At 40.0% G+C, this 144,179-nt stretch overlaps 1 protein-coding gene and 1 long non-coding RNA gene across 6 annotated transcripts; one reads left to right on the forward strand and one right to left on the reverse strand.

Annotated features, from left to right (window-relative positions):
• Nucleotides 1-16,239: 16,239 nt before the first annotated feature.
• On the forward strand, nucleotides 16,240-119,793 carry rerea (arginine-glutamic acid dipeptide (RE) repeats a). Of its 4 annotated transcripts, none has more exons than XM_081385715.1 (22): nucleotides 16,240-16,873; nucleotides 39,756-40,227; nucleotides 51,293-51,363; nucleotides 79,678-79,783; nucleotides 80,641-80,737; nucleotides 82,423-82,527; nucleotides 88,082-88,130; nucleotides 89,656-89,780; nucleotides 89,875-89,974; nucleotides 96,298-96,396; nucleotides 103,544-103,624; nucleotides 112,032-112,194; nucleotides 112,517-112,609; nucleotides 113,590-113,789; nucleotides 113,896-114,057; nucleotides 114,153-114,266; nucleotides 115,058-116,442; nucleotides 117,343-117,565; nucleotides 117,677-118,397; nucleotides 119,100-119,270; nucleotides 119,356-119,524; nucleotides 119,617-119,793. In XM_081385715.1, exons 2-22 carry the CDS (start codon nucleotides 39,900-39,902, stop codon nucleotides 119,648-119,650), a joined length of 4,596 nt encoding a protein of 1,531 aa, XP_081241841.1. In that variant the 5' UTR covers nucleotides 16,240-16,873; nucleotides 39,756-39,899; the 3' UTR covers nucleotides 119,651-119,793. The 4 variants fall into 4 exon arrangements, with proteins under 4 accessions (XP_081241841.1, XP_081241842.1, XP_081241844.1 ...); XM_081385716.1 differs by having other exon boundaries at nucleotides 119,130-119,270; XM_081385718.1 differs by lacking the exons at nucleotides 16,240-16,873; nucleotides 39,756-40,227; nucleotides 51,293-51,363; ... (1 more) ...; nucleotides 80,641-80,737; nucleotides 82,423-82,527 and adding an exon at nucleotides 84,963-85,175 and having other exon boundaries at nucleotides 119,617-119,780.
• Nucleotides 93,705-99,469, reverse strand: LOC308702682. 2 transcript variants are annotated; one of them, XR_014031635.1, is made up of 3 exons: nucleotides 99,304-99,469; nucleotides 96,731-96,789; nucleotides 93,705-96,557 (listed from the first exon to the last, which is right to left on the reverse strand). It is a non-coding gene; the product is annotated as an uncharacterized lncRNA (long non-coding RNA). The 2 variants fall into 2 exon arrangements; XR_014031636.1 differs by having other exon boundaries at nucleotides 99,164-99,387.
• Nucleotides 119,794-144,179: the final 24,386 nt, after the last annotated feature.

Here is a 144,179-nt window from a genome sequence, read left to right on the forward strand (position 1 = left end):
ACGATAAGTGCACTCTGTTCTGCTAAGCTTCTGTAATAGAAAGGGAATGATTTGAATTTGATGACATATGGCATAAATATTAGTCATATAGGCCTTCATCTAATTGTCATTTAGCAGAAAAATAGGTAAATTTTATTGCAGACCAATTTTTTTTTAGTGGTACTTACTAAGGCAACTTGCAACTAACTGTGCGTTCACACCGCCGGCGGCGAGAGCGTCAAAGTGGCCGGAAGCCATTCATTTTCAATGAGAGCCGGCGGCGAGCTCCGGCGAGGGCGGCGCGGCGCGTCTTGGACGGCGAGAGCGGCGAGAAGAGTTGAAATCAAGTCAACTTTATGGTAATAAGCTATGACGCGGTTCGGCGGCAACGGCGGCAACCAGTCGGAATGTAGAAGTCCTCCGCCTGAGGGAATACGAGAGAACACAATTCTGTAAACTTTGGTTCCCACCACATTAGTTCCTAAGCAAAATGGAGGAAAAATTAATAATTTCTGTTGCGGGTTTCCCGTTATTGTACGACTTGTCATCCATGGTGTTGTCAGTTTGATTAGAAAAAGCTGCGCAACACTATTTATAGGCAACATTTTCGCGCTAGAACTTCTTTGAACTAAAAACGCTTGTTTTTTAAGCAGGAATGCAATTCATTTGCTCAAAATAATAATGATTTTGACCAATTGCAGCAACGGTTTTTGTGGCCCCTTTAAATAAAGTTTTTTATAAAATCACGCATTCTAATCTACGTCAGAGCGTCAGAGCGTCCCCGAATCTTTCTACGGCGTCGGTGACAGGGCGGCGAGAGCGAATTTTGCCGCTCTCGCCGGCGGTGGTGTGAACGTACAGTAAGGCTACTTGCTATTGCTCACACTTAAGTATAATTGAATATTACAATTATACTACATCCAATTCCTTGCATTCACACACATTGTTCCTGTTATGGTCTAATTCAGGGGTCAGGAACCTTTTTTGACCAAAGAGACATTTTTTTCATTTTTGATTTAATGATTAAATTAGATTTTTCCAAAAGACCCACAGCAAAAAATATGTATATGTTTATGTATATGTATATCCCCATAAATAAATAAGCAATATGGAATTAATTGTGCAGGGCTTTCACTGCGAGGTTGAGTTACCACCTGAGTCGCATAAATCATCTTCTTCTTGTGTGTGTGTGTGAGGGATGGAGGAACAACACACAGTGCTTATGTCGAATGTGTTTACGTGAATACTCACCAGGTGGGCCTTTTGACATATTCTGTGGCTACTATGCTTGTCTGGTGTTCCGCTCTGAGCATGCGCACAGAAAGCATCCTGTCAGTAAAAGGTTCAGTTCTCTTTCACGGCTTATTGCGCTTTTAATATTTATTTTTAATATCAAGCACATCCCGGCGAAAGTACCTGTAAAATGTTTTGAAATGTCTCTTGGCACAGCACAGCACGGCACCAGTTTCAATAAAAGGATATGTTTCAGTCCAGTCACTTTTTTTTATATAGCCTACTTTTACATGTTCACTGATATTAAACATTTTTTTTTTCCATTACCACAAACAAGCTATGTAGCTGTTTGAGCTCTAGGATTGCTGTCGTGACATTCGCGAACAGCACTGAAGGCACTTTGGCCAGTACAACTTGAAAGCTAGGAAACTGATCTATTGATGTTTAATTATTAATTTATCAATCATTAATTGGTAAAGGGTGCGAGACCTCATGAGCCACATGATTTTTTGTCAAAGAGCCACATAGTTTGCAAGCCATAGGTTCCTGACCACTGGTCTAATTGAATCTCACTTCAGTTTGGTTCTCAGTTCTCACTATATTTTGTATTCACATTTATGGTTTCTACACTCTCATATATATATATATATATATATACAGTATATACAGTATATATATTACAGTAAAATAAAATATACCACACTCAAGAATCAGTATGTCATAGAGACTTGAGGGACTATTTTAAAATTGGGCCAGTAAGCAACTGCCCAGAACACCCTAACAATATGCTAAAATCTCTTAGAACACCTTAGTAACCACATAACAACGCCTTGGAAACCACCCACACCCTGACATAAGTGTTGCCGTTAACATAAGTGTTGCTCTACTGCTTTTTAATAAGTCTCTTGCCAGTTCTGAGAGGGGAGAGTGTTTTTGGCTGTGTGAGAAGCTACCATCTCAAACCTTTTAAAGTTCCCCTGTGGTGAAAATACAGCTTTTAATGTTATTAATATGCTTATGTGGTGGTTTTAATATGCTTTAAGACAAACCATGTGAAAATTCATAAATCAACACTGTTGCTGAGTATTTTCTCCTTAAAACTGCAGTGAACCAAAGGCAGTCTCAAAAATGCGGTTTGAAATCGCTGGTGTTTCTGACGTCACAAACTACCTCGTAACCAATCACTTCAACGTGTGATCGTCAACGAGTGGATCTCTGAGCTTGTGCGAGTGAGTGGAGTTGGGACTAATTTGCATATTCATAGTACCGCGTAAACTAAATGAGGCAAGGGTTTAGAGTTACATTCAAGTTATTTTAAGAAAAAACTAAACGTTTAAATATGTCATTTTGGTGATCAAAGATGAGGTTTTAGGGATATAATTATTGACTACAGGGGGACTTTTTATTATTTGCATACGTTTTGTTTTTGAAGTATCATTGAGTATTGACATGCTCAGTTTTGTCTGTCATCAGTGCTTATTTGTGTTTTCGAGTGTTGGATTATCATTTCACAGCCTCGCAGCCACCAGCACTCAAAATTATGAATAATTTCCTGTCACCATCTAAGGCCAAAGAACTAAGCGAACACGACACCTCTTTCTCCGGAAAAAAAAGAAGAGGAGGGAGGCTGGTGGATGGCATGACTGTGTGTCATTGTGTGCTGATGGATGTGCAAGGCTCACTGCTCAGAGCGCTTACTTAATAGGGAGCGGTAGGCTTGTCGTGGCACTTCTCTCTCTCAGCTGGGAAAGACGAGGAGCCATGCTTGGCTTAGCACAGAACTGGCAGTCTGTTTCACAAAGGTTAGAGCTGCCCCATAATACAGGCTAATCAGCAGGTAATCTGTTTTCTTTCCTTTATATTCTCCCTGCTCAACAGTGACCAAAGTCCACATCTCAGTGCAGAGGATTGGAAATTCTCATTTTCCAATATAAGGTTATATGATTGTTGTCAGGGTTACGTTTCTATTGGGCTGACAAACTCTCGAGATGCTCTGCAACCTGTGGGCAAACTGAGACCACTGGCTGTGGTCTAAAAACGCCGGGAGAAGCTTTTTTCCGAGAGCATTAACATTAAATCACGCTGATCTAGTTAAAGCAGGAGCGTTTAAACCTATAATCCCAGCCACCAGCCTGGAAAAGGAAGCAAAGCTTTTTTTTAAAGTACAATCTAGATTGCATTTTTTAATAATGTACGTTTTCTGGCGGCTGGTGGGTTGAAATAAGAGGTAGCACAAGAGACAGTACTGCAGCACTGCTAAGTGCTTGAAAATGTCACTAAAGCAGTGTTACGGGAATGAATGGATGGCTGATATAATGGTGTTTGACATGAGAGTCTTAGTCATGAAAGCTGTCAGTAGAGTTTGAAATCAGCCAGAGAAGCAGGGGCCGTGGCAGGCAGGGAGGTGAAGAATTTCTAAAGCTGATTCTGAAGAGGAAGTAAAAGAGACAGTTTAGAGAGAAAAAGGGAGATGAGTTGCATAATGAGATTGAAGCTGCTTTAAAAAAGGTCAGTTGTTTTCAGCCATTTGTAGTCATTCACAGACTCGCTGCACTTAGTGAACTGAACTTTTGAGGTTTAATTCGTCAGTGTTTTCAGGCATTTCTACTGATTATCTCCTTTTGTAGTTCACCCAAAAATTCTGTCATCATTTACTCACCCTTATGATGCCACAAACCTGTATGACTTTCATTCTGAACACAAACGGAGAAATTTTAAAGATGGCAATTCTAAAAATAAAATTAAATAAAAAAATTGGAGCTTTAAAGCTTCAGAAGCATCATAAAAGTGGTCCATATGACTTGTACGCTACATTCCAAGTCTTTTTAAGTCGTATAGCTTTAAGTCGTTTGAGAAACAGACCAATTGTTATTCTATTGAAAATATTGTTGCCCATCAGTTTTAGTGTGAGCTCATACAGGCATGTCTGCTTCATAATACAAAAGCCATCTTTGTGGGCAAACATATCATCCTCGCCTTATGGTGGCTTGGTATTCCAAGGGGAATCGGATACGTGTTTAGACTTAGGTCAGATGCCCAGATGTCAGATATGTATCTGATTTAAAACCACATTTGGAAGTGGCTCAGAACGGATGCCAAAAAACGGATTTCGCACCGATTTTTGTGTTTGCATTTCGGTACAAATCAATTGTAAAACCATTTTTGCATAAAGTGTCGCATTTAATTTATGCGTCAATGTGTGCGAGAATGGTTTTACACTGAATATTCTGTATTCAAATACATCACAACGCAGAGGGTAAATGTGATGTGGATGTTGCTTCATACTGAGTCGATCATTTTTTTTTTTTGCTCCTTCCATAACAAATCAATGATTGTGGCTGAACAAAAACAAAGCAGTGATGAATTACTCATTATAAAAATATGACCCACTCAAATCAAGGCTGAAGCATCCTTCCAAGCTCAGTCTCTCTCAGTCAGGTTATTTTCCATTTTCTGTGTGCATGGCTGTGTTCGACGGCCATGTTGCTGTGGATCAATATCAACTGATGGCTGGAGAAAGACAGAGGTTGTGTTCAGAATTGAATACAAGCTCACTACTGAATACTGCACAGTATAACCTTTACTGCTGTTTTTTTACAAATAGTAAGTTAAACAGTAAACATTACTCCATCCATGATTTTAAACATTAAACAGTAGTATGCTACAGTATGTTGTCGTCATATAACCTGTGTTTTTCTCATGATTGTTATCTTTAATTTTTTATTCAATTTTATGAAAAAATTTCTTTAGATTTGTTAGTAAATATGTCTTACAATTTGGTAATTAGTTACTTTTGGTTCATCTATTGCTTTCAATGCTTTGAAAGTGCGATGACCCAAATTAAATAGTCAAGTCAAGAACACTGCACCATGGATAGTTTTCCTCAGAATATCCTTTGTTGCGCACTGTGCACTTTTAAAAAAAATTTATTTAACAAAAGTAGGTCATTGGATATTCAATGCATACTGAAAATGTGCACATTATATTTCAGCATTAGTATGGTGGTGTCATCCAAAAATAAAAAAAATAAAAATGTACACACTCATGTCATTCTAAACCTTTCTTCTGTGGAAAGTAAAAGAAGATATTTTGAAGAATGTTGGTAACCTAACAGTTTAAGACCCTATTTACATGTATAGTCCAAAAAAAAAACTGTTCCACGGAGGAAAGTAAGTCAGTAATACAGGTTTGGAGTGATGTGAGGGTGAGTAAAAAATGAATTTAGGGTGAACCATCCCTTTAAACATCATGTTCTGTTGAATTGACTATTCCTTGAGATAGAAACACACAAATGGACAGACGTGAGCATGCAGCTGTTTATGAGGAAAAAGCCCAATGTTTTAATACAGTGATCTAATCCTGTGAGTTAATAACCTTTATCTGTAGTAATTGCAGCCGGCTAAATGCTCTAATTCTGTGGAACAGATGTCCCAGAGGCTCAGAGACCGTTCAGCAGACCAACGGCCATGTCACAGGCGTGTGTTGGGGAAACAGCGCTTTATTTTTTTTTAACTGTATTAAATAAAGCAGACCATATGCTCGGACACACACGACAAATCCAAAGCATACGCATCCGGTGAATGTTGTTTTCCTCCCACTTTTGGTCAAGGGCTTGCTAAATATTACCTTAGCACAATACATACACACACACAGATAAAGGGAACACTGTCTCTCCTGTGTGAAATGCTTGGGATTAGCAGTAAGTGTGTTTTAGTCCTCATAAATCAGCCCTTCCAGCTGCTTTCTGTTTTCTCTTTGAAAGGCTTGCGAGTGCACGGATGCTCCACCGAGCGACAATGCTGAATGTAAAATGTCAATGTTTTTGAACAGGTGCTGTGAGGCAAGGTCCTGATGTTTTTATTTCCACAGCGCTGGCTGGGAGGGAGAGCTGCTTAAGAAGCAGGATAGGAGTTAAAGGCGCGTGGAGGAGGGATAGAAATCTGTGTGTGTGTGTGTGTGTGTGTGTGTGTGTGTGTGTGTGTGTGTGTGTGTGTGTGTGTGTGTGTGTGTGTGTGTGTGTGTGTGTGTGTGTTTTTAAGGTGGCAGAGGGGGGAGGCAAATTGAGTCTCCAAAGGGAGTTCATGTTTGGATTCATTTCTAAAGCGCAAATCAAGTGGTTGTGAAAGCAGCCATTGCTTAACTTGCATACTGTTCTTTTTCTTCCATTTCCCCCCCTCATTGTTTATGACAGCAGTTGCCATTTTAAATAAATCATCAGCGTTAATACCAGGTGACGCATTAATCTTCAGTTTGTTTCCTCGTGTGCATAAAGCCCCGATGGCTGGGTGCTGTTTCTTCATTTATTGCCTGCTTTTATTCACTTGCTCGCTCATGCATTCATGATTTATTTCCTTCCTTTCTTTTCTTTTGTCTATTTTTCGCTTCCCCGCTTCCCCCAGAGTGTGGGACTGTGAATGCCTGTAAGAGGGCTGCAGGTCCTTGGAGACACAGTCGAGGTTAGTCAGCATTACAGCTGTAAATCCACCTGTTCCTTTTCTAACATCTTCTTGTTTTCCACCTCCGACGACAACAGCACACGTATATGATGCTTCCCAGTACTCCCATTTGTTTGAATCAATTACCACATACGATCTGCTCATCGTCCTATAAAGCAGTGTTTTCCAACCACTATTCGTCTTGAGCCCCATCAGGGCTCAAGCACCTCTTCATCGACACCAAGCCAAAAACATGCTCCTTTTAATCATATTATACTGTTTTTTTTTTTTATGAATGAATTTATGTTCATATTGTACTAGATATCATTTAGCGTTATTTGTTTTTTGCTTTCTTATTTTAAAGTCATACATTTTTCCCTGTGCTTTTTTCTGCATAGTGGTCACACAAAGTGTGTGTGTGTGTGTGTCACATTTGTTTCTAATATTTGTAATGCATTTTTTCATCATTTACTTTTTGTCCCTAGAAATAGCTCGTACATAATAGGTGTATAAAAGTCATGGTATGTATGAATTTTTATATATTTTAGAATAAATTAAAAGATCCAGAAAATAAAAAGCGCATCATGTTATTGAGCCAAATACTGTTTTATCAGTTAAAGCAAAATCTTTTCTCGGTAGTGACTTGAACCTGTACCCAATGTGGTAGCCCTGGTTGGGAATCACTGCTTTAAACCTCATCATATATTGTGCTAACAGTGACTTGTAATACTTTGTAATAACAGTGTCCTTGTAATAATGTTTGAACGACCCCACCCTGTTTAGCATGACAAACACAACCGTACCACTGTTGTCCGTTCTCAATGCCACCCACATTGCATGCCGACCCAGAATGTGTGATGCATGTGATTGTTTTGGTGTGACCCCTCCTGTTAGCTCGTTGAAAAAGTGACGGGCTGCATCAGAGGATGCAAATGATGGTAATAAATCCAGCAATGATATTGAGGCAGTGCCTCTTAAAGCACCAGAGCGGCTTACTTAATGAGTTTGATAATTGGCTTTCTACTGGCTACGTCTCCCTTTTTCTCGTTACACCTCCCTCTCTTTCTCTCTGTTTCTCCTTCTCTTTAGCTTTTGCTGTGCTTCATTGTAGGGATGGGCAAATGAATGGAACAAAATACTTTAAATACTCGAGTACCCAAGCTTTCAAAATGACTAAAATTCACCTCCCTTTTTAAAGGTACACTATATAACTTTTTTTGACAATACAGCACCAATCCTTCCTCCAAAACAGGGTTTTGTCTTACCCTGATTCACAATGGTAAGCCTATTATAAGTGTTTATAATTTAGACCTGAGGGTATAGTTTTCGCTGGAAATTGTATATATGCGTCATATCTGCAAATAGAGAAAAATTGGACCGGCTTAGACTAGTTGTCACGCTAATTCATGGAGGAGGCTAATTCTCGAACCTCCATTTAACAGAGGAATTCTGCTGGCAAAAAGAGAATGCGATGGAGTTCGTAATAAAATGAGAATCAACATTGGCTGAGATATCGAGAACCGAGGGATTTGAAATGTTGTAAAGGCGACATGGAGATGGCTATTTCTTAACAAAAGGTATTATATTGAACAGATACATTTCCATATGTAGCTCTCTAACAGAGTTCATTGTAAAGCATTATCTATTGTGAAGGGTCATTTCATTATGGGTTGTTGAAGAGCTGTGTTGGAATTTATTTTCTAGGAAGTACAGTGTCTGTTAATGGGTGTAACGTCTTCAGCTAGTCAGCTTGAGATCCTTTCAATCTAAACTGGTTAAATCTCTTAAGCCTATAGTGAATGTTTTATGAGCAGTAGGATAATCTCTGTCTTTTTAGATATGAGAAAGAACCATATTCATCCGCACAGACATGCAAAGCCGAAGCACAATCAAAACAATGTTCTTCTACAAAATGCATGCAATTTTGTTTTTTGTTTACCACTGTAGGGCCAAAAGTTACATACTGTACCTTTTAAAGGTCCCGTTCTTCGTGATCCCATGTTTCAAACTTTAGTTAGTGTGTAATGTTGTTGTTAGAGTATAAATAATATCTGTAAAATTATAAAGCTCAAAGTTCAATGCCAAGCGAGATATTTTATTTAACAGAAGTCGCCTACATCGAACGGCCGGTTTGGACTACATCCCTTTACTTCCTTCTTTAATGACGTCACTAGAACAGTTTTTTGACTAACCTCCGCCCACAGGAATACACAAAAAAAGGGGGCGTGGTCTTGTTGCGCTCCCACAGAGAATTTGTCCATTTGTCTATTGTCAATACTAGTGTAGCCACGTTTGAAGCAGCACTGAAGTCACATTCAAACAAGCAGCTTTATGTTGGTCATCGAGGCAAATACTTGTGTCCAACTTAAACCCGATGCAAAATCTGCATGGGGAAATCTTTCACCCCCACACAAAATTCGCAGTTGCTGGAATTTTGAAGGACGGTAAATTTAAAGGGATAGTTCACCCAAAAATGAATGCTGTCATCATTCACTTGCCCTCTGCTCATTGCAAACCTGTATGACTTTCTTCTGCAGAACACAAAAAAAACAAAAAAAAAAAAAAATATATATATATATATATATATATATATATATATATATATATATATATATATATATATATATATATATATATATATATATATATACAGTATATATATATATATTTTTTTTTTTTTTTTTTTTCAAAGAAAGCCAGTGGGTTCCAATTCTGTTTTGGACCCCATAGACTTTAATTATAGGGAGAAAAAGTTAAAATGTTCTTCAAAATATTGTCTTTTGTGTTTCACAGAAGAAAGTCATACAGGTTTGCAACAACATTCGGAATAATAATTAATGACAGACTTTTAATTTGAGAGTGAACTATCCCTTTAACTGTCTCGTATTGAAGTGAATTTAAGACAGCTTCTCCGAGTCTTCTCTAACATCTGTGCTGAAGAAAGCCCCATTGCATGTAATTTCTTAACCGATAGCATGCAGATATGTGAGAAATCTGTTGTGACACGAAGACAAGCTACGGAGACAACTGTCATGATGTCTTTGCTTGAGATTTTCACAATCGTTCACGAGCCCACACACACAACTGCCCTAAATGCATGCTGACTTCAGCGTTGAGAACGTCGCTGGAAAGATGTCAGCGTTCAGGATGATTCAGTGCCCCAGCGGAGTGACTGTGACACCGTTTCACTCAGCCAGGCTTGTGTAGCTGGTATTGTGAGGTTTGTTTTCCACCATCTGGAAGAATGTACCTGATGTAAAGGGAGAAAACAATGCTCCCTCTGTACGTCCTGTGAGCGTTTTGGGCCACTACATCTAAGATGAACCCGTTTTGTTGTCATTCCTTGTCGTTCTCCTGTGAAGAGTGATACGAGGGCGCGTGGAGGGTGCAAACCTGACAGTGAGATCTTAGGACGGGGCGAGAAGTGTGAAAATAACACCTTTCCAATTGAGTATGATCTCATCTGCATTTGAATGGTTTTCCAGCTGGTAAGCACAGCCTAGGGCATGATGATTGCTGAAACAACAGTGTGAGATACTGCTGAGAGCATTTACTGTGACAATAGCCTTAATGCTTTGCTTTAAGCTCTTCAGCTTTAAGATGTTAATACAGCGGAGGAATATGTTCGTTTTTTTCCCCTTTCCTCTCTTTTTTTGATTTCCAAGAAAATATTTACAATCTTACAGACTGCTAATTACTTCGCAATCTATTGAAAATTTCCGTCCGCTGTACATTATGTGGCAGCTATATATGTGGTTTGTTAGTCACCCAAACCATCTTGTTCTGTTTTGGGCATGGCTGATGGTAGCAACTTGGCACTGGTGTCTGGAGTGAGAAGTAAACAATGAATCACTAACAGCAGTTTCAGAATTTCCCACTGCTGTAAAAGTCATCAAACTCCACATTCCAGCTCAACATGAATGCTCTTTACTACTTTTTTAACCTCAGGGAGATTTTTGTGTCTTTTGTCTTTTTTTTTTTTTTTCTTCTCTGAGATGGGAACATTGGTGCGATTCCTCATACTGTCCATTGGGTGGCAGAGTGAGAGACTCCAGTCGTGTGAACGTGCCTTCTCACATGGCAGACATTAGCGGTTTGATCTAATGGGTCTGGACAGAGAAGCTTAAAGCAACATCCTCCATTCACTTCCCTTTTGTTTTACCCTTAGATTCAGTGGCATCCCAAAAAGGTCTCCAAGTGTGAATTTGTATGTTTTTTTATTTATTTAAATATTTAAAGAAATGTTTATAAATTTATATTTATATAAATTCATTTATATGAATTTATATTAAATGGATAAATTCAATACGTTTTGTAAAGTTGACATTTTTTAACCTTTTTATTTATTTGAATATAATTTAGATTTGTTACCTTTTTTTATTTGTTAATTTTTATTTTATATATATATATATTATAATTTTATATAATTATATTTAAATGGATATAACAAGTATTTTAACTTTTCGTAGCTGTGAGTTTTTATTTTTTATTTAATTATGTTTAATTGAATAAAGTATTGTACTTTTTATATTTATTTTTGTTTATATTTTTTAATTTATATAAACAAGTCTTTTAATTTTTATGCCAGCTTTTATTTAATAAGCCATTTTTTTGTTAACTTACACAAATGCATGCCAGCTCTTTCCCTGAGACAGCTCTAGTGAGTGCTCTTAATATATGTACAATCAGGGGGTGAGTGAAGTAGCACCTGGGGAGGCTTGAGTGTGTGTGTGTGTGTGTGTGTGTGTGTGTGTGTGTGTGTGTGTGTGTGTGTTTATACCTCTGTCTTGAGCAAGAGCGTTAGAGAGAGCAGCGAAGGGAGGGGTTGCTGCCCTGATGGACTATTTACCACCGGCAAACAAAGAGAAAATTCAAGGCGTCCACACGGGAGCTTCACAGCTATTTACAAATCGGCAAACACTCGTGTATGAATCCGGCCAAACGCTTGTGTTTATTTTCAGAAGTAACCACTCATTTAGATCTGAGTACGAGTTTACGCATGAAGCTGAAAACTAGTCAGCCTGTCAGGGTGGTTTGCCACTCGTCTCTCAGCGAGCTCTGCGCTGTGTGTAATTACGTGAGAAGAAAGACACATAGACCTCCCCTTCACATTCCCTGATCTAATTTGTTTGCCGGGTGACAGCAACACATCTGGAATTGTGGATGCTTATGTTGCTTTTTCTTAATGTGATGGTTTTTGAATCTAACTGTCCCTTGAAAGATGGATGTTTATGAGTTTGTGTAGCTTGGCAATACGATAAATAACCTTGCCGAAGTGTCGCAGGGTTTGAGGTTTCGCCGGCCTGCCAAATATGGATGAATGGCAAAGTAAACAATATAACTATGCAGGGCTTGCCACAATGAAATTGAGCGTTCCTGCCTCACATCAAAAGACTTTTGCTTTTTTCTTGTGCTGTTTATAATGTTAAATAATGGGTTGGAATGCAGTTATCTCTAACTACTGTTTAAAAGTAGATGCTTGTAATGTTTTAGTATCTCGTGCTTGTCAAAAAGCACAGATTACTCTGGAATCCTTTGATGAGATGATAAAAGAAGATGTTTATGTGGTGTACGTGCACTATGATCTGATCCAAACCTCAATCCAAACCTCAATCCAAACCATTACATTTCCTTTGTTCAATAGGACGAAGCAGTACATCTTGTAAAATACATTTAAATTCAGCTACTTCAATTTTTTTTTTTTTTTTTTTTTTTTACAGTCAAAGAGGGTTTGGGTACATACATTGTGTGATTTCTGCTTGTTTTCACCCCACAAATCCATCCCTCAAGTCTCAAAACTTGTAAAATAGTCTCATCCTGAAAGTGGCAGAATGCTAAAATGGCAGCCGGCAAATTGAAGTCAAGGTATTTTCATCTGCTAGTATAGAGAGGCTGTCAGCTGATGGAGTGTGTGTGTGTCTGAAGGAAAAGTAAATGGGGGTGGAAGTTTTGTTGAAGGGAAGCACGAGTGTTTGTTCCCGATGGCAGGCATCAGAGTGTGAATATGACCTCTGGTGGAAAAAAAGTGGGCGAGAAAAGAAATGGCAACGGCTGCTGAGATCAACCTCTACTTTCAGGCATTCTGGACTACTGTTATTTTGTACCACTTTGAAATGGGCTGTTTCAGGCGGTCTCGTTTCCTCAGACACAGGGAAGAACACGTTTTCTTTATAAGTAGTGGAATAAATCCTGTTTATCTCTGAAATGGTGTGAAAGATTATGCTTAATTTCTTCATGCTGTTTTTACTGCTCGATAACTTGCCGAACCTCATACCAGGGAATATTTGCTTTGAATGTTTTTCTTTTTTCTGTCTCCCTTCCGCTTGTCTGCTGATCCCTGGTGAATGCATTAAATGAAGTTACTAGATATGAGTGCTTAAGGGGCCAGGGCCTCCCAGGCTTGCCAAGGCGCTCAGAAGCTTGGCTCACTCAACCATGTCATCTTTTCTTTCTCGTCGTCTTTTACTTTTCAGCTACTGGCTGACTTATTAGTATGGCAGGGCATTTCAAGTCTTCAAATACCTTCATTGAAAGACAATCAGGCAAGAGGAAGCATAATAAATCATTCATGTACATCTAATTATTTTGTTCAAATTCATCAAATCAGTAAGGAGGAATCTTTATTGGTTACAATAAAGGACTTTTATATCTTTCCCTATGTTTAGCATATTATCAAGCTATTAATTCCTAAAGGAATATTCCAGGTTCAATACAAGTTAAGCTCAGTTGACAGCATTCTGTGGGAAATTTGAATTTTCTGAGTTTTAGGTGTTATGGCAACGAATTTAAATTGTGTATAACTTTACTCCAAAAAGTTTAAGTGATTTTTTTTTCCCACACTAAAATCATGTTAATACAAATATAGTTTACATTGTGTAGCGATACTATTGAAAAAGTGAGTATTTTAGCGTTTATAGATTGGCCCCATTCATTTCTGTTGTATGTGGCTCACTGCAACCTTTTTTTTTTTTTAAGAAAAGAAAGTACAAGTCAAAATAAATGTTTCATGCAACCAACGCTGTAGATTGAGCTTACCTCATTTTGAACCTGTAATATTCCTTGAATTCTTGTCATCTCAAGCTAAAGTCTTCAATAATACAGTGGTGTGAAGGGGTCAGGGTACAGTAGCTGAGGCATTGTGATGGGTATTGAATGCAGAGAAGAACTGAATAGACATAGTCAGCTTCCCAGATACATGCTTAGGCCTGTAGAATGCAGAATGCTTTGCTTGTAACTGCACCGGTTGTCTCCTTTCATTATCGGTTAATGGTGCCCAACTTGACAGGGCCATGTGATAAACAGAGGAGCTGTGAAATCCTGGAGGTGGAGTTCTCGTCTGCCTGATAATGGGATCTCATCTGCTGTTGCGAATGCCTGCGGAACAGCCATCTGAGTGCATGAAATGCAAAGCATTCACAATTTTGGTTCCCTTTTCAGTCTCGTAAAGCGACTCAGAACGGCTTACATTTCTCCCAAACGCCTGGCTTGTTTTCCGCGCTGCTCGATATATCTGTCAGAATGCTGAGCACTTTACAGCATGCATTAGTTGAGAATTTATTAGAGCCATCAGGGTGGTTTTGATTATGTTACTGAGTGCATTTTGGGAAATACCAGTCGAATGCGTATGCATATTTGCTTTACCATGCCGATCATGAATGTCAATCATCCAGATGAAATGTTTGTTTGCGCATAACATAATGATGATTTAATATTCCTCGAATGAACAAGATCTATACATTGTTTCGGCATTCCCCGCACGGCTCGCAAACACGCACCTTCCGTCGTGATTCATTTCTGAGCACTAATTAACTGTGTGCCACCATGTCAAATTCATTGTTGTGTTTTTTTTCTCATGAGCCAGTAGCTAATCTCCCATTGGCTGATAGCAGTGATTGGTATCTCTTTGAAAACTGCATTCTCTAAATATCTTCCCTGTGCACAGTGAGGATCTCGCATAAGCAAGTGACTCAGGTTTCCTGTTGGGCACATTGTAAGTGCTATCAGGGCGGCTCGGGGAGATAAATGTGGATGCACTTGAGTAAATGTAATAAATACGCCTGAATGTGAAGCTCAAACGCTTTCCAAGAGGGGAGGAGGTAGCCTGCTGGGGTGTGTGTGTGTGTGTGTGTGTGTGTGTGTGTGTGTGTGTGTGTGTGTGTGTGTGTGTGTGTGTGTGTGTGTGTGTGTGTGTGTAAGTGTGTACGTGTGGGTGCATGGCAGAGCTAAGGATTGTCAGGAGAAACAGAAGTCACACTGTCTCTGGCTCCCCTGGAGCTGGAAAGCGTTTGCCAGCACTGGGATCACTAGGGACACCTCCTCCTTTTGAAAACCTGACAGGCTACATGGTTTGCAGCACAATAAAGGGCCTGCAGTACACCAAACTCACTTCCTATTGATCTTAGCTGCCTCCGCAAATATAATGTTGGTGGAGAGGAAATTATTCTTACTGTTTTCTGTGTGTGTGTGTTGGTTTATTAGATTGTGAGATATTCTACAACATAAAACATGTCATTAGTATCTGCTATATGAACATGTTTACCATTTCTGAATTAAAAGCCATTTTATTCACTTGTTTTGTGGAGGCCTAAAGTCAAACATGCCTTGTTGGTGTTACTGTTCAGATTTAAGAGATAGAGAGAGAGGACAAAAAAGAAAAAAGTGGGTGGAAAAAATATGCAGGAAGTTACTTTTCTGTCCTGTGATAAGAAAACAGTGGACTGTGTTAGACCCACATGACTGTTAGGTCATGTTTATTTATACATTATATTATACACTTATTTATACAGATTTATTTTATTTAAACAAGGTTGCTTATTTTTATATCACATTGACATGATTCTAATTAAAAGGTGAATTTTGTTTAAAAAAAAGTGTAAGGAAAATGTTTTATTACTTGATCAGACCACTTGACATTTTCAGAATCATTAAATCAATTTTTGTAGAGAGTGGAATACATCGATTTTTGAATGTTTGAAATCTCTGGCATCATTTTAGCAATTCTGCTATCACAATTGTTAAATTATTTGGATTCTGCATGGAAACGAAATCGGCAACAAAGAATGCACGTTTCTTTTTAAATGCACAATTGTGAATACATGCTGCTTCCACGTTGGGCGGAGGGAATCGGAGTAATTAATTCATTATGTGAATATGCAAATGAGAATGAGAGCACCAACGCACAATGTATGTGTAATTTTCACTGGTTGTTTTGTTCTCAGTCCCAATCATTTGGCAGCGAAGCACGGCAATAAAAACGGGGCGTTCATTATTGGACAGTGGACAATGAAAATCAATAGCCGGAATCTGTGGCTTATTTGAACGGTAGGATTGGCGTGTGTTTTCTATGACTATCTATTTGTTATTATTAGTGCTACATAAGGTGGAGTCGTCAGCATGGACATTAATATTCCTTACAGCAGCCGTGTGAATCAGGATTCAACGTCTTGCTTACCGATGCAGTTTCTCTACCGTACCCCCACGGTTTAAGATCAATCACGACTCCCGTCCGATCATATGTCGCCGCTAATCATACGAATCCAGTCCGTGTTTTTGTTTTGCTCGCTTTTTAGAAGTGGTGTGTATGTGTATGTGTATGTGTGTGTATGTGTGTGTGTGTATGTGTATGTGTGTGGTGGAGGGGAGGGGGGTAATTCTCCTTCACTAGTGTCTGGATAAAGAAAGACTAGGTCAGCCATGTGGATGCGTCTGTTGAACAGCTGAAGAGGAGGAGGAGGGGGTTCTACAGAAAGAGAGTGAGATAGAAAGAGCGAACGTGCTGTGTGTGCATATGAAAGAAAGCGCGAGGAGAGAGCGAGGGAGCGCGTGAGTGTGAGCGCGCGCGTGTGTGAAAAAGGAAGCGGAGTCTGTAAACGCCGAACTCACTGATTTCCTACCCTCCACAAACTCAAGCTTTTGGAGTTATTACACAGCGAAAAGGAGGAGGGGGGACCGCATACGTTCAGAAAACGAGTCCCCGGGCGGTCCGAATGCGAATAAATTAGTAAAGCGAGGTCGTCTTTTGTTGAGGCATTTGCCCCGTTTCTCCTCTGTATGGACAGCGGCTCTCTCAGGATAAAGTATCTACGTGATAGTGCTCAGCCCTCGGCTTCTTGGATTTTGGCCCAGGCCGAGAAGTTCGGCTGGGTCATTTTCAACGAACAGACGTGGAATTGTGTTTGAAGTTGTTTGCAGCAGCCCAATAGGAACTTAGATCATCATACTGGCGGGTGAGTAGTGCCTTGGCGACATTGGCTATGTACAAAAAGAAAGAAGACAGAGGGAGTTTAGAGGTCTTGAGTGGGTGGGAAGGTACATGGGGGGATAGAGATGGAATGTTGGCAATTGCTACAGGCTCAGAAGTTGAAAGCAGCAGACTGGTTTTTTTTTTTTATTGCATGTTTCACTTTTGCTCTCGCTGTTGAAAGAGACAAGCAGTGTGTAATCTTTTTAGGATGTTTTATGACTTTCTAGTAAGTACTCAAGTTTCAGCCTTCTAACTCGCATCTTCTGTGTAGTTCTTCTGTTTGTTTCCATTTTATTAAGTGAGGAACTCAAGCATTAAGTGAATTATTGATGCTCTGGTAGCAGCATAAATGGTGCATTTAAAGTTGGAGGTGCTGAGGAATGAGGATCTTCAATACATAAGCATGCTGTTTATCTCAGTGTTTAGTATTATCAAACATCAGCTCTACAGTGTGCTTTCCTTCACATGTTGGAAGGGACCTTTTGTTTACTGAAAACCCTGGGAGCAGGGGAGGAGAGCTTTTGGTAGACCTGCCTGACCAGTTGGAGTCTACTGTGGGACAGCCAAGTCTGCCTAACTTCCCTTTGTTAAACTGAAACTCATGAACCATGGCCTGTCATGGGAACAAATATGGCCGGTTATGGTCCTCCCAAGCTCATAGTGATGTGGTGTTGGTGAAGAGGGGTTGTACTTTTGGAACAGTGGCTCCAAAAGGTTTTCACAGTAATGTCATAGAAGAACAATTTGGGTTCCCCAAAGAACCTTTCAGTGATCAGTTCATAAAATAATTTTTTTTTTCTTCTTTGGTGTGATAAACATTTTAATAATCTAAATACATTTTCCTATTATGAAGAACATTTTGAACAATGGAAAGGTTCTATGGATATTTAATGTATTTAATGATGCCAAGGATATTTATTTTTAAGAGTGAAGGTTGAAAAGTCACAGCTTGCCTTATCTGATCTCGTTCTCCATGCTGTGCATGTTGTGGTAGCATCTTGTATATCCTCTTTGGAGTATTGGATACTTGAAAGAACATGTGACTATGTTCAGTTCCTATGGTTAGCTTGCTTTAAAGGATCCATGCCACTTTTTTCTCACTTTGCATATGTAAGAGATGTTGCTATTTGTGCTAAGAAGGGCCCACTCTTTTGTGGCCAAATGTAATCATCCCCCACACTGAGATGTTTTTCCTCCCCAGTTGTGCAGCAACATTGTAATTGGTGTATTTAAAGCTTAGAGGTGGTCAATCACAATGTACAAGTAGTTTTGTAGGTTACCCAAAATTAGAAACCCAACATCAGAGATTAGTGGTCACACCAAAAACACAAAGATTAGGATTAAACATTGCTAAAAGATGGAATTGACCAGTCTGGAGACACACAGACATCAATAATCTGTAATCATAACATCTATGTACAGAGTATCTGTCCTAATCCTTTGGTTCATAGAAAATGGAGAGCGAGAGAGAGAAGAAAAGCTTTTATAAACCCCCGTTACACATGCCATGGCTTTGAGGGTAGCCTGAGGTGAAAGAAATCAAACATTTAGTGAAGCGTCTCCTGCAGAGGAACTAAAGACTACATCAAGGAACAGAATGTTTTCATTGTCTTTTGTTACATTCAGAGAAACCTGTTTGAGCTAGTTTACTTTAAAATGCACGGATGGCAAGTTTAATATTTGAAAGCAGCCTGTATGTTTGTAGCACTCATCCGCCCTTTTTTAAAGTGTTGAGTTTTGAATACTGCTAATTAGGTGGCATTATGTGATTTCCTCCTTGTGATCTCTAGTGAATGAGTGTGTTTACACGCAGGTTCTTAACTAGTGATGCTCGTAATTAACTGGTTAACCGACAGTAAGAATATTGGCAGATTAATAATATTGGTTAAACGGCTTAAAAAGTAATTTTTAAAGTAGGCTTATTTTTCAAGATATTTTGAAAACTTTTGCTACATGTATAAAATTTAGTTTTTGAGAGAAAAAAACGGCCCACGCTGAACAGCACAGATTGTACTACAGACTCATTAAATTGAGTAGTGCAACTTTGTAGATGTTTGGTTGACTATTTTATTTTGATAATGAACTAGCTGCGATGTCAAGGTAGCAAACCGATAGGTTGTGTGTGCACGTCTGCGCAATCACTTGAATTGTTTCCTTGTAACAGTGGAAACAACTTGGAAACTCTCATTTATGGTCATACAGAAGAGTAAGACATCATTCAAAACTGTAAAGTTACTTTAATTTGGGCACACCCACAATAAAAACAAAATTGTGCTTTTGTAAAATAAAGAAAACCAACAGGATGGCGCTTTGTGCCACCTCAGTTTCCTTTCTGTGATCTAGTTTTTGGAACGAACTCGGCAAATAATACTTGTCGCAGTTTATTTTCTTTCATTTTGTTAATCTGTAAATTGTTTAAGTGAAATATTTAGCATATTTATTCCTTTTATAAATATGATTTTATTCTATTTTTCTCAGTGCAGGTGTGTGATTTGACGGTGTAAATCCTCATGTTCTTTGTGCTGCCATTTGCGCTTGTAAAGCTTTACCCCAGGAAAACAAATAGTTATTTTAATGGGTCACAGACACTACGGGTTAAAGGGAAAAACATCCCTATTCTTAACCTAATTATGTTAAATAAGCTGACAATGCATGTGGTCATGTAAAAGACTTCTTTATCAGAGTTAGGTCACAAATGTCATAAACTGATTGTCACAGCTAGATTTTTGGCCCTTACTTTGATTTTGCCCGGTTTACACATTACATATTATTCAAGTGCGCGCATGTGATGTAACAAAGTGTGCATCCAGACAGAGCGAGCGTTTCGCGGTAGGGGAGGAAGAAATATATCGCAAACTCAGACTCTTTCTGCTTGTACTGCCTATTTATTTAAAAAAAATTAGTACTTGGAGTCAGATGCACAAAAGATTAGGTTTTGACGTCACTACTGGGTAATAACCTGTTTTTGGCAGTGCTGGGTATTGGTTTGCATTTAAGCTGGGACATCATGTTAATTCAGCTGATTAATTAAGCAGATTTTTGGAAGTTATCAGCATATCGGTGTGTATGTAAATGTGCTGAATGACTGAGTTCTCTTGCTCTTTTTAAATGACTGGTGAATGCTGTATGTTTTCATGTCCGTTATACATCTTAGTGTCGGGCCTTCATTTGCAGCGTGTGGGTGTATGATTAACTGTGTCATTCTTCTCCCTTAACAACTGCTTGCCTCTTTGCTTGAGCAGCCGAGAATGACTACTAAATGTTTAATGCCTAAGCGCACAATGACATTTAGCCTGTGTGTTTTCCCTGCAAAAAAAGATGGTTCATCCTTTTGCGTTAAATTGAATTACTCACATCTTCGAGATGCGTTCTGTGTTATCCTCCACCTTAAAAGCATCAAACGGGCGATACTCGGATCAAAGGCGGTGTGGCGGGGCTGACGGAGGGGTTTCTTCATAGTGTGTTGTAGCAGATCAGTTGGCGCGCGGTGGCTGCTGAATGTTTGACGGGGCTTGGGTAGGCATGTTATTTAAGCTGCTCGCATGATAGAATTGGCTGGTGTTACGTCGCACATTTCTCCTCCGTCTGCTGAGAGAGGCCTCAACAGTGCCGCATCCGTAACGCGGGCCGAGCTATGCAATGTTATGCTTAATGAATTGGAGAAAGGGCAGAGGTAATTAACATCACGTTTTGCATTGCATCGTGGGAAAACCTTCAGCAAAATGCGTGATTGACTGAAAGCTTATTATTAGTCTGAATTTGTTTCTGAAAGAGATTTGAGAACAGCTCAGATTGTTTTGAATGGTTGCCTTGAGCGTTTTCAGGTTGGGCTTTGTCTCGGTGAACTTGTAGGTAGACTCTCCTTTGTTTACAAGAATGTGTTGGCACTTTCCCCTTGATAATAGATACAGTAACCACAGGCGCCTTGCTCATAGCCCTAGTGACAAAGAGACCTGACACTGTCAAACTATAAACAGCCCGAGCAGCTGAGTTGTCTGAATGCTTCCACAGCAGCAAGTACTAAGAGCAGATTGATATCTGTCTGGTAATAGGCTCGTCTTTGTTTGACTCATTCCTCGGGCTTCAGCGGCACTCTCTTTGTCTTATTTGTTGTTCATTCCTCCGTTTATTCGACCCATGCCCAGGTGGTTGATTTGTAGATGATGAATTTAACCTGATAAACTTGGATCGGTCGGCTTGTGCATTAAACATACATCTTAGGCGAGAATTGGCCTTGTTGATGTCAAATAAATGTAAACCTGAGGAGCGCGAGAAGTTAATGGGTATAATTGAAATTGATATTTTTTTAATAAGCCCTAAAGCAGCTGAGCCCTTTGCTCGAGATGTCTCGCACATGTTAAGTGAGAGGGGACATCTGGACCTGTTAATTCAGCACATGGTCATAAAGTGAGGTTGGGGGTCCCATAGGCCCCACTGTTTTCCTGCTCTGTTAGGGATGTCAGATGGAGTCTTTTATGCCTGCACACCCTTACTAGTATTCACTCTGTCCTTGTCCTTGTAGAGAAACACTCTCTGTGGTGATAAACATATTATAAAAATGCAGTCCTCACTCAAGTGCTTTCATCTTGAAAAGTATGTTGAGCATTTCTCGCTTAGAAAGGATATACATTTCTTAGACTGCTGGAATGGAGCACAATCTGTCCTGCAACGATTCATAAATATCCTCATTTTTTGCAATATGTGTGTTATGGAAATTCTTTCATTATTTTACTCCTCGTCATGCCATTTCTACTCAGTATTGTTATCTTTCTGACATGAAACACAAAGGGAAGCTGAATGTCCTTAGGCAGTTTGTCCATACAATGAAAATTGATGCATTTTTTAAATGCCAAGCTCAAAAATAGAAAAGTATTTAATTTCTGACTTTCAAACTATCACAATACTGTGATTGATTAATTGTGGTGGACAAGCACTCAAGATCTCTGTTAGTCATGCTACACTGTCAGTAAGGTCCGGTTGAACCACATCTATCTTAAAAACTATAGGCACAGAGAGGCACTATTTTTAGCTGAAAAGATACATGGGAATGCTGCAAACATAATAAGCCAAGAAATGTCATCTGTATTCAGAAGTCAGGCATGTTGAATTCTTTAGAGGAATATTTCATTTTAAAGTATTTTTAATTAATAATGGACTAATCAGCCATTTTGAGGCAGATTGCGGAGTACTTTTCAGTTACGTCGGCTGTTCCAGGGCTGTTCTGGTAATTTTTTTTCCAGGTGATGAGTTGTCTTTGTGTGACACAATATGCATATTGTTCTTTATAAGCCAGGCCTGTTGTTGTTGAATAATGATTGCTTTGATGGATCAAACTATATCTCTGTGAGATCAAATAAACCTTTAGTCAAATCTAACGGCTGGCAGAAGAAAACAGCACTCTAGATTTCAGTCCTTGACTCATCCTGTTAGTGTATAAATAGTTTCATTATCAAGTAGTTGAATGTAGGCTATGTGTCCAGAAACGTTTGCGGCTGTGAAAATAATTACCTCATCTAGAGAAATATGAGTGCATGAGGGAAAAGGTTAAGAATGAAGTTATATGCCTGTAATGAAAGACTGCATGATGACAGTCATGTGGCCTTACTTCGCCGACCACATATTGAAAAAAAAGTTTTAAATATATTTAAGTTTAAAAGAGTTATTTTAAATCGTAATAATATTTCGCAATATAACTGTATATACTATATTTTAAATCAAATAAATGCAGCCTTGGTGAGCATCTTTCAGAACCGTTAAGAAATCGTACCAACCATAAACATTTGAATGATACAGTGTATGTTGTGGGTTGCTTTGGAATAATTTATGATTTTGGAATAATAGTATTGAAAACCTGTATGTTTTTCGGACATTTATTTGCATGCATATCCTCCAATAAAGTGCAAACGGCAAAATAGGAAACATTATCACGATGATATCCGTTTTAAATGTGTTTTTGTCTTGATTAATCCACAGGGTGTTTTAGATGCTGTTGGAATATTGCCTGTCTTTATCACTGTCTTTTAAGTAGGCCAGCCTCAACACAGGGGTCAATAGCGTGGCCTGTAGGGAATTGTGACTGACTTGTTTGACGTCAAAAGATCGGTTCCCCGAAGCAGCGTAATTAACCTTTTAACAAGAATTTCGTGTGCTTGTTTTCTGTTTATAATGTATTGTTTGCTAACCTTTCCTCTGAAATCTGCCACGATCCATTACATTTTGAAAACAGCTGCAAAGAGGAATGAACAAATTGAATTATTTCCAAAATAGCCTCTATTTTCTGCCACAATATTATCATATGAAAGAATCATCAACGGAATTGCTTTGGAGCAGAAATGAGTAACTTGGACATGGACGTCCTTCACTTCTCATTACAGTGTTTGCGTTCGCTGAAAGACAAACATGCTAGCTCATGCCTGCAGACCTGTGTTTTAAATTAAGCAGTTGAGATCTTGTGCTTAGACATCCGAGTGTCTCGTTTTGATCTCCGTTTATGTTTCTAGGAGGTGAACAAAGCAGGTCGCGGGTCTCGCCACCTGCAAACCATTTTCACTTTTAGTCACCCGAGATGAAAAAAAAAAAAGAAACGAGTGACACGTTTCAAACTTTCAAAGGCACCGCGTGACATGCTTGTAGTTTCAGATCTTATTTTGGTGAGTAAACATTTAAAGCAGGTGTATCACAGCTTTATTTATGCATTAAATCTGCTGTTGGCTCTGAATTATACATTAGCCAGTAAATAATGCATCAGCCTCCGCTCCTCAATGATTACTGGCCAAGATACAAATGGCGAGTTTGATGATGATATCCTCTCTGATCGTTTTAGCTAGTTTAGTAACGGCTCCTGAGGATATTTTCTGCCGCTATTGTGATTGGATGCAATTTGAGTAACGGACACGTCACTGGGAGTTTTTTGGATTGTTTGTTTTATTTATCTCCTGCGGTTGAAAGCCCCATCAATAGAATGGATGTAGGAATGTATTTTCTAAACATGTATCCTAGTGAGAAATAATGAAGAGTTTGTCACTTTAAGAGGCTTTGCACATAATTATTGTAGGGCGGCATTAACTAGTTTTTCCTTTTAGCTTGACCTCTGTTTTAACCTGTGCGACTGGGCTGGTGTCATAAGAGCTACTGACACCTTTGATTTGATCCACTTCATTTGTCATCTCTTGCTCAGGAATAATTACAGCAGTGGCAGGCTGAGCCCTGGGGAGCGCTCAAGCTTATGACCTTTTTGTTCCCTTAAACATGAGCCAGAGACAAAGGCGCAGAAGAGCTGGAGTTGTGATTAGGAAAATAATGGCTCTGACAAGTTAGAGATTAAATTGTAAACAGGCCGCGAGACATATCAATACTTGCTGAGGTAATTGATTTTGCTACCGCGGTTTCACTGGCCGTAACCGGCTGTTAACGCTGCATTAATGAACGGGGGATTTCAGATCGAGGTTAAAACCTTGCCGTACACTGAGACCTTTGCTGTTTGTTTACCCTTGTCGGAGCAGGCCGCGTATTTGTCGTAGCCTTTCACATCATCTTCGATTACAATAAATCAATGAGACCTGCATGGTAACGTTTGAAAATTACAAGCTTGTTGTGCCGTGTGTCATTGGAGGACAAAAAGGAGCGCAGGGGGGTGGAAACACAAACTGTGGTCATAGAATCAGCTCAGTGCTCCTGTTCTTCATCAGAGTGAAGTGGCTCCATCAGAGCGGGAGGGAAATTATACTCTATTGTGGCAATACACCACAATCCCACTCCATTCGCCATTAAGCAGAGCTATTGAATATTTACATTCCCACTTGATAGCACTACTTTCTATCAGGGATAGGACAGTGATTGCATCCATTTAGAGACATTTGAAACTCTCTTTTCCTTATCAGATCTCAATTGGTTATGTTTGTGAGAATCATTCAGATAGTGTATTATTCATTCACCATTAGATTCTACTGTATTTACTGTAGTGGAAAAAGTGTGTATGTGTCTCTGCACTTCAGAGCCCACAGGGTTATGCAGAATCATGGCTTCCGCAGGGTCACGGTGCTGTTCACCGTCGGGCCCGTGTTAGTCATCTGTGTGACACATCATCAGTTAAATACACCGTGACCTCTCCATTCATTTAAAAACTAGATTACACTGTTCTGGCTGCTCTACTACAGTAAACTACAGCCATTCTTCTGTATTAACGTAAAGTAATGCAGTGTTTATCTAATAGGCTAGTAGTTTTAAAACACAGTGCATTAAGTGCAGTATCTGTAAAGCATACAGAGATGTAAATGATTATATGCTGAGAAATAGGGTGGAGTTGTGAATGATTCATGATTTTTTTCTTTTTTTGTAAAGCTTTAGAAATCGTGTGTGTATGTGTGTTTATAAGTGAGTGTGTAGATATACTCTCTCTCTCTCTCTCTCTCTCTCTCTCTCTCTATACATATATATACATATACATATACACACATACACATTCACATACACATACACATATACATATACACATACACATATACATATACTCATACACATATACATATACACATACATACACACACATACATACACATATTTATAGAGAGAGAGAAAGAGAGAATTTTATGTATTTGCACGTGCAGTTGGCTGTGTGTGAACTAAGGTATTCACTAAAGTTCATTAGATCTTTTCTTGTCTTGTGGAGAGCTACTAGCCCATATGTAGAGGCTCTGTTTGGAATTCAGCCTGTCCGATTTGATCTGCCATTCCTCTGGCAGGCCGTTCCCTATTGAGCCTTAAATGTTTTGTTTTTTTGTCCGTCCAAGAATACCTGTGAAGTGCTGTAGGTCGGCCCTAGAAGCTTTTGAAGCATGCAGGGTCCACTAGAGATGCATTCACACCCAACAGCAACCACCCACAAGGCTGAGGCATGAAATCTTTTCATCATTATATGCTGTAAGATGCCAAATTCAACCCGAGCCAAACACTCACACAAGCAGCAGCAACAAGCAGAGGTGCTGCTTAAATTTATGTTTGATTTGCTTTTTGTTATGAACAACGATTCCATATTTGGCAAAGCTAAGTATCCTATTTTGTTTCAGCTTGGGTGTTCATTTGTTGTGTCAGGAATACTTCCTCTGGCTCGGCCTCTTTAACTTTCTCTACAAAGGAAGGGGTCTTCCTCAAATCAAGTGATTTCATCCCTTTGGTATTTAAATAAAGATTTCCATCTTTATAAAACCAGCAGAGCGCCTTTCCCTTGGTAATGTGGGCACTGTTTCAGTCCCGTCCTGTCAGTTAAAGGAGCACTTTTAGATAATCTGTTTTTAAACGTCTCTGTTGCATATAGGGGGAAATAAAGGGTTAAAGACATGGGAAATGTGTGGGGGTGTGGGGGGTTGAAAAATTTGGATTCCTAAGTGCTTATCACCTCAGTACAATCCGCCACTCCGCAAGGATAAATATTTAATGACGGGGAAGCTGAAATAGAGCCCTAACAGACTGGGGAGAAATGGATCTGCTATTTATACGTTATACAGTTCCATAAACCAAAGGAATGGTTAGATAGCCCAAGGTTATTAGTGTACGTGCTGTTGATTCATTCACGTGTTTGTCTTTCTGAGAATCGCCTTGTATATTCAAAGGGAATTTGGTATTGTGCCTTGGCACTGGCTTGTAAAATGGCTGCAGAGAGTCTTGAGGCTTGAAGCGAAGTGTTGTAAGATTATCCTAATATTTGTCTGAACAATTTATCAATTGACAAAGCTCACAGTCTTGAGTGTTTCTCAATAGCAAATATATAATATTTCCATTCCCATTGGCTAGAATAGTTAATGAGTATAGTTGCTGGCATCTGCTTTTACTGAGCTTAGTTTATGTTTATGCTTAGTTTTTTGTTTTGCAACCGAAGCACAGGCCACTAGGGATCTTCTCTGGATACCATTAAATATTCACTTGAAAAAAATAAAACTAGTTATTGCCTGAGTCATGGTATTACACGGAGACTGTGCGGAATGTTCTGGAGAGCGGCAGTGTTTTGACAGTTGTGCATCACTATTTCTATGGGTCATTCAAATGTCATTAGAAGTGGAGTGGCGCAGCCGTTGCCAAGTTGAAAAACGATCCTCCCCACGTTGTTTATACTCGCAATGATTTGGGCCGTTTTAGTGCAATCGAACAGATTCCAAAACGCTTGCCGAATGAACACAATGGATTACATTGTGGACAGAATGTTTCCATTGTAGAGATGCAACTCTCTCAGGCACTTCCGAATGGCTGGATTGGATTACCGAACCCTTTTCATGGTCGGTTTAGATGACTGCTGATCAATGGGGCTCTTAGCTTCAAATCTAATTTGTTTTTGGGCTCACTTGGTAATGCTGATCACAGATTATTCCTATATAAAATTAATCAGGTTACTGATGTATTTTTTCAGACCGCTTGGATTCTCATAGACATTAATTGCAGGAATTCCACATTCATTATTGAATTTTTGATCTGCTGTTGCTGCAGAGGGTTAGAGATGTACAGCATGCGATGGCTCCATAGAGCGATGTGTTATCTTTGCTGAACAGCTCATTAAGATGCTCCTCTTGGTAACAAAGAGTAAATCTTCATCAAATTGTGTTTTTTTTTTTCAGAAGATAACCAGACAAAATGCAAACAAAAATGGCTGTGTAAGGCTTTGCTAATAATTAAAAAGTCCTTTTGAATGGGATAAATAATTTTTCACTTGATATCGAAAGAGAACTTTGATTTAGAGCATGTCTCGTTGTCGTTCTGTTTTCTGGCATACTGTTAGCACAGCTAAGGGGATGCAAGGTAGAAGGAACCTATTTAACAGCGTGATGCATGAGGGGGACTGGACATCCACGTAAAGGAGCGGCTGAAAGAAAGATCGGAAAAGGTCAGGCCACATTTCATTTCAGCCAAGCTTTTTATTAGCTCTGCCCAGTATGCAGTTTGGAGGAAAATACAGTTGCTCAGCAGTCAATGGACTACTCATTTAGATTGACACATGTGTATACACTTGGATGAATGTAGCTCTGTGCTGAACATGCTTGCTCTGTTTATGAGCTTACTCGTGCATTTGCAAGCTATTTTAACTTGGACCCGCACAAACCTTCCCCCTGAGGTTTATTCCTTACCGTGCTGTGGAAGGAATTGTAATGCTCACTAAATAGTGCGAAACCTGTGTACGAGTTGCCGAATAATACTGTGATCATTGCACACTGTTAAAACCTATAATATGGACTATTTCCAGTACCTTTATACTGTCTGATTCAGCTCTCTTGGGAAATGGAGGCTCTGTGCAAAGAAGTGGCAGGAATTCCTGTTCGCTAATTTGGAAAATTGTAACAGTGTTTTTTACTTTCAGCTGTAATAAAGGTAATTTGGGGCTTTTATTTTCTCAGGCTTAGGGATAGTTCACACAAAACACTCTTGACTTGCTTTCTTTCTTGGAACTTGGAAGATATTCTGAAATGTATCATTGTTTTTTTTTTTTGTTGGTCCAAACAGTGGATGTCATGTTAATTTTAACTATTGGGAGTTTGCAAGTTGATAAAGCTCTCTCTCTCTCTCTCTCTCTCTCTCTCTCTCTCTCTCTCTCTCTCTCTCTCTCTCTCTCTCTCTCTCTCTCTCTCTCTCTCTCTCTCTCTCTCTCTCTCTCTCTCTCTCTCTCTCTCTCTCTCTCTCTCTCTCTCTCTCTCTCTCTCTCTCTCTCTCTCTCTCTCTCTCTCTCTCTCTCTCTCTCTCTCTCTCTCTCTCTCTCTCTCTCTCTCTCTCTCTCTCTCTCTCTCTCTCTCTCTCTCTCTCTCTCTCTCTCTCTCTCTCTCTCTCTCTCTCTCTGTGTATATATATATATATTTCCTCAAGGGAGTAAATATTTTAGGTCAAAGATGTTCATCAAAAAAATTTGGGAATCCCCTTTTAAGCTATCCATCAACTCTTTTACAATAATCACACTATAACCTGGTGCCTCTGTGAAACGTCTTGACTTCAAATGCGCTTGCTCGACTAGAAAAGCCACGTTGCATGAACGGCAGACCCCCGCTCTCCTCTCCCGCCTCCCACCATGCTTTGTTGTAAAACACCGGGGTGTTTTAAGAGTCTGTGTTGTGCGAAGGTACCAAAATGCTGCAAGCGGTAATCTAATATATTACGGCTGTTTTTCCGAAATGATGAAAAATCATCAGGCTTGTGTTTTCTGGAAGCCTCGTAACACTATCAGTTAGGGATAAAGTCTCCATTTCACACATGAATGCGTTACGAGTTAATCTCCCGCCTGCCACTGTACACTGCTTTAAACACAACCCTGAACCCGAAGAGCAGTGGCAGCCTGCTGTTTAGATGCCTCCCTCTGGTAAACACTTGTTTTTTTTTAACAGCTGCTCTTTTACGTCACTACATGTTTAAAATAAAAAGCAGCAGGTCTGGTGTGTATATAGGTTGATAAGTGTGCACTCTTCCTGGGAGCTGCGCGCCGCACTAAAACGGCAGAATGGTAATAGTTCTAGTCAATGCATGTTTTATGAGCTGTCCAGAGAGGAGAGGGAAGCTCTGATCCTGCTTGTTTCAGCAGCGTTTTCATTACCCTCCAGTCACTTCCCCTCCTGCCTGCCGCTCCAAGGCAAGGAAACAATCTCAAATCATTTTTACAGTGCTGCACATTTGGACTATACTGCATCAGTATTATAGAGAGCAGTGATTTGATATTCCTCCAAACATTTCAGCATCCTGTCTTCTCAAAGATGTCACGGATGACAAAGGTTTGACACCGTAGGATCTCTCAGGCAGACTTTTTTTCATCCGCTTTAAACAACAGTGTTTTGTGTGGCATGCAATGGAAATAGGACTGGAAAGTTTATATTTATATTTGAGCTGAGTTGCCTTAAATGGAGAGGTGGTGTAACAAAGAGGGTGTTATTCAGACTAGAGCCTCTTAAAGACTGTCAGGCTGTGGGTTTGGAGAGGTGGCTCATCCAGAAACAAAAGCCGCTCCTAATTAGTGGTAATACCGTCCTGTGGTATCTGGGGTGGAGGTGCTTTTGGCAGAGCCGTTACGCGTGTTTTTGAATGCCCGGCTTGTTCGAGAGACCATCTGCCGCCGGTTGCCAGTGTTCAAAAAAAAAAAAAAAAAAAAAAAAAAAAGCGCCACTGCTAGATAACTAAATAATTTAGTCTGAAAATGGTCTGACGCATTGACCTAATGGCATCGCCGCTGCGGCCTCATCATCTTTAACCTTATGTTCTCGAAGATGAGTTTGGAATAACGTTGCAGCGAGAATAAATGAGGTCCTGAACAATAAGCCTGAGCTGAGATTTCTCCTCCAGGCCCTGTGTTTCATGTGATGATTAGTTGGGAGTTGGGGAGTGTGACGCAGAGCTGAGCCCCCCCCTCTCTGTGGGTGTCTGTCAGGACCAGTGCTTCCCTGAGACCTCCCTGCTTTCACTGTGAATGAGGCTCAGGCTGAGCTGCCATGAGGCTTTTGATCAACTGACTACATTTAGATATCTTCTTTTTAGGGCTGTCACTAACGATTATTTTAGTAATTGGTCGATTATTTTAACAAAGACCTAAGCCTTTAAAATGACTTGAAATACATATATAATAAGTAAGGGATAATGCACATCCAGCTGGTTATCGCAGAAAAAACCCAGATAGGACGATAAGAATCCTGACGCAAAGCGGAGGGGTCTTGCATCACTCTGAAGGGGTTTATTCTGAGATACCCGGATGACATAAATAATTGTACACAAAATATTGATTTGATTTTTAATATTTTATTAGCTCATCAAACACACAACTTCCATGAAGAAAACCCGTTACTAGCAAGCGTATAGCGCTGACTTCAGTTGCCTGGATGAGCATGTGCTGTCAGTTTTTACTGGTTGTTATCGGGGGATAAAATACCCCTGGATGACGCGATTGACCAATCAGAATCAATTATTCCACAGAGCCGTGTAATAACATAATGCAGTATACAATAGGCGTATCAAAAGTAAGTAATCAGGTACTCATATGGTTTTGTAGAACAACACCAGGGCGCCAACGGCCAGATGCACGTAACCTACACACGTTCATAATTAAAGCACATATATTAAACTATGCTGATTGTATTTTGATTGGGGGGGGGAAGCCATACAGGCGTCGTTGCTGCACAATCTGAATCTTTTGATACAGTGAATGGGCTTTTGTAAACTGCTGAATTCGCATTAGATTCATTGTATTGTGAATCAAAGCATATCAGAGAAGGTGGTGTAGTGCAATGATAATATCTTCTCTATCTAGGATAGATTTAGAAAGTGACGTATGTGTTTATCTGCCATTGATTGAGTATTGATCTCATATGCTCGGGAGAGGCCAAGCCAAGAGCGCGTCGTCTGCAAACGCTGGATTGGCGGTTACTCTAGGTTTACCCACCTTAAATACTACCTCAAAATATGTATTGATCGTTTCATTTGCATACCCTCATTCCCTTTTTATTGAATGTGAAAAGACATTACAGCTTTCTTTATATCAATAATTACCTTATATAATTTGGCCACTGGTAGGATATTTTAAAGGGAAAGTTAATGTAAAAAATCATTTATTCAGACTCTTGTCGTTCCAAATCTTTGTGACTTTCTTCTCTGGAACACACAAGATATTTTGAAGAAAAAAATTGTCCATACAATGAAAGCCAATGGTTTCCAAAACAGCACTGAACCCCATTGACTTTCATTGTATGGACAAAAAAATTCTTCAAAATATCTTTTGTGTTCCGCAGAAGGAAGAAAGGCATACCGGTTTGGAACAACATGAATGTGAATAAATGGTGACGTGATTATTATTTAAAAACATTTTCTGTAAACTATCCCTTGTCTTGTTCTTGTGTTCGCACTTCTCCAGTGTTGATGCTCCCTTTAGAAATGTTTGTTGGCTACACGACCAGACTAAAAGCACAGTGATGGACTGTCCAGACATTCCCCCCACCCTTTCTGCCACACGGACAAACTAGTCTGAAAGCCCTCAGTGTGGTTTGCACTGTTTGTGGCTTACAGTGTGAAATGAAGTTACTCTCAGGCACGATGCTGATAATAGACACAAGTGCTGATGGGGAGCCGGCCCCTACGGGAATTGTGCAGAGGGAATACACACTCGTACACAACCACTTACTCACATACTCGGATTGCTTGGAGCCTGGCCTTCAGCCTCTGGTTTACTGACTCCTCAGGGCTCAGATTAGCCCCTTGATTTCTGTATATAAATCATCAACGTGTGTTGTTACATGCTACAGAGATGGACCAAATTAATTTCCAGCCAGTGTTTTGCATAAGATGCCCTCATGAGATCTTAATCCGACAGTATATTAAAGAAGATTGGTAGGCCTAGATGTTGATTAGATAACATAAACATTAAAGAGGATTTTATTTTCCTGAAACGTATAAGTGCATATTTGAAAGTGTTATTGCTATCATATCAAATCAGGTCTCTGGGGTTTATTTTATTAGCATATATATTATGTATTAGTCTTATATGCATATTGATATTGCAAACAAGATCTCAGAAGTCACAAAAGTCTGTTTGTTCATGAAGGCTACATTAAATGTGCAATAGGTGATCTGGAAAATGTTAACTTTAGCCTGCTAGCATGGAAAGCATACGATCCCACCCTCCCTGCAAATCGCCGTGCGACTTCCAAAGCCATGCCTCCTCCAAAACACATGAACGCGCACAGACCAGAAGCGAGATGACTACAGACAATGTAATTGGATTATATCACGTGTCATTCACCGGTGAGAGAACTTTACAGGACAGTGAAGTGAGGAACAGTACTACAATAACGAACGTAAACGACTGTTTGCCTGCCATTCTCGCTCTGTCTGCACAGTGTATGTGAACGTGCTGATGACGTATGATGTTTGCGTGAACAGGCTCTGCCGTTGTATGCAAACACACGTTGACTGACAGAAAACACGTGTTCACATTTTATGGTCCTACACCTTCCACAGATGATATTAAATGTAAAAATACATTTAGACTGTGCTTGCTATTAGGATATGAGGAGCCTTTCAACCAGCATAATAAAAAATGTTTCTGTAGAGAATCACATATTCCAACTTAAAAGGAACAGAATGCATAGGAGTTAGGCTGTGTGTAATATGAGTCTTTATAGAGTTATGCTTTGAAGGAAGGCCTTTTCTTTCATTATTTAACTTAAAGGAACAGGCTGTGGTAATGCTTAAAGATCCATCAGCCTGTCTACACAATTTAAAACTCAGTAAAAACAGTTCCTGTGTGGAGAGGGCCCTCCACCGTACTACACGTCCATATCAATAAAGTAGACATTTATTGAGGAGCCCTGAGTAATTGTTGGGAATAGTCAGTAGTGGCCATTAAGATTTAGAGTATGCTAAATTTTAGTCAGGACGATCTCTTCCAGCAGGAACCGTTTCAGAATAAATGTGTGCCATCAGATAAAGATGACTGTTATTAGCAGGCCGATGGTGTGAGTCAGGAATTTCAGTACGGATTATACATGCTTGTTCTGTGTGATCATGTGAAACTATTAGAATTGAACTGCTGCAAGTCATAATTTCACACAATACAGAGTCAGTGTGATGCTTTCATCAACAATAACTAAAATCTGGTGGAGAGTTATCAAATGGATTTCTGTGTTTTTTGTTGTTGTTTTTTGAGTTCTGCTTCAGATGTCTGTCTTTATTTATTTATTTCTTGAGCTTTTTGCTCTGGCAAAATAGATTGAAAACAGCTTTGTTGAAATCAGAGTAGCTCTCTTGGATGAGCTTCGAACGAGACATTTGTCTGATAAATCTCAGTTACTCGTATTGCAGATAATGTTTTGTTTGATATGTTCCAAGGCTAATCTCGCTCGCCGAAAACAATTACATCAAACGTGTATTTCACAACTTCCATCTGGAAAGCTTTCGGTAATTCTCGCCAGTCAAATGTCTGCATTTTGTAATACACTGTTTGAAACCAGTGATCAGGGAATGGGATTTCCCAAAAAATGTCCATATAAGCGTGTCACTCACTCTCTCACTGCTGTCTGCTCATTGACTTTATGTATCATAAACAGTCTTTGACTAAATTTGCAAATGAATTACGGTTGGAACGATGCAATGATTTGTGTGGAATGCGTCAAAGCGTCACACTTTTTACGTTCATCCCTAATCCATTCACACAAAACTAGACCAAATGCTAATGGTTAGTATGGCAGCGCCGCTTAATATGTTTGTGTTCATGCAGCATTTTGTTTTTTACAAGCGTGATAACCGCATTTTATAACCGTACTGGCCCCTGAACGTTTTCAACACTCACAACCGCATTTTTGACAAACCCGCGCTGAATGAATGGAACCGCACTGGACAACTAGTTGTCTCCCATGTCATATAATGTTAGAGCCACACTGAACTGTATAATCATGATGGGTTTAGTTTACTCGCGGAGACTGAGAAATTATTTAGGCGTGTGGCTCAAACATACTCTATGCACTCTGTAACAAAGCATTAAAAGTCCTTTTTGGTTGCTTAAAATAACTGATGGATAAACTCGCAGCTCGACTGGACTCATTTGTTTAATAACGCTGTCAATTGTGATAACATTTCTTGGTGTTATGGACATCGCCATTTAATACTGTCACTAAATATGGTTGTGTCTTCAGCTGTTCCTTCATACAGATGTATTCAAGCTGATACTTTAATCTGCTGAATGAAGGAAACATTTCAAGACTCACCTTGCTGTCAGTCTCAAACAGTGACATTGAATGCAGCCATCATGGTCATTTGTATTACTGATAGATGCCTTTTAATTCTTGCCACTTTGTTTTTACGTTGGTATTTTTTTTTATTATAATTTTATGAAAACATGTTTAAATAAAACATGGAAAGATTAATGGTAGTTTACGGTTATTTATTGCTAGGTTAAAGGGATAGTTCAGGATTTCATGAATCTCTATAGCTTCCCCATAAGCAGTGTGGTGCATTGACCATGACTTACCCCCGACAGCGTCCTGTGAGCCGAGCTCCGGTCCAGTTTTGGTCAAGATGAAATTAGTCCGGCAAGTTTGCTGGGGTCACGGCAATAAAGCTTTTTTCTTCTCAAATCAATATGTGTTCAAAAGAGTGATATATTTGCGTCACAAAACCGCTGTCTATGGAGAGGTCAGACCTCGTAATGGCTTGGCACTATTTTCTTCCCCGTCATATCACTGCGCGCTGCCGCTACCTACAGCCAGCTGGGAGCCGCGCACGTGTCACTTTGTTTACAGCTCGTAAAGAGAACGATAGTCGCCTCAGAGCAACATCTGCCACAGGAAATCTTTGAAATGTGTGAGGAGAAAGCGCCACATCTTTGTTTGTACAGTCCGGATAGTCACAAGTCCGCACCATTTTCTACAAAGCTTGTACAAACTGATCGCTCTTGGTGAGTAGCTATGTTAGCTCGTTCGTGTAGCTGTTCTGAGCACGTAAACACTGCTGTAAACACTGCCGAACAACTGAAAAAGTGGTGTGCGCCTGCGCAGCTCGCAGCTGGCTGTAGGTAGCGGCAGCGCGCAGTGATATGACAGGGGAGAAAATAGTGCCAAGCCATTACGAGGTCTGACCTCTCCATAGACAACGTTTTAGTGACGCAAATATATCACTCTTTTGAACACATATTGATTTGAGAAGAAAAAAGCTTTATTGCCGTGACCCCAGCAATCTTGCCGGACTAATTTCTTCTTGACCAAAACTGGACCGGAGCTCGGCTCACAGGACGCTGTCGGGGGTAAGTCATGGTCAATGCACCACACTGCTTATGGGGAAGCTATAGAGATTCATGTCTAAAATCCTGAACTATCCCTTTAACTAAAGGGTTAATCGACTGATCAGAAACCAATTAATCGATTATCAAAATAATTGTTCGTTACAGCCCTAAAATGAAGCACCTGGCAATACGGGTGTCTTGGGGAAATAGCATTTGTGTTGCCTGACCCTTTATTGGCTTTTGCCTCAAATCACAGAGATGAATGCGTCGGCCTATTGGCGTAATAGGAGAGTGATTTAGGATGAATAAAACATGCAGCATGAAAGAGTAATGTTGAAAAAGGAGTGTGTTTTGTAATAGAGCCCTGCTGTGTGCCCATTGTGAGGTGATGTGTTAATAGTGGCAGAGCAACTGTGTGGTTGGAGGGGTGAGAAGGTCTAATTTATCCGCTGCTCTGAAGGAGAAATGTATTTTTATTTAAAACCTCCTGGCTCACACCCCTTGACTTCATTGCAGTAATGGAAATGGTAAAATAGGTGCTGTTGGCTGAGACCCCTGAAGCTTTTTTTTTATACCGGCTTTCACAAATGGCTGATTTTTCTCCCTCCCTGCCTCTCTCCCTCCCTTTTCCATTAAGACAGCTGGTATCTTTCAAAAGGTCCTGCTCTGGTGATTGATGTGTAATGGCTTCAAGCCTCACCTGCCCCACAGCGCGTTATTCATCTGTGGGTAGTGTTGAGGGGAGTACTCGCCATTGCTTAATTGGTCCTGGTCACCATTCAGACGCCACATGAACTGATGCATTGTTGCTGGTCAGTGTTGTAAACCTCACTGCAGCCGCTGCCTATCACTGGTTGCTAATGCTCCTGTTGGTATAAATAACACACTCTTTACATGTGAGAAGGTGTGGATCGCTGACTTTTCTGCAGTAGTAATTTATTAATCATACGGCACAAGGTTGTGCAATGCTCGTCTAATGGAGTCGAGATGCAGGAAGGTTTTTTATTAGGGATGCACCGATACCACTTTTTCCAGAACGAGTCCGATACTGATACTTTCCTTTTTGGTACTTACCGATACCTGTATTTTCACTGCATTTGTAATTTTTAAATATATTGGGTAGAGAAACCAAAAGAACATGAATCATATTAGTTGGCTTAATTTGATTAGCAGCTATATATTTCCTTCAGTTATTTTCATTCTATCAGCAACCAAGAGCATTCAACAGAAGTTTGCGCGTCTGTGCTGCTGCACGTTCAATCCACTGCTCTTTTTTTCCGCTTATCAGCTCGCGCTCCACAGCTATATAACCGTTACTATATTTTGTTTAATATTCCACTAATTAGATACATTTACTTCATAGACAGCCTTCTCATTTATCCCCATTATACTCTCTGTTGTTGGTGTTTCTTTGTCTGGACACAAACACTGTACACGCTGTGTGGTATCGGTTGTTGGAATCGGAGCATTTTAATGAATACAAGTACTAGTGCGCAGTATCGGGCCCGATACAGATACTGGTATCAGTATCTGTGCATCCCTAGTTGTCATGACACATTAATTGTCTTGTAATATAAAAATTGTAATAACCAAATACTATCATAAGGTGCTGCCTCCAAATAAAGGCTTATTCGCTGGACTTCAAACTCGCTTGTTCAAAGCATTCGAGAACCACACACTTTTACAATGTAGTGCTTGTATGATTTCTTTTTTTTGCTTTTGATTTAAATAAAAAAAAAAGAAATTATTAGATAATGTATTATATATTTTATTATTATTTACTTTTGTTTACATTTTTAATCAGTTACAGTTCTAATTGTATGTACAGCTATTTATAACGTTTCCACAGTCAGTGATGGTTTGGGGAGCCATGTCATCAGCTGGTGTTGGTCCACTGTGCTGTCCACTCAACGCAGCCGTCTACCAGGACATTGTCAGAGCACTTCATTAGTTTCACCTGTTAAGTTGAATTCTTGAAATAAATCTACTTTTTGATGATATTCTAATTTTATGACCAGCACCTGTACATTATATTTTCTCATCTAACAATTTCAGATTGACTGACTGACTGTCTAGATTTTATTAATTTATTTTAATTTTTAGCATTGGTGCATTAATTACTGTACTTACATCCTGTGTTTTAGCTGTTTGAATGGTAAAACCTTCCCAAAAATGAATTCCATGTTTTTTGCCGTCGTGTCACATCTCATTGTATTTAAGAGCCCATAATGCAATAGTTGTTTTTTTTAGTGAAAAAATGTGATGTGTTTTGATGATCTTGCTCTCTGGCTGGCTGTATTTGAACACCAGAATGTATCCTATTTAAACGCCCCCTAAGAAACATGTCTGATGAACTCAAAACTGGTCTAATTGTGCAGGACTTCTTCACTGATCGTTTAGTTGACAATACATTTGAGCAACCCACTGTCTAGTTGATTTTATGGTTTATGTATTTTTGAATGTGTGTGTTTTTGTATGTTCAGGCTGGCGGTCAGCATGGTAACTTATCATGCGGTGATTAATCGGGCCGTGACGTGGCGGCGCAGCGCTGTAATCAGTCTGTAGTGTTTGAGGTTGATGAGGGGAGCAGCTGCCCCGTCAGTGGCCGTCTACTCAAGATGACAGGCTGTCATTGACAGGGCTGCTTGTCAACTGCACCAGTGTGCCTGTCATAAGCCATTTCTCTTCATTTTTATACCTGCTCTATAAACACACCTCTCACACTGACAAACAGCCCAATTCTGTCCTGCTGCTGTCCTCCCGCAGGCTCCTCACATTTCCAAATTCACTCGCTGTTGTCAGGTTTGGCTGCACTAGAGGCTGTAATCTTTAGTTTCCCGTTTAACTGAAGAGGGGGAAAGCGGCGTGGACTCTTTCAAGTGCACTTCATTGTTAGGCAGCCATTTCATGCTCTCATATTAGCGGCCTTGTATTGTTTTTCACTTCTCACTTTTCGGCCAATGGAAGATTGATCTTTATTTTCATGAATGTTGACTTAAAAGAGGCAAGTAGCAGCGAGCGTTGTAAAAACAGGATTTGATCCAAAGCTGTTTTCTGTCTGAGTCTCTTGCCAGGTTTCTTCTCCATGCCTGTCTGTTCTGATTTCCACGGGTGATCGCTGTGCTAGCTGAGGTAGGGCCGCCTCTGGTCAGGTTGTAGTTGCCTGACCAGCATGCACAACCCACAACCAACAAACACTGTGGCCTGGAGGGAGCACTAGGTCTTATTCCAGTCTAATGTATTACTTGTAAGAAATTCTATTCTCGATAGCCTTAGCTGGCTAGTTGTGCAAACGTCTATATAAGCCTAATATCCTGTAAAACGTGCAGCTGAGCCTGTTTGATAATGCAGTGGGGAATCCTGTTTAGGCCACTGTGCAGGGAAACATAGTGGCGCTTTTCATCGCCAGGCAGAAATGAGCTGGGGAATAGAGCAGGGAGCTTGAAGTTTGTGCTTTTTTGATATAGCTTTGCTCAGAGCTCTCCTGAGGACATGCGCTGCTGCTGTGGAAGAGACGGCGATTGATGTTCCTTTTGGTGTGCGACGTCACAGCGCTGCTCGCCGGCTGTGATTGATTAAACCGATTGCATGAGTATCAACAGGCCCTTGGTTTTACAAATATCTCACTGTGTGTTGGGGAACATGAAAAGCACATTTAGAGCACGTTTAATGTTGTAACTATCAAGTAAAAAGTGGTATTTTTTCACATGGCTTTAATGTATGAGTATACATATCTTCATTATTTTCAAAAGAATATTGAGCAAGATGGACCAAATTACATTTTACATCTAATCTTGCCTTGTCATAAAAAGATAAATATAAATAAATAAAAATATTTTAAGAGACTCGATGACTCATGAGAGTCTGCACAGGTCCTATCTATGATATTTTTTTCAAATGAGGCTTTTAACTTCATTATGAGAACAGAATAGTTGTATCATTGTGGCATTTGATTTTTTTTTTTGCCCCTTCAAAAAAATGTTTTAATGAATTTTATTCCCGAAATTCATTACAAAGAGGTGTATTCAAGTAATTGTGTTGATTGATTGCCTTTTTTTAAATACATTTTTTAATAAATTAATAAATAGAACAAAAAAAGTGTCACATTAACTACTCTAACAATGTCATTTTTTTTCTCTCCCTTCAGCTCTTCTGAAACACTGGGGTTGTTGGTGTGGCCAAATTTTCCCTGGATTTGATTGGTAAATTCAGAAGACTGAAGCCCAGGCTCACAGTCTACCTTTCACGGAGGCCCAGCCGTGAGAGGACAGAAGAAGGCACGTGGCGAATCATGACTGCCGACAAAGAGAAGGACAAGGAGAGGGAGCGCGAGCGGGATCGGGACCGGGACAGAGACCGCGAGAAGCGGGACAAAATGCGAGAGTGCGAGAGCTCGCGGCCTCGGCGAAGTTGCACGCTGGAGGGCGGTGCTAAGAACTATGCTGAGAGCGAACACAGTGAGGATGACGACAACGAGACGCCTGGGGCCGCCAACACCGAGGAGGGCAGCAAGAAAAATAAGAAGAAGCTGCCGAAAAAGAAGTCGCGCTATGAGCGAATGGAGAACGGCGAGATTACTTCCTTCATTACGGAGGATGACATTGTTTACAGACCTGGCGGTGAGTTTTGGTTGTACTCAAGTTGAAGATGTATTTGTCATTAAATAACCATGCTGTTTGGACAGCAAAATGTATTTGGCAATATTTTGTATGTGTTGCTGAAAATGGTGCTTCAGCGTAGCATAAACATGTCACATCATCCACTACTTGGATGAAAAAAATGCATTTACATTGGCTGCTGTGCTTGACTAAATACATTCACTGCTTCTTGATGAAAATGCAGAGGAAATCACAGTGATGATATTTGAAACGGTCATATTTTTCACACTTAGCCTTCCAAAGCACACAAGATTCTTGTTTTTATTTGTATTTTTCAGTGAGTGGCAGAAAAAGCGAAACGGTCCACATTAGGTCTTTATTAGGCGCTGAGATTGAGCCTAGACCAGAGCAATAACCTTTTCCTGCGCTGTAAACATGGCCTCTCTTTCACCTGCTGTTTAGAAATTGGTTGTACATGAGACTGGGGTGGAAATGTCAACACTCCGGCAGAGGGCAAAGCACGGCTGCCATAGTTCTAAATCATCCTCGCCGTGTCTTTCATTTATTTAGCAGCAACTGAAAGGTCAAGCAGTATGCTTAGTTATTTAATGCGAAGACTTCAAATTATAGCCATTTGTGTAATTTCCAATCTCATCTCTCCACTCCATCTCTTCTGCTGAGCAGATATGTGTTTGCTCGGAGGGGGAAGGTGAGGAATGGTGTGATGCTTGCCCCCTCCTCCTCCTCTTCCTCGCGCTGTTGCCCCAGTGGAATCGGGTTGGAGGCATTATCTGCTGAAGGTCCTTGAAAACACAGTTGCTGAAGCTCTCTGTCAGTAATAACCCAGCAGACCCCTTCCCTGCTCTGTTTTGGAGAGTACCGCCAGTCTGCTTTAGATAAGATTGAATTGAATCACTCACATCTGAGGCATGTTAGTTGATTTTGTCACTGCTGCAGTAGAGAATAGAATGGGATGGTCACCATGTTTTTGAAGATAACTAAGGCCCTTTTTAAGGTGCAGCTATTTAAAAAAAAATGTAATTGCACTGCCATAGATGCTGTTTGTTGTTTTAGGGATCCAAGGATTAAGTTGTTGCATTATGCTGTTTATACTGTGTGTGAACCTTTCATTTGACATCTTATAGCTGATCTGTTAATGCTTTAGTGACATCATTGTATTTTGGATAACTGCATTTTTTTATATATATTTTTTTTATTCTCCATCAATTTTTAAAATGATGTTTTTGTGCTTGTTTGTAGGGCCGTACAGTTTGGTCAAATTTGTGAATATACATAAATATATTGATATTTACGACTATTTATTATTAATGTAAAATATAAATAACATTTTTAAATATAAATATAAAAAACAAATATTACTATTGTAATATTTCACTGTAAGATAAAAATCTGCGAACCGCACTGCTCTGAAACTAGTTCATGAGCTGCTTGCCTATAAAAGGCACACAACACATATATTTAATGTGTAAACATTTTGCGGTTTATTTTGATTAATTGTGCAGGCCTTGCTGTATGTTCATGCCTTCGGTTTGCGGTCAGTTTCTGCAGCCTTATTGCAATCAGATTTGATTCGAGCGGCTTAAGTAGACACAAAGCCTGTGCTGGATTAAACCCTACTAAATGTTAAATCCTTTTATATTTGTCTAGTGACACACAATATGTAAAACTGGCCACCCTTGGAGTGGGTATTAAAAACGGCGAGAAGCCAACGGAAAAAGAGAGAGTGTAATCAAGGGAGAGAACTGAAACAAGACAATAATTGCTTTTGTGGCTCGAGAGAGTCGGCCGCGTGTACGTATGACACTAGATAAGAGGAAGTAATATTGAAAGCCAACACGAAGATTTCCCTCATACATTTTGTCCACTAATGTTTTTATAGCCAGCTTAGTGTGCATTTATTAGGATGTCTGCAAAAAAGCAAATAAGGCATGTAGTCTCGTCGTTGGAGAGATGGATTGTGCTTGAGTGAGGAAGGAAGGAACGAAGGAGAAAAGGAGTGAGTGTGATACAGATGGGGAGAGAGAGATGGAGAGGCATTTGTATTGCAGACAGGGCCACTCGGATGGAAGGAAGAGTAAAGCATCTGAATCGATCAGGCCTTTGAGTGGCGTTCTCGTGTCCAGGCTCCCTGTAGCTTTGCGGATATTCGCTACACAGAGGCAGCTTATGGATCCAGCCGGGAGATTATACACACATGAGATCAATACTCAGGCCTCTGCGAGCTGGCCGTGGCTGTCTGCAGTCCGTCTTTACAACCTGCAGTCACACCAATGTCCTTGTACTGTGACGGCAATTTGTCTCCCTGGCTGCCATTTGGCTTTTAAAATGGAGAGCTCATCAAGCGGGATTGGCTGGATGAGTACCACTCCCACCTGTGTGATGAGAATGCTGACAATAAAGAGAGGTGAATATCCACAGTGGGCTCGGCTGAGGGTTGGGGTGGGCTTTATTGTGCTCATTATAACTCTCATCCAAAACCTAGTGGGCTGCCTAGCTAGAGAGTGTTTTATGCCTGCAAAGTTGCTTTTCAGCAGAATACACCGTTTTGAATAAATGTCATTTATGTAAATCAAAGTGGCAGGGAGGGGTTCGGGGTGAAATTGCAAGCACAAACCTCACAAGAATCCAAAATGGGCTACTTTCCCATAGACCGGAGTGAGACCTTAGAAGTCTCTCGAGCTGTCGCAATCTTGTTTGGTGCTCTGTGGCCTGACAGTTTGTTGTTGCGCCTCAGTTCAAGCAGAGTGCTTGTGAACCGATCATATCTTCCGCTTTACTAGTTACAACACAAAATAAACATGAAGGTATGTTGAAAGATACTATCATGTCACATGTAATTGCTCAGTGTTTCAACTGCAGGAAGGAGTCAATAAAACAGCTTGTAAATAATGTCACATTTACCTCAGAAAAGCCATTCAATGTCCGAAAACTCGTTAGTCAGCTAGTTACTTCGAGAGGAGATTTTTTGCTAAATATATGCACTTATTAGGCTATTGCATATTCATTGTAGTTTTACTTAACCTGTTCTTTTTGAATAAATCCATTTCATGACAGACACCATTTAAATGTTTATATTAAAAAAAACTAGAAGAAACATTATCATTAAATTTATTATAACTTTATTATAAAAACTTATATGTAGCCTACAAATAGTTAAACAATTAATTTTAACATTTAATATTAAAATGATGTACCAACTGTGGTTCTCTGTATAGTTTACAGCATTAGTTGAGTGATTTTCTTTTTCTTTGAGGAAATTTGGCATGTTCTGAGCTAAGTTAATAAATATTGGATCAAAGACAGTAGACGGCAAGACAGCTTACTAGGTTTTGGAACAGAGCTTATTGTTGGGGTTATGACTGAGGTGGAGGTCTAGATGATGAATTTACAAAAGGCTGAGTAGGGATGAGTACGTCCCTGAAGATGGCCTCTATTTCTCTCTCTTCTGGCTGCCTGTGGGTGTCTGGACAGCTGTCACCTAATTATGGAGCTCCCAAAGCCTGCAGTCTTTTCTGTTAGGCTGAAATCTCCACCGGGAGCTTGAGCACATCGTCCTCACCTCTATACAGACCTGAGTGGTTCCTTGTCAGCTCGCTAATGTCATTTCAAGACTGGTTATTTGTCTGCTCGCAATTTTGCCTGATTAGCAGCTCGGTGTAAGTTTCATGTTTGTCAGTGGATCCAGTAGAGAGATTATAGAAACACTAACAGGCGAACAAGCTTCCGATCTTTCCCTGGAATTGAGTCAAAAATGAACTCAATAGACTTGACATGGTGGGGTGAAAATGGACATGCACCACCTTCGCAAAGAGCATTCGGGCCTTTGCTGAAACAAACTTCTCTGTTTGTTGTCAGGGGGAGAAACCAGGCTCTCTCTTGGCTTAGAGTCATGTATTATTCAGCGAGGTGAGACTAACAGCATTTGACCACCTGAGTGAGTCATCAAGCAGCAGTCTTCATCTCCCTGTTGCTCTTCTGAGGAGACAGCAACAGTATCACCCCATGTAGAGAGACAACTTTTCCATGCATGTCTTCCACTCTGCTTCCAGCTGTCTCAAGATTTAGACAGACAGAAAGAGAGATGGGGGATGAAAAGCAGACAGAAGCAGAGCAGGCGACAAGGAGACCCTCGTATCCTTGTCTTGAAGGGGAGAATAGAAGCTTTGCTGTTTAAATCAAATCAAATCAAATGGGTGAAATTAAAAGGGCCACATTTTATACTCATGTAGCATTTATTTTCCTCCGGAGGGTCACTCATTTTAAGGATTTTTGTGCCAGAAAGGTCATAATTTAGTTAGTGAGCCTTTGACTAGGGATGCATGATTCATCTTTACCACATTGTTTATCTTAGTGATTTATTTCTGTTTTATTTAGATTTTTATTTATTAATCTAAAAGGAAAAATAGAAGGCATTTGGATGTACCAATAGTTGATATCTAATGGTCACTCAAAGTTAATCTTTAAAAACAGTAATTTAGTACTGTACTCTTTACTGTTGTAATCTTTAGCAGATCTCCAAAATGATTATCCATTTTTCATACTAAATTCACTTGTAGCAATTAAAATGATTGATATTAGTTTAATTTTAAACACAATAGTATATTTTTTTAACTCTTTTATGATTGGTTTACTCCGCATAATAGCAAGTGTTGAACAATGCATCTACGTTAAGATGTACAGACAATCATATATTGTTAGCCGCTTTTGTTTGTTTCTTGGTTTTAAACCCCATGTGTCAAGTTTTATTCTTCCCAAAATAAAAGGCTTAACTGTCACTGAAATTCTTCCTTTACAACATTTCAAACAGTGCGCAGAGAAATTCCTACCAAGCCGATAGCTGGAAATAAAAGAGCCAGATATATTCTGAAATTTCCCCCCATGTAGCATTGTATGACAGGGAGACTGTAGGCTTTTGTGAAATTGAACCACCTGCCAATTACAAATTAGAAAGCTGCTACAGACTAAGTGTACCACACTTGTCAAACGGCTTCTGTTCCCGGCCCAGAGGGAGTCAGCTTTTTCCTGCCTGCTACTCTGAGGGCAAAGCTGCATAAGGTTTGATAATTCAGGCTGAAGGTATTAATCTCCTGCTACGAGATGGGGCAAAAATTTACAAACTTGAAATGGTGGATATGGTAGAAGAGCAGAACAAGTTTGTGTGTGTATGTTTGAAGCTGCAGATCTCAAGGCGAAGGAAATGAGCAGCAGTGTAAATTGGATGAGCAGGGTTAAGACCGGGCTGTTCCTCCTGACACGGGGCATTGGTGCCAGCTGAAGCACCTGCACTGAAGTACTTCCCAGTACGATGTGACACGAGTGGCGTAGGTCGACACTTCGCCGCTTGTCGGTCATGTAGGAAGAGGGGTGTGAATGTGACGCGTGGAGTGTGAAGTCAGTTCCTTGTCCAAACCCCCTAGTACCATTTCATTATTGCATTGCTCTGGCTACTTTAATTTCAAGATAAGCATGACCACAGCGAGTGTCTGCATTTAACAATGAGCCAAGACGTCACCTAGCAGAAGGTATTATCGAAGGTAACAGCTGAGCGCTTGTGAAATATTAATATTTTACTTTAGCCTTTTTGTGTCTCAACCTTTCTCCTTGGAGGTGGAGTGGATTAAAACAGCAAATGGATTGACACGGAAAGCAGGGCAGGTTTCTTTCATCGGTAAAGGTGTGTTTTAAATTAGCCACGCTTTACCGGTTTAGAAGAATGGCTGAGTGAACAATAAGCCTCGGCGGAAAAGGAGGACGATTGGATGAGTGCTACCCCTCTTCCCTTTCTGCATGAATATTCATGTTGCTAAGTGACGGATGACAATACATTAAGAAATAATAGCTGCAAACAGATCAACTTCTAACATCCGCTAGGGTGTTTTGTCAGTTTCTTTAAGTACGGGTGCGCGTGCGTGTGAACGCATCTCGGCGTGTGATGGACTATTTCTTCAGCTCAATAAATCTCAATCTTAGGATGAGGCCAGGCTGCTTCAGTGGAGTGGTCGATAATGGATCTGTGCTGTTTGCAAAGCCCCCACCCTTCTGTTCTCTTCAGGCCACTAAGAGAGAGAGTGAGAGAGTCAGGTAAAGAGACTGTGTGAGAGACAGAGAGAGAGAGAGAGAGAGAGAGAGAGCTGGGACCTGTGGCCTGTGGGAGGCATTTGGGAGTCCACAAAGCCCCTAGAACTGCACATATCCCCTTAAATCCTATACACCCCTCCCCCAGACCCTCCTCTCTCTCTTTTTCTTTTGGTCTCTTTCCCTTTATTCTCTGCCTGCTCACTCTCTGATGGAGAGGGGCTTCTCTAAAAACACAAAATGGCTGGAACGCAGCTGAACAGATTGGAGTCTTTAAGGTCCGCTCTCAAAGTACAATGCAAATTACAGCCTCGCAACTCTTCACGGCCAGGGAGGAGTGTCATTATTGTAAAATATTAAATACAATTTATCTCCCGAGGACCTTTTGTTTGGAAATGAGTTTCACAGATGGGTGGGAAAAGTACCTTTTGGGTTGTTTAAAAAACACATTTTCTTGGCTGTTTTTTTATTTTTTTTGCAGATTTAGCAATGGTTTTCTGTCTTTTTTTAAAATATCAATATGTCACATTGCTTTATTATTTGGCCAGCATATTTCTCGTTACATTTCGAGACCGCAAATGGTGGCATTAATAACATCTTTGATTTAAACTTGTCATAATGTTAATGTGGGTCCACATTAGCTAAATGTTGAGGGCATAAAAGGTCCATTATTTAATTTCAGTGGTATAGATGTATGAAGCACAGCTCACTTTCAAACCAAGCAGCTTTCTATTGGCCAATGCAGCGAATCTGTGTGACCAAGTTGAACACGATGCAAAATCTACATGGGGAAATCTTTTTCCCCTCACGTGAAATTCCCAATCATGTGGATTCTTATTGAAATGACTGGAAAAATAAGCTGAACAATGATACATGTTGTTTTTGATATAATTGTAATAATCAAAGAATTGTTGTAATTTAGTTCATTTTATTTAATATTGGAGTAATTAAATAAAAATGATTAAATATAATTAAAGGGATAATTCACCCAAAAATTTAAATTGTCATTTACTAACCCACAAGTTTTTCCAAACCTGAATGAATTTCTTTCTTCTGTTGAACACAAGAGAAGATATTTTGAAGAATTTCAGTAACCAAACAGTTGGTGGACCTCATTGACTTCCATAGTATTTTTTGTTTCTTCCATACTATGGAAGTCAATGGGGCCCATCAACTGTTTGATTACCCATATTCTTCAAAATATTTTGGGTAAACTGTCCCTTGAATTATTTTGAAAAATACATAAATAGTGAAAAATGTTTTTGTGGCTTTATTCCCTAGAAATAGGCTAAAGTCATGTTTACAGTTTCATTTACCCTAGGAAGCATTTTAAACCAGATCTTTATACCTCAGTATTTTCCTTACGGCTCACAGCACAGACATCTATTGCCTTGTCAGAATGTTGGGAATCCATTTCCTCTAAATGAATCTACCAGCCGGGTTAAGAGACTATAAGCCGCAGTTCTCAAAGGTAAATCCCCCTCAACGCCGCCTGGGATGTTCTGAAACATGTCATCTCATTTCATTGAGATTTGTCTCTTTTGTTCTTCAGCCTCCCCTCCCCCTCCATGGAAGGCTGTCAGTCACAGTAGTGATAGATATCACTTACGTTATCTTGTAAATGAGAGGATGAGCGCAGGTAGAAACAGTCGGACAGAGCTCAGCCCAGCCCACTAACACGCTATAAAGCCTTAGAATACCCTGTGCGGACCAGCTCTGATAACGAGCCTTTCCTGTCACACATGCAACCCACTCAAAATGGCCCCCTTGCATTCTTAACACACACACACACACTCCCAACAAATGGTTTACAATGTGCTCAGACTATTAAATATCTTTATTCCGCCTGCTGCATTGAACAGATAAACACAACAAGATCAATAACAGCACCAGGCAAAACAAATAAATAAAAGATGTGCACTAAGAAGGCTGGAACAGAATCACTCTCCTTTTGTTAGTAGTAGCTTTTAGCCGCCTCAGCCCATGCTACGTGGATTCATCCCTGGAATACTGAAGTGTTCAGATAAACATTTATCTCCTTGCAGTTTTAGCACTATGGAGACACAAAGACTTCTAGCATCTCCACATCTGTGCTTAGAGCAATGACACACACTCACACAGGCTTCTATCCTCGCTATGGTGTGAGAGTGTGTTTGTGCCACGCTCCAGAAGCTGTGTGTTCAGATATGGCTGCCGGGTAACTGTGAGGCTCAACCCCTTCATCAACACACACGAGTGTTGCTTACGACTTTAGGAAACTGGAGACAAGATGGTGGAGTCGCACTTGCTTGTTAATGCACAACTTGTGTTTTTAACACGCGCCATGGCCTTTGTTTATGAGCCAGGAAGTGTGAATGAATCATGGGTTCAGGAATCTGTAATGATTTTTGAATTCAGCTTTCTGATAAGCAACTTTTTAACATCCTGCTTGCTATTAGCTAACGTATGATGTGACCTGAGAGCTGATGTTTGATCTCTGCTTTTAAAATTTTAAATTGTGTTTAAGTCAACTGTTTTACATTTTTAAATTGCTTTTAAAAGTCAACATGAAATGGCATTTGTGACCAGAAGTTGATTGGATCATGAAATGTGGGCAGTCCCTACCTGAATTTAGCAAGACTTGAATGTGAAATAGCTACTTGGCCAAGGTGATGTCATCAGAAAATCCATTTAATAACTTGCTCCGCCTCTGATGACATCACCTAGGTCATTATGCATTAATTATTTGTAGGTTAAAGTCAACATGAAATGACATTCGTGAACCGTTTTAATTTTGTACAGTGACTTTTAACTGAAACAGTATATTCAATGAGAAAAAATGTAATGGTAAGACCTAGAAGTTGATTGGATTGTGAATAGTGACAGGTCCCAACACAAATTTAGCTGGGCTTGAATGCAAAATAGCTAGTGAGCTGTTGTTTAACATTATCTAATAGACCGGATGGCCTAGGTGATGTCATCAGAAAACTAAAGTCATTTCAGAGGTGGAGCAAGTTATTACATTTTGATTACATTTTATGGACAAATTTGGCACTAGGAATGTCTATGAACCTTAAAAAGGTTTTTGTATCCTGGGGGATACAAACATTTGAGAGGCTGTGGGAAGAGGCAGTGAAAGTGTAGGTCTCATTTCTTGGTTTCATGTTGAAAGGGTGTTTGTTGTGAATATTTAGATCTGGTGACTTTGTTCATTCAACGTTTAAAAACAACATAACCACCTGTAGTGGGAAATCTACTCGCCTTCAGATAAAAGTTGATATATTTCACATATTTACAATATTTGGAGGGGACTTGCGTGTTTAAAAAGTTGTTTTTAAGTGTTAGCTTATTACATTTGTTGAAATTTTTTACATCTGTATGTATGTAAATGTTTTCTATCCCCCAGGATTTTAGAAAATCAGTTCAATACTTAATTATATTCAGTCATTTAGTCATTAATAGTCATTTAGTTAGCTATATTGAAATCAGTTTTAGATCAACAATACATGGATTTTTTTCAGGCAATTTGTCTAAACTTTCTATGGCAGAAGGAAGGGACAGTGTCAGGCAGTAGTTTTTCCACCTGGGGCTTTGAGCCCCCTTCCAATGAAGCTATGGGCTCTGGCAACTTAGTAGTTGGCTAATAGTATATGCATAAATGGGCATTATACTTATTCTTTGTAAAATTATGTTAAATAATATTTACTTTAAGTTAAATTAATACATAAAAAAAAAGCCAAACAAGCATATTTTTTTCCAATGAATTTAAACCCCCAAAGGGGTGATGTATCCTGGGGGATATAAAAATTAAAACAAGAAAGAAACAAGAAAAAAATCATGAAATTGTATTATTTGTGTCCTAATAAGAAAATAGAAATATAACAGAAATAGAAAATAGCACTAAAGTATTTTCTGATGTCTCTTTATGGTTTTGCCCTTTTTAGGGTTAAAGTAAAAAAGATCAGTTTTGATTTCATGTTGACTTGAAACCACAGCAATCCCATCACCTCATCTCAAGCTGAACGGTGCAGGTGTAGGTAACATAAATACCGGCTTGGATGCCAGTGTAAAATGGATTTGTATAGTGAAATAGTATTGTAATGTAATGAATGTTTTGAATGGAGCAGCGGCTGGCACCTCAGAGTCTGACAGAGGGTGATCCAAGCATCCGAGCACAGCAGTCTTTGTGTTTTCAACACATTTGAACTATCAAAGAATGCTTGTCTTCAAACTAGAGGTGTAAATAAGATTCTTATCTAGCAAACAGCTTGAACACTCCCTTTCTTTTAAACAGACATCGTTTCCCAGCCCCCCCCCCCCAAAAAAAACTCACAGTAATTTTGATGTCGGTACAGCACAGCGCTGAAGTATTTTCCATTTCAAGAGCGCCTCAGATTGTCTCTCTGCGGAGAAGCGGGTGGAACAAGAGGGTGATCTTTTCATCCCCCGCACTCTACAAATGTTTGGCAGATTGACCGCAGAGGAAGGAAGTATGTGCGTGTATGTGTGTCTCCTTAGCTAAAGCTGCTTTCTCTTGTTGGGGCTGTGCAGTGTGAATGTTTTTGTTAAGGAGACGAAGGTTCATGACCTGGCCATACCACTAGTCACATTTAATTTAAACACAGAGGCCCTCTGCTCAGCTTCACTTCAGAGGAGAAAAAGTTACATCATTTTTGTGTAATTTAGGATACGTTTTGCATCGTATCAGCTTCACATTGTCTCTTGTGTTGGGTTATTGTGTTTTCTCCTCTACAAAAACCCCTGCCATCACATAATTGTTGGAACAATACTGACCTTCTTTCTCAGACTCCCCTTGATGTTTGTTCTGGAAAGGGCGGACAGTCCTGCATCCAAAAGCTATTTAATCCTATTACTCGCATTCCAGTTGTGTTTTACAAAGGGAAACCGATTTTGTGCAGGTTTGAGAAATTCAAAAAATTGAGATCTTATCTGACAGTCTAGATGATGTTGGTAACACTCTTTTTTTTTTTTTTTTCTGTCATCCTCACAGATTGTGTGTACATAGAGAGCCGACGGCCGAACACACCCTACTTCATCTGTAGCATTCAGGACTTCAAGCTGGTGAGTTGACTCTGCTTTTCAGATCAAGGCTCACTCTCCACTCGCCCTTGTGTAACTGTGTTGCCATTGTGTTTCATTTGTTATCTTTTTCTATAAGTCAGAAACAATATCAAACATGGGCGTTTGATGTTGGTAATTGCTTTAATTTCAGTATGGTTTTGCAATGAGATGGCCAGTTGCTGTTGATGTCCAGGTGCAATTCTGCTACATTGTTGAAAATTAAGTTTCATACGTTTAGATTTTCCTTTACACTTGGTTAACCAGGCTTATGAGGGGTTTTTTTTTTTTTGGAAATGAATTGTGCTGACAGTTGGCTTTTTTCTACTTTTAATGCCGTTTTTTTTTTTTTTACTCTATAGGAAAATCAGCCTGCAACACACTGAGATTTACAAGTTTAATTAGCTTGTGTGAAGCGGAGCACCAGATATTCTCTACAAAGCCCCGTCTAGCTCACACATGTTTACGTTGTAGCGCCAGCTTGGTTTTACATGCCGTTAATTGATCAATTAAAAAAAAAGCGAGAGAAAGGGAAAGAGAAACTCCTTTTCCAGATCGTAGTTCTCGCTACTTGATCCGCTCTTTGCTGATGCTTTTTATATAGATTATTAATCAGCTTCTTAAAAAGATTGAATCTTCAAAGGACACATTGATCAGAGTGCAAAACCACCTTAGATTCAGTGTGCTTTATTAGGCCAATATTTCCATGATTTATTTCCCCCAGCAACCGCAGACAGCCGGGGTTTTTTTTTTTTTTTGCCATGGGTGCCTCATTTGATGGTCACTATGTTGAGATAACGTTGTGTCACAAGTAAATAAGCACATTATGGCTTTTCTAATGGCTATTTCCCCACAGTAGGACACAATTAGCCAAGAGGTCCTTTGGTTTTACCCGCCACCCCCCCTTGTAGAGTGTGTGGAGGAAGACCCATGAGGCTTTGTTAATGGTACTGAACAGCTAAGGTGCTGATGGGAGGGGGTGGACACGGGGCAGAATGGCTTATGACAGCCGCAGGAGCTGAAGTGGGGGGTTCAGGGCTGGCTGGATGAGTTAGAATGATGTGCAGAGGAAGGGAGGGTAGGTAGGGGAGAGTGTGCCAGAGCTCGGGCATCCAAGCAGCCTGTAATCGGATTGCTCGGAAGAGTGCTGAGGGCAGCAGAATCTTGCTCTTGCCAAGAATAACATATAGTATGTTTCGTGATTATCTTCACCTTGATTAAGTGCAGATCTAGGGGTCTTTGTCTGATGGCTGTAAATGTTACAAGACTTCACTGGCCTTCCTTTCTAGCTTTTACCACCTTAATCCATCTTATTAGTCGATGCTCATCCATGTTGTTGCCTGTGAAGTTGATTGGATACTGGTTTGTCATGTAATTAGGTTGTGATGATAAACTAGTCATATTGTTGAGTAGTCAATTAGTGGGGTCAACTAGTTTGTGATGTCTTATTAATTAATATTATTAATAGATGGATGGATGGATGGATGGATGGATGGATGGATGGATGGATGGATGGATGGATGGATGGATGGATGGATGGATGGATGGATGGATGGATGGATGGATGGATGGATGGATGGATGGATGGATGGATGGATGGATGGATGGATGGATGGATGGATGGATGGATGGATGGATGGATAGATAGATAGATAGATAGATAGATAGATAGATAGATAGATAGATAGATAGATAGATAGATAGATAGATAGATAGATAGATAGATAGATAGATAGATAGATAGATAGATAGATAGATAGATAGATAGATAGATAGATAGATAGATAGATAGATAGATAGATAGATAGATAGATAGATAGATAGATAGATAGATAGATAGATATTGTCTAGGGGTGGGAGAAAAATTCAATCCATCGATGCATCGTGATTTAAGTGGTTTAATATACTTGTGCAAAATTAACGTAAACACAGCCAGTTATGTCTTAAGGACATTAAACGGACAGGACAAACCACTTTACTTCTTATATTTTAAAAGAGATCTGTGCGTGAATGCAGATCTCCCGCAGTCTATGATGTCATAGTAAAAAAACAACAGTAAAGATGAAGAAAAATCACTCACAGTTCTTGAATGGAAAACGTTCAGATAATCTTAAATAGGCTACTGAAAGCACTATTTGTTTGTTTGTTTCTATGCTCCTCTTTATTATTTGCTACTTACATGTTTTGAAGTTATATTAGTTTAAAATTCTTAACATACAACTGTTTTAATTTTTTTTACATTTTTTTTGTAAATGTCATCTACATGCTGTGAATCGTTTTTTTGAATCGAGAATCGGTTTTGAATCGAATCTTGAGCCTAAAAATCGATATCGAATCGAATCGTGACATTTTCTGAATCGTGCACCCCTAATATTGTCACAGAATGTAGTTTTAAGGTTTTTTTAGGCCATTTAGACCTCAAATATGCAACTTATATTTAAACAGCGTTTTGAGTATATCAAATTCATTTTGAGTATATCAAACGTGCAATCTTTTGTCTTGTTAATCTGTTACTTGTTTCTGAGCAAATCGATTTGGCTAAGGGCAAAGTTAAGTTTCATAACTTTATATTGTTATTTAACTGAACTATAACTAGCTTAACTTGTTTATTTCCTATTGTACAAAGTAATTCTATTTTTTAATGGCTAATATTGTTTATTTAAATATTATTTTTCGATAAATATAATTTTATATAAATAACCATATTTGGTATTGAGAAAGGGTCCGTTAGTGATTGTGATGTCGACTTCAGTGAAAGTTAGCTACATTATTACACCATTAGATGGCAGCAAAGACTGTCTCTATGAGTGAGTCAGTAGCAAAGACTTTTATATTGAAAAGGAGGGAGTGAAACAAGGTTGTAAACAATAAGACACAACTTTAAAGTCCAGCTGAAATCAAAATTGACCCTATTTACTTTGTTAGCGCATATTACTAGTCTTGTGGTGAACAATTAATCCATGCAAGTTAAAACACAGAAAAAAAAAGTTTGCCATTGTAATCTTAAATCAAAGTCTGAAAAGTTATTTCCGGTCTGGAATGGCGTCCCTTCTCTGATGATGTAGGTTTGAGGACTTGGGTTGGGAAACGCTTAACCACTCCCCTCAAATCGTTAGTCTGTAATGAGCGAGAGATTGAGAGGAGGAGCGCTAGAGTAAAACCCTGCCCTCTGTTCAATATTCCGTTTCACTGGGAAATACGTCACAGCACTGGAGAAAAGTCGTTTGCAACTTCCGGTTCACGCGGACTTTAAAATGCATTGACTAGTACTATCATGGGAAATCCCCTTAAAGAGTTAGTTCACCCAAAAAATAAGTACCCGGATGACCTACTATTTCTGGCGACATTCTGAAGTGTGCATACTATGAACACTTTACAATCCCATGAGGCCACGGGAGATGATTTGTGAATGGCAGTGAAGCGACAACTGACGCTGGTAGGTCACATGATAATGACAACATGGCGTATATAGTACGTCCGGATAACAGTCTTACTACACACAGTGATACTATATAGAATGTACTTTTTTAGCAGTCATGAAGTAATTAATTATTCAATATAAGTACCTACTCGAGAGTATGCGATTTCTGACACAGCCCATGAGAGATTGGCTGTGTATCGCAGCTGGTATCTATTTGGTGGAACATGAGTATTGGAAGCGTTTCAGATGTTTCAGCATAAATATGTATCGAAAATCTTAATTTTTGACAAAACCGCATTGCACTTAGTTTATTATTTCAGATGCCTTTTTAAAAGACTACAATTGAAAAATGTATATATAAAATTGAACCTGCCAAAGTGGCTAGTTGGAGAGACTGCATTTTATAATTGTTTCTACAATACATTGCATTGCAGACGTGGATCATTCCGCATCGATGCGGACCACCCACAGACCATAATTGATTATAGCCGTTTCTCTCAAGTCATTTGTCACATACGCGCTTGCCTCGCTAGCGTAAAATGGCGAAGGGAGGCAAACACAAAAGCTAGTAATAAAAAAGGCATCCACTATTTTAACAATTACAGTGTGTGTGGGTGTGTGTGTGAGCATTATTGTAACTTAAGTACACTACTTGTCGTGCTTTTAGTATTTACTTGTGTTTATTTAATTTAAATTTAAAATTAAATGTATTAAAGTTTAGTTCTAAATGTTTGTAAATGCACTGCGTTTGTTTAGTTTTTGTTAACGTGTAGAATATGATTGTTTCATGGTTGTGGCAATGTTCAGTTCAGTTGAAACAACTGTAATGGATGTGCAGCTACAGCTCAGATGCTCACCTCTGAACACCTGCTGTCACCCCTCTCCTCTTAATTGGGTTGCGAGCATCTGTCCACTGAAATGTTAGAAAAGCCTTAAGGTCAATTGCCCTGACCCCCTTACCCCCCTCTTAGACGGCCCTTCTTATGCATTCTCTCCCTTTCTTAGCTTTTAACACTGGGTTGATTCATTCACTTGTATTGAGCAGGGCAGATAGGGATAGCAGGCCACAATGGTAAATGAGGATATCGGAAAGGTTCCAGCATTAGCGGATTTACTGAGTGGTTCTACATAATAAAGTGAATTCATTACATGCGTAACAATCATGGCTCTCTGGAGGATCGGTTTCTGCGGCCGACTCACACGCTGCTTTAGCCGTATTTTTGCTATCGTGTGTTCGAGAGCTTCTGTTTCTTGCAGCGTCACGTGAGCCTCACTCAGCAACCCTCTTCCGCCGCAAGGTGAGGAAATTGCCTCGCTTCTGGCAAAACAACCTCATTAATATGGTTCTCCTCTAGTCTTAAGGGTTGAACAACGTCACCCCGTGTACTTTATCTAATGACTTGGGAATCCAGTTAGCACCGCAGAGAAAACCTGCATGCTGCAATCGATCTCTCCGCCCTCTTTGAGCGATATTTTTTTTTTTTGTGCCGTGTGTGCGCTTGTATCTTGATGCACACACACCCACAGACCTTCACACTGTCACAGAGATGTTTCCACCCTTCACTCAGTCCAAATTAAACCCTTAATTGACACGCTTTTCACTCAACCTTTTCCTTTTCCCCCTCAATCATATTGATATTCTGAATGAGCCTCCTGCTTAAACGGGCTTAAAGATGTACAAAGACAGGTGCCTCCACCCTTGTTTGTGAGCGCACACAGTCACTCCTTCACACACACACACACTGTGATTAAGGCACAGCTGACTGAGCTCTCCTCAGCTTGTGTAAACATTACTGTGGTAAATACAGAATAAAAGAGATTAGCTGGGGTAAAAAGGGGTGGGAATAAGTAGCTGCCATATGCATCTCTTCTGTCTGTCTCGCCATCTTTTACATTCACGCAAGCGCACACTTGCCTTAGTTGGAATGAAAGCCCCATGAATTTGAGTGCAAAATGTATAATTTCTATTGACCAAATATTCATATTCATCAAAGAATCCTGGGGGGGGGGGGAAATCACTTTCCACAGAAGTATAATGCAGCAACTTATTTTTCTACATTGATATAAATGTTTCTTGAGAACCAAATCAGCATATTAGAATGGTTTCTGAAGGATCATGTGACACTGAAGACTAGAGTGTGGCTGCTGAAAATTCAGCTTAACCAACACAGGAATACATTTGAGTATTTTATTTGAATGATGCCTGATTTAGAATTTAATATTTTTATATTGTTATTTTTCTCATTTGATTGTGTTCAATCCCATGAACCTTTGTGGAAGAGTCTTGTACCTTGTGTCTTTTTGCCATATATATATTTTTTTTTATACATAAGTTTGTAGTGTTGTGATTTAACTACAACTGGCTTGGTTGAGTCTTTTGAGATGAATGGGAGGTAACTGTTATAGCTGAACCAGAATAATTTGTGTTTTTTTATGTGTGTGAGTGAGAGTTTTGAGCTAAAACAGCAACATTCATGATACCATAGTAAGATTTTATTGCTCTTTTAAAACATTGTTCCCTTTAAACAATCTTATGTAGTTTTGAAGATTTGTCTTTCTCAAGTAGAGACGAGCTATACTTGTATCTTCTACAAAACAGGACTTTCCTTCAGTTCAGGTATGATACTGGGCCGCTGTTAGCTCAGCACCATTTTGTGTGTCTAAAAGCCAGCGGTGCATACTGATTTCAAGGACACGGACAGCCTCTGTGTATTTATTTTACGGCCTCAGCCCATTAGTGCTGTGCATAAGACATATGCTGTATTAATGTGATGAGGGTGACACATTCAGTTAAGTATCTGTTGCTAATAGGAAAAGCAGCTATGCAGCGAGTCCTGTTGACACACTATTGGCTGGAAACAGCCTTGAGACGTTGTCGCCTTTGAGGAGAAGAGGTAAGACAGAAAGAGAAAGATCTCTCAGGGGTTGCTCAGACACAGACAATTCAGCACCGAATCGATCATAAACACCACAAGCCTTTATCCTCAAGTCAATCACAGTCTCCAGCTCTACCCTCTTTGTCTCTGTCTGCCTCCCTCACTTGTTCCTCCTGTTAATTTGGGCCGGCTGCATATGCCCGATGACTGACACTGTTGTTGTCGGTGTGTGTTGCCGTGACACCCTTCCCCCATCCCCGTGGCTAAACTAATTTGCTGATATTGGCCAGCTCAGCTGCAGCACAGCGCTGCCTCTAATGGAGTGATTGCTGCTTGCCTCTGGGGGCTCGGGCGCAAGCAGAAATGCCCTGCTCTTCTCGCTGTATTGGTGCTTATGGACATTTAATTAGGTGTGATGTACAATACAATTATCAAAAAGAACTCATGATTTCCAATGAAGCACAGCAGCAGGACAGAGCAAAAGGACAGGTTGTTATTCATTGTGGTCAAATTTTAGAATTTTTGCTGAAATGAAATTTGTCATTTACAACGTAATGTCGTTCCAAACCTGTATGACTTTTTCTTCTGTGGAAAGTAAAAGATATTTTGAAAAATGTTTCATTGTATGGACAGTCAAAGCATTCTTTAAAGTATCTGTATGTGTGTGTAATGCAAATGAATAAGACATGCAGGTTTGGAAAGACATGAGGGTGTAAATGACAATTCAAATTTTTGGGTGAACTATCCTTTTAAGAAACCTTGAATTAAAGCACTTCATATGATAATAATCTCACATGTGCAATGTGCATAAAGCATAAGTTTACAGGTTAATAAGTTCAGGTTGTGGTGGTTTTTCTGGAGTTTTGGCTAAAATACTATACGCATTAAGTAGGGGTTTAACGGTACCCTGACGTTCGAGCGACAAAAACAGTCAGTCACAGGCGATCCACACTCCAATCCAGAAGGGGGCGCATGCAGTAACGCTGTTTGCTAACCGCCACAACAGGAAAACCACAGGAGACGATCTATGCAATGATATGTTCATGTGTAATTTCTCAATCAGTATTTCAGATGCATCAAACTGTTAATAATAAGTGAGAATTCAAATATTCAAGTGAGAATAATATCTCACGTAGCATAACATTTACCTCAGGCAAGTTATTTAGTGTCCACAGCATGTTAGTTCACCAGAGAAATGAACTCTAGAGTGGAGCATTTCATTAAATATATGCCCTATATTAGTTTATATATTCATATTTACTTTACCTTTTAGTATTTTATATGTATTGGAGAAGTTGATGCAAAACCTGCCTAATGTGCAATTTTGATAATCTGCACAATGCAGCAATGTTTTGCCTAAATCTCTTTAGTCAAACTTTTAGAAATATTTTTTATGTGAAACATTTGGGTAGAAACCCAACTCACATGCTAATGAAATCACAGACAGGCTTTTTATCTTGAGGTTGTTTTTCTATCTAGCTTGTGAGAATGAGATCTTGAAGATTTGGGGAAGTCTTGACATGACAGATTTCTGAGACATTAGAATGCCCATCTTTCACAGTTCTATAAATGTTTATTTTTAGCTAATCTGATTTGTTCAGTTATATTACTGTCAGCTCTGTTTAACACATTTGACCGTTTTTAAATCCATTTAGATTTTCCCTCCAAATCTGAAAACGTGAAAACCGTGTTTCATCTGTCAGCTAAAGCGCCATTATTCCAGACATGGCTTGCTCATTGAGCCGCGCTATACATAGACCCATAATGATTCATTTGAAACAATAGCTTGGTGGATGGCAAGGACACCGCAATCTGAACTGGCCCTGCATTGACCCATGCATCTGCACTCTAGCTGTGAAATGGCAATTAACAGACTATTGATTATTGGCAATGCGGATATTGTTGATTAGGGCATGCGGTTTGAGTGTTTGATAAGCCCCACTGCCAGCTCAACCTAATGCATTGGATCCTGCGTTCATGGAATGCAAATAAACTCCCAGTGTAATTCACTCCTGATGGTTTTTGTGCTTATCTCTGCGCCCTCAAAAGCTAATGATTCAAAGCTTTAATTAAAACGCTTTCATGAAGATGCAAATATATGTGCATACATGCATGAATGATCATAAAAGTGGGTTTAGGAAGAGATGTGTGCGTGTAATGCCCCCGTGCATATTTTTACAAACCGTAAGGTTGCCTACGCGCCACAAAAAATGAACGTTAACGATTAGATGAAAAATCAGCGAAAATACTCTTACCAACATAATTCGTCCTTGCAAGCAGGAAATAGATTGAACATAACATTAAAGGAATTCATTCACCCAACAATGAGAGTTGTCATTTACTCACCCTCAGGCCGTTCAAACCTTGTATGACTTTTGTCTGCAAAACACATTTTTTGAAAGTCAATGGCACCCAAAGCAGCATTTGATACCAGTGACTTTCATTGTATGCACAAAAATATATTGAGACTCATTCCGAAATATTTGTTCCACAGAAAATGATCTCACAGTTTTGGAACAACATGAGGGTGAGTAAATGAGAGTTTTATTTTCTGGATGACCTGTCCCTTTAAAAGTGTAATGATGGCCTGTGTCTCAATAAATTGCCCTCTGCACCTCTGATTAAATCCTCATCCGGCCTGGGGGTGGGAGTTGCGTAGGTTGTTGGAGCCCCCCCCCCCCCCACACACACACACACACACACACACAAGCTCCAACATTTTGAAATGCAATTATGGATCAGTGAGCAGCGCCATCAGTCGCAGTTCTTGTTAATATTTATTGAGTGGAGCGGCAGCCGCTGCCATCTTTACATCAGGGAGCCTGCAGTCATTAAGAGGCTCTGTGTGGACGGGTGGCTGTGCTTTTTCTATGTCTCCCAGCGTTACACTCGACGTGTGCGCGCCCTCCCCCCCCGCCCGTCACTCCTCTGCCCGCCACTCCTCTGCCCGCTCAGCCGCTGAAAATGAGCCGGCACATTTGCATGTATAAATATGTAAAGGTGCGTTTCTCACAAGTGGCCCCCAGGTTTTTGTTGTGCCCTTATTGTGTGCGGCTCTGAAAAAGCACCTCTGGCAATGTGGGCTCTGCTGGCAGCCAGAGAGCCTCCGCTGCATCTCTGCTCGGGAGCGCGTGATTGAAATATCCCTGCTTGCACTTTGTCTGCAGGGTTGCGTGTTTAGAGTAGGGCAGAATTACAGAGCGGCTACAGGTCTAGCAGCGAGTGTCGGGCGCTGAGGGAGCGCTGTAGGAGGGGGTGCACTTTTTGTCAAGCAAGCAGGATGACATCACGCACCATGCTAAATTCAGCAGCAGAAGCAGCAACATGCTAAAACATGCATTTTCCTGTGGGGGGCTGTAATGTTAGTTAAATAGTGTTTTTTGAGCCAATTGTTTTTTTGTTTTGTTTTTGTGAATTGGCTTTTCATTGTTCTGACGTTGCACCTCCCCAAAACCTGACTGTAAAGCCCTTTAAAGGAGACATATCATGCTTTTAAATTGTTCCTTTTTACATATAAATCATACATTTGTGGTCTATATAAAGCGGAACTGCAATGCTTGGGTCTGAATTCCTCATTATTATAGCTCCACAGGCCCCCTTTTTACCCCTTTTCTGAGGTGCTTCTGAGATCAACTCGTTTTGGTGCGGTCTCTTTAAATACAATTGAGACACTTCATACCCCGCCCCCTCTCCAGGTTGCAGAGGTTCAACTCCACCCCGTTCGGCCATTTTTGTAGTCTGATAGCAGAGATAGGATTATCTAGCGGCACAGAAACTTTTTATTCACACGTTATTAACAAAATGTCAACAACGGAAGACTTGTCCAGCCAGCCTTAGATGTTCGAGCCAGAGTTGGAGCCGGAGCGAAATGAAAATGAAGACGACGAACCTGCAGAACAACGTCTTCATATGGATGTATCGCAATGGTGTGTTACTGTATTTATACATGAAACTTTGGTCTTCCGACCTTTTACCACCGTGTCGATTTATTTTGATTAATATGTGCGAGGGAGAGAGAGCAAGACAGCGTCTAGTTTGGAGACGGTGATGTCTTGTTTACACTTTCGCCTGGCTCCGAGAGAGAGTGCGAGCGCGCGCGAGACCGGGTCTCTCTCTCTGCTCGTTCTTTCAGTTAAACATGCGCCACAAGCGCGGCAGTTCATCTATATTAGACGGTGTAATGAAGCGTGTGGGTTACTACATCCAACAACCGATCATTTTAACTTACCCTCTTGTAACTTCTGCATCCTTTAGCTTGGACTACAAAATTGCAGCGAGAAATAATAATGGCGGATCGCTCGAAGTGTTGGGCCGGAAGTCAATGTCCTTATTTGGCAGTTCCGCTGCAAATACTGTGACGTGATAGTTCACAAAACGTCATAGATAACAGAAAATTCGGAACAGGTTGAAAAATATGACCAAAACAGAATATAAAGATATCAACGAAGCACCTGAAGAGAATAATTTCATCTTTTCTGTACTTCTAAACACTCCAAATATACAACAAAATGCATTTAAGGGCTAAAAAAGTGCATTTAGCATGATATGTCCCCTTTAAGCGCGAGGCCTGTGTAAGTAAATCTGCTGTGAAATGCTGCAAGTTAATGGCCATTTTGATTAATGTTCTTGAATGAAGTGTGTGACTTTTTTTTTTTTTTCTCCCTCCTGTACACTTAAAATTCCACTAAAGGAAGCATTAATGCTGCTGGTGGTAATGACATTAGTACTTAGCACTGTGCAAAATACACATGGCCCATGCTGCACTGCTTCCAAATGGGCCTCTCTCCAAAACCAATTGAAGCTCTGTTTGTATCAGTTTGTTTTTGGTGCTTTTTTGAAAAACACATTTTCTAGTTCATCTCCAAAATGAAGCCATTTAGACAAATGAAAAAAACAAATCAATACATAATTGATAGGGTTGTCACAATACTAATTTTAGTAGTCAATACCATTATCAGTGTAATTTCACGTTTCTTGATACCGATTTCAATAACACATGAAAGAATAATGTGGTACTGAATTGGACTCCTTTTATTTAAAGGTTTGTCTTGTTAATATTCCAATTTGATTAATTTTAGCAATAGCATTAAGACAGACCTATTAGGCTGCATGCACAGAGCTGATAATTGGACATCTTATTTTAAATGTATTTTGTATTTTATGTAATTATTTAGATAAATTTTTTCATACTTAAATACCAGTGCTTTTGACATTCCACCTTGACAGTAGCCAAATAAGATAAAGGAAGAGAGAATAGTCAACTTGTGTTATCACCCAATTCGAAAAAGATCAAGAACCTTATTCTTATTTTTTTTCATCGCACCTCCCTCTCTCTTTCTTTCCCTCTTATGCTTTTAACAGCTCTGTGCTTTCAGTAAACGCTACTATGGAAACCAGCTGTGTGGCCAAAGGGATAGAAAGAGGGATAGAGGGAGGAGGAAGAGCAAGAACAAGGGGTAAAATCAAAATGGAGGTGTGTGGGGTCAACAATGGGGTATGGAGTGGTGATTACATTGCCAGATGGAGCCGAGAGACTACGAGGCTGGAGATAACATTTTCATAAGACACCTGAAAGCACAATCAATAGCAGATCCTTGACGGCGAGGCTAAATTATTAAACAGAGCCTTTCTCGCCACGTTTCATTATCGCGTCTTTCCCATCCCGCACTACCGCCGTTGCTTTGCTGGTGGCGAGGTGGGTATTTGTCAAGTATTTTTATGCATTAGAAATCATTTGGGTCTCGGTGGAATGGCTATGTTAATTTCGTTCTGCTCATCTCGGATTGCCGGAATCTGCCACAGAGACACAATGCTGTTTTTTGGCACATCACAGGCAAATTCCCTCTTCTGATGTCTTTACTAGCATCTGAAGCTGGGAACGCTGAGCCCTGGCATTCAACCCAACTGTTTCATCTTAAAAAAGGAAAGGCAGGCTTCTCTATCTGGTCCGCTTTGATGTCAAAGAGAAATAAATTGACAAAAATACCAACATGGAGGCAATGTTTACACTTTCCCAATCACACTGTGATAAAACTACTATTGTACTAGTGTAATCCTCAGCATTTTAATTACAATTGAAAAAAAGTTTGTTTCTCACAACAATTATAGTTGAGATTGAAATTATTCCCCCCCAATCCAAACACTATCATTTTTATTCCCCAGTTAGATTTCCTGTTCTTGTTAACTGAAACATTGTAATTGATATTTGCCTCCAAGTAATTTGCTTCATGTTGTGTATCAGCCAAGTGCGTTATGCAGTCTTTGCATGGCCAATATTTATTGCAACAATCCTGTTCTCCAAACACATGTGCTTTGCCTGGCTGCAGTGTAATTGGATCCTCCCTTCCTGACACGACTAGCGGTCCTCTCTCTGACTCGCAGCACCTTACGCCGCTTCCTTCTCATCTGTCTCTTTTCCTCTCCTTTTCTTCCCCGCCTTTCTAGAGTGTCTCGGCACTGCTTCTCAGTTCACCGAGTGTAATTTCCAGCTTGTCCAAAGTGTGACATGCCAATAAAAAAAGCTGTGGAAGTGGAGATTTACAGTGGTATCGAGTTCACATGCTTCCATCGGGTGGCTCTCTCCATTAAAGAACACATGTTGCAAATTAGCTCTCGCTGAAGACGAAAAAAAAATTCTAGAGGGGAGAGTGGGAGGGCTTTTTGGCCTGAGGAGGATGGGAAATATAAGGCGCTTGAAAATTCCAGTCCTCCATCTTCACGCCCCTCATGTTATTCATTCCCCTTCTTTTCTGTATGCATTCTCCCTCTTGTTTCATCACAATGGCTTTAAAGATGTCTGTTTTATGCCTAGTAGTGTTTGTGTGAATGCTTGAAGGTGATTTTTTTTTTTAAGCATCTTTTTTATGTTGTCGTATTACCTGTGGGCTAATTGTCACACATCTCAGACACGTTTCAGAGCTTGTTTTTGTGCAGCAGGCTTGCTGTGAACGACCGAGGCTGCTAAAGTATTTTATATGAATAACATTTACATTACAGTCATAATTGAGCTATGGCGTGTTTTTGCGCACAGTTTTTGAAATCTCTTAACCCCCTCACACAAGTACTTGTCAACGCAGTCCATTTTTGTTGCGTCTTGAGTAGTTGCTCCGTCTCTTTAGTTTCTTGTGTGATTGTGAAACAACCCAGGACAGTGTTACCACCTTATGAGCAACCTAAAAAAAACATGTAAAATTAAAATAATTCAAGAAAAACATCTCGCTCATGTGTGAGATGAGCGTATTTAGTCTGGCTGCGCATACAGTCCAAGTGCACTATGCTAATGATGAAATTTACCACACACACTATACACATCCTTAGTGTACATGGAAAAAATTATGTATACTTTGGGCTTTTTGCTGTTATTACTGCCTATTTCCCAAATGTAATACCCCATTGCTGACTCTGTCTCACAGCTGAACCCACAAGCTCTGTATTTTCCAAATCTGTTTATTTGTCAAAATTAATTCAAATCAATTGCGGCAGATTCCAGAAAGAGTGTGATACCAAAAGAGCCAGATATGGATTCCTATCATGGACAGAATGTTTTATTATTGTTTTCTATTTTTCTCTTCACCTTCATGCCAGGACGAAGTTCATAAATAGTGCTTGATGCTTCAGCCGTCTGCTGAGACCAGACTCATCTGAACTCTTGAAAGAACAATGCAGAGTGCAATGAAGTGCTCTCGCTCTCTCAGCCTCTAACCTTGGGCTATTGAACTTAACATCCCATTTATAGATTGCCGTTATGCCTGAGCCATTTGTAGCAGAATAGCTCTTTATAGCTTTAAGAAAAAGTAATGAGATAGAGAGAGAAAGAGCACCAGATAATTTTCTGCACACTTACATGTTGAGAATGTTTGTTTTCTTTTTTCTTTCTCCTTTCTTGGAAGAAGCTCTGCCGCTGACTGGTGATACTGATAAATGTGTGCCTGCGGGCATGTTAGAAGACGAGGCCATGCTCTCCATTTATAATGTTCTTCGTGTGCCGGACACACGTCCGAGGCTGATCCATGCTGTCGAGGAGATGCAAAAAACTCTTCCCTACCTCTGAAGATGAAATGGGCTGATTTAATGTGTAGACCTGCCTGGAAGGTGATATGGAGTGTGTGTGTGTAACTAGCTGAGACCGATTAAGACCCCAGTCTCCTGGTGTGACACACATGCTCTCTGACGTTCCCAGTGCCACTCAGAAATATGTGAGCTGCTGCTGCGCATCTGTGTGATGCTCCGACACAATATCTGTCCTCGGTTCGTCTCTCACAGGTGAAGTGTTTCTTCCTCCTACTTTGGTCTTGAACTGTCTGTTCCTCTGGCCTGATGTTTTAGGAGCAAACAGGTTGAGCTTGGTCACGTGTTAGGAAATACCAAGCACAATGCAAGTCCTTGGATTAGCATCTGATATAGAGAACAGCCAGGGCACTTATGTTGGTAGGTGCACCCTGCAACTTTTTTTTCTCCAAATTTAAATATTATATTTCAAGAATTTATTTTGCTTAACTGGCCTTTCAGCCAATCAGTTGGGCAAATGTTATGTCAAGGCATTAATATGAAATACACAATGGACCCATATGAGATGCAGAGTTTTAATCAGTCTAGTTATGATATTGTCTTAGAATATGTTGTGTTGTGAAATATAATGTATTGCATTGTAAGTAAGGCTGTCACAGTATCAGCTTTTTCATTACACCGTTATCGTGGCCAAAAGGATTCACAATAACGATATATTGTGATATCTTTATCATTAGCATTATAAATGTACATTATCCTTATGAAAATATTAATTTCATTCGAAATAATACAGTTTTTACCAATACTGCAATATACACCCAATTAGGGGTGTATATTGCGACACCCCTAATTCTAAGTTATTCGGCCACAACCCTGTTAATTTGTAGGCTACTTAAGTTACATGACACTTAAATAAGTCTATTTATATGACAAATTGTATTGAACATATTTGCATGCATATTTACACAAATATTTACAAAAAACACTGAGATGAATTGCTTTAAATAGATGCAATTGACCCTTCGCAAAGACCCGCCCCCCCTTAGTTACTGTCGCTATGCCCGACAAGCTACGCTGCTCTCACGCACACACCATGTTCTCACCTATGGTTCTCACGCAGTGAAAAATACATCGTGGAGCAGAGAGGACACTGACAACACGCTGACAGACAGGACAGACCAGGTTACTTTTTGGTTACTTTTGATATTAAACATATTAAAGTCTCACCTTTGGTCATTTTTTAAAAGAAATTTAAACGATACATACCGTTTTGTGGCTCTTAAATGTGTCTGACAGATCGCTGTAGAGCATCAGTTAAAGCTGCTCGTGAACCAATCATCTCTTCCTTCTAGTTCATTTATAGCATCAAATAAACATAAATGAACATAAGAAGGATTGTTGTTTTAACCGCGGAAAGACGTCAGTACACTCCGTTTTTCAAGTTCAAATCCTCCCATGTTAATCTGCTATCTCTCCTGACTGCTTTGTCGGACAAAATGGCGGATGGCGGATTATGATTGGTTAGATCGCCTGTCAATCAAGCTCCCTGCGAAGGGTCAATTGGTATGTATGTCGGTGACATTAATTCATTGCATGGGATCTTTGTGAGTCACCTACAGGGGTAAACTGGAATTTTTACAGTGGTAAAAATGGAACGGCTCTTAAATCTTTTTTTTAAATCTTTTTTTCCCCTTTTCCCTCTCCTTTTACCTTTCCAAGGTCGATTCGGTCTGATAGTGGCAGAGACGCCTTCGTAACATCTCTGTGCAACACGTCATCCAAGCAGGTTTAGAGTGCAGGGGAGGCCTCTATCTGTGTGTGTGTGTCACACTAAAGCAAAGGCAGAGCTTATGGTGCTGTATAAAGGCCAATTGATTATAGGCACCGCTGGGGCAGCAGGACAGGCTGATGGTGGAGTGTTTGAAGAACCGAGGCGCTGGCCAACATCTCAGAAGCCGGGAAACCCTCGCTGAGATGTTCTGAGCAGTGGGCCAATTTAGTATTTAAAAGGTGAGCTCTCTTTTAGCGGCATGGGAAGTTGAAAGGGCTGGTGCTGGCTGCCCAGCTTGCTTCAGTGTGGAAAGGCTGGCCGCTACAGCTGCTTGCTCGCTGTAATTAAGTGTGAACTGTTTGCTGCCACAAATGGCATTTAAATGCCAAGTGGTAGCCAGAGCAGGCATAATATCAGGGGTTTATGGCTTCAACCTTGCCTTTTTTTCTTTATTTTACTCTTTCTTTCCGACCATGGCTGGATGGATGGAAGGGATTTAGTGTATATAAAGGTTTACGAAGAGAGAGGGGGTATAGAGAGGAGTGAGTGGAAGTGGTTTGAGCTCTACAGTCTCTCGTGATCTAGGGCATCGACACACTGTAACGATCATAAGCCAGCGCTGTCAAACCACTCTCACCGGCAGCCATTAGAGAACTGTGTGTGGGAGGTTGACATTTAGGCATGAAAATTTTAAGAATTACAGGCAAGACGTGAGAATTATATCATGCAGTCGCACATATTCTTGGCAAATACCGTCTTTATATTCTACGATATGACTGATTTATACACTGAGGCATTCAAATCATGCCAGTCACCATATATGTAATATCACATTATGCGTTTCATGTAGTAAGAGCAATCTCTGACAGCTCTTGACATACTTAATTGTATGAGATGTTGTTCTTCATTTGCCCAGGGAGAACTTCTACTTCAGAAGTCTAAAGCCATTTTACAGGCAAATTTTGATAGTTTTTAGAGTGAAACCATGTTCTGTGAGGAAAATGTAGTGGGATTTAAATTTATCCATTGGAAATTGATTGTTGGATTGTGAAAAGTGGTCATTTCATTTAATAGAGTGAGACATGAATGCAGTTTTGCTCAAATAATATTTGTGTGCCGTAGGTGACATCAGTAGTAAAGGCATGACATCAAGTTATTACATTTTTATGTATATATGAAATAGGATGCACACTACCGTTCAAAAGTTTTTGAAAAGTTTATTGTCTACCATGGTTGGATTTGGAATTGATGAAATATACAGCAAAAACTGTAATATTGTGAAACATTAAATTTAAAATGATTGCTTTCTATTTGAATATATTTTAAAATGTCATTTTTGGTTGCAAAGCTCTATTTTCAGCATCATTACTCCCAGTCTTCAGTGACACTTGGTCCTTCAGAAATAATTCTAATATGCGGATTTGGTGCCCAAGATTTCTTATTATTGTCAAAGTTGAACAGTTGTGCTGCTTAATATTCTTGTAAAAAAAAAAAAAAAAATCAGGATTCTTTGATGAATCGAAATTCAAAACAACAGCATTTATTTGATATAGAAATCTATTATAAACATTATAAATGTTTGTCACTTTTGATCTATTTAAATCATCCTTGCTGAGTAAAAATCTTTCTTTTTTTTTTTTTTTTTTGGTAAGAAAAAGTGTAATTTAATGCACAGTAAAACCGGGAATGTCTACTACAGTAAATACAGTAAACTTTTGATGTCATGTCATATTTTATACTTGCATTATTTTCTGTCACTCCATTTTGCATGCTTTGCCCATATTGTGCATGGCATGCTTATTGTTGTGCTAAAAAGGAAGTATTTGTATATTTTTAGCTTTAAAATTTTCTTAATGCACACCACCTGTGTGCAGGAGCGTGCACTCTTTTCCGTGGAAATCGCACAGAAATGCAGGTCTAATTAGAGAGCTGTATTGTGGGATTATGGGTAATGGGAGTGCTAGTGCATTAGGGTAGAGTGTGAGCTGTTAGATCAGGGTCATTGTGGAGAGCCTGTGAGTTGGATTAGATGAGTGATGAGAATGAGATTTTCTGTCTCAATGCTGCTTTCTTGATGGTTTTCCAAGAATGCAGTCCTTTTTAAAAAGGATAAAATTGTTGCAAAAGTAAGATGGTAATAAGAAAAACAGCAGACTCCTATTGCCCAGTGGCTGTCACTGGAACCAATAAGCAAAAGAGCGCAGGAGCTCTGGGCTTTTACACTCTCCTTGTGGAGCGTTTCGACATGGGGCTTGACAGTGTGTAATCACTCACACACACACTTTGTGTAGGTTGCATGCATGTTTGTTTGCTTCTAGGAGAGCTGGCTGGTCAATACTTCAGGCTGCAATCAGGGGAGGCTCTGCAATCAATATCATCACAGTGGGCTGGAAAATGTCCTCCGTGCACGCAGCACTCTACACAGGCAAAGAGAGAGAGAAAGTGAGGACGGGAAAAAATACAGCAAGAAAGAAAAACAAATGCAGGGAGGGGCAGTGCAAATGGTTGTAAATCTCAGCAGGCTTGCAAACAAACAGTGCTTTTCAGTCATCATACACAAAACGGCTCTGATAGCGCTTTATCACCTCATGGTCTCTCTCTGCCTCTCCGCCACTGGCTGTTTAGGGCTGTCAGTCATCCAGCTTGAAGCTCATTGGCTAGTGTGTGGGCGGACCTTTTGCAAAAGGCTGGAGGGAAAATTTACCGACCGCTGCACTAATAATGCTGAGCCGGGTGCCATCAATAACCACACCCCCTTCACAACACACACTCATAGACTGAAGACCACATTGAGCTGTCACCCCCACTTTGCGTCGTCCTTCATCTCGGCAGACGTTAACGCACGCAGATGTTTCTCCTCTTCTTTTCATTTTAATCTAGTAGAGGTTTGATTTGACATGAGTTCGGCAGTGGAGGCCGATACCTCGCTCTGCTTATTGAGATATCAGTTTACTCCAAATGTACTACGGTACTTGATGAAAATGTCAAATGGCTGATGTCTCTGCAGCCCTCCCCCGACCATATGCTCACATTTTAGCGCATGGGAAATTGTCTGCGTGGTTGCATGCCTGCCTCTGTATGCGTGCGTGCGTTTGTGTCTTTGTGTGTGTGTGAGTGCGCTGCCACCCATTACGTCTAATTAGATTGACCTCAGCTCTTATCTGGCAAGGCTGTGTAGGCACTCTAAAACAAAGAACGGACTTGGTGGCTGCCGGTAGAGATGTGTTTGCTTTTGTTGCAAGTGAGTAAGGGTTGAAATACAGCTGAAAGATGCATGCTGGGAGTGTGACCGTGTCAGCCATATGACCCTTCAACTCCAGCAGCCTTTCTCCTCATCCCAATGAGAGATATTAATTTCGTCTTCTCCTTGATGCGGAGCTGAAGCCGGTGTGCCAGACTCAACAAGGAGATCTGCATTGTTTCTTCTTTGTCGCTGTGAAGTTGTGCGCATGCGCGGTCCCGCGTGTGTGTGTTTGTACGTGGTGCGGGTGTGTAATTAAAGAGGACAGAGGGATTGGAGAAGGCAGATGATCTCTCCTCATGCCTGTAGTGCAGGGCTCCTGTGGCAGATTGACAGTCTGGAGCACAGATAAGCAGCTTCCTGTGGCGCTCCTCTTTATTTCTCCCCCTCCGCACTGTAGGGAGCCCTTTCAGCCATGCACACATGCTCATTAAAATCTAAACGTATAGGGAATGAGGCTACATGTGCGCATGTCTGTCTACATGAGTAAGTGCGTTGTCATTCAGATGTATTTCCTGTATCTATGTCGTGTTTGTATGAATATTTGTCAGCGATAATTTCCCTCGGCCACCGGGTACAGCACCGCCCGTCGAGCCAGAGGGCGGTGCTCCAGCTGGCATGTCGCAGGCCAGTTAGTTTTCCGTCTGTCTTTGCACACACACACTCCCCGACTCATCCTAAGGACCTTGCGCCACGGTCCTCCTAGATCGTTGAGCGTTTGCCCACCTCTTAGGATGCGTGAGCTGGATCAGTATGCGGATCTGTCCCTCTGCCATCCTGTTTAATGCTTTGGCTCCTTTATTTGAAAGATATTAGAGACTAAATATTTGCAGAGGTTGATGTTTGAAAGAAAACCCAGTGTGGGAGGATGCTGGGTAAAAGGAGTGTGTGATGAATCGCAAGTGAGGATGGGAATTGTGCTCTTGTCCTTCCTTATTTTCCTGATTCTTCTTCCACTAGAGTGTACTTGGTAAAGACTACTTCCCGCTGAGTATCATTGTCAGGCAGTCAGGATTTGTAAGAATCAGCATTTTTTGTTTCTCTTTCTTTATAGCTTCATTTTTAAAAATGATAGCTCTGTGACACATCTAGTTATATACATTGCTGTCTGCGTAGGAATCTGCCTTCTAAAGCAGCATACAAACTGAAATGAAACCTCATAAGCAGAGATATTATGGTTTTGAATTTTAATGCCACTTTATTTTAATTTTTGTCTTTTCAGTATTTTTACTCTATCAGTGATTTTTGTTGTTGTATTTTTATGTATTTGTATTTTAGGGCTGTTAATGCACTGTCTGGTATCATTAAAACATTTAATTATTAATCATTAATTAATAATCATTTTCATTAATTTCTCAGCACAATCTAGTCTTATTGTTGGTATAACAATAAATAGATAAAAAAAAATTTATTGATATGTTTTTTTTTTTTTTTTATGAAATATGACACTGAGCTTGTTGCAGTGAATTCTGGGATCAGCTTTTCCGCAAAGTATTCATGCTGCCTTAGAATCTGAACAAAACAAGTAGTCTTAGAAGGCAGCATGAAGTTGCTGCATACCTTTTAGAACATCTGTTATAGCGGGAGGTGCTTATGATGACTTTAGGGATAGTCAACCAAAAATAAAAATAATTTTCATTATTTACTCACTTGTCGTTTTCTCTCTTTCTTTGGTCAATGCACTGAAATAAATGGGTTCTAGTGTTGTTTTGGACACCATTGACTTAAATTCACTGGGCAAAAACGGTTCTTTAATTCTTCTTTTGTGATCCACTGACAGTCAAATAGATTTACAATAACATAAAGGTGAGTAAATGATGACAGTATTTTAATTTAAATGCTATCTTCCTAGACAGCAGACTAGGTTTTGGAACAGCTAGACTTTTTATAAATATTTCCATCAACTGCTGTTAGCCGATGGCAGAGTTAAATCAGTTTCTTTTGCTCTCTTTCTCTCTCTCTCTTTATTTCACCTAAACCCAAACAGCTTCACAAATATACAAAACCTGCTCTTGTACTCAGTCCGCAATCGTCGACTGGCCAATGAAAGGTGAACGCTGTAATCAGCCCAATCAAATAATCAAAACCCAAGTGAATCAACGGAGCAATTAGAGCTAGAGCAGAACAAAGACCATTGTGCTAGAGTATAGCTGCGCAGAAGAGAGAGGAAGGGTTTGCGCAGCGCCTGTTACCACAAGCCGCTTTCCCTGCATCAGCCTGGCTCGCTCTAGCCCAAACACACTGATCGATTAGCCGTGGCTTAACCAAGACTTCTCATTTCCTGCCTTCCATTACCGCGCTCCATCACACCCGGCACTGCTCAGCGGCCCATGCTGCAGCCTCGATGCTGGGATTAACCAGCCAACCAGGCATGGTTCACATTTAAACACATACACGGCATGTTTTTCTCTCTCTGTGATCTGTATCCTAACAAAAAGGCCCCACAGCTTGTGCTTCATTCATATGTCAGTCTCGTAAACATGCTATTTCTTCGTTTAACTCTTGCTGCAACCAATGCCTGTGCTTCAGCCCTTTTCACCCTACCATGATCCTGTCTGTGTTTATCTATGAATGCATGGCTGCTCCCCTCCCCGGCAAGTGAAACGACCCAGTCATTAGGCCACACTAACAAGGCAGCGCATTGTGTCTCTCTCTGCTTTCATTCAGGAAGTGCAGAGACATGAGCAGGGACTCAAGGCTAAACTGAGTCCGCTGCTTGTGCGACTGATCCGCCGTCGCTCTCTACAGATTTCAGGACTGGATAAGCTCACAGGCTCATGTGTTTTGCCTTTGTGCTCAAATGTTTTGAGATGTTTCACATTTCTGGGAGGCTGTTCGCCAGGCTTGTGCTCTTGTAGTACATTATCTCACCGGCCGTGTGACAAGGTTGTGTCAGGGAGCTGTAGAATTATGGAGTAACTCTATACTACGACAGTGACCATTGAGGTCAGGAACACAGATCCGGCGTCCCCTGAGCTCGCAGGCATTCTCCTCCAAGTCGCACTGCTTCAGTCCATAAATCTATGCTGTCAGCAGCCATTTAGGGCTGGCACAGTCAGGTTTTAGATAAGATGTTACTTAAGACGAAGGAAGAGGTCAAATCCAAGGAAAATGAATTCGCCAGTGGTAACAGTAGACTTTGAATAGGCTGCTAAATGATTACCCTCCAAAACTGGTCTTAATTGCATATTAAATGTATATTTTTTAATACATTTTGTTTTTTTTTTACCTAATTTACACGTTTTCCTTAATGTAAAAGAACTTTTGTAATTTTTTTTTTTTACATTTTTTATTTACATTTACATTACAGCAAAACACTTGAATGTTATGTACACGTTTTCAGTCAGTAAGCAAGTCAAAACTTAATTCAATAAGCATTCTGTAAGTATGTAATAAGTAATTTTTAAGAGTTTGTGAATCTTTTTAAAAAAGAACCTGCTCATAAGAGTCGTTTATGAATCAGACAATTTGGACTGTTTGTCGAGTGCCGACAGGGACGTCTATACAATAGTAAGGCGTTATGTCTATTTATTGTGTTGGATGGGACTGGATACAGCAAAATAATACAATTAAATTTAGTTCAGGCTGCAAATTCACATGTGACTAATTTAAGTAATTTTGTCTGGGCGCTGTCGATTGAGCTGCGACATTGAATGTTTGTGTGTGTGTGTGTGTGTGTGTGCAAAGCTGTATGATTTGGCCTGTTATCGATAGCTGTATTCAGAGCTCTTCATTTCCTTCTATTGTCTGGATCACTCAAAAACAACCATGACTGAAGGAAGAAAGAGCTGTCTGTATTTAGTTATTTTAGAAACTATGCGGGTATCTTATCAGTCTGCAAACATGTTTTTCTGATTGTTTCTAACAGATTGTTTCTTACAGATAAAAGCATTCATTTTTATGGTACATTGTTTTAAGCATATTGAAAAATGCCTTTGGTTTGCATCTTTTAATGTCTCCCACAACAAAACATTATGAGAACAATAGAGCTGTACCATCATTGTCTTGTGAAGGAAAAATTGTTCCTTTATTGCAATACAATAACAACCTTTTAAATATTAACGTTGTCTTTCCACCCATTGTTTGCCTGGAGACTGCTGTCAATCACGTCTCAGGAAACACCCCCTCCTTTCATGTCCAGCCCCCAGCATTCAGTCAGTAACTGAAGAGTTTGAGTACCAGGTGGGGGGTTGAGTGAGGGGTTGAGTTTTGAAAGAGGAAAAGGGGGGAAGGGATATGAGCCGGTCACACCTGCTGTGTGTAGCAACCCAACACACGCTGTGATACACATCACAGCCACTGCCTCTTCATATCAAACACACCTGATGTGATATCGCCCAACGGCCAGCTACAGGAAATAGCCTGTGAGATCAAGAATCAGGGCGAGGAAATAGAGACAGGGAGATTATGTGAAGTGCAGAGAGTTGAGTGTTATAAGTGTTGCTGTGCTGTTGAGTCTGGTGTAATGGATGCAGCAGCAGCAGTGAGATCTTAATTAGCGTTATTTGTACACCCAGCACGACTCTAGCCACCGCCAAATGAGTGAGCAGCCTCAGTAGGAAGCATTCTATTTCATATCATTTCTGTTTTTGAACTTTCTATTCAAAGGATCCTGAAAAACAAACAAAAAAAATCATGTTACCTAATAATGCATCATGTTTCCACAAAAATATTAAGCAGCACAACTGTTTTCAACATTGATGATGATAATAAGAAATCAGTGTTATGTGACACTGAAGGCTGGAGTTAAGGCTGCTGAAAATTCAGCTTTTCCAAAATGTATTAAAAATAAAAAGAGAAAACGGTCCTTTTAAATTGTAATATTTTTTCAGAATAATTTTATTGTATTTTTTGGTTAAATAAATGCAGCCTTGGTGAGCAAAAGAAAAGAAAGAAAATCTTAATGACCAAACAGTAGTTTACATGAAAGTACAATGTCATTCCAAACACATTGCCTTTATTCTTGTGCTCTTTGTTTTGGCAATGCTTTCTATGACAAGCTTCCAATGTAGATTTGTTCCCAACCGGTTACTATTGAGGTTCCATTTCGGTTAGAAAGCTCTAATGTAGGCGGTGCATTTGGACAGTGAAGCGGCTCACTAGGTTCTGGGACCGACTTTAAGAATTAGGCTAAAATAACGTCTTAGTAAGGTTGCATAATGGTGCTGTCTGCCTTTGTGTTGAGAACATGCCTTGAAATGTTACCTAGACCGCTTCACTAGGTTTTGGAGCAGAGCTAACATGAGTGGATTGGTGTCACAAGGTTGGGGGGGTGCAGTTTTATCCTGGTTTTGTTACACTAAAAATCTCCCCCTTTGAACTGCCTAATGCTCATCAAATCCAATATAGAGAGTGGCTGACAGATGGGCAGACTTTGTTCAAAGCGAGTCGAGATTTAATATCTAAACAGCAGAGGGAGAGAGAGGGGCCCGGTGTTTAGCAGCATAAAGGTCCTGACTGTGCCGACATCACAGCTGTGACTCTCTCCCTCCCTCCATTTGTGCTTGTAGACAGGCGGAGGAGTAATCTGTACACAGGCTTTTGCAGGGGAGAAACATGTCATCAGCACTTGTTTACCATTATTAGTTTCAGTCTGACTGTGGCAGGGCAGCACATTTGTTCTTCAACTGCTCGAGCCGAAAGGAGTCTCCTTGAGACACTTCTTTTTATTTATTAAAAAAGGGAAGAGCATGCTACATGTCTTTGTTCACATTGGACTTTTTTGTTCACAGGGCTGTTTTGGGGCCTACAACAACGCGTTTTTCCTCTCTTTGTCACTCAGGCACATACAGCTGTGAGCTGAGGTCCAGATGGAAGTGCTTGTGTGTGTATATGGAGAGAGCTGCGTCTGGTCTATGTCTGAGAGGCAGTTAAAGAGAGAGCAAGCTTATGGGCGGAAACGGTCTCTGTGTGCACATCCATCATGCTTGAGAGAGTGAGCCCTTCCTGTCTGCCTGCTCCTCACTAATCATATTACGTTTTGTTGAGCATAGATCTGTCCCCCTTGATGCCACCAACATGTATGCATGCCGGGAAAACAAGCCTGAATTTCTGCACTCAAGCCATTTGGATTATTTGCATACCTTTCCTGCAACATGATCACGGGCCACAGCCTTCAAGAAACCATTTTCCACCACCACCTTCTCCAGGAAGTGTGAAAACCCCTGCTTTTCTTCGGTTCCACTGCAGTCTGAGCCCGGTTTGGTTAAGAAAACCGGAGAGAGTTTTGGTGCCGGATGACAGAAAAGCACAACGTTGAAATTGAAAATAAACACACATTTCCTGTTAATGTGCTCTAGGTGGAGAGCTTCAGGGTCTGGCTTTGCTTAGCTGCGGGTTGGTTATGTGAGAAGAGAGTGCGAGGGCCTGCGCTGTGGTTGTTTTACCCTCTCCTGTTAATGTGGGAGCCATGTGACCGCTTCAAGCTGCAGATAAGACCTGCCACCGCTGCTGCAGCTGCCGCCATATTTAATGATTACGCTAAACAGACAAAATGTCAGCCGCCAACACGCAGCCTCAGGTCACAGGGGTGGAGGTTATGCCACGGCGGTTGTATCCGAGTTGGTACCTTCAGCAATAGCATGTAATAAACCGTGACTAATTCAAACGGCGTGTGCGCAAGCATTCGCTTCGTGTAATTTTCCTCTCATTACCACCTCGGTTCTCTGTCCAAGCATGGCTCAAGAGCCCGCTTCTGTGTGCAGCTCTTTAATTCTCACATCACTAATGAATAGTCCTCACACATCTTTTCTCTGTGATGTGTGCCACACATCAGGTTATTATTAGCACAGTAGCTCCCTGTGGAAAGCCCAGCTGTTGGCGTGCCGGTGGAGTCTGCTTAACACCCCTGGTAGACTCCACCCTGCTCTGTTCCCCCTCTGGCCAGACCTCATAAAGTCCAGCTTCAGCCTCTTATAGCACTCTCACTGGACTCTTACACTGGCTGTGCTGTAATTAGTGCTGCCCGCGCTGTTTGTCTCGCCCTACATCCCCCATGCTTCTAACATTTCTCACTTCTCTCTTCTGCCCTCTTTAGGTCGTGCTTATATCATGAATGAAGTGTTGGGCATTACAATAGGCATGTTTGGATTGGATCTGGGTTTCTCTTGTGCATTTTGCTCCATTTACATGGAGATAGATAGATGATTGAATAGACAGACAGACAGACTCCCAGGTTTAGAGCTCAACGAACAGACAAAGGAAGCCGCACGCACAGCCATTATAGAGTGAAGGAGAGAGCGGGCAGACCACCACTACCCCCTCCGTTCTCCTGTGGTATGCCTCGCTCCTCTGATGGAGGGGAAATCTCTCCCTTTAGTGTCTCCATCACTGACTGAGACCTAGTTTATAAGTAAGCTGGCAGGCCCCTCGAGCAGTCTTAATTCAGTCATGTGTTTGGAGAGGTGGCTTTAAGCTGTGCTGGGATCAGCCGGATGAGGAGCAACTCGGGGAAGGAAGGGAATGCTGTGTGGAATGTCACTAATCAATTCAGCATTGTAATTGTAATAGGCTCCTCACCGCTGCCTCAGTTTGGCTGCCTCTCTCCGCCTCAGAGTGCTTATCTTGATAATTTGATTCTGCACAGTGATCTGTTCAGTGTAACATGCAAACATAATTAGGGTCTGATAATGAAACAGTAATTTCCAGCTCTAGAGCGACAGGAAAGGTTGCACGATTCGGCCACAGGGATCTGTTTGGACAGCACAAATATCTTATCAAACAGTATGCATTTGTTCTCAAAGCCTTGAGTGTTTTATAGGTTTAATGTTAATGCAGGAGCTGAACCAAGGCACTGAAAGCTCTGAAATACCCTGGAGGAGCACAGGTTGTCTCCCCATCTGCGGTGTAATAAGCACTGACAACACCTCTGATGACACATACAAGTGGCCCAGTTACAGAGAGCGCCTTTAATCTTATTTAAATTGGGTTGTAACCATCTCAACAATACCATATCAGCACACATTTTAATTTAGCCTAGATTACTCTTACTCATGGTCTTTAATGCCAAGGATTCTTTCACGTTTACCTTGTTTAGTGGGCAATTTGAAAAGAGGGCATTCTGTTTGAACATTTCTGTATTTTAATTTCTGCTCTCCTAGTATTTTCCAGTGATCTCAGAAAATGTAGGAGTCTTGAAATATCTCTACAATGAGCTCAGCCCCCCACTCCCCAACCCCCTTTTAGAAGCCAGAGCTGCATGAAGTGAATCAGGCTTTCAATAAAAAAAAGACCCTTGGCTCTCTGATCCACCCTGGATGTTTTTTTTCCCACTAGGCTGGCGCGGTGGCACACACTCGGCCTTTTGTGGGGAATGTGGTAATCTGTAGTCATGTTAAAGATGACTGTGATTTCTGGCCGCTGCTCCGGGGGTCTTGTCGCCAGTGTCTGCTGAGCTGTGGTTTCTTTAATGTCCTTTTAAACCATTTGAATGGTCAGTTGGCTTCGTGTGAGAGGATAATAAATATTTCATGTCAGGGAATAAAAACAGTGCTTTGCCCTTTTCTTCTCCTTCTCTGGCCCCTCTTGGAAGTGCCTCTGGGAGGTCTGGACATGACTCAGTGCTGCCACTTGCTGGTCATTATGCGGTACTGAAGCAAACTGGCACTGTGTGCAGTCCCTTGGATAGACAGCGGGTGGCAGAGTTCAAAGTGCAGCTGTGGAAAAGGGGGGAGCGGCAACTGATGTGTTTAGCTAGACAAAGCTGGCCTCGTTTTTTTTTTTTTTTTTATAGATGTTTTTAGTAACCTAAATATGCCCCATCCATGTTTCTTCACCACCCTCCCACACATGGTCATGGAGCCATTTACTTTATTAAAGAATGAAATGCCTTCAATCCCTTTTTAATTGACTTTGTTCCACCAAGGGCTTTTGGCACGGGACGACTAGAACTATAAACCCAGTGGTGGCACAAACTCACGTTTGCCAAGAGCCAAATTTGAGACGCTGTGAACAAACAAACAATATCTGTTTATTTTACAGAATGTTTATTTTTCTCTTTCAGAGTAAACGGGACCATCTGTTAATGAATGTGAAATGGTATTACCGCCAGTCTGAGGTACCTGACTCCGTCTACCAGCACCTGGTGCAGGACCGCAACAATGAGAACGGTATGTGTGTGATCATGGTCGAAAAAAACAAAGAACTTTGTTTGAAGAGTCCTTCTCATTTATGTAACCACCCCTGGTTATTGGTTTGTGAAGTTTCATAGAGAACGGCATCTCAAATAAATGAGGATTCAGAAAAAAATACCACCCTCCTGCCCTTGTTTCCCTGGTAACGCTCCCTCAAGAGCGATAGCGGTGCCATGAAGTGCAAATAACTTTCAGTGTAATGTGCCCTCGGAGCTCTCATTCTCCCGACTATCAGCAGCAAATCTGAGCTTGATACACACATCAGGCAGTAATAACAGGCTGAGGGGGTCTGCCGGGCTGGGTCTTTGGCACTTTGATTCACACCGCACTCTAATAAAGCATTAAGAAGGCCTGCATTATTGCCAGCCTTCTGGAGAGCAGCAGCCACCACCTGCTGCACCACTGACTAGTCTGACATGGCGGCCATTGTTATTTGTGCTAATGCCATCTGAAGACAAATGTTCATCCAACACTGTCTGGATGGATCTTTGTGACATTTGTAATTGGAAATATTTACCTGAAAAGCCATAAATATACAGTTTAGCATCTAATGCATTTGCTTTTCCATTTGCATTAAATGTTTGTTTTTTTGTTGTTGATGAAACCCATTGTTTAATTTTATTCAGTTTTATTGTTTATTTCCAAGAGCTACTGTACTGTTACTGTCATTGTCTATAAGTCTATAGCTGTAATATTTCATAGCCGCACAAGTGTCTGTGCATCTGTCTGGTTTCTTTTGTGTCGCGCATGCGTTTATTATGTGTGCGCGTCTTTATTAGCGACAGTCTGGATGCCTCTCACGCTCCGTGTCTGCTTTCTGTCTCTTTCTCCAGACTCTGGTCGTGAGCTGGTTATTACTGATCCCGTGGTTAAGAGCAGAGAGCTTTTCATCTCAGACTATGTGGACACTTATCATGCTGCTGCCCTCAGGTAACACACACACACACACACACAATTAAATTCAACTGTGGTCAGGAATTCAATCATTTATCCACAGTAGTATCAGCACGTTCACTTAATAAAGGAAAACAATTTTTTTTTTGCCTTTTGACGATTATATCAATATCAATATTAATGTTACATTTTTTCCAGTCAAAAGAACTGTAAAATTCCATCAAGTGTAGTCAATTAGATTCAAAATGTTTACTGGAAGTGAAAGTCTTTTTTACTAAATGAAGACAACATAGATTTTTTATATATATATATATATATATAAAAATATATATATATATATATCCTTCATAGTGTCCTTTTGAATTACAACAATAATAATTCTTATGTTTATATTTAAATATATGAAACACCCTGCACAGGGTCTTTTTGGATAGTGCAAACAAGTAGCTACTTTGAGTTTTGAAATTCAGTTAAAAAAGCAGTTTGAACTGATTCGTGGAAATCAAACTTACAATTGCAATTAATTTATTTTTTATACCAACACATTTTTTTATACATTTAATTAATTAAACATGTCTTATACTGGCATTCATACTCTGTGTCACACTCATACTGGCAACTCAAGTTAAAACTAGTCTAATGATTACACCAATAAATTGTGAATATTCCTTTTAAAATCCAGTAATAGCTCTGATGATTTATGGCCATTAAAGAATTCTCTGGCAGGTACAGATGCTCTGGGATCTAAGACTTGAGTATTTAAGAGCTGTAAACAGACATTTTGAGCCTCTCAGTTCACTACGGGAATGGCCGTCTCAGTACAGACAACCATTTCACAGCGATTCTGCATGCAAAGCATTACTGAAAGCAATGATTTTTTTTTTGCGATGAGAAAATGGCTCAGGAAAAAAGAGCACAGGCATGCTTATTGTCAAGAAACCAGACCTTTTCAGTCTGTCTTTACCCAAGTGATGCATTTTCCCCTCTCTCTTTCTCTTCCTCCCTCCTTTCCTTTCCTCTCTCTTAACTGAAACCATCTGGAGGCAGCGCACAGCCACAGCTCTGAACCACTGATTTCAGGGCAAATTAGCTGTAACTTCTGCTGCACAGAGACCCCTTTGATTTGACTTATTACAGGGCTTTAGATAAACTCAGTGAATTCCGCTAGCATGTCGTAATTCCTGCTCCAAACCTCATGTTCCTTTCATCTTATGGGGAAGGTATTGAACCAGTGCAAACACACTAATGCCTATTATTTTGATGGCCCCTGATGTCGAAAATGTAAAGTGCAGAAGGGGGGCATTGTAAAAATGTCACAATTCATAGATTTTGTTCACTCTGCATTGCTTGAAAATCCTGTGGTGTCCGGTATCTTTTGTTTGTCTAACAGGATGAAGGGAAAGGGCATTAATAAAACAACTATACAGGAATACTGTAACCCGCAAGATTACCCGCACTTACAAACCTATAGCAATAGCTTAGACGAGACATGTCGGTATTCAGACACTGTCTCTTAAAGACATAGTTCACCCCAAAATAAAACTGATGGTGGGAGGAAAATGATGACAAAACAGCATATTGGGTGTATTCAATAAATAAAAGGGTTAGTAAGTAATAATGGCAAATATTCATTTTTGAGTTTTGAGTGAACTATTCCTTCAAGTAAACCTGGAAATGTATTTGCACCATGACACTGATTTGTTTGCTCTATTTCTTTGCAGGGGGAAATGTAACATTTCACACTTTTCTGACATATTTGCTGCCAGGGAGTTCAAAGCACGAATCGACTCTTTCTTCTACATCTTAGGATATAACCCAGAAACCAGGTAAGCCTTTACTGACTTCAGTAATCAGTCCTCCTCAGGCATGTTCTGTCTTCAGATCCTCTGTTGCAATATTTTACAAATAGAGATTTTATGATTCATATCAGGTATGCAGTGTCTGGTTTTTGTTGTATTCCCTCTAAATTGTCCTATAATGCATAAAGGCAGCTGTGAATAGATGAAATCAAGGACACTGGCATCTGTTTTATATCCTGTCTTTGACAAGCATGTAGAGTTGTATTTTCCATCTCCAGCATTTTGGGGAATTTTATCATGCTTTAATTTTCCATTATATTGGGAACATAAATACAAAGTTTGGGGTTTATGTTTGATCCTTCAGAAATCATTCTAATGTGCTAATTTGGTGCTCAAGTAATATTTCTGAAAACAGTTGTTCTGCTTAATATTTTTGTGGAGATTTTTTCAGGATACATTTATGAATAGAAAGTTCAAGAGAACAGCATTTATTTGAAATGTTAATCTTTTGTAACATTATAAATGTCTTTAATGTCACTTTTGCGTCCTTACTTAATTTATTTCTATAAAAAAAAATCCTACTGACCCCAAACTTTTGAATGGTAGTGTATATTATAAAAACTATATTTAAGAATCATAAATGGTTTTATATATATATATATATATATATATATATATATATATATAAAATTTAACCATAATATTTATTTAATAGCATTAAAATATAATATTCTGTTGTTCTTGGAGTCTGATTTTAAGCTTGCTTGCTTTAAGAAGAAATTAGTTGTTTTTTACGCTATGTTTGTTCTTCGACATCATTTTCTCTAGGGCTGCACAATATATCGAAATTATCTAAATATCGCAAATGTATATATCGCTATTTGCACATCGCAACGGCTTGCAATAACTGGGGTCATGAACAAAAAACGAAGAGAAAATCGCTCACTGCTCTTGGCTGAATAACTTTTGTAGCTTTAATAAGAATCAGTTTATTTTTCATTCATACAGTGAAAACTAGGCAGCGTTTTATTTTTACAATTGATCATTCAGTTTCTGTTGTTAAATACCCTGAACCCCGTGGTTTACACTGATGTTAAAATAACACTTATTATGCTACAGTAAAACACTACTGTTCACTTTCAGAAGCTTTCTTGGGATGTTTTCTTGTCACAAAAAGAATAGGAAACATATATATTGGTTATATAATTTTAAATATATTTTAAAGATAATTTCATGTTTATTTGACACACTTTAAGCATTATCATATCGAATATCGCATTATTTAATGAGTTTATCGCATTTCTCAGTTTTCTTCAATATCGTGCAGCCCTAACTTTCTCACAGGTGCATGTTATGATGAATTAAAATACCAATACAGCTGAAAGGACAGGAAATGGATTTTGTATGGTGGTTTTCACTGCTATGATGTTTGAAATGCTAGTCACATTGTTTCTAGTATTAACAATGTAACTTAAGACACCTCTCACAGTTTATTACTTACTGTAGCAATCCCGGTTTTGCTCAAAGAATGTCCATTGAATGTTTTACGGCCTTGTCTCTGTGTGGTGCACTCGCGCTACTGTGTTTTAAAGGACAATGACTTGTCTTTTGTAATGGCTGTTTGTCTTTTTGTAAATAATGGGCTAATTATTTTTTAATAAAAATTTGACTATTTAGACGCTCAAATTTAAAACCAGTGTAATCTGAGATGTGTTTAAGCAAACAAAGATTATTTAAACATTTGAAATCCAAACCACATCTGCAAATGAATTAATTAGGATAGTGTAAATATGAAATGCTGCATCAGACTCAAGAGTAGGCTGCTGCAAATATTTTCGTCTCCAGATTTAATCTTAAAAGGGATCATTCACCCAAAAATGTAATAAAAATGATTATTTACCAAGTCATTATTTATTTGCCTTTATTTATATGTACCCTAATGCTGTTCCAAACCAGTGTGCTCCTCTGTTTTTCTTTTTTTTTGGGGGGGGGGGGGGATAACATGCTTTCATTTGCAGATGTTGTGCAATAATTAAATTTAAACATGCCATATTGAAGAAAAAAAAAATCTGTTTCACGCTTCTAATGTGACATCTCTATTAAATGTTCAAGCGTAATGGGAATGAATAGTTAAATCCCCTATTCCTTTGTGTATAACAATCATAGCCTGTATGCTGTTGTGTCAGGGAAAAAGCAGGATTACATTAGGACCCATTACCATAGTCATGTGATGCTCCAATAATGGGGTGCATTAGGAGCCCGGGGAGAAGAAAGGGGATATTTGAGGGATATAAGATGCTGTGGCGGATAAACAGGAGCAATGGTGTACTGTTGCTGGTTGGGAGCCCCCTTCACGGGTCCCCCACTCAATCACAGTCTATCGCCCTCTCCACTCCCTCCTCCCGCTTGTTTGGTATGCAGCAGCAGCATGGTGTGTGTGAGCAGGAGAGATGGGCTGTGATTCCTCTGCGTGTGTGTGTGTGAGGTCGCGGCACATGCTCAGTGCTGTCTGTCGGTCACGGCACAAGCTCAGTGTAAAAGCTGACTGAATGCCTGAGCCTCCATTTTGAGTACCTACACAAATAGGTGCGAGAGGACACTTTATTCCTCCACACTCAGTCAAAATCAAACCGCAGCTCTGGCTCCGACATGGACGACCTGTTCAGTCCGCGCAGGTACGTTAGCATGCTCGTCTTCACCTGTTAAGATATCGGCGTGCGTCATTCTGGACGTACCCGCCTCGCGCGCCTGTTGTAATGCTATATACGTGTTTGTCTTGAAAACAGCTGTGCGTGCTTTAAATCGCGTTGACAGTGCTGTCCGGTTGTTTGTGTTGCTGTCATTAGCATTAGCCGTCTGTGCTAATGTCAACGCTGTGTGCTTTCATCATTAGTGCTTTGAGCGGGTGGAATAAAGCGGGTTTGCACGCACGCTAGTGCGAATTGTCCGACATAAGATATTTAACTTTAATTTGTTTTAGACTTAAATATGAAATCGTCCTATTATGACTTGACAGTACGCTGTGTTGTGACTACAGTCGTTATGTCATGGCGTAGGATAGAGTTTCAAATGTATAATGCAAAGCCTCCGTTGTTTTAAAGGGGTTTAGTCGGTGTGTAAATAAAGTTGAGGCGCTCGCTGTATTTATTCAATGTGTTATGAGCGTCCCTAAATCGTGCGGTGATTGGAGGATATTGATGGAGGGGGCGGGGCTAGGCTTGATTGCTGTGCTCGTGGTCGAGTCAAAGTATGCAGGATGTTGTGCTTGTGTTGACAGCGCTTCATGTGCTAGAGATACTGTTGTAATTAAAGATGTAGTGTATATGTGTATTTGGGAGTCGTTTCTTCTTTGTTTTATTTCATAAACATTAGTCTATAAACTGTTTATGCTATCCAAGTTAAAATGCGTTGATCTGAGGTTTTGATCTTAAATGTTTTAAAGCATGTGACTAAGGAATATCATGCTGATATTTTTCATTTGCCCTTCCAGTGCAATTTTCTGACCTTTTGATTCAAAGGATGTCAAGCCAGGAAGCATCGCTGCATAAGTGTTCACACATGTTGCTGTTTTATTTTTTAAGTCAGACTCTTATTATACTAAATGTTTGAATTTTAGTTTGTCGCTTCAGATGAACTCTATACTTCATCATCTGGTCAAAGAGTTTTTTCAGTTCTTCAACAGAATACCCACTAAGTGCAAAAGGAATTTACAAAATAGTTTGTTACAAAGTGTATATGTTTATATTTGACATGTCAGGCTTGCCCGGGAGTCCTAGTTACACCTGCGAAAAGGACATGGCTCATTAAAACACAGATTCTCTATTTTTTTTATTAATCATGAATCCAAGTTAATATTTGCCTGTGCTAATAGTAAACCAATTAAACATTTTGTGGAGTGTGTATGTGTATATAATACATTTTATTCATATTATTCAATTATATATTAGTCAAATTAAAATATTCCTGTAGGTCAAACAATAGAATTCATGCAATTAGCACTCAGACAATGGCACATTTTTAATGCAAAAGTTTAAATTCATATAATTATATAATTTTAAAGTTCTGGAATTTAAAAAACTTAATGGAACAAGTTTTTAAATATTGACAAACCTTGATCCTGTGAATAGTCATTTTTAAATATAATGGTTTATACATTATTTACATGGTGTAGCATTAATCTTAATACATCCTCTTGTAACCTATATTTTGTAACTATATTTTGAATTTAATCATTCATATGTAATAATTCTACAGAGAAAAAAAAATGGTTTAGTTGTCCTCCACTGGCTACATTTTTCATATTTTCTTGTCGCATTTTGGAGAGATTTTTCTTTGCAATACGTGCTCTTTGCGATCTAACTGTGGCGTGGCAGCTCTCAGATCACTGTCAAGGCTGATCGAGGCTCTTGTGTGCTTTGCTGCCTAATTCAGGCCTTCCAAAAATGCAGAGCCTGCAGAATGTTTAGGAACCCGGCCGAGTGATTTCTCCCCTCCGCTATCGCCATCATCTCGCAGCAGATTCAGTTTCAGACAAGAGCGCATTAATGCTTGCCTTGCAATTTATTTCATGTGGATTTGTCTTTCACTAGGAGTCGTAAGCATTAGAATCAGACTCTTAAAACGTTAAACAGCTCAATGCTGAAAAGCTTTTAATGAAGGCCTGTCTGCTTTTTCTTCATCTGTCTGCCATATTTGCTTCAGTGTGGAATTTCCTCCATTGACAGAGCTTGTGTTTTTAGTGGATCATGCTGGAGTGAGAGAGAGGGGTTGTTTATGAAATGTACCCAGATGAAGGAGGGATATGATTTGAGGCCCTAACCTCTCCTCACTTTGCAGCCAGGTTTGGGCAGCCAGCCCGGCGGTGGAGTGAGAGCTACCCTGGACGCAAATCATAGTGACAGTTTCTGGGCCCCGCTCTGTGCCTGGCTATATGAAAATCAGTGCTGTTGCCGTGGCAACAGAGCGGGGAAGGCTTTTCAAAAGGAACATCTTGTCATTTTCTTTAATCCACTGCAGCTGGAGATCGGAACACTATTATTAAATTGTAGTTGCCATGGTTACTGCCATGGGTTTGCAACAGCAGCCATTTCAGGGCTCCTCTCCCCCTGCTTATCTGGTCTTTTGGGGGCTTTTGTAGTGTACCTCCACAAAAACAATGAGAAACGTCAACTGCGCTGTTCGCCGCCTTTGTTCGGTCATTTCCTCTTAGGCTCTATTGTGCATTAATGTGAATCTTGCATTAATGTGATTTATTTTAATGTGCTGCTAAAGCCATGTAATACCCTAAAAACACAATCAGAGCATTGAAAATGTTTTTGGAGAGGTAAAAACCTGTAAAGAAAGCTGCTAAAAGGCTGTTATAGCCTGAAGGTTAACAATCTGGGCTTTTAATGCTAATACAATTTGAGTACTAACTACAGATGTCAATCTCCAATGTATGAAGCACAACACTTCACTCCAGGCACTTTTTCTATATTCTACGACACTTATATACTAAGAAAATAGATAAACACAGTGTATGACATTTCATAAACCACACAACCAATTAATTTTTCTTTCATTCTCTCTCCTTTTCTCTCAGGCGATTAAACAGTACACAAGGGGAGATTCGAGTCGGTCCCAGTCACCAGGTATGTTTCTTTACAAATGCTTAGGATGTTGTCTGAAACCTTGTCTTCCCTGACATTGCTTGTGGTGTGGATTGAACAGAGATATCCAAAGCTCATATTAAGCAGTGGCTTGATTGACAAGCTCAAGGATATTACTGCTGGTCTTGTGTCACCTGCATACTTAACTTGAACGTGTCCTCGTAGCGCATTCAAGAAGATGCTTAATGGATTTTTCATGCAGTGCAGCGCTCATATGGAATAGTGTGTTTGGAAATTGGCTGCTCGGTGTATGTGGGATTTATTAGAAACATTCAGCAGTGTTTTATGGGAATTAGGAACGGTCACAGTGGTCTGAAATTGAAAAGCCAAAGGAAGATCGCTAAAGATGATGGCACACGATGAAAAAGACAGAGCACCACCAGCAATTAATGTCAGACATTTTATAGTGTACATTTTCCCAGAGATCCGTTCGAGTTATCATGTGGAGTGGAACCCGTGGCAGGACCTCTGCTCAGGGTTACTTCAAATGACTTTAGATGAAGTTCGGTAATAAAGCTCTACAGGGCCGGCTATTACAGGCTAGCACACCATGGATATTGATCCAACCCGGGACGGATCTGAATGCTAGTTATATGTTAGGAAATTACTTTTGAGGTTTTGCACTAAGATTTATTTGAGCACATGATTTTTGTATTTAACTGGCAACATTCTACTGAAGGGATTTAGTCAAGGATTTCAGGACACAGTGTTCAAGAAACATGGGTAAAAATATGCTAACACTATTCAAAGCCATCTCCAAGGTTTTTTTTTTTTCTTGTTGAATATACACTAGCGTTCAAAAGTTTGGGGTCAGTAACTTTTTTTTTTTTTTAAAGAAAATACTTTTATTCAGCAAGGATGCATTCAATTGATCTAAAGTCTTTTTCTAAAAATTATTTTATAATGTTGCAAATGATTTCTATTTCAAATAAAGGGTGCTGTTGATAAAAATAATCAAATCAGCACATTAGAATTTCTGAAGGTATATGTGACTACATAGAAAAAAGTTATTTTAAATAATGTCACAATATTATTTTTTTACTGTATTTTTTAATTAAATAATTGCAGCCTTTTGTGAGCATAAAATACCTCTTGAGCATAAAAATTCTTACAAACCCATGTTGTTGACCCCAAACAAAATGGTAGTGTATATCTATTAGTTATGCTTGCTCATACTTTGGCATTAGGCCTCCAAAGACCTCCTAACAAACTAAAAACCACTCTTAGCAGCTGCATAGCAGCGCCCTGGTAACCACCTACATCTTGCGTCAATATCACCTTCAAAAGTCTAAACGTAATATTTATACACACAAGGGGAAGCTAAATGTTTAGTTGCCTCTTTGATTCAAGCGAGGTCATTTAATCACCCGTGATTGTTCGCACCCCTCCGTCGGCTGGATGCATACAGAGATTAAATGATTTTGAAAATTGATATTTAGCACTCATCACTAGTGCTATTTGTGTTGTGACCGCAGCTGTCTGTCCCCTCTGCGCTTTGCCAAATTAGGCCAAGCTGCCAGAGCTCCAGCCCTTTCCCTCTCCTGGAGGTCAGACAGTGACAGAGAATGAGGAGCTGGTCTGGATGCCTGGGGTCAACGACTGTGACCTGCTCATGTACCTGCGGGCAGCCAGGTAAGCCCTACCTTCACCCCGCATTTTAGTCGTGTTATACAATGTGTTGTTGTCAGCTTGGACTTCATCAATATTCCCTCTCTCTGGTTGTCAGGAGCATGGCAGCGTTTGCAGGGATGTGTGATGGGGGGTCAACAGAAGACGGCTGCCTCGCCGCCTCACGAGACGACACTACACTTAACGCATTAAACACTGTAAGTTCACACACACCCTGTTCACAATGTAACTGACCCTTATTCCAGATTTAAAATGACAGGTGCTCTTTTAGCTAACAGTAAAATTAGCATTGAGTAACATACAACTGAAAATGGAAAATGGAAAATCAATGCATCTGGAGGGTTAGTTATGTGTTTTATGTAGAAGCTGTGTAGCAACACAAAGTAATAAAGTATAATGTAATAGCTACACATGATGTAATGGGTATTACATTATTAATGTAGTAAAATGTTTATAATAATTTTTGTCAAGATGCAATAAAATCTTGAGCTCATAATGTAATAACGATTTTCCAGTGTAATAATAAATGTTCACAATGTAATAGGTTATTGTATGATAAATGTATTGCATTATGAACACACTGTGGAAACTTATGTAATCACAATTGATAAGATAATACCAGCACAATGTATAAGTGAAACAATGTTTACAATATAGTAATTATTTCAATGTAATAAATTTGAGCACAAAGGGTATTAATATATTTATGTAAAATAAGCTATTACATTAAAAGTAGGCTAATTAAGCTACATTGTGAACAACAGTTTCATTCATTTTTGTGATTGACATGCTCCATTATTTTGAGTCACATTAACCAAGAAAAACATTTTAAGATTTATGCACAAAATAAAATGTAAGTTTCTGCTTTCAGTTATTGTAATTATACGTTTTATAATCATGTTTGAGATATAGTGATTCAAATGGTTGTAATAATTTTTAACTAATTTTTTTAATTCATTCATTTTAGCTATTGTCATGTACTGCTGGTCAGTAAACACGACAAAACTGTCTTCAATTTAGAAGTCTTTAATTTACATCCAAAAATACTCACAGTACAGGAACAAGGAAGATGAAACACAAACCAAACATACAACGTTTTGTTACGTCACATTACCGCAAGACAAAGAACTGGGGAGAACTAAGAGCTTAAATACAGGGAGGGAGACAATTTATAGAACTGAGAACAAGTGTAGAACTAATTAGAAACCATGGGAACAAATAAGGACCTAGAAATATCTAACTAAAAACACAATGAAACTAGAACCAAAGCATAAACCTGACAACTGTGTGATTCTTTAGTTCATTATTGTTTATGTATTAGTCATCTAGAAAAATGTAAAGCATCTCTATAAAGACATTATTGGGTTATGCAATGCACTGAAAGCCAAAGTGACACATAGAAAATAAACTTGAAATCACTAAATGCATAGTGTTCACACCCCTGAACTAATACTTAGCTGAGGCACCCTTTGATTTTATTACAGCACTCAGCTTGTTTGGATAGGACTCTTCTCAGCTTGGCACATCTCGACTTAGATATATTGTCCCACTCATTGTCATGCCAAAAGCTGAAAGTTCTGTTAATTTTCAGCTTTCTAGCCAACGTCAGAAGGTTAAGTTCCCAAAATCGACTGATACTGTACTTGGAGCTATTCATGATTCCTTCCACCTTCACTAAATCCCCAGTCACAGCTGAAGAAAACCAGCCCAAAGTATGATGCTGCGCTACCATGCTTTACCATAGGTATGCTGTTCTTTTGCTGATGTGCTGTTGTTTTTGTGCCGACCATTCCTTTTAAGAATTTGGCCAAAAAGTTCAATCTTGGTCTTATGTCAGACCATAACACATATTTCCACATGCTTTTGGAGACGGAATATATGTTTTTGCAAAGTTTACTATGCTTGGATGTTTTTTACTCTTGTATCTCAAAGCCCAGAGAGATGGAGAAAATGGAAGATAGTTGTCACATGTAGGGAGCAACCAGTACTTGTCAGAAAGAGCTGCAACTCTTTTAATGTTGCTGTAGACCTCCTGACAGCCTCCCTGACCAGTTTTCTCTGTCTTCTCATCAATTTTGGAGGGAAAATGTTCTTGACAATTGTCATTATTTGTCATGCTTAGGGCTGGGTATCGAGTTCAATACTTTATAGGCACCTACCTAATTGCCTCGATACCATCGAGTATCAAAAAATGTCTTGTCGTTCGGTACCAAATTTTGATACCTAAGGGGTTAATCTCGTCAACGTCAGTGAGCTAATAAGCATGCAGCATGATTGGCTGTGGTGAGGCATCAAGTTTACGGCCAGAGACGTGGCTCACATGTGAGGCTGTAGTGTGTAAGCATCCCAACCCCCATAGATGTAAAAGATGTGGAAAAGATCAAAAGTGTGGCTATGTTTCACCAGGCTCAATGCAAACAGCTAGCGATGCAATATTTGCGACAGGATAATTGCTGCCAAGACCAGCAACACGACAAATCTGATGAAGCACTTGGTAGTGCACGAAATAAACTTAAAGAGCAGAAAGTTGCTCCATCTTCGACTGCTAGAGGAACTGGAACGCGTCACAAATTAACCGAAACTCAGCGTATAGGCTACTTTCCTCACAGACTTGAGATATAGGCATATAGAAAGCTTGAAATGTCTACTTTTAAACAAACCAATTAGAATTGAAAACAAATAATCTCTGATTATGTAATCCAAATGAAAGGTGCATTTCTCTCTATAGGTGCATGCGCATTCGCTATACTGCGGAGATGACGAGTAAGCAACGTCAACTTCATCTTTATAGTCGACACTGACTCAGAAAATAATATTAATAAACAATTAAAAACGTCTCCTTGCTATTTTTTCCCTACACATTCATAATCCAAGCTACTTAGGATTATAGAAAAAAGTATCGTTCAGGAACCTGTATCGAAATGAACGATAAATGAACGATACCTAGCCCCATTCATGCTTTCTCTATTTGTTGATGACTGTGGTACATCTAATGCCTTGGACATTTTTTGCAGCCCCTCACCTTAGTGATACCTTTCAAAAATAAAATTCCATTGATGCTTGTAAGCTCTTTGTGGTCCATGGCTCTTTTAGTAGCGTGCAACCAAGATGTAAAAAAAAATCTTTCTGAACATCAAATAAATCTCTGCTGTTCTTGTCACTTCAGAGTCACTTCAGGTGAATACAGGCGTATACTATTACACGCGAGCGTGATTGGTTAATTCTGAAGTGGAGTTTTTAGTGGCATTGCATAGGTTGTAATTTCACATTAAATGTGCAAAAGTTCTGATTTTATTTATCTTTTTTACGTCACAAAACCAAACTGTTTTAACAGGGGTGTATAGACTTCTTTTATAACTACTGTATATGATTTAATGTTGTACTGTATTTTTCAACATATGCCCTCTGATGTACTCTCAGGCTTTGTTTTGCTGTAACTTGTATTAAAGTGAAGTAATGTTTGCTTAACTTACACTCCATGCTGCCATTGGCCATTGCTATATTGATAATGTGAGGTTTTTTTTTTTTTTTTACAACATTTGTACACAGTGTTGGTATTTAACACTTTTTGTCATTTAACAGTATGAATACGTAGTGAATATGTATATAAGTAGTAGCAGTAATAATAATAGTAGTAATAGTAGTATCAGTAATCTGGTGGAGTTTGTAGACAGGCCAAGACTGGATTTAGATGTTTAAAATGTACTGTAAAGGAATACCAATGCTTTAATAAAAATATAGTAATAATAATTGAATGCATATTTAAATCTGTTGCATTTCGCAGGTAGTTTAAGACTGTATTTAGATTTTTTTTAATGCACTGTAAGGGAGCACTAATATTTATTTTTATATTTTTGTAAAAGCTATTACAATTATGATAGTTAATTTATTAGCTATTACAATTATGATAGTATGACAATAGTTTTTGGTGAGTTTGTAATTAATACATTTCTCATAATGTACAAATTATTACATTATGAACATTTTATTACAATAATAATGTAATACTTATTACATTGTGTGCATTTATTACATTATGAGTTGCTACATTATTATTAAATAATACAGTAAGGTTTAAACACACTAAACAAAAATGTGGTATTAATACTTAGAAATAATTTTGTCTCTTGCATGGGTAATATCTTTTAGCAAAGTCAAAGCAGTGTTTATCAAAAACAGCAAGTGTTCATCAAAGTGCTATACACATCACATATCGATACAAACAATAGCAGTCATCATTGAATTTATCGTAATCGTGTAGCAGTGTTGACACTTAAAATGGTGCTTTATTTGGTCCATGGTAAAACTTGTTGTTCTATTCAGTCATGATTTTTTATCATCTGGTCACTTTTGCAATGCAAATAAACAGCAATGTAGGTTCTTCAATAAAACGTTGATGCTGAACGGAGTGCTTTTTCAGACTCTGATCTGCTGCTTTGTAAGTGGTGATTCAGTCCAAGTGCATTTTTGTTATGCAATTACCAGTATTTAATGTCATTTTACTGTGGAGCTATTTAGACAACACAAAGAGAAATTAATCCAGTCACATTACTCAGTTAAGAAAACCATAAAATGTCAATGTCAAAACCAAAAAGAGGTCCAGGCAGTAGAGTGATTTAACAGAGAGACCACACGTTTCAGTAAGAGCCGTTTTCTTTATAACTAATCACTCAGGCTCATGAGGAGAAAGTTTTAACAACCCTATTTCTAAAATAGATTATTACAGGGGTTTTGTGGCTCGATTTACTTCCCAGTTTCATTAATTGTTTGGTGTGTGGTCTTGACACATTTTCCTGACCTTCAAAGTAACTTAAGTGTGACACATCTGCCTGTATATGTCATCTTTATACGGTAGACTCTTCTGTGGATCTAATTCTCCTCTACTTGCTCAGTACAGCAGCTAAAACCCAATTTGTCTTGGCCAATTAAGCGCCCAGCACCAGAGAGACACAGTGAAGTAAGATGTCCCTAGCAGGCTTCATGCCTAATTGTCAAAAGATGAAAAAAAATCCCTCAGCGTTTTCACTCACATTTGTTCACCTTCTCAGCGGTGCACCACAGGCTGCCGCTCTCTGAACACAGCCTCGCCTCGGGAAAGACACAGGCACCAGGGGCCTTCAAAACACGCTAGTAAATTGGCGTTGAAGAGCTCCTCAGTGATGTCTGCGATTGTAAGATGTCTGAACAAGAGGGGTGTAATTCATGGCTTCATTAATGCACAGTGGTCGCTGACAGCTGAGCTTTTTTTGCAAAGCTGAATTTACCAGCTCCTAGACGGTCAGGTTACCCGATCAAGTACTGAGCATATAGCATTTATGCGTTTATGAAACCAATTCCTCTGTTTGTCTCCTATCCTTAAAAAAAGCATTTGACAAATGAACCTGAAATGCAATAAACGTGAATTTTCCATTTTGACTTAGAAGTGGATAAGCTGAGAATTAATGTGAGATGAGGTTCACAGTTTCTTGACCTTTTTCCACTCATCTGCGCTTTCGGCGTGAACTGCCTCATGCCTCAGTCAGGTATCTGTTTGCCTTTGACGAGCTGCTTTGTTTTAGCCATTAGTAATGATCGCTGATGTCAAATTGTGTATTTTGATCCGGCCAAAGTCTCCAGTGGTACAGGAAAAAGGATTTAGCACTTCACTTCAACCAGATATTGTTCTGCATTCAAATATTTTTGTAAACAGACCTGATGTGTGAAACTTTAAGCCTTTAAATAGTAAATGACATCATTTTGAGACAAAACGCTCCATTGTTAACTGCTAGTTATAATAAGCAGCTTGTCTGGACGTTCTGAGTCATATTAAAGTGTTTTTCTGCATCATCCGTGAGGCTTGCGTGGCTGCTTTTCTGGCAGTATATTTTAGGTTATTTGAGTTCACGCTCATCTGCCTGCTCAATACTTAATGGCTTTCAGATTTCTAGTCCAGCTGTCCAAACTCACCCTATCTGTCACTTTTATAGAGATCCAATCACTGTTAAAGTGTTCAGGCTGTCCTTACACTGGGAAAAATGAGTCGATTGCAATCACATGTGACAATGAACTGTGGAGTAACTAACTAAAAGTCGCAGCACTACTAACTTCACTGTTTTGCAGCAGTGTGATTAGTTGTTGTTAGCTGTTTTCAAATAGTTGTTAGTCCCTTTTCCAGTAAGTCTTTTTTTTTGTCTTGGAAAAGTAGCATTGCTGTTTTTCATGACATTTTTTTATAGTCGAATAGTTAATTAAATGCTGCTGTTTGACAATAGCTAAATTAGGATGTTTTCTAATTTTATTAGATTTTAGTATTTTTGACTCAAGTAAAGGTTAAATTGGTGTTCACTTGTATTTGGTGTTTTCAATGCTTTAAAACTTGTATTAGCATTTAGTAATAACACTTAACTTAATAAACATTATTGTAAGTGTACTATTGTCACTCTAGCTGAGATTCATACAGATGGATTAGCTTGTAAGTAATGAGTAGCTTGTAAAGATACATTTCCAAAAGGGCTAACATTTAATGTGTTCTTTCACACAGCTTCATGAGAGCAGCTATGATGCCGGGAAAGCCCTGCAGCGGTTGGTGAAGAAACCAGTGCCCAAGCTGATTGAGAAGTGCTGGTCGGAAGACGAAGTGGTGAGTGAACGAGTTAACTTTCTTCATTATGTGGAGAGGGAAGGCCGGATTTCGCTGCATTGCTGGCTCTTTGTCGTCTGCTGAAAAGCACTCAGGATTCCAGCTCCTCCAGCAGAACAGGGCAGCTGCATCCTGTTTATGGCCTGTGGAATAAATCTTCCCTGTGAGGGAGAAGCAAAGGAGGGGGAAACAAAGTCTTGGTCAGCTTGTGTTAGTCTTGATCTGTGTACCTGAAAGCAATTTGTGCTTTCAATTGAGCTTTATAGTATAAGGAAAAAAGGTGGAAAGAGATCTGTTGTGTCGATAATAGCCTGAAAAGCAATTATACATTTACCTTTAAACAGTCCATGAAGGGTTTGACATACACATCTAGTGTAGAATCCCAGGGTAAACCTTTTATTTATAAAAACAAAATAGCTTATAACATTTTCATGGTCTGCGCCCAGTGCCAAAACTCCTTTCATACTAGGGTGACCAGACGTCCCGTATTTCAGCTCTATTTTTAGTGTCCCGACTTATAATGAAAAAAAAATCATGTTTTGTCCTGTATTTCTTCTTTCCTGTGGTCTTTGTTAGGTGATCATAAAAGTGAGTAGTAGTCTTCTATCATGTGAGAATAGCCTAATCAAAGGTAACAATCTTGTCATAGTATATTTTGGAGAAATCCAATAACAATTTGTTTTCGATTACGTTGCAGTTAGAAGGCGGGATATTAGAGAGTGCCTAGGAGATCAAGTCAGACATAAGGATGTCAAAGAAGCATGTGTACATTTAACGAGGATCTTCAAAAAGAGTTTATCAAGATATAATGACTAGTAAGTTGTGGGAAAAAAAATCAATTTGGTATCGCACTGAGTGACACGCACCAGAAGCACCTCTCTCAGACAGCGCGCGATTCTAAATTAAGTTGTCTGTGCGCCTGAATGGTCCCATCATTTGGAGTATCTCACATTAATACAGTAAAAGCATTCGGTCTTAAAGTCACAGCAGCCTAAAATACCTGTCTGAGTAATTAATGTTAATCAATCAGCAAAAGATGTTAAATAAATATAGGCCAATTATACATGTTAAATAAACATGTACCTGAAAAACATAGTTTAATTTATATATCTTTGTCCTATAGTTTATAATTTGCTTCTTTTTTATATAACAAAAATAAAATAACTAGGCCTTATCAGATGTATATCTTTATCACAAAAATAATTTATATGAGAAATAATTCTGCCTTGTCCCGTATTCCACCATGAGAAATCTGGTCACCCTAATTCACTCCATTCATAGTTGTCATCTAATAAACTAGATTTCTTTTAAACGTACTTTCAGCAACACACACTTTCAAGAAGTCTCCTAAATGTTTATTAGGTTATTTCCATCCTAACAGGCTTTAGTATGCTGCAGCTTTTTTTATTAAATCAATACTCATGTTGTGTGTATATATGTACATTATGTACACACTCAATAAAAGCTACAAGGCTGAATTTTAAAAGTAGTGGTCATGTTAATGGTGCCAGCAAGCCCATTAAAAAAGATAAATTAGCTGCGTGTATCGATTTGCATCGGCATGTTTAACTGAGTGTGGGCCTGTTTTTTAATGTACGCAGGGACGCACGCGTGTGTGAAGCGAACTGTATAACAGTCTGTCTGAGATGAATAATAGAGATGCTGAATAAATACTGCATGAGCGCAGGCCTCGATTACACCACTGTTGGTATTTTTCTCTGTTGCGTGCGCGCACCCCTCAGGAGGCTGTTTGGGGCAGGCAAGCTGCCCCCTCCTCCCCGTCTGTAACCCAGCCAGGCCACCACTGCACTGTCAAGGACACCGCTCCCCCTGATCTGATTTCAAGTTGTGCTTTTGCAGCCCTGCAGCCTTGAGGGACAGGTGTAAATGTACCCCTGACCTTGGACGCTTGCACCAGCCCCGCTGCTCCTCATTTATTTATTATCCCTCGCTTTCCCGCTCTCTCTCTGCCTGCAGGTCCACGGCCTCATTATTCCTGCTCTTTTTCCATCGCTCCTTTTTGAAATGTGAATAGAAGTGACAGTGACTGTCTCAGAAATGACAGAATCATCCCCTCTTCAGGGTCACTTGTCACCCGTCTCCCTCAGCCGCTCGACCCGGCCCTCGGAGCCTCTCTTCTCAACTAGCCTGCAGCGCTTTCAGCCGCAGAGAGGAAGAGAGTGCCATTTTATTTCTTTTCCCGTGCCACAGTTTATCGGGAGAATTCTTTTCCGCGGTAATGCTCTAAAATGGCATGTCATATGTAACACCCTTTAATCTTGTAAGCCATTTTAGTAATGCAGTGTAAGAAATATTAGCCCCCTCTTGAGTGTTTTTTTTTTCTGTATTTCCTCTAAGGATGAGCTCAACTACTCAAATACGCTGAAGTAAATTTATCAAAAGGTAAACAGTAAAGACTTACAGTTTTACAAAAAATATTTTTTCAGATAAATGCTGAACTTTCTATTCAAATTTTTCCAACATTGGTAAGAAGGGTTTCTTCTCCAAATCAGCATAATAGAATGATTTCTGAAGGATCATGTACCACTGAAGACTGGAGTAATGGCTGCTGGGATTTCAGCTTTGACATCGCAAATTAACTTTTAAAATATGCCCGAATAGAATAGAGCTGTTTTAAATTGTAGTAATATTTCACAATATTGCTATTTTTACTATTTTATCAGAAAATAATGCATCCTTGGTAAACATTAGACTAAAAACATTAGAGACAACAGAGATTTTAAAAGATTTAAAAAATCTTACTGACCTGAAACTTTTGAATGGTAACATAGAGGGTAGATAGTTCAAAAATATAAATTTGGTCATAAAGTCGTTCCGAAGAACAAAAAGTCATACAGGTTTGGAATTACATTAAGGTGAGTAAATAAATTTTTGAGTGAACTATACCTTTTAAGAGAGGCTGAGCTTGAATGTGCCTGTGATGCCCAAAAATGCAGCTCACTGTGTTTTGAGAAACAGCCAGTAAAGAGCACTGAGTGCTGTTTCAGGGTGTCTGATATATGAGCACAGTGAGGACTGCTATCTGCTGCTCTGCCCTGCTGTGTATTATCTTGAGCTTGTCACAAGTTGACAAATGACAGCGTCAAGCTCCAGATAGTTGAAATGCTCTGTGCGGCAGCGGGCAACCTGGCAAGATTGTAGCCCCCCAGTGGTGATCTAAGAAGCCTGCACAATTTCTCCAAAAAAACACCTCCCTATTCCTTAATATTAATCTCATTGCACAGTAATAAAGAGAAGTGAGTCTTTGGAGAAGGGAAGAATACCCCCAGTACAGCAGATTATGACTTTTTCCTGCGGGCCACCCACATGGAAGGTTACATGTTTGTATAGTTCAGTGGTTTTAAACTGGTTTTGCTTCAGGACCCAGAATTTACATGGGACATCAAGTGATGACACAACACAGTACAAAAATGAACTAAAATGTCCTTAAAATCCAGCTTTGAAATATACTTTATAATTATAATATTATTATATTATGAAATATAAATATTATGTTATACGGAATAAAATAGTATAGTAAAGTACTTATTTTTGTAATGAAAATAGTACAAATAAAACACTAAATGCATGACAGCGTGTTTTTAGACTAAAAACAGATCGAAATTCAGTGAAGCACTTTATGCAAAAATATATAACATATTATAATTTTATTATAAAAAATACAATTTATTATATTAAATAATTCATGTGAGCCACTAGTTGACAACCACTGAGATGGTTGGAGATATTTTCTGTCACTGGACTATTTTAGTTATGTTTGAAGTGGAGTCACTAGCGCTCAGATTTAAAGACCGTTTTATTGCCATGAGACTTGCGCAGGCAGGAAGGGTGTGTTGGAGAATTTCCTGTCACCTTTGGTTTTACACAGTACACAAGAAAAGCTGCGGTTAAGCTAAATCTATGCATATTTATAGACTCGAGCGCTAAGCAAAATGCTTAAGTGGCGGCAGCGGCGGCCTGATTTAGAGGCTCATATTAATAGGACTGATACTACGGCTGGGCCTATGATAGTTTTCCCCCATGTCTCTCTTCTTTTCTGTTGTGGCTTTGATGTTATGTAAGGTCGAAATGGACAGGATGTGGGCTGGCTCTCATCCCTCTTTGTGGTTGCTTTGTGTGTGAAAATGCCATCATCATTGCCGTCATGTCAAGTCATATTTGTGTGCTGTGCTATCTGTGACTGTAATTGTATACTCTGCTCATTCGTCTTCGCCCATAGCAGGTCAGCCTCAGCGAAAGGCCAAGCACACTGGTTTCATAAGACCCTCGTGTGTTTGTGCCATAGAGCTAAATGTTAGGCATTCTTGGTATTTGAAGAGTGCGTGTGTGTGTGTGTGTGTGTGTGTGTGTGTGTATGAGTGTGTGTTGGACCCACGTAGTGTGTTTTGTATGGAGTGTTCTGACACCATCTGTTTGTACATGCTTGAATGATCTTAACCAGTTTTACAGCTTTTAACAATTATGATTTAGGCAGGAAGTGCGCACGCATCACAATAGCCTTTTCAGTTGTATTCCCTTCTCACCGCTCTCTTTTACAATAGAGCACTGTCGAGCCGAAAGAGAGAGAGAGGCAGAAAGCAGAGCCAGCGCACTGGAACAATTTTTGACAGAAAGAAGCCTGTTGTTTCGACAGAGCGGGCTGCTGGTGACTCGGTAGCGCTCGCCTCCCCCTCTCACCCCTCCTCCACTCTCCCCTCGCTCTCCAGCCCCTCCCGTTATCTGCCCTGTTGCCTAGCAACGGCGGGCCGGAGCAATCGTAGCAGAGGCAGAGCAATTCAGGGAGCAGATTGGTGGATGATTTATTAGTTGCGCTCAGAGTGCAGCGAGCCCAGGCAGCTGAAATGGAGCCTTAAAGTGGAGCCGACATGCAACGAACGAGACAACCGCGCACGTAGACTCCTGCCTGCAGTGCACTGTAAATATTACAGTAGTGGAAACATAATTAAGGTGACATAATCAGGCTGCTAACATGTGCCGCTCTGGCAGGTGTAATTGATTTTTGTCCTGCCGGTCAGGATCCGGGACCTCAGATAATGAAGGCGCGCTCGGATCCCTTTAACGCTTAATGTGTTCAACAAAATGAACATGTTCACACCTTAGACCTGTAGTCACCAGGCTGGGGATTGATTAACACATGAGACTGTTAGATACTCATCAGTGTGAGATTAAAATTGTTATGGTTAAGTGGTTGTTGTTGCCCGTGGTCACCAGGGTGTAAACATAGCTAGATAAACACAGACTTTGTAGATTTTGAGTCTAATTTATCTTCTTAACTTTTTTCTCCCCCGGTCCTGTTATTTTGCTTGCCTCAATGTTAAGCCCTTGAAAACATTGAGTAAAATAACTTTATACTTGGAGAGTCTGACATGCCCTAACTCATAACTAGTACTTTAGTCATTGGTGCATTTAAAGATCATCACATGCTCGTTTTGCACATTGCACCACCTGCTGGTTAATCATCCGCCTCTTTACCACACCAGATGAAAAGTGTTGTCTGTGTTCATTTTGTTTCTAATGCTTGCGTATCTCGACCCGTTATGGTTGCCCTGACAATGCTAGATCTACTTTAAAAGGCTTGTAGTTTTAATTTGCAGGATTAGGAATTTCATTATACTCAAACATCTAATTTATTGCAAGTTTTCAGAGCTTGAGGCATAAATCTTAAGACAAACAAGTAATACTCCCTCCCTTCTCACCGCAGATTGTTCTTTTAAACGCCATGTGTAAACAGTTCCTGGTTACATAACTAGTATGCATTTGAGAAGTTGGCTGAGAATGCCAGAGGAAATCCACCACTGGTTTTGCAAACGACTTGTATCGTTTTACCACATCTAAAACCTCTACGAAGATTGCCTAAAATTTTTCTCACTAGTTTGTGCTTTGTGATACCGTATGGTTCCCTTGTAAAAGCCACCATAAGGGGGTTGGAGTTTGAGTAATGAGAAGCGCAGACGTAGAGGTGATGTACATACCGCGCACACACTTAAAAAGAGCTCTCAGAAAATGCATGTGTGACACAACTGCTGCGATCCGCCATGCATCGCATGACTCCGCTCCAGGTTTTCCAGCCAGCCGCAGACCAGAGGCTCTCTAGCAGAAAGATCACATGTAAAGCCTTCCCCTTTGTAGTGGAGGAGCAGAGAGTGACAAGCTATCTCTTGCTCGTAAAAAAAAACGACGTACCTTCGGAGACTCTGTGGATTTGCAGCTCAATTTTTTTACTGCCTATGAGTGGACGTAGAGATTTGGGTCGTGTGCCGAGTGGACTTTTCCCAGGCTTTCCGAACAGTTTGGTTGTTGAGGACCGTTGACTGAGATTACTGTGGAGCGGGGCTCGCCGCTGGAACAAGAAAGTAAATCTGCTGGTTGTCTGCTTCGCTGGTTATGAATGTTTCTGCCTTCGCTTTTTATGGCTCACACAGTCTGTGGCTCTTAAAGGAATAGAAAAGCATTCAAGCTACACATTCTACTTTTATATTACAGCAGTCTGTGTCAACACGTTTTATTTTTGAAGTTACTCTTCGGTTTGTGTTGTAAAAGTTGTTTTACTAAGTGAATGTTTTATTTGATATCTGTACTTGTTTAAAGCTTCAGTCATTTTTCACATTCACAAACCTGGTTATTTTAACACTGTTAGCTTAAGTTCTGTTTGTTTGCAGTAACTGTAAGCAAATGGGTTTGTAATTCTAGTACTTTGCGCAGGACTCAGGCAGCTGTTTGAAGTGCGAGCGTGCAAATTGTAAGATCAGAGAGAAGTGTGTTGTGATTCGTCGCAACTTATTGAAGTTCAGTTTCAGCTTTGAACTTCAGTGTTGTGCGACCCTCATATGCATATCACCTTGCTGAACTTTCACTAAGATTTAGACGAGCTGCCATTGCGTTTCTACTCCGCTGTGGTTTAATCTCAGCTTCTATTCCTGCTTTTGTTGTCATTTCCCCTCATTTTTTTCACTGTAGCAAAGCTGTGCTAGCACAAGCAGAGATTTTCAGATTAAGATCATAACATTGTTTTCTTCCCCTTGCAGTTCACAATGTAATGTATGTAATGTAAGCGCTTCATGTCAATTGTTACGGGTGCTTTTAAAAATCTAATTTTAAATGTTTTTCTCATTTCTTTTCTCAACAGAAACGATTCATAAAGGGTTTAAGGCAGTACGGGAAGAACTTTTTTAGGATTCGGAAAGAATTGCTCCCTAACAAGGAGACGGTAAGTCGTTTTTTGCCTATTGAAAACATTTTTCATGGTTGGACACTAAAACAAGTTAACTCCTTTTCACTGTGGTTTTTCATGTTTTGAAACTGAAGCTATGTCTTAGTGGTTTTGAAAACGGTGAGGTTGAGAAAATGATTGAATGATCTTGAGTGCCTGAATATTAGATTTAACTGTGCATGTTAGGTGCTTGTACAGGGGCCCTGAGACATGTGTTTAGTCAAAACAGAAACATGACTGTTTATATAACATTTAGTTAAAGCTCTGTACAGCTACAAACTTATTTTAAGCGCAAAGCATTATTTGTTAAACTCTTGTTTTCTATGCACAGTGCAAGTAATAAATGGAGAAATGTCATTTTACCTTGTTTTTTAATTCGTTTTTTTTTTTTTTTTAGACTACGCATTTTTAAATGAATTGGTGAAATAAATTTTTTAAATGCATGTTACTTTCATTTCACAGTATTCATAGCAGATTAAGTTTTTATTGTTTTCATTAAAGTGTATTAAGGTCATGGCTGATAGTCTCACCACTGCATGAGTAAAGTTTAGGATTCCTCTGTTTAGTTCAACATGACATGCTTGTTGACATGAACATATTTAGAAGATATCTAGATTGTTTTTCATTAACTTTTTACCATTAAAAACTTGTACTGTAAATAATATTATATTATATTATATACATTTTAAATGTTATTTATTAATTTTGATTTATAAAAAAAAATGTGTGTTTTTTAGGGTTGATAAAAGTCCAACACTTCTTTAACATTCTTATAGCATACTTTAAGGACAGTATGAATTGTGTACCAAACATGTTTTTATCAATGTTTTATCAGATCAGCTGTTAGCTTTACTGGTGTCCTCGGTGTCATGTCAGATAGACTAAAACACAATCTCTGGCTAATAGGCTTGTTATCAAGTGCATGTTTTATGGGGTATTGACTTAGCTCAATGATTAGTCAATAAAGAGGATCCCTGCTAGCAGAAGGGGATCTGTGTAAAGGCCTGTCACCCTTAAAGTACCACAATCATTGATAGTTTCGCTCTTCATGCAACAATACGTATTCCTCTGGCTGTAAATGCATATTTTAAATGAGCCCATTTTAATGAGTTAATTGTATGACCCTGTTGATGAAAGAAAGTGAAATACATCGTAAATAACTCAGTGTGTGTACACTCCCAAATACCTGAAATTTGTTACTCGTTGATTTTTATGTTGATCTGAAACAAGGAAAGAATAATTAAAGGCTTTAATAATCCTGTAATTCTGCGAATTAACATCTTGATATAATTTTAGCATTGACCGAATACTAAAATAGTTTGCTTTATTTATTTAATTTCTTTTATGACTGGCAGTATTCAGAAGAAATAATGGTTTTGCAATTGTCTGCTTTTTTTTTTTTTTTTTGCCAAAAAAAATTGTTTTTTTTATAAAGTTGTAACCCTTGACAGGACTTTTGAAAAGTATTTTATATTGAATTAATATCAATTCCCATTCTAAAGGAGACATTTGTTCCATTTATTTAATAATGTACATGCATACATAAACAAGCCAGCCTCTAAAAAAAAACAGGACAAGAAGAAAGAATGATGGAAAAAGAAGACATGGAGGCACAACAGTCTTGCTGAAGGGCAGGGTTGAGGGGTTAGTTCAATATACAATAAGAACAGCGAGTGTTCTCTAAAAAGCCCTACTTTGCTTAAGATTGAAGTTGCTTTTGTGCTGAAAGCCAGCTCTATGTGTAAGTGCCAGTCAATACCCTGCGGAAAGCTTGATTTATTTTCTCTACAGTCTTTCTCCCTCTCTCCCATTTCTTTTCCCAAATCTTTCTTTTTTTGTGGGACTCTGAGCATATTCTGAAACTCCCTCCTTCATCCATCCAAGATGAAAACCTTTCCTGCTACTCAAATGCCAGCCTTTCTGCTGAAGAATCTTTCCTGTGAATTTCTTCCAGGTCATCTGGTCCAGGATTTGATATGACCGTAGCTTTTTTAAATGCCCAGGGCCGTGGAGGGTGATACAGAGCAGCTTTTCTGCCTATCCCCATTTTCCCCCTCAGCACTTATGAGCTGGGTTTGTCATAAAGAGCCGGTGCCAAGGCTAAGCACCCACTGCTGTGCAAACACACCAGGCCTGACTAGCTTTTTGGAATGCTTTTATATGAAGTCAAATAAAAGAGGAAGTTGGGGAAGTGGGTGTGTCGTCTTACTGTCTCTGCTCTTTTCGCTGCCACCATTTCCTCCACTTGAAAGACAACGTCATGGAATTATTTGTGTTCTGGTGTAAGAAATGTTCCCAAACAAACCCGGCATGATGTGTCTACAGATCACAGATAACACGGCTTTGCAGTTCTGCCCGTGTGCTGTCCCAGAAAGATTTTTTGTACTTTGTACTCTTCTGATAGTTTTCTGTAGTGGTTTAGACCTATTTGTTTTAAATTATTGCTTACAAATCAAACCAGTAAGCACAGCAACATAAATTTAAGCTGCAAATTATCTAATTCGAAACAAACTATTGCAAATTGTTTTATGATCATTTTTAATGCATTTTAAATGCCCAAAAGTGTGTTCCTTTTATTTTATTTATTTGTATTTGACAATTGTATACCGACTTTTTTATTTGAATTTAAGTAATTATTAATATTTTTATGTAGGGTTTTTTGGAAGATTTCCAGATGCTTCTCATATTAAAGGGCACATTGGTCTGTCTCTGGTAAATCTGAAATTTTGGTATGATTGCAGCACTTTGCAACAACAGTCTGTGTGCTTTAACCTTTTGGAAATCTGCCCCTGGCTTTTGAATGCTAGGTAGACCCTTGTTTTAGGAGGGTGCAGACTAACTGGTAACACTCCAAAGCTTGATTAATTTGCACCTGCAGGAAGAAAGAACACTAGGTTGCACAATAGACACTCTGTAATGTGGGCAGAGATGTAAAAGGGACATTTTCCATCATGTTGGAAAAACAGCCATACCGTAAAGCAGCTATGGTGTAATCCAGCTGCATTGCTGGCGTTGCAGAAGATCCAATTGTGTAAGGAGGCAGCCCTGGCCCTCGGGCCCTGTAATTTTCAAGCTAAGATGGCCAAGATTATAGAACTGTTCTCGGTACAACCTTGTAGCAGATGTTTGCCCTGGTGCGATCTGTATAAATGTCAAATTGAATTCATTGCAAAGATGTTAGCCCTCCAGCCAGTGCCCTAGAGAGGCGCTTGTGTGATTAGAGGTATTGAGGGTGGGCACTAATTAAAATGGCTAAAACTGGCGGCCTGCTCGATCGCCAGCAGCTGTCCAGTCGTGATAAAATTGTCTGCTTGGTTTGGTAAATGTTGTTTTTTGGAAATGTTTTTGCTCTTAGTGTACTTGGCCATTTTTTTATGATTTAGACTTCCTCCAGATAGGCTATACAAGTAAATTATAATTATTTCTGTTTAGTGTGTATGAAAAGTGGGCATGCATAGCCTGTGTGTTGTTTGTTGTCTGGCTTTCTGAACAAAGCTGTGGCTGTACAACTTGATCTTTTGGATTAAAGAGATCGACCCCCATCAAAAAGTCTTGCTGTGGCGTACTTTTGCCTCCATTGACTGAAAGCGCTTAAAGCAGGGAAACACAACTGCTGATTCCTCTGCTTGTGCCTCGTTGACCTGCAAGCGAACACGGCTTATTTCTTTTCCAACAGAAAGCGACAGCGCAGCAGGGATTCGCTGTCTATTTAACATCCTTTTATACCCCGCTCTATCAGCCAAGGCCATTGTAGTGCACATTTTTTTCTCTCGAATTTTGCCTGATTTAACCAAAAGGTTGGGCAATGGTGTTTGAATGGAGCCTGTTTTTGCAGTGTGCTACAGTACATTGCTTTGTTGACTTTGGAGCAAGGTTACAGTAATAGACATCTCCTCTCAATGTGATTTTTCAGGGCTCTTCTCAGACAGTATAACAGCAGCATTTATTTTGACCGTCAATATGGAGTGCCTGGAGTGGGAGTAAAAATTGGTGGCAAGGCATTTTTTTTAAAAATGCCAAGCGATCAACTGAAATCTTAGTGGTTACAGTAAATATACTCTGTAGTAACGTTTTGTTTTTTTTTTTAACAAAAAATTAGTGCGATAATGCTGATATTTTGTATAATGTACAAAAAGTATATTGTACTGTATTAAATTGTTGAAGACAACATTGTAAGTATCCAGTATTTAAAAGGCTATAAAGTACAGTGCCATAAGAGAGTCAAACTTCTTTCAGCTTTCTTTTTTTGTGACAGAGGATTTAATTTGTCATTAGCACTGCATGTCTGTCCCTCCTGCATGTACTTGGGCACAGTTGGTTCCATGTAAGAACCAGAAAGCACACGGGCCAACTCAACTAATTAATGTTTACAGCTGCACATTGCCTGTCTTTACCTAGTGACCAAATGTTCTCATATCAAATTTTTTGTATTGTTTAACCAAGCAAATGCTCTTGAGGTTTTTTTTCAGGCGGGTTTGATTGTCTGTTGCTATCTTCCATTTTCTCTCCCCTCTCGCTGCCCTCCCTTGCATTCTCTGCTGCTCTCCTTCCCCTGTATTTGTCAGCTACAGCCTTAACCGTTTGGCTCACTGTCAAAGCAGGGGCCTTTTGTGGCTTCGTCACAAATCTGCCAGGAAAAACAGAAACCATCTGTTCAAGTCCAGGCCTGAGTGTGGATGAGTGTATAAATACAGGAGTTTAGGCCTCACACCCGTCCTACACACAGACGCACACATGATCAGAAGGTCCAGCTATGGTTTCTCCCGAATGGTCCACTGCAATGAGGAAAAAAAAAAGTGTAATCTGTTGGAAATTACAGTCTGTGCTTGCATGCTCCCACATCGGTGGTTTTCTCGTGGTGAAATCAGAGTGAAAAAGCGTTTCTCTGTGCCGTGATAGGAGGTAAGCCCCTTCCTTGTCAGATAATCCACCCTCCAGAAAAATTCTGCAGATGGAAGCATTCTGAAATGCCTCATAATTCCAAGCTTACGTTGTCAGTATCTCCCGCTCCCTGGCACACACTCTTCTTCTTTAAGATTCGGGGCTAATGGAGGAAATTCCACATACACTAATAGCTGTACGCGTTTATCCTGGTCTGGGGTGGACAAGCTATTCGGGAAAATGTATATATTTTAGTTTGAGTATTTGTGCTATTTGTACCACAAATCATTTTAAAAATGTTACACACCCTTAAAGAGAGAGTTCACCCAAAAATGAAAATTGTCGTCATTTAATCACCCTCACATTCAAACAAATTAGTATGATATTTTGAAGAATGTTTCAACAGTTTTTGTCAAAACAATGAAAGTCAATGGGGTCCAAACAATGTGCACATTGACGTCAAATTTACAAATTTCACATATTTTGTTACACAGGTGTGGAACAGCATGAAGGCTGAATTTTTAATTTTTTTTATGGGTGAGCCATGCCTTTAAAAATATTATTAGTTGTTGTTTGCTTTTTTGCCTTGCCATAATGTTTTGCACATTAGTGTGTAAAGAAACAAGGAAATGCTTAAATTTGACATTTTGATGCTCACTACAGATAGCAGAGAGAAATCTCACTTTTGCTTCCAACAAACCTACCTTGACACACAAGTCCTGGCATTGTTATTCAAGCTGTCAGTCTTAGCACTTGACACTAACTCACTATGTGCATCCAGCTTCATAGACCTTCACTACAAACTGAAACTCACAGGAGACATTTCCTCCCCCAGATGTCATCTTTTATTTTACTTCACAGTAGGACATCTCCCTTTAAAAAATACTAAATAGCTGCTTTGCCTGTCCTATGTTTCTGTGCTGCACCATGAAAAATATTGCTTTTTTTTTTTTTTTTTTTTTTTCCTGTGTGGCGAACAATCCAGCAACATTTTGTCAGAAAGAATGGGCAGCACTGAAACGAGTGAGGGATGAGAGACAAACCCAGAGCCGTGACTTGGCACAGCCCCTCCATGCTTCAAATGAAATCATATTTTCTCTTCCATCTCCTCTCCTCCAGCTTGAAAGGGGATTTTTCTATAGCTCTCCATCGTACAGTTATCACCCGAGGAAATTTGTCATCATCACAGATGATCCTCTCAAAACATTTCATCACTCTTTTCATCCTCATTCCCCTACTTCTCTACATATTGCTTCAGCAGATTGCATTAAACATCGCTGCGTTATCTTCGCCCGTGGTTGTCAGCTCTTTCCCAACCTTGACACCTGTCTTGATAGCCTATGGACTAAATTACTTTTGAATGACCACAGTGATTCCTTTCACAGTGTTATTACGCTGAACCAGAGGACATTTTTTTCGTCTGCCTTCCTCTAGGATGTTTAAGAGCTATAAAGTGCTCTGGCAAAATTGTTGAGGGCTAAAATGACCTTTTCTTTTTATCTTCTGTAGCATTAAGTTGAGGTTTCATGCTTCAAAGCTCACATCAAATAGAGGGAGGGAAAATAAAAAGTAAGGGGCAACCATGAGGAAGGGGAGGGGGATGCGGTGCTGAACAGTCATTAGGCTGTGAAGAAAGCCTGCCCGCTGTCCTGCTGAACAGTTTTGATCTGCACATTTCAATTAAATTTCACATCAGGAAGCCTGCCATCCTTTGGCCTGCACCTGCGCCCTGACCGACCCCGCCAAAAAGCTTTTTGCTCTCAGACGCGGGCCTGGGCCTTTCGCCATTGCATGTTCCACTCATCATATCAGATAAATAACCCACTGGAGCTGGGCTGGGATTCTTTAAGTTGAGCTTGTCAGCCTTGTGTTTCTCATTTGGCAAGGATTTGTACCACCCACAAGTAATTGATGTAATTGTGATAATTGATATTCCTCTTGCGTGTGTCCATCAGGCCACTCAAAAATGGGCTACTCTGAGTTTGATGCATGTGGAAACATTTTGAGAACTTCTCTACTGCTCAGTGTGCTTTTTTCAGTCCTTCAACTGTGATTTGTGTATTTTTCACATTTTCATTTACTCTTCAGTGGCATATTCAGATCACACCATTGTTTTGGTGTTTATGCTGTACCTTGATTACTTTTTTGGGGGGAACATGTTATATAAGAACATGTAAGTATGAGACTTATCTTGTGTGCTTGCCCATGTCAGACATGCTAGCTTTGGTTGAGCTAGCCTCAGTTTTATAGCCTTTCCATCAGACCGTTTTCATTTTTTGTGATTTATGTAAATGTAATTCATATGCTCAAGTGCAGGCATCCAAAGCAAATCTATATGGTTCAGTAAAATTCACTCAAGCAATAAAATAGCCTATGAATAGTCTTGATAGGATTCAAAGTACATGTTTTTCCACTGCTGCCAAGAATAGTTTGAAGTGTTTGCCGTAAAGCTGTTAATGTGTTGGGGAGAGCAGCATTTTAATGACCAATTTATGTCAAGAAGAACAGCCGAAGCAAAGAGGGAAAGCAATCAATACACATTAAAGACACCCAAGCCCTATTCAGCCTGAGTTTAACAGACCCTGTCAGACCCCATGTCTGTCCTCTTCACTCATTCCTGCAACATTAACACATTAAAGCATGTTAAAAGCTCAGCCGTTGACATGGAAGCCACTCCCATGCAATGTCTAGAAATTAATATCCAGAATCGGCCAAATGATTCAATTGGAAAGAAACCGAAAGGTACAAGAGAGAAACGAGGAACTACCACAGGAAAAATTCGTAATTGCTTTCCCACCAGACAACAGTTTTAGGGCATGTGTATTATTTTGAATGTGTCCGGAAAACGACAGTTAATTTGTGCAGGCTGCCTAAGCAAAGCGTCTTCTGATCCATGATTGCATGTGTTAATGTTTCAGTAGGGTATTGATTTCCTGGCTGGCTTTTGTGCTCGGGATTTATATGCCTTACTCCCTGGCAAGCGCGCCCTCTGAATGTTTGATTAAAGTTCAATTGACTCTTCTAGCACAGGGGCTTGGAGCCATTTTACTCCCTATTTGTAGCGCCAAAGCTCTCCCTGACATGTTCCTTTGTTTCCATTCAAACGCCTGCCACCCAGGCAGCCACCAATGTACTGATCCTAATATCCCAGCATTCAGAGAGCTTCACTGCCTAATCCTGGGACAGACATGGCCAGAAAACAACAAGCCGGTCTGCTGGCAATCCTGACATGGATTCTTTGTCCAGGACTCTATACCTTCTCCCTTCCTTTCTTTCTACAATCAAAAATAAAATGGTTTCATCAACCAACTCCTGATGTATGTCAGTGCAGCTGCCTTATCATTTTGCCATTTGTGGTCTATTATTTTGCTTATCAAGCCATATTCACATCACATCAAACAGATCAACAATATTTTTGCATAGTATTTGGAGTTTCTTTGATCAGTTTTATACAGTTAGACTGCCTAAATGTTTGTTAAAACTCCTGGCTCATGAGATTGTTTTTGTGTTTGCCATCTCATAGGGGGAGCTGATCACCTTTTACTATTATTGGAAGAAAACCCCAGAGGCTGCTAGTTGCAGAGCCCACCGCAGGCACCGCAGACAACCCGTCTTCCGCCGGATCAAGACCCGCACCGCCTCCACTCCCGTCAACACTCCCTCCCGCCCACCTTCCAGCGAGTTCTGTAAGTGCAATCTGCCTCTCTTCCCCCTAGAGACAGAGAACAGACTCTTGTCACAGCTAAACATGACATCCCTGAAACTCCCAGGACTAATATGGCTTTTCAGAGCACAGATCCCCCTCTGTGATTCTTCAAAGTAAACAGCTGAAATCTCATATCCGATAATAGATGGAACAGGGAGGTATCGCTCTAATTATGTGTACTATCCTTGTCTCCTGAAAAAAGCCACTGATAATGTATTAAGTGTAACAGGCCTCTGTTTTGTCTTAAACATCATTTGACAACTACAGTCTCCTATCTTTATCATCCTCTTTCTATTTTCCAGTGGACTTGAGTTCAGCCAGCGAAGATGACTTTGACAGTGAAGACAGTGAACAGGAACTGAAGGGCTACGCCTGCCGCCACTGTTTCTCTACCAGTGAGTGCAAAATGTATTATCAAATTAAATATCACATCATAATATCATGCTGATATTTAGACCAACAGCATGACTGCGAGTGTGATGCAGTTTTTATGCAGCAGCTCAATAAATTAATGTGTAACTTGCATTTTAGAAAGGATAAAAAATGTTTTTATATTTATACATTTTTTTATTTTTTTTATTTATGTATTTTTTTATCAAATTAAGCAATATCACACACCGTGCTGATATTCAGACCAACAGAATGACTGCGATTGTGATGCTGCTTTAATTCAACAGTTCAATAAACAAGTTATTCAATCATTTACATTTAGACACTTAAATATCTTTATTTAAAAAAAAGATTTATATATTTATTGTTTATTTATCTTTTGTCAGAAAGTTTATTTAACGTTTGTCATTTCATTTTAAGTTCATGCCATGAATATAAAGTTTTGTACTGGGAATGCTGCTTGTCCAATCAAATTAGAGGCCTGGCGCTAATTGTTGTAGAATTTTGCCCATATTCTTTCTGATTTGTCGAGTGACCAAACAGTGTTACAAACAACAAACAATAATTTTTTTCCTCAGTCCTTCAGTTGTTCCCAAGGTGAAGTGTTGGAAGTATTAACCTAATAGAGTGATACCATGAGACAGGTGACTCTTCAGGAGACTATAATAATCCCCTCTGCAGGCTTGTAATTACTCCCAGTTTGAGAGTGCTCTGATGCTCGGCCCCGTACCTCATCTGGCAGATGGACATCAGAGCGTGTCATTTCTAATTTTATCCAATCTGACAGTTACTCATTTGTTTTTTGTCTCATTAAATGCTCTGACCTGTTGATGCAGTTAGCATTCATATCGCATTCAAGTCTGATACGAAAACAACTTATTTGACCTTAGCATGTCTATGAAGTGTTTGGCTAGCCTTAGAGCGTTTCCTGTTAGTGTAATGTTTATTAAGCAGAGCCCAGCTGAATTGAAATTTGTGTTTACAGCCTCCAAGGACTGGCACCACGGGGGTCGCGAGAACATCCTGCTGTGCACCGACTGCCGGATCCATTTTAAGAAGTACGGCGAACTACCCCCCATCGAGAAGCCTGTAGACCCGCCACCGTTTATGTTCAAACCTGTCAAAGAGGAAGAAGATGGACTCAGTGGGAAGCATAGCATGAGGACTCGACGGAACCGCGGCTCAGTGAGACACCTAACTTTGCTACCTTTTAGCGCCATTTTAACTTCATTTAATGTGTTTTAGCAGCATTAACCATTTGTTACATCAGTTTTTTTTTTTATCGCTTCAGATGTCAACGCTACGAAGTGGCCGCAAGAAGCAAACCGCCAGCCCAGATGGTAGAGCCTCACCAACCAATGAGGATCTGCGCTCCAGCGGGCGTACCTCACCCAGTGCAGCCAGCACCTCCAGCACTGACAGCAAGACTGACTCGATGAAGAAACCCAGCAAGGTACGACCCATGTGCACAGACTATTCATCGAAATCACACTGAGCATCACAGGAATTTGTTTTCAGAGGAAACATGTTTTCATTTTGTCAAAACAGAAGACAAAGGAAGAGGCGCCATCGCCTATGAAGAGTGCCAAACGTCAGAGAGAAAAAGGAGCCTCTGACACAGAGGAGTCTGAGAGGGCAAGCGCCAAGAAGTCTAAAACGCAGGTGAGTGAACTCCTACTAAATAAGCATCTCAATACATCTCAAAGAGGAAATGAAGAATAGCTTTAACCAGAAATTAGTAGTTTCTACAGTTTTAGTCTGTAGGAAATACAGTTTTAGAAATATCTTTATTAAGTTTTTTTATATATTTAAAGTGTTTTTTTTATATTATTTATACATTAACATATTTATAGTTAGTCTAAAATGCAGGTAAGTGAAGTCCTAGTAAACAAGCATCCTATGTAGGAAAAGTATTTTGTATACATCTCAAAAAGAAAAGGAAATAGAACTCTAAACAGAAACATAACAACATGCTTCATAACAATGTATAGTTCTGCAATTCATGCTGCTGCATTAAAGATGGCAGTTTGATGAGTACTGCTAAAGATATGTGATAATGTGGCTAAATTATTGTTAGCATGGAAATGTGGGATGTGTTTGGGAGAAAAATGATCAACTAGAGGTTTACTTGGAAGAATAGCTCTCCATTAACAGACATTAATAAACTTATACTAAAGTTCACTGAAGGGTTTGTGGCAGCTCTATTTGACTCAGTCCAACGACACTAGACACTAGATTTACAGTTGTATTTTTTTGCTGTTACCTATGGTAACAATGTTGATTGCACGTTAAAGTGATTTCACATCCTTTAAATATCATTAGTTCACATTACATCTCAATGACTGTGATATGCAAAGGTTTTTTGTTCTTGATCGTGACTGCACCTATTATTTCGGTCATCAGCAAATGTCGGTATGGCCAAATTTACTGACCCTTCCTTCCATCTTCTGCAGGAACTTCGGCCGGACTCGCCCTCGGAGTGTGAGGGAGAGGGTGAGGGTGAGAGCTCGGACGGTCGCAGTGTGAATGATGAGGGCAGCAGCGATCCCAAGGATATTGACCAGGACAACCGCAGCTCCTCTCCCAGCATCCCCAGCCCACGTGACAACGAGAGTGACTCAGACTCCTCAGCGCAGCAACAGATCCTCCAGGGTCAGCACCCTCCAGTCATCCAGTGCCAGACGGGGGCTTTACCCCCGGCCCCTCCTTCCGCAGCTGCAGCCTCCACACCACCCTCCACAGGCACACCTTCGCTGTCATCCCAGTCGTCCCCCTCCATCCCCCCTACCTCCATGCCTCCTCAGCAGACATCTCCAGCAGGTCCGCTGTCTCTCATCCAGTCAGGGGTGCAGAGGCTGCCCTCACCCCATTCCCCACTGCAGGGCATAACTCAGCCTCCTCCACCTACTCAGACCGGCCCTCAGTCCCTGCAGCCTCCACTACATTGCCCCCTGCCGCCCATGGGCCACCCTCTGCAGCCGGGGCCGTCACACATGCCTCACCCTCATGCTATACCTGCTCAGTCCTTCCCAATCGGTCAGTCTCAGGTCCCCCCTTCACCTCTCCCGGGTCAATCCCAAGTTGCCTCCCTGTCTCAACAACAGCGACCTCACTCCCCTCCATCCCAATCACAATCCTCCTCACAGAGCGGCAGCCAGCCTCCCAGAGAGCAGCCTCTGCCATCAGCACCATTGCCTATGCCTCACATCAAACCTCCACCTACCACCCCTATCCCACAAATGCCAAACCCTCAGTCACACAAGCATCCCAGCCACCCCCCATTCCCACAGATGCCTTCCAACCTGCCCCCACCACCCGCCTTGAAGCCCCTCAGCTCTCTATCCACGCACCACCCTCCCTCCGCCCATCCGCCGCCCCTTCAGCTTATGTCTCAAAACCAGCAGCTACAACCTCCACCAGTGCAACCTCCAGTGCTCACCCAGTCCCAAAACCTTCCGGCAACAGGAAGTCAAGCGCCCCCGCCGGCTCCTCCACTCCCTTCCTCTTCCTCTGCCTCACACTCTGCGCCTTCCCAGCCACCCTTCCCTCCTCATTCCTTCATGCCAGGCAGCTCGCCTGTCCTGTCACCCTCCAACGTCTCTTCCTCTGTGGCGAGCTCAATGACTATGCTGCAGCAGCCACCCTCCTCCATATCCATGCCCCTGCCTGCATCGGTCAGTGCGCCCTGCCCAGGACCCTCCACTGTGCCACCTGTACAGATTAAAGAAGAGCCACTGGATGAAGCTGAGGAGCCAGAGAGTCCTCCACCACCACAGAGGAGCCCTTCACCTCCACCCACCATTGTCAACACTCCCAGTCACGCCAGCCAGTCTGCACGGTACATCGTTTATTTTTATCATGATCGATAGAATTGTCTTTAAGTGCTAATGTGCAGAATTGATTTTTTACTTTTTGACAATTACTACAATAAAAAGATGAATTAATATTTATATTATAATATTCAAAAATGATAAAACGTACTAAAACAATCTATTATAAAAACGATAACGTTTAGTACATTTTTATTTTATTAAATTTGTTTGAATGGTTTGAATAGTATTTTTATAATAATAATAATAATAAGTGTAGTAGATAATAAAAAAAATTAAAATGGTATATTAATTAATATTTGTTATAAACAAATGATAAAAACAAACAAAAAATAATAAAAACAATAATTATTTGTCATTTTTTTGCATTTATTCAAATGTAATAAAATATAATTTCATTAAGTTACAATAAGTTTAAAAGTTATGTTAAATAGTTCTATCAATGTAGCAGTCTAACTAAACCTGCCTTAGCTTCAGCTCCTCTGCAGTCATCAAGCGTGGACAGGGCACAGATTAATGGCTGCATCATAGCGGTGAAAGCCTCCATCAGAACATGAGCGTGTCTTTGTAGAGCTGCTGTGGCCTTGTCTCGCACTCCCTTGCAGTGAATAGCAATAAGCTCACTAATGCACAGAGAGAGCAGCTCATTATGGCACTGGAGATAAAAAAGATTGATTGAGTAGCTCTAGTATAGTATAAGCGAGAGGACATGCTACAGGTTATTTATTTGACACAAAGTAATTGCATTTGTTTTAATCTGGCTGCAAAATCAGCCTGTGGAAATATTTCCGCTCTTCCACAGTTTATATCTGTCATTAAAGAAGAAAGGTTTCACACAGAAAAATGACACGGACAGTGGTAACTTTAAAGATTATTCTGATTATTCTGTCTATCCATCCTGTTTATAGGTTCTACAAGCATCTGGACAGAGGTTACAACACATGTGCCAGAACAGACTTCTACTTCACACCACTGGCCTCGTCGAAACTGGCAAAAAAGCGGGAGGAGGTGCTGGAGAAAGCCAAAAGGGAAGCAGAGCAGAAAGCACGAGAAGAAAAAGAAAAGGAGAGGGAACGAGAAAAAGAAAGAGAACGGGAACGGGAGAGAGAGAAAGAGGCTGAGAGAGCTGCTGTAAGTTTTGGTCTAATGTGTTGCATTAAATGCTATTTGTATCGGTTAATTTCTGCAAAACAATTTTCATTATCGATTTCTTGCTTCTAAATATCTGCTCTGTCTTTATAGAAAGCTTCCAGTTCTTCTCATGAGGGTCGCATGGGTGAACCGCAGATGGCGGGATCGGCTCATATGCGGACCTCTTTTGATCCACCACCCACCACCATCGCCACTGTGCCCCCTTATATCGGCCCTGACACACCCGCCCTGCGCACACTCAGTGAATACGCTCGGCCCCACGTCATGTCCCCTACAAACCGCAACCATCCTTTCTTCGTCTCACTCAACCCCGCAGACCCACTCCTGGCCTACCACATGCCCGGCCTGTACAACGCAGACCCCAGCATGCGTGAGCGTGAGCTGCGAGAGCGAGAGATGCGGGAGAGGGAGATCCGAGAGAGGGAGATGAGAATGGAAAGGATGAAGCCGGGCTTCGAGGTCAAACCTCCAGAATTGGACAGCCTGCATCCTTCCGCTAACCCCATGGAGCACTTTGCACGGCACGGGCCTATTGGTCTCCAACACATGGCTGGCCATCATCCGTTCGCCTCCTTCCACCCGGGCCTGAATCCACTGGAGCGGGAACGGCTGGCGCTGGCCGGGCCTCAGCTACGGCCTGAGATGACCTACCCTGAGCGGCTGGCCGAGAGGCTACATGTTGAGAGGATGGCTTCTGTAGCTAACGACCCCATCGCACGGCTGCAGATGTTCAACGTGACGCCACACCACCATCAGCACTCGCACATCCATTCACACCTACACCTGCACCAACAGGACCCTCTGCACCAAGGTGAGAGACGTTTCACTCTACTGTTGTGTGCTGGATAGTTGTAGTAGGCCCACACGGAATCTGCGTGCCCAGATCTCATTCACAAACTTCTACACATCCATTGAGTGTTTATAAAGTTTGATTTAGTTTGATTGTGTTTGGCTGTCAATTAGAGTGCAGTACTCTCAGCTACGAGAATATAATGGTTTGAGTCCATTTCACTGAATTCCTCCAATTTTCTTGTCCAGAAAATGTGAAAAATGTCCGCAGATTCCATCTGGGCCATCTTAAGAATTGTAGAAATGGCATGGCTTAATTTTTTTATGTAAAAAAAAAAAAAAAAGATTCTATGAAATGATGCTGTCTCTGATGTTAAAATTCTGGCCGATAGCAATAAGCCCATAATTATTTTTGTATCATGACTGATAAAGGGCCGATTTAATATAATATTTTGTCTAAATAAATGGAAAAAAACATGTGCATGTGCAAATAAATATGTAACATTAGCTCATGCCGATGCATTTAGAAAACATCTCCGATATCGGCCAATAACCAATATGATACCGATTATATCATGCATCCCTGCTGTTTAATATTGTTATTTTATGCTTGTCATTTTTGCGTGATGTTCATTTTGAATATCAGTGCTGTTAGTAGTAAATATGTGTGTTTCTGTATTTTATTGACTGTGTACCATTACAAAAAGCTTCTGACACGGCGAAGGTGGTGGTGAATGTCTTGTGTGTCCCCCAGGTTCTGGGGCACATCCGCTCGTAGACCCACTGGCCGGCGGACCGCACCTCGCCCGATTCCCCTACCCACCTGGAGCCATCCCCAACCCCCTGCTCGGACAGCCCCCGCATGAACACGAGATGCTCCGGCACCCTATGTTCGGTAAGACGCATACATGAGCAGCATTTCAATCTTTCCAGCTCTTTATCCAAGCATTAACTCATGAATCTTGCTGGCTGATCCCTAGGCGCTCCATACCCCAGAGATCTCCCACCACCCATGTCAGCGGCACACCAGCTGCAGGCCATGCATGCACAGTCTGCAGAGCTACAGAGATTGGCCATGGAGCAGCAGTGGCTACACGGTCATCACCACATGCACGGAGGCCCGCTGCCAGGACAGGAGGACTATTACAGGTCAGTCCCCCAGTCACACCTTTTTCTAGAAAGTTTGTGTGCTTCAAACATCCGTGATAACACCATACATGTCTCTTCTCGCTGTGTTTCAGCCGGTTGAAGAAGGAAAGCGACAAACAGCTGTGATCAGCCGAGGGTTCCCAGAGGATCAGCAGGACACAGGAGGTCACAGCAGAACAGTTACACACGGGAACTCGCGTGTTCTAGGAACGTTTTTAGTTCGCCGAAGCGACGAGGATCGTCTGAGGAAACTTCTTTCTGTTGTCAGCTTACTTCACTATTCCGGACTTTTTTAAGACATTGACTTTTTCGGGGGGTTATATATCGTTCAAGTAGTGACAGCGTCCTCAAGACTGATTGTGACTTTCCTGCATGAACATACTCTGAGAAGCTTCCCTGACGTCTTTTGTAGGTGCTAGAAAACCAGATACTTTGTCACTGTGCTAATTGGGGGGAAAACAGAGGAACAGAACAGTCGGGCCATTATATCTGAAAAGTGCTATCTTAAATTCAATGTTTATTTTAATACATTGTAGGAGGTTTTCATAATGTTAAGAAAAGCTGCAGCATGGCATTTTTTGAGTCTGTAAATAGTATATAAATATATATATATATATACATATATAATTATTACTATTATCATAATAATTATTATTAGGTGTGGATTCCTAACAGATACGTTAGACCTCCGAAATAATAATTTTCTGAAGTGCCATCCCTTGTTTCAGAGGGGAAGGAGATGGCACCGTCAGAGCAGGTAACCATGTCAGATGGTTCGGTCCATGTAAACGGGGTTTGCTGGGTAGAATGGTACCGGATTTTAATCCAAACACCTCTAGAGGTCAAAGCTCAGATGACGCCTTTTTTTATTATTTTTGTTCGTTCATTTGATTTGTTTCATATATGACAGTGTTTGACAAACACTCATGACATCATGACCATATTTTTAATTTCATTGCTGAACTCATACCGAGTTAGACGTTCAAAACACTTGAAGGAGGAGGTGCGATGCCTCGTGAGTATTGGGGCAAGTAGCCTATTTGGAAAGAAGAATATTGCACTGATTAAGCTCCGTTTTTTTTTTTTTTTTTTTTTTATATATATACAATAATTGGCTTTCCTGTGACTTAAGTGTGAGCGAGTGCATTTCGAAAGCCGTTTCGCTCTGTTTTCTGTGTACCAAAGTTGAACGGCATTCAGTTTTGCAACTGGGTTCATATCTCGGCTAGTTCCTCAGTGCTTAGAGATTGCAAAACCTTTTTTTAAGTAACGATATGACATCTTGATGCACATTTTTTTACTTTTAGATTTACACATTGTCAAAGGGTGCTGGAAAAGATAGCAATGCCCCCCCACACCCCCCTCCCGGTTTGTCTCCTGAAGTCCTCTTACGAGCTACTCGCGCAGTCAGTTTCCCGACCTACTGTACAGATTCATAAAACCATTCTCACTGTGAAGCCAGGGGGAAGCTTGGATTGTGTACCTGTGTGTGCATGTGTTCACAGTAGAGGAGATGATGACTGTGCTTGAGCTTCTCTCTGCATTCCTGACACCGCATTACCTATGATGCATGATGCCTCTTTAGTTGCTCTTCATCATGTTCGGGCTGTTTGATAGCAATCATAGACTGTTACATGCAGAATTTTTGTTCGTTTTGTTTGTCTTTTCCAGATCCATCAGAATTAACGTTCATTATTTGAAATGACAAATGCTAAAAAAAAATAGTTTTTACCTCTGGTGAGATTGTGTATGGGCCTTTTTTGAGCTTAAAGTTCAAAGTACAGTAAAAGCTCACAGTACTGTTTTTAATTCTCCCCTTTTGTTTTTAAAAAAGCCATTGTGCATCCTTTGAAGAGTATGCATAGAAGCCCGTTTTTAGCAGTATACACCCAAAGCTGAACACTTTCTGTAATTGGACTGTCATGTATCTTTTATTCTGTCTAAGATGTATACAGCATTTTACTTTTGTTTTAAGCATTTTCTCCTTTTGTCCCTCTTTTGTGTCTTAAACCTTTGATGTTGAGTGTTGTCAATGGTTTAGCTTCTTGTTTCAAAGCGGCAATAGCAGAATGTACATTCTGACTGCTAAGATTTATATATACTGGTATCTTGAAGCTTATTGTATATATTAGTAGTCGCAATGGGATGACACAGTGTAAACAAAAAGTAGAGATAATTAAGGCAGATTGTGAGTCCTGTGTTCTCCCCATTTGAGTATTTTGTAATTTTTTTGACAAATTTGTGGAATTAAAATAAAACTAAGTTACACCACATGGAAACTTGATTTCTAGTTAATATCACTTTTTGTTATATGACATGGCAAAAGTAAATGTTCATGCTGAAAAATTGGGGGTTAAAGCCTTTGTTTTCTCTCTTTTCCAGGTTAATTCTGATTTTCAACTAAAAATGGGTTGATTGACTGATTTATACTAGTGACTATAAAAATGTATGCTCGTAGTTAGTGTGTTGTGTCAACCATATCAAAGCAAGCAGTTCTAAAGTAATACTGTTGTCCATCATTTAACAAGCACTATCATTCTGGGAAATGAGCTCATAAAGTGAATTCTGAGAATGGGTCCCCAAGTAGCAAACCAAGAAAGGTTTCTAATCCACAAGAATGCTGCCCATTCAGTCACCAAGCACTAAAACCAATTGAACATTTTCAATACAAACTAAAACCAAGACAAAAACAGAACATTACTTTGTGTGGTCACTTTTGTCTTATTTCTCCTCGATCCATAAACAGCTTAAATTATATACAATAAAAAAAATATATATATACTATTGACTACATTTAAATTTTCACTAAACAAAAAGAGATTTCTCCACATGCAGGTACAAAAAATGTGTATGAACTTTCCAGGTGCTGATTTCACAAGATGTATTTGGTAAGTAAAGTTAAGGTTGAGCGCATTTGTGGATTTTATCTCAAAGCTGGTTGCTTTTGCTTGCATTTTTCATAAAATTAGGACATAAAACATTTAAAGAACAATTTTTATAATAATAATTTAGTTTAGTTATGCTCTTTCCCCCATCCCGCATAATTAAATGTTTTTGTGTATGTATAAAACAGACATTCAATTTATGAATACAAATGTCAGAGTATATATAGTTAAACAGTTCATATTTCATTAAATATTCCATGTAGTATCTCACAAAAGTGAGTACACCCCTCACATTTCAGCAAACATTTTAGTATATCTTCTCAAGGGACAATTCTATATAAATGAAAATTGGAAATATTTTAGAGTTGTCAATGTGCTGCTTATATAGCAGTATAAATTTATTGTCCTCTGAAAATAACTCAATATACAGCCATTATTGTCAAAATAGCTGGCAACAAAAGTGAGTACATGTCCTATTAAGGTTACTGAACTTAAATATACGAGCTTGATAAAAATGATCATTCTAGAAGAAAATTTCAGCCTAAAACTGGGATAAAAACCAAACCGTCAGTCATATATTCCCTATATATATTAATATATACCTTATATATATTAATGAAATTTGGAATTGTATATATTCTTATTTGTAAATATGAATTCATATTTGTAAATATACTCATACATTTAAGATCAGTTTGGTCTCATTCATATATATATATATATATATATATATACATACACACACACTCACATATATACATGCATACATACATATATATATACACATACATACATACATACATACATATATATACATACATATATACATATACATTAGGAAGGGAAATGCAACATGAATATATTTTGTGCCTGCCTTTCACAGCGCTTTTGCATATTACATGTCACTTGCAATTTTATTCACACAGTGCAGTGAATAAACGCATCCTCACAGCGAACATAAAGGTCTTGCAGCACAATTTTAAAATCTGTCAGTGCGTCTGCAATTTGTTACTGTTTCTGTCTGGATTGCTTGAGGGGATGAGCGTTTCAGTGTGAAGAGAAAACTTGGAAGTGCTTCCTCTTCAAAGAGGCCATCTTGAAGGATACAGAAACACACAGTAATGATTTCTGTCCTCTCCCTGCGGTTGGCTGGTCCTTTTTTTGAAACTAGTGTGCAGTCGTTCAGTGAGTATTATTAGGCAGCTGTTGTTGTTGTACGTCCCTGTGGTGTTAGTTGCCGTGTGTGGACGAAAGTGCTGCTCCCCCAGCTTAATGATATCCCACTCTCACATTCCTGTCATAGCAGATCTCAATTCCCTCATGTGCTCTGCGGGACTAGATTCACATTCGGCCGGTCCTATGCATTCCACACCCACTCTACGCCAACCGTGTGCACTTTCTCTCTCTCTTTCCGAAATCCTCCCTCTTTTTTTCGTCTGATCCTCCCTTTTTCTGTCCATGATGCTCTCTGTCTCTTTGCTGGAAAACATTGTTATCCTCTGAGATATATGAAATCTCCATTTCACACTTATCCTCTGTGGCAGCTGTCCAGATACTCAAACATTTGCTTTGTGATAGTGTCAGTAATAACTTAAGCTTCTTTGGGCCACCTGCATGCTCTCATATGTACATAATGAACATTGTGATCTTGTGAACTAATAGTAAAAATATGTTTTATATCTGTTACATTAGGAGTAAATCATTACAGTAATTTCAATATATTTGACTGCATTAAATTTGTTAAACCTTGGTAAAATAATAATAATAATTACATTATGGACTACAGAACCAAGTAATTAAAAGTATTCCTGAGGAGTAATCTTTTTTCATTATTTCATTAGGTCCACTTTTCAGTTTTTTTTTTTTTTTTTTTTTTTTTTTTGCATAAGTAACAATTGTTATTTAAGTATAAAATAGGCTATTTCTGCTGCTGTTCCTTCTGTGAACTTCTATGTAAATTTTCTCTTTTCATGAAACGAGTAATAGCACTCTACAGGTTTGCTGTTGGTGCATTATACTTTGTGTAGCTCCGTCCTTCAATAAAAGCCTCTTTGCAAAGGCTGTATTACATACATTGTGAGAGGATCACAATGCAATCCACACTGAAATGTGCTGCACAAACTGTTCTGATTAAACTTAAAGCTGGCTGCTCTGGCCAATCAGTCTTTTTCTTCTATCTACGTAACCTATTTGTTTGCAACTTTTCCTATAGCCCTTCACCTTCCCCAGCACCACCTGCCTAAATCTGCTAGGGGATTCTCCCTAATTTCCTTGCAGCAGCTCACTGTATTTTGTGCATGTTTTGGCATTAGCCTTCACTCATGCAGCAGATCTAGTCTGTACCCAGGGGGCAAAACACCTGTTTTTTAGGAAATCAGACATGGGCTGCTGTAAAAGGTTGTCATATAAAAATGAAATCTATGATGTCTGAGGATCACAACCTGGGTAGCCAACCCGGTCAACAAGCTGCTGGAAACTTGTAATTAGGGTCAAAACAATGTTACCTCAAATTCGGCTTTAACTCCCAGAATCACCCAAACATGCTAAAACGGTTTAATTATATTCATGAATCATGAGCCATATCTCCCTGATACTTTATGCTAGAAACAAACTGAGCACACCTTTAGAAAGAGTGGAATATAAGCTTTCATCTGATGCCTTGATTGTACATGTAATTAGAATGTAAGAGTTAACAATGCCTCTTAATTCATAGGTAGGCCAAAAAAAAGAAAAAAATATTGAACATTCCATTTGTAATCGGTAGCATTTTTTTCCCTTTGTTGTTGTTACAATAAACAAATTACCATGTGAAGTTAACTTTTACTGGATGAAATCATATTTTGATTTTTTTTTACTAACCAGACAGTCCTCATGGCCCATAACACATTTAGAGGGAATTCAATGTCAAGCCTATATAGCCTGTCAATTCAAACAAGATCCAAGAAAGAAGTTTACCATTAACTGGTGTTAATTGTATACTGCTCTGTTTCTGTATGTTCTGTATGTATCGTTTGCATATTTATGCAATATCAATTATTTGTATTGCAATGTCTATTTCTAATATTCTTTCACAAGTGGGATAGCTTTATTTATTCTATTGAAATAAAAAAAGGGATTTGAGGATTTTGGGTTAGGCTGGTTAGTGTTCAATCCTGGTGTTTGGAGTGTGAGACAAAGGTACTGACAACTAAATGCTGAAAGACTAAAACACACAGGAGTCATGTGTGGAGTAGGTTTAAAAGTATTTACTGATTAAAACTGTTACATTAAGTAGCAATTTGTACAAAAAAAAAAAAACGAAACAGACAAACAGATTACAATTCAGGGTGATAACTAATTTCTGTAATAATGTTTATACAATTTGTTTAGCTGTTTCGGAATCACCGCTGCTGTCGCTGCTCTAGTGTTTCAGCATGCTGTGTCCTACTACATTTGGTTGCCAACCCCTATAACAACGGCATCCTATGTAGCATGGAGCAGTTCTTCTGACAACCTTTAACCAGAGATGGGCACAAATACATCAAAAAGTATTTAATTAAAATACAAGTAATTTGTAATTTGAAAATACAAAAATATATTTTTTACAGTCTTCTGTAGTGTAAGTGTGGCGTTAGGTACGTGTAAGAGTCTAGAATATTGCAATATTATTGTTTAGTGCAGAAGATGCGCTTTTAACGTACATGTTGCCACATACTGTCATAATAAAAGATAATTACGCATATAACACTATATTTGTATTATTTACACAAAAACTAGTTAACGCTGCTGTGAGCGTTTTTCTAATAACGCGGCTGTGACAAAGTTGACAACTTTCTTTCTTCCGACTGCCATTATCTATTTTTTTACTCTTTCTGAAAGTTGTGAAAACACTGTTGTGGCGTTTTTCTTTTGCTATTTGAGCAAATTGGAACACAAAAATATATATTTAATGTAGTCTTTCATTCACTGCTATAGAAGTTAACCTAACTATGATGCCTTACACTTCTGAGAAACCCAGAAATGTGAACAGGGTCAATAGGATGTGTCACATCACGTGATTTACTTGCCAAAAACTGTGATAGGCAATTTGGTAGTCCTATTTGTATTTTATGTCTATGGTCCTAGGAATAGTTCACCCAAAAAGGAAAATTAGCCCATAATTTACTTACCCTGACGTCATCCTAGGTGTATATTACTTTCTTCTTTCAGAAGAATACAATCAGAGTTATATTAAAAAGTGTCGTGGCTCTTCCAAGCTTTATAATGACAGTCAATGGGTATATTTTTCATCAAAGTGCATCTGTCCATCATAAAAGTGCATCTGTCCATCATAAAAGCATATCTATCCATCATAAAAGTACATCTATCCATCATAAAAGTGCATCTGTCCATCATAAAAGTGCATCTATCCATCATAAAAGTGCATCTATCCATCATAAAAGTACATGTCAATCATAAAAGTGCGTCTATCCATCATAAAAGTGCATCTATCCATCATAAAAGTGTGTCTATCATCATAAAAGTGCATCTGTCCATCATAAAAGTGCATCTATCCATCATAAAAGTGCATGTGTCAATCATAAAAGTGCATCTGTCCATCATAAAAGTGCATGTGTCAATCATAAAAGTGCATCTATCCATCATAAAAGTGCATCTATCCATCATAAAAGTGCATCTGTCCATCATAAAGGTGCATCTATCCATCATAAAAGTGCATCTATCCATCATAAAAGTGCATGTGTCCATCATAAAAGTACGTCTATCCATCATTAAAGTGCATCTATCCATCATAAAAGTGCATGTGTCCATCATAAAAGTGCATCTATCCATCATAAAAGTGCATCTATCCATCATAAAAGTGCATGTGTCCATCATAAAAGTGTGTCTATCTATCATAAAAGTGTGTCTATCCATCATAGATGTACTTTTATGATGGACAGATGCACTTTTATGATGGATAGATGCACTTTTATGATGGACACATGCACTTTTATGATGGATAGATGTACTTTTATGATGGATAGATACGCTTTTATGATGGACAGATGCACTTTTATGATGGACAGATGCACTTTTTGTCACAGTGTCTGGTTGCTTTTCCCCGGGGTTCCACGAGATGTCCTCCTTCCCTCACGGTGTCATCACTTTTGGACTTCAGTTCCCATAATCCTGTTCGCCACACCTGATTCCCATCACAGTCTCAGCTGCGTTCTATCACCTTGATTATGATTGTGTATATAGTCCTGTCCGTTTCAGTGTGTGTTGTCGAGTCCTTGTTAAATGTCACGTCACTTCTGTAGTCTCTTGCTTGCCTGTTCTTGTTTGTGTTTCTTGTTTATGGACTGTTTATTTGGATTTTGACCCCTGCCTGGATGACTACGATTTTGGATTACATTTAAATAAACATACTGCTATTGGATCTTCCTGATTCCCGTGTGTGGTCGTGACAGAAGGACTCGACCAGAACAAGATCCAGCGGTATGTTTTTTTCCCCAGCCACCGAGCGGGAGAAGAGGCTGCAGAGAGCGAACGTTCGACCCGAAGAGCCAGAGCCTCGCATGACACTCTTTGAGTGTTATGCCTTATGGGCTCGTAAGCCTGAGGAGACCATGGTGGTCAACACCCCTCCCCAGAGACAATCCTTTCAGGGAACCCGCCAAGTCATCTTCCGCGGGACACGGGGAGGTCGCGGAGGGGGAGGTAGCCAAGAGGATCGGCGCCACTGTCCATCATGGCCTCCCTTCGATCCGGAGCCGGCAGCTTTCCATCAAGGATGGCAAGGGAGGAGGGACTCTGCTCGCTCCTTCAGTGGTCTAGAGCAACGGCTAAGCCGTCCAGAGCAGCCGCTGCGCCGCTCAGAGCAACCACCGTGCCATCCAGAGCAGCCGCCGCGCCGTCCAGAACAACCGCCGCGCCGTCCAGAGCGACCGCCGCGCCGTCCAGAACAACCGCCGCGTCATACAAAGCGACCGCCGTGCCGTCCAGAGCCGCCGTCGCGCCGTCCAGAGCCGGCGGTGTGTCTTCCAGAGCTGGCGGTGCGTCATCCTGAGCTGGTGGTGCGTCATCCTGAGCCGGCGGTGCGTCTTCCTGGGCCGGCGGTGCGTCTTCCTGAACAGGCGGTGCGTCTTCCTGAACCGGTGGTGCCAGTTCCCGAGCCGTTGGTGCCAGTTCCAGTGTCTGAGCCGGTGGTGTCTGTTCCAGTGTCTGAGCAGGTGGTGCCAGTTCCAGTGCCCGAGCCATTTCCAGTGCCCAAGCCGGTGGTGCCAGTTCCAGTGCCCGAGCTGGTGGTGGGAGTTCCAGTGCCCGAGCCGGTGGTGCCAGTTCCAGTGCCCGAGCCGGTGGTGCCAGTTCCAGTGCCCGAGCCGGTGATGTCTGTTCCTGAGCCGGAGCCAGTGTCTGTGTCTGTTCCAGTTCCTGAGCCTGTATCTGTTTCTGTTTCTGAGCCAGTGGTGCAAGTTCCTGAGCCCTCAGTGACTGCGACACTGGCCATTATGGCCACAGCCATGTGGTGTGTGTGGGCTACGCACACACTTGGACCGGTGGTGTCTGTTCCTCTGCCAGTGGTGTCTGTTCCAGAGCCGGAGCCAATGTCTGTTCCAGAGCACCCAGCCGAGCATCCAGAGCACCCAGCCGAGCATCCAGAGCACCCAGCCGAGCATCCAGAGCACCCAGCCGAGCATCCAGAGCACCCAGCCGAGCAGCCAGAGCACCCAGCCGAGCAGCCAGAGCACCCAGCCGAGCAGCCAGAGCACCCAGCCGAGCAGCCAGAGCACCCAGCCGAGCAGCCAGAGCACCCAGCAGCTGACCCAGAGCCCCCAGCAGCTGACCCAGAGCCCCCAGCAGCTGACCCAGAGCCCGAGCACCCAGCAGCTGACACAGAGTCCAAGCACCCAGCAGCTGACCCTAAACACCCAGAGTTAGCTGAGCCAGCTGTTCCAGAGCCGGACCCAGACCCTGGTCGGCCGGAGCCGGACACAGACCCTGATCGGCCGGAGCCGGACCCAGACCGTGATCGGCCGGAGCCGGACCCAGACCGTGATCGGCCGGAGCCGGACCCAGACCGTGATCGGCCGGAGCCGGACCCAGACCGTGATCGGCCGGAGCCGGACCCAGACCGTGATCGGCCGGAGCCGGACCCAGACCCTGATCGGCCTGAGCCGGACCCAGACCCTGATCGGCCGGAGCCGGACCCAGACCCTGATCAGCCAGAGCCGGACCCAGACCCTGATCGGCCAGAACCAGACCCAGAGCGGCCGGAGCCGGACCCGCCTGATAAACTTTCTTGTGTTTCCCGGCCACCTAGGGTTTTGTCACTTCCTGTCCCGGTTCCTCTCCATGGACCTGGCCCCCCATCCCTCCCCCTGATTCTTTACTGTTTTGCCTCCCGTCCTGTACTCTTGTCTTGTTCTGTTGTTATCCTTGTCTTGTAGTGTCTGGGAGCCACTCCATTGAGGGGAGGTTATGTCACAGTGTCTGGTTGCTTTTCCCCGGGGTTCCACGAGATGTCCTCCTTCCCTCACGGTGTCATCACTTTTGGACTTCAGTTCCCATAATCCTGTTCGCCACACCTGATTCCCATCACAGTCTCAGCTGCGTTCTATCACCTTGATTATGATTGTGTATATAGTCCTGTCCGTTTCAGTGTGTGTTGTCGAGTCCTTGTTAAATGTCACGTCACTTCTGTAGTCTCTTGCTTGCCTGTTCTTGTTTGTGTTTCTTGTTTATGGACTGTTTATTTGGATTTTGACCCCTGCCTGGATGACTACGATTTTGGATTACATTTAAATAAACATACTGCTATTGGATCTTCCTGATTCCCGTGTGTGGTCGTGACACTTTTATGATGGACAGATGCACTTTGATGAAAAATATACCCATTGACTGTCATTATAAAGCTTGGAAGAGCCAGGACACTTTTTAATATAACTCTGATTGTATTCTTCTGAAAGAAGAAAGTAATATACACCTAGGATGACGTCAGGGTAAGTAAATCATGGGCTAATTTTCCTTTTTGGGTGAACTATCCCTAGGACCATAGACATAAAATACAAATAGGTCTACCAAATTGCCTATCACAGTTTTTGGCAAGTAAATCACGTGATGTGACACATCCTATTGACCCTGTTCACATTTCTGGGTTTCTCAGAAGTGTAAGGCATCATAGTTGGGTTAACTTCTATAGCAGTAAATGAAAGATTACATTAAATATATATTTTTGTGTTCCAATTTGCTCAAATAGCAAAAGAAAAACGCCACAACAGTGTTTTCACAACTTTCAAAAAGAGTAAAAAAATAGATAATGGCAGTCGGAAGAAAGAAAGTTGTCAACTTTGTCACAGCCGCGCTATTAGAAACACCCTCACAGCAGCGTTAACTAGTTTTTGTGTAAATAATACAAATATAGTGTTATATGCGTAATTATCTTTTATTATGACAGTATGTGGCAACATGTACGTTAAAAGCGCATCTTCTGCACTAAACAATAATATTGCAATATTCTAGACTCTTACACGTACCTAACGCCACACTTACACTACAGAAGACTGTAAAAAATATATTTTTGTATTTTCAAATTACAAATTACTTGTATTTTAATTAAATACTTTTTGATGTATTTGTGCCCATCTCTGGTTAAAGGTTGTCAGAAGAACTGCTCCATGCTACATAGGATGCCGTTGTTATAGGGGTTGGCAACCAAATGTAGTAGGACACAGCATGCTGAAACACTAGAGCAGCGACAGCAGCGGTGATTCCGAAACAGCTAAACAAATTGTATAAACATTATTACAGAAATTAGTTATCACCCTGAATTGTAATCTGTTTGTCTGTTTCGTTTTTTTTTTTTTTTTTTTTTTTTTTGTACAAATTGCTACTTAATGTAACAGTTTTAATCAGTAAATACTTTTAAACCTACTCCACACATGACTCCTGTGTGTTTTAGTCTTTCAGCATTTAGTTGTCGGTACCTTTGTCTCACACTCCAAACACCAGGATTGAACACTAACCAGCCAAAACCAAAATCCTCAAATCCCTTTTTTTTATTTCAATAGAATAAATAAAGCTATCCCACTTGTGAAAAAATATTAGAAATAGACATTGCAATACAAATAATTGATATTGCATAAATATGCAAACGATATACTGTACATACAGAAACAGAGCAGTATACAATTAACACCAGTTAATGGCAAACTTCTTTCTTGGATCTTGTTTGAATTGACAGGCTATTATAGGCTTGACATTGAATTCCCTCTAAATGTGTTATGGGCCATGAGGACTGTCTGGTTAGTAAAAAAAAAATCAAAATATGATTTCATCCAGTAAAAGTTAACTTCACATGGTAATTAGTTTATTGTAACAACAACAAAGGGAAAAGAATGCTACCGATTACAAATGGAATGTTCAATATTTTTTTCTTTTTTTTTTTGCCTACCTATGAATTAAGAGGCATTGTTAACTCTTACATTCTAATTACATGTACAATCAAGGCATCAGATGAAAGCTTATCTTCCACTCTTTCTAAAGGTGTGCTCAGTTTGTTTTTAGCATAAAGTATCAGGAAGATATGGCTCACGATTCATGAATATAATTAAACCGTTTTAGCATGTTTGGGTGATTCTGGGAGTTAAAGCCGAATTTGAGGTAACATTGTTTTGACCCTAATTACAAGTTTCCAGCAGCTTGTTGACCGGGTTGGCCACCCAGGTTGTGATCCTCAGACATCATAGATTTCATTTTTATATGACAACCTTTTACAGCAGCCCATGTCTGCTAAACCCCCTTTGCCCCCTGGGTACTGCCAAAATTATTCCTATACATTCCATTCTTATCAATAAACACTGTTTAATTCTATTCGGAGAGTTGTCAAGATTGAAATTAACTTCAGCTGCTCTTTCCATACCTTTTCATAGGAACTGTTCAGAAGAATACACAGAGCTGTAGGTGCATCACATCCACTAACATCATAATGACTTTTTGTGTATTTTCTGTTAACATTTATTTTCCAGGTGTTTAGGCCGCGGCTCGTCTGTATGGGCCAAAATATTCATGCAAACATAGACCTCTATATGCACTGAATTAATAATTCGCACTGAATTAATTAATAATATGCACTGAAGTTCAGTATTCTGCAACAAATATTCTTTGAATTTTCTAGAAATTTTCTAGACTATTTTAAGTCATGAAGTGAGCAGGATATATTAAAATGTAGCGCAGAAAATGTGAAAATTGAAATGTGAAAATGTGGATTCGGCAGGCATGTATTTATGATACTAAGCGGGGCAGCCAGTCTCAGAGCTTTCTCTAGCTCTACAGTGCCCCAGAGTTTTCCAACGTAAATCTGTGGTGAAAAATGGAACTGCAGCGCACTCTCCCGCTTATTTTCACGTGATCTTTTGTTAACCTTACTCCAGAACAAGACGCTATCAGTCTGCTTCAGCTATGTGTCTGCATTCAGGTCATTATCTAGTTGGCATGTCTGTTCTTCCTATGTGGAGTAGCGTATCAAATTATCAAGTATAAACCCTTTAGTTTAAAAAAAGTTTAAACGTGCTCATGTGAATAGCCTTTATATACAGTAGCTCTGTTGTGCTTGTTTTATGTTTGTCCTGAGAATAGACATGACTTTGCTTTACTCACTGGAATTCCTAACTTGAAACATTCTAACAGAGAATGTCTAGTAAGGGGAGAACTTCCGCTCTCAGTAAACTTCCGGCTTCTGAACTGGTTGCAGTTCTACTCTGGTTCCATATGAGGGCGAGTGCAGAATGAATGGAGGTCTATGGAGCTATACCCCTCAAAATTTGGTGCTTTTGCGCTCTGGCATATAAAAGTGCCAGCAACCAAAAAAAAAAGTTGCTGCGTTGAAAAAAAAAACTTGGGCGAAAAAGTCCGCCTTAACATTCTGGTCCCGCTTCGGATGCCACGATGCCATCAAGCGGTATATCTGGTCGTAATTAGTCCTTCACTGACCAATCAGCGTTCATTAGCAGAATGCTAGCGTGTTATGGGCAACAACAACTCAACCTGTAAGAAATCGAAAGGACATAAGTACTCGTTCATTCAACTTTCAACCTATAACCCATGTTAAACTTGCAAAACCTACAATCAAATCTGAGATTTCTCAACGGCAATCGGGTGAAAGAGACAAATTTAGCCGTCTAGCGCCATAGACTCCCATTCATTTTGCACTCATGGGCGATCGCCCCCAGTGGAACTCTGGTGGAACTACAACCAAAGTGGAGAGTGGTTTGCATCTGTATGTTTCGAATAGCTTTCTGTTTTGAATCTTTATTTACTATCATTCTTTGTTGTTTATACTCCTAAATATAACTTCATCACCACACATTAACCTGACATCGCTAGCTTCAATCTAAATCGTTATCGCTAGCACAACACGCTAGTAATTCTCTCGCGCCATCCGTGCCGGCCGTCTTTATTTATTTATTTTTGAGTCCATCAAACAACTGTGGTGATTAGGATCAGTCAACAAACACGGTGAGTCATGTCTTCTCCTCTTATTGTCACTTGCACTTCGTTTCACATGTATAGCATAGCCTTCTCTGTCAGCACAGGATTTACATGTGATAAATGCAGGGAGATAGTCAGGCTGACGGAGAAGACGTCAGAACTAGAGACACGCATCCAAACTTTAATTGAGGACAGTAAGAATGCAAGGGCTTTAGATACTGCTTTGGATGCGACTACCTTAGTGAACTCTGTACATTGTTTGGTTCCGGCTGTAGAGCCCATGCAGCAGGGCAACTGGGTGACCGTGAGACGCTGTAGTCGCGGGACAAAACACTGCTCTTCCGTTCCGATAACAACATTAAACAGGTTCTCCCCACTCAGTGAAACACCCCCTGAGAATCCTGTTGAATGTGCCCTAGTTATTGGCGATTCTATTACACGGAACATGAAAATAGAGACACCAGCCACCATAGTCACATGTTTGCCAGGAGCCAGAGCGCCTGACATCAAAGCAAATTTAAAAGTGCTGGCTAATGCTAATCGTAAAGTCTCGAAGATTATTATTCACGTTGGCACTAATGATGTTCAACTTCGCCAGTCGGAGATCACCAAAATTAACGTTAAAGAGGTGTGTGAACTCGTAAGTACGATGTCAGGCACAGTAATTTGCTCTGGCCCCCCTCCTCTTAGCCGGAGTGATGAAATACTTAGTAGATTGTCCTCACTCAATGGCTGGCTGTCTAAGTGGTGTCCTGCAAAATAATATAGAATTCATAGACAATTGGAATAGTTTTTTTTTTTTTTTTTGGGAACTGACCTGTTGAAAAGAGATGGTATTCATCCCTCCAGGGATGGTGCTGCTCTTCTCTCTAGTAATATGGCACATAGGCTCAAACATGAATTGGGGCTCAGGTCAGGAAGCAGACAGACTGGCTAAACCGACCGTCTGCTAGCTGTCTCACGTCACTGAGGTCAGATAAATCCCTTCACATAGAGACTCTTTCACCTAGATATCATCATATAGAGACTGTGTCTGTTCCCCGAATTAGAAAATACAAAAAACTCCCAAACCCATTAAAGGGAAATCATTTAATTGATGCTCAACAAACAAAAAAACAGATATAATACAGATGAACAAATGATAGGCTAAAGCTCAGGTTGCTGAATATTCGTTCCCTTACTTCAAAGGCACTTATTGTTAAAGGGTAGCCTAACTCTCGCCAAAATGCAACCTAGGCTCTTTTTGTTAATCTACCCGAGGCAAACTTTAGTTTAAAAGCGTAATTAGAATGGAAACGCCACTTTTAAGTTTGACCGTATTTTCGTTCCCATTCACAAGGCATGGGAGTGCTTTCAATGGGAGTGAATGGGGCACTTTTATGATAGCATCAAAAATCACTATTTTTAAAACACTAATTTTTTACAGTCTATGGATTTGACTGAGAAAACATTGCCTAAACAGACACCGTTTTTAAATCGAAAGCCTCCCTGTACATTTTTACAACGCAAACATCCTACGCATTTAAATGGGTATTTGTTTAAAGTCGGAAATTTTTCCTGCTTATTAAAAAAACGGCAATTTCTTTGCAAAAGGAATAAAAAACTGCACGAGAACACTAGCTGGCCTTCACTGAAGAGCTATCTTCACAGGTAAGAAAAACAGTTTGATACTATTAATTAAGTAGTAAATGCTAAAGACCTATATTTTTGTGAATTGGTGAATATTCAGGTGAATATTGTTTCATGGCCACGAATTAATAATACCTCAGCACGTTTTACTAATTTGCTCCCTCGTTTTACTATATTGTGGCCACGTTGTAATTCGTTAAATCAAAGTGAGGGAGGGAATTAGTTCAACGAGTCCACGATTTATTAAAATGATGGAACAAATAAATTGCACTTGTTGCCAGTTGCCGCCACTCATCTATGACTGGATAGCTCATGACGTCATAAACAGTGAAGCCACCGCGCTGCCATATTGGTATTCCCTAGTGAGCTCAGGCGTTAGGAAATTTTATGATTTGACTGACAGAAAGTTAGTTTTATAAGGCTACTGCACTTTTACATTTTCTTACATTATATTTGAATAGTTAAGTTATAGTAGCCTATAGCAGTGGTCTCCAACGTGGTGCCTGTGAGTTGCCCGCTAAACACATTCTATAAATAGCCCCAACTTGCCAATAGCGATCCACTGTAAATCGGGGCTCCAGACTTCGACTAAATGGTATTTTGCGACCTTTTCAACTAAACTTTTCAGTTTGCACTTTTGCCTCTACAAAATTACCCAACTCTTACGCTGTCATTTGCGTTGCGTATGAGAAAAATCAAATGGCAAACTCTCAAAAAGCGGAACAAAACTTGTTTGATCTGAGCCGCGCAGAGCATTATCAGCTCGGCCCAAAAAACAGCGATTGCGGCCAAGCTGATCTCGATCACGCGAACATTATTACACAGAGCTGCACGATCCACTAAGAGAAGCATTTCAATTCAGCGCAGAATTCTCTAACTCTATTATAAAGCTTTTAGATGAAATAGCGCTAATATTCTCAACATATTGACGCAAAAACCAGGCGAAACATTGTTCCAAGAACAAACCAGTTAGAAGACATTTCACTCCACGACTTATGAATTAACTGTAGTAAAACGAACTTTTTTTGGCAGAAATGTGCCTGTATATATTCATATTAAAAATACTGTTATATTAAGTCATGTATTAAATGTAATGCAGTAGGCTAATGTTTTTGTTAAGAAGTTATGGCAGTTTATTTATTTATTTTTGCATTTCTATACTAAATGTTTGGGCTACTGTTTTGATAACACATACAATAGGTTTATAGAAAATCAACAAAAAAAAATCAATAAATATTTTCATAATTTTTCAGGAATTGTTGATTTTTTTAAACGCTTGTAAGTCTGAACCAGCATATCAAGATATTTTATTATTTCGCATATGATGGTGTAAAGTAAAAAAGCACCATCATGTTATATGTATAATAAATATTTGAGTATAACAAACAAAAATCCCTTGTATTATTTTATCCCTTGAGGTAGCCCTCGCACACAAAAAGGTTGGAGACCCCTGGTATATAACTATATGTTTTATAATTACAAGTTTGTGTAATTTGGGGTTTCTGTAGCCTGCAGTGACATTTCATTATTTGCATTTTATGGCATTGTACATTTTTTGTCTTTATTTGAAGGCTGAGGCTTCATTAATAAACACAACCCCAATTATCATCATTGGTTTGAGATGTTACTTGCTGTGAATACTTTGTCTGATAGGCTACAGTATTGTGGCATAGTATCAGGACATCCTCGCTAGTGTCTGTCGCACAGGGGCGAATGGCTGGATGATGGGCCTATTTGGGAGAAAGTCCCGGGCTGTTTTTTAGCCCCAGTCGTCCCTGGTTGTGAGTGTTATGGAACGCGCTCAGCGAGGCTTTGCTGCCATAGGAGCGCGTGAGGGAAGAGGCCGCTCGTGGCAGAATTTACAAACGATTTCTCTATGATTTTAACGATTTCTGGTGAGCCTTCCATTCCTGCCCGATCTATACAATGAGATCGAAAAGGCATGGAAGAACCCGTGTTCAGCGTGCATCCATCGCCATCAGTGAGCTAACTACACTGATGTTGAGGGGATGCACGAACACGGGTATGTGTCGATGCCTCAATTGGCGAGAGGTTCGCGAACTATCTCGCGGTAGGAGAGGCATCTACACCAAGTGCTCTGGCCCTGCCTTTTAAACAAACATTGCGTTTAAATGGCAGGGCATACGCGATGGCGGGTTTGGCTGGTGATGCCTTGCACACGCTATGCTGCAAGCATGTCACGCTGATCTGCTGAAAAGATTTGGACCATGGTCGGGGTCTTTCCCCAGACACAGTGAAAACGAGCTACGCCGCACTACAGATTAGCTCTCCGGGCCACCAAACAAACAGCCGCCGCAATCGGACTAACTCGATGTCGGCCAGGGATAGGCATCTGTGGTTGAACTTGGATGACATTGAGGAGTTTAGAGAAGTTCAGAGAGGCGAAGGTACGCTCGGCTGTATTAAATCTGGCATAACACTGTGGTCCGAATCTGCACACTTCCTATGCCCCAGGCGCTTCAGCCCTGAGGCTGGACCTGTGAAGGTTTGGTAGTAAGTGCACTCTTTCAAGCTCTTTATGGTGATAGGCCTCCATTTTGTGAATGTCGTTTAGGTCCTCACTCTACAGTAGCAGGTTGAGTTGACCTCTGTAGGTCTCCTCCCTTTTCGAGAGTTTTTTTTAGTAAGGTTGAACAGTAGACCTGGGTTCCCTGTTAGAAAGTATTAAGGGATATGTTAGGTATAGGTTTTAATAGGAGTAGAACTAGGGCCCTGAAGTTCCCATATATAGGTAGGCTTTGCATACCCTCCCCATAGGCCTCCTCTGATTTAGAGTCGTCAGGCTTATATAGTGGGTATTGCCAATCTGTTGTAGTGAACAGGTTGGCCTTATTATATGAAAAATTTCTAGTCAGGCTAGTCTAGTCAGGTTCCCCACAGCGAAAGGGAACGTCTAGGACCTGAGAACAGGGAACGGGACACTGCGTCATTCGCCATGCCTCGGGGATGCCTCTGAACAGTCCCTTCAGATGATAAGTGGATGACATTTCTCTAGGCACCCCTTTTATACTTCCGGGTCGCACTAGTAGTGACATCATAGGCTGGCACTGGTCAATATCGATTGCCATGATTGGATAGCTTTTCAGACACTGGTTCACGTGGAGGGCTTCCCCATAGCCCCATCGACGCAGTGTCTCGTTCCCTGTTCTCAGGGAACAGAAGTTAGTAACCTAGACATTTTATATCAACTTTTTAATAACAATTATGTTTTTACAATTTGTTGGTGAAATATAAACATTTAAATGATGACAGTAATAGCCAAACTTATTTCCATTACATATATAGGACTATTTAAACATAGCCTACATTAAATAATGAAGAAATCAGGTTAAGTAAAAAAAAATGAATATGTAATCTCATGCATATATTTATCAAAAATCTCCTTTCTAGGGTTATTTCTTTTCTAGTTCACTAATGAGTTATGGTCATTTAATAGCTTTCCTGATGTAAATGTAACGTTAACATTGTTTGTTATAATTGAAATAGCTCAACACAACAAATATTTCAAGCGGTTTCCCCAAATTCAACTGAAAATGCAACTTTTAGTCTCAAAATTATTCAACCCCCTGAATAGAATCCCTCACAACAGCACAAATCTGCAAAAAAACTTGTCGTCTTAAGCTCACCAGATGCAACTAATCAAGGGCTTCATTAGTGGCACCAGGTGTGCTTGAGCAAGAACACATGAAATATCTGAAATGGCTAGGTTTGTTGAGTGTCACCAAAAGCACAAGAAAAGTCGACTCCAATTTGCTCATATAAATAATCCACAGAAGTTTGGGGATTCTATTCTGAGTGATGGAAAAAAAAAAGTGAACTTTTCTGCCCTATGGATCAGCGGTATGTTTGGAGGAAGAAGAATGAAGCATACACGGAAAAGAACACTGCCTACAGTTAAGCATGGTGGCGTTCGGTGATGCTCTGTGGCTGCTTTGCATCCTCTGGCTCTGGAAACCTGCAGCGTGTGGAAGGCAAGATAGATTCATTGAAATAAATCAGGAAATCCTAGGAGAAAACATCATGCCCTCAGTGAGGAAACTGAAGCTTGGGCATCATGGGACCTTCTAACAGGACAATGATCCCAAGCATACCTCAAATTCCACCAAGGTTTGGTTGCAGAAGAAGTCCTTGAAGATTCTACAGTGGCCACCACAGTCACACAGTCACTGACTTGAACCCCATAGAAAATCTCTGGTGGGATTTGAAGGCGGCGGTTGCAGCACACAAACCCAAGAATATTACTGAACTGAAGGCCATTGCTCATGTGGAATGGGTTAAATTTCCTCAGAAACGCTGCTAGAAGCTGGTGTCTGGTTATACATCTCGTTTGCAGCAGGTCATGACAGCAAAAGGGTGTTCTAAGTACTAAAGATGCTTGCCATGAAGGGGTTGTATAATTTTGAGACTGCAGAAGTCATTAAAAGTTGCATTTTTAGTTGAATTTGGGGAAACCACTTGAAACATTTGTGGTTGAGCTATTTCAATTACTTTTGTTTGATTTGCTCATTGAAAACAGCTGAAAGTCTGAAAATTTGGCCAATAACATGATTTGCAATAGATTTAATAATTTAGATTGCAACTGTATATGCAGGCTTACTTGTGAGTTTTGTCCGTTTCTTTTGTCAGATATATCCTACTGTACATCTTCCTTACATAATACCTATAGGCCAGGTATCTAAACACCAAACAGGCACTGCTTCATATAAATGTGATGATGTATTCATCTGTCTTATGTTTTTACACTTTACTTGTACTGGGGAGGGAATTTAGAGTGGAAATTTAGAGTAAGTGTGGATGTGTTTCTTCTAATTTTCTTGATGAAACCGTAATCTTACTAAAAGCCTGTGTGAATTAGTGCTGGGTCATTATTTCAACTTGAGAGAGACAGTAATTATCTGCTTCCAACAGAACTGATTGCTCTAAGGTGTGCTGAACATTTTGAGATGCACAGCGACACAGCTTGAATATGAATAGGTAAGCTCTTCATGTTCATCATGCCCCTAATGAAAGCACACTCAGATGTTAAACCCATACTGTTAAGATGTTGGCCTGTGGTTGCCCAGAGGGCTTCAGGTGAAACCACATGCAGGAACTAGATGTTTTCTGGGGCCATAGAGACAGGGAGCACCCTGACCTTGTGTGTAATGAGCGTCCTGTGATAGATCGCTGTGCCAATGCGCTCACTCGCCTCTCTGTGGGGCTGTCCGATTTCCCAGACACAGATAGATTGTTCTTTGTTTTTCTTCACACCTCCACAGTGCAATTAATCTTCTCCGAGTCCATCTCCATGTCTGACTCCAGCATAGCAGACACCTCTCGAGCCGGTAGGTGATAAACTCACACGCCAGGGGTAAATGCACCACGGCCTGCTGAAATAAGAAAGAAGATGTTAAAATGCGTAGCTCTGTTGGCTTTTTTCACCTTGTATTCTGGACAAAGCCCAGGTTATAATTTATCTATGCTCCATTGAGAAAGGTTCATTTTGGTTTCAAAATATTTCAAAGCTAGAATTTCACCAGCAGTAATCTTGCATCATTGATTTAAAAAAGGAATGTTGATCTGCTGAATTGCCAACTGCATGTTTTGCATTAACAATGGCAACAAACTGTGGAACTTAAGCCATGATTTCTTGCTTCATAAAAAGGCAAGCTTCATAAAATCAGGATGCAATGGGAGGCTGAGTCTCCTCGAAAATTGACTCTAAATAAACGCAACATCTGAAATGATAAAATTAACTCGTTTTAATCTGACTTTTTTTGTTTTTAGACTTTTTTTTCAAAGGGAAATACAATTTAAAGTTATTTATAAAATATAAGACATCTGGTTTGCAAAGAGCCCACCTCTTTTTATGTAGGCTATATGGTATTTTCCTAATAAAACTAATAATCGGATAATGCATTGAATGTCATTTTGAAAATAAAAAAGCACATCAAAGACGGATTTCTGATTTTTTGCTGATTATCAAACACCCCATTTCTGTTAATATATATTTCTAAATCCTTTCAAAAATAATTTTGGCTAAATACAAAAACAAATGCATACATTTAAATACTTTTATTTTATTTTTCCACTCCAAAATTCACAGGACTTTTCTTGAGCATGATGTTGGCTGCAGGGTGGAAAACAGATGAAGCCCACTTCTTTTTTAAATAAGTTGAAACATGGCAATAAAACATTCAATTATACAATAAAAGTTAAAAACAAAACAAAACAAAAAACACCATTTTATAAGTAGCCTACGGCATATTGCTGGGATCCTGTCGTGTTTTTAGCCTACCTTTGAGGCCCGTACTTTAAATTGAATTACATGGAATATTTAAAGTTACTAAGCCTTTTGTGCCGATTCAACTGTAAAACATTAGAAAAGGTTGATGTTACAGATGCGTGTAAACTTTGCGGCTGTTTCTTTGAGCGTCATGTCAACCTTCGGCTCCGCCTCAACCAATGTCAAAAGATTTTGGGCGGAACTCAATATTTATCAAGCAATGGTTGATGGGGAGAGTTTAACCTGACATTCGATAGAATGAAATAAGCAGAAATTAGTAATAGATAAACTGACTTGCAATAAGTTTTTGTTCAGTCTCAAGAAAAGGTTGTGAAGGCAACACTAAAGAAATTGGTAGAAAATATGCGTTGACCTTGGGGTCTGGATTTCTGCTCATACAATAAGTAGGCCACAGATGTTTTCATGGACATAACTCTTAAGATAAAGCAGAACATACAATTAAGCTCAATGATATGTTGTTTAAACTTTTAATAAACACACACACAAAAACCTCAGAAGCACTTGTTGCTCAGCAGTTGGACGGGTGGATTTCACTGGGACTCTTGTCTTTGTGTGCAGTGTACTGTATGTAAGAGAATCCTTGAAAAGTTTGTATGAAGCAGTTACTTTTTTTTTTGCTTTCTTGTTTCTGTTGCATGCTAAAAAATGAGTGACATTTCAAGATGTATACACTACAATTCAAATGTTTAGGGTTGGTGAGATTTTTTATGTTTTAAGAGAAGTTTCTTATGCTCTCCAAGGCTATTTTATTTGAAATAAGAGAATATTGTGAAATATTATTACAATTTAAAATAACTGTTATGTATAAATATATATTAAAATGTATTCTATTCCTGTGATGCAATGCTGAAATTTCAGGATCATTACTCTTCTTCAGTGTCACATGATCCTTCTAAATCATTGTAATATGCTGATTTTAAATACTGTTGTTTTTTTTCAGTATTCTTTGATGAATAGAATGTTCAAAAGAACAACATTAATTTTAAATAAAAATTTTTGTAACATAAATGTCTTCTTTCAAAAATAAAAATATCACTGACCCCAAACTTTTGACAATAGTGTACATTTTGGATATATTTTGCAAACTATGATGTTTTTTTAATCCTAGTCAAGTGTATTTTCTTGCAGAGAGCATGAGCATAAACACTGCTGTTTGTGATTTTACTGCATTTTTTTTGTTTTGTTTTTACGGGTTAGCCCTTCTCTTTGATATCATCATGAAAAAAAAACATCTTTATTATGTGACATACATCGAAAAAAGCCATGTCTTCTGACAGAATAAAATTATTTGGAGGCACGTTGTTTACATTGTCCTTTGGCTCCAGATTGATTAATTACACAGCATTTGCATCTTAGGTGATCGGCTGAAGACCTGAGCATCCATGAACAAAGCAAAATGGCTCTGTGATAGCAGCTGAATTTGAGATGAATGGGAATTCTAACATATTCTACAGGTATTATAGACCACCTGGGTCACAGATGTGTGTTGGCCTGTCAGTGATGATCTGGTAGATTGAGCCAAAGGCCACCAGCTGTCTTCAAGTAAAATCGAACTGGGCGCTGTGAATGCTTAGTGTTATGGAAATATGCAGTTTGGAAATATTTATTTATAAGATATGTGTTCACATATAGTTACTGTAAGCTCATAGAAGTGCTTCATTTCATTTCAGAGTAGGTGGTTTTGGCATGTAATCTCACTCTTTCAGAAATATTATTAGGCCATATGTGATATCAGCTAACAACACTTAATACTGCAAGTGCTCTCTAATGCAAGACAGTATTCCAGTTTAATAACCATATCCTTGGATTAGAGATGACAGTGTTATAGTGATCACATGTGATGTTTAATCCCTTAGATGAGGGTTTTTTCACTGCCGACTATAGCGGATATGTGGCCGCACCGCACTGAAAACCCCAGAAGACATGCGAGTCAAATCTCCACAGCTTTCCTCTGTCTGTGTGAATAGCGAGAGAGGAAACGTCTGCTTTTCATATGAACTGCAGTGTACAGCCTGCAGAGAATATAATTTCTTACTGAGATGATTCAGATGAAATCCACTCAAGAGCAGATTTCCTATCATGGAGAGACGGGTAATGAGATAACAAAGGCCACAATAATCAAGAATCAGGATAATCTGCAGTGTAGCTCTCCAACCCTCACCAATTTACCAGGGTTTTACTATAGCAGCCATAACTGTGAAACACATTTGAGAAACAAATGTTTTCAGCAGTTTCAGTTTTAGTTAACCCCCCCCAAACAACAACAACAACAAAAATTAAATGCCAAAATGATCATAATTTGCGTTTTTTAAATCTTATATATTTTTTCTATACTGTGAAAATGAATGGTGACTGGGACTGTCATTCTGCCTGACACATTTTGTGT

The sequence above is a fragment of the Scardinius erythrophthalmus genome, assembly GCF_964197995.2.
Source record: "Scardinius erythrophthalmus genome assembly, chromosome: 15".
In the NCBI taxonomy this organism is placed as follows: Eukaryota; Metazoa; Chordata; class Actinopteri; order Cypriniformes; family Leuciscidae; genus Scardinius; species Scardinius erythrophthalmus.

Bases quoted from the DNA above. Each gene is read 5' to 3' on its own strand.
- rerea (XM_081385715.1), top strand. From the start codon at position 39,900: ATGACTGCCGACAAAGAGAAGGACAAGGAGAGGGAGCGCGAGCGGGAT. The intron at 79,784-80,640 runs GTATGTGTGTGA...CTCTTTCTCCAG, and splicing joins GGACCGCAACAATGAGAACG to ACTCTGGTCGTGAGCTGGTT. The intron at 89,975-96,297 runs GTAAGTTCACAC...TCTTTCACACAG, and splicing joins CACTTAACGCATTAAACACT to CTTCATGAGAGCAGCTATGA.